Source organism: Mixophyes fleayi, chromosome 11 (genome assembly GCF_038048845.1).
Source record: "Mixophyes fleayi isolate aMixFle1 chromosome 11, aMixFle1.hap1, whole genome shotgun sequence".
In the NCBI taxonomy this organism is placed as follows: Eukaryota; Metazoa; Chordata; class Amphibia; order Anura; family Limnodynastidae; genus Mixophyes; species Mixophyes fleayi.
In genome coordinates, this window is record NC_134412.1 from 80977568 (window position 1) to 81101320 (window position 123753).

Consider the following 123753-nt stretch of genomic DNA (forward strand, 5'->3'; position numbering starts at 1 on the left):
AGTGGTTAGCACTTCTGCCTCACAGCGCTGGGGTCATGAGTTCAATTCCCAACCATGGCCTTATCTGTGTGGAGTTTGTATGTTCTCCCCCCGTGTTTGCGTGGGTTTCCTCTGGGTACTCCGGTTTCCTCCCACACTCCAAAAACATACTAGTAGGTTAATTCGCTGCTATCAAAATTGACCCTAGTCTCTCTGTCTGTCTGTGTGTGTATGTTAGGGAATTTAGACTGTAAGCTCCAATGGGGCAGGGACTGACGTGAATGAGTTCTCTGTACAGTGCTGCGGAATCAGTGGCGCTACATAAATAAATGGTGATGATGATGATACACATTAACCAAGAGATCCACCGGTCAGCAAATGTAGGCACAGATTAATTTTTATGGAGGTATTTTCAACTATCGCCAACTAGGCCTCCATCATCATCATCAACATTTATTTATATAGCGCCAGCAAATCCCGTAGCGCTTTACAATTGGGAACAAACATTAATAAGACAATACTGGGTAATACATACAGACAGAGAGGTAAGAGAACCCTGCTCGCAAGCTTACAATCTATAGGACAATGGGAGTTAGAAACACAAGGGCATGTGCTACATCATATTGCACAATGGACCAGCTAGAATGCAAAGGTAAAAGTAGTGAGTGGGCTGTGTGTGTACCAATGTTGGTCAAGGAGTTGTAGTCTTGCGTTAGCAGTGTAGAGGGTGGTAATAGGGTAATCTAGGGAAATTAAGATGGTGGTTGAAGAATATCATAACCTTGTCTGAAGAGCTGGGGTTTCAGTGAACGCTTGAAGGTTTGAAGACTAGAGGAAAGTCTTACTGTGCGAGGGAGGGAATTCCACAAAGTGGGTGCAGCCCGGAAAAAATCCTGTAACCAAGAGCACTTTGAAGTGCGCTAGATGGACAAGACACTTGCTGGTTGAGAAGACAGTTGCAGAGATACAGACCAGATTATCCAATAGGCGTACTAGGCTACAGCCTAGGGCGGAATGCTTTTTTTTTGGTGGGGGCGGTGCAACAGATTTGGAGACTGAAATTCATTCTAAATTATAAGAGAATAGTTGTTCTTCAAAGTGAAAAGAAAACATGAAAGAAAAATGTATCAAGGTGTTGTACTGCTCTACACTTCTGATTTTAATGGAAATTAAATGATGCACTAAGATTGCCATTTACCACAAACACGATCATAACGTGCTCATACCTACACACATACTAATGTATTCAACATAGACAAAAAGTACGAAAGTGATACAAGGAATAAAACCAGTCCTGTTGTCCCATCACTATCATGATTAACTGTAAACATAAGTGAGGTTCAAGCAACAAGTATTTTAGGAGAAGAATAGAAAAGCTCACATTAATAAAGGGGATGGTCCGACAGTGATAGTAGGCAGGAATTTGAAATTAAGTTTTCATATTTTCCACTATGCGCATTTCCATCCGCAGAAGGTTGTTTCTCAGAATTAAATGCTCTGTGTATCCACACCTTCTGCGGTTAGTAAATGAGCCTTATTGACTAAGAAATATATGTCCTGCTTAGAGTAAGTGTAAACATCATGCACTTTTGGATGGTCAGACAGGGTTAGAAAAATACAACAATTGTCTTACATATTACAGCATTATGATTCTTGCACACAAAACACCATCATCCTAAATTTAATGCATACAATTATATAATTGACAATTGATTGTTTATTTAATAAGGTAAAAAAATTATATGTTATATACAGGTGAAGGAGTCTTTATTGTAACATTTAACTCGCTTGGTTTGCCAAATTAGCACCAAATAGACAGATCATTATTACACTTGTTCCACTGAGGTTAGTGGGGATGATTGTGACATCTTGCGACACAACCAGGGTGTGTGTTTTTCTTTTGTGCTGTGTTTCCTTGGTTAGTCTGTTCTTTATTGTTTGCAGGTATGAGGTTACAGGAGGTTGTCACTGTTGTCAATTAAGAGGTTCATTCTGAGATTAGATGTTCTTCTCAGATAACAACACGCCGGAGGGGAGGAGCCTCCGAGCACAGCACATGATATAAACAGAGGTAAGCAGGGCTTACTTATGCAACATTCATTTATGCAGTAGAACCTCTTGTTTATGATTTCCGGGTACCAGAGACAAATTGCTGGACAGGGTAACATGCAGGAAAAGAAAAATACAAATAAATAACCTTTGAATCATTTATATTCTTATTACAGTTGCGAAGCTATAATCATATTTTTTAAAAAATCACTTGTAACCTTCATTAATCAAAAATATTGGCAAAGCAACTGAGTATTACTAACCTGTCTCTGTGATTTCATTATTATTATTATCTTTGACTTATAAGGCGCCACAAAGGGTCCGCAGCGCCGTACATTACATAAACAGAAAACTAGACCTAGACTAGACTTCAAGCGCCTTGGCGTGGCGGATGGCTTAAACATACATTTGCAAATGTGTGCAACAAAGACTTTTGCATTTTTATCTACAGTAGAAATGGCAGATCTGTTGCTGGCTATAGCAGTGTGCTGGGGGAAAAAATGTTGTCTGTATGTTCCTTGCAGGATAACCCCACCCTTTTTAAAGCACCTGTTATGGCCTATAAATTGATTTGAGCAGCTTCCACTTCTGTAGATGATTTAAATGTTGTCAGCATTGGTTTACTTACATACGGGAGAAGTTACACACAGTTTTAGTGCTAATTGTTTTGGCTAATGTCTTAATGCACCTGTGTTTTATTCCAGACTGTGGTCATCTATCAAACCACATCTCTGAATGTTCCCGATACAACTGCTGCCTCTACTGCTGCACTGTCTTCTGATGGGAGCATAAAGATATAGGGTGATGTGTACCACATTAAAGGGGCAGACAGTGTGAATATCCTACAGACACAACAGGAGAACTGCTCACACTGGATGGGAGAGATGACTATTTTAATAAATATATATATATATATATATATATATATATATATATATATATATATATATATATGTCCTAGAGATTTTGCTTTTCAATTGGTAGAATAATTCATTATTCTAGGCCCCCAATTTAATAATCTAACTTGTCTAATAGGATATAAGATGGAAGGAAAGTAACAAGTTATTGGCCTGATTCATTAAGGAAAGGAAAGTAAAAATAAAGAGTATCTTTGAACTTTGGCAAAACCATGTTGTATTGGAGGGGGAGGTAAATTTAAAATGCGAGGACAGATTTATAATTGGAGAAGGGCATGTCCTAGATCAACATTTAATGTCAGTGTAAAAATAAAGCTACCAAGTGTTTGCATCCTACATGAAAAAACAGCCAGTATTTTTCTTATGTGCAAAGTAATAAACTCATTTGCACCCCGTGCATTGCAACATGGTTTAGCCAAGGTTCAAAGTTACTCATTTTTTTGCTTTACTTTCCTTAATGAATCAGGCCCATTATGTTCATTACATTTGTTGCAATAATGCGTAAGATTTAAGGTCGAGTTATCAAATAGCAAAAGCTTTACCCTAGATATGAATGGTGATCACAAACAAAATGTATTAACACATACTTTGAAAACATTACATCAAGTGATTCAATTTGTTTTATAATTTTAATTACCAACTAAATTCCTTCATAAGTCTTACAATGGTAGGGTGATAAGCAGAAGACATAATATTATAAAGAGTCATAAGAAAATATTTTTAAAACAAAGATTTGTTTTACTATTTATATTTAAACAGAATATTGAAAGGTATACTGTATATGTTTTGGAGGATATACACGGCACAATATTATGGATGCATTAAGAAAACTAATATAATCAATTAACTCCTTAAAGGTAAAGGTAATTTCCCGTTTAACCCAACCAATACAATCTCTTTTCTGTTCTAAATTCACAGGAATAATAATGTGATAATTATATAATAAGCGTTTGGCCGTAGTCAATGTACAGTGAGGGTGTTCCAATCTCAAGCGCACACAGTGGCATGAATCAGGGTCTTAGCCCTGTTTACACTACTCGGAGGTACCATATCACCGTACATTTCCCTCCTGGTCAAATGCAGTATTCTTTCCTGGGACAAGCGTGACTTCTGTCTGCAGTACCGGAGGCTGCCATCTTGGGTGAGACATTTGCTAAACCTACTGAGTCTAAATGCCTGATATCATCCACCAATTGGCTTCCTCTGCAGACTATAAGAGTCTCCTCCTACATTCAGCAAATTGCTAGTGCAACACTTTTCTAGTCTCCACAGTTGCTGTCTGTTTTGCTGCCTGCTGTTTACAGGTCTCAACCCTTCATGTGAATTCAGCTTCATTCCGGTTACTGCTTCTATCCTCCTGCTGTATACAGATCTCCACCATTTATCCTCTGAGGGAAGTAAGCCACATCCTGCACCTGTGTTATGGACTTCTCTGTGTGAGTTCAACGTCATCTTACTGGCTGTTATATGAACTGCAAACCAGTAACCCTTTGTGTGAATTCAGCTTGATTCTGCCTGCTGAATTAAATACTTTATTCCTCATGTGGATTCCCCTTCATTCCAACTGCTTGTGTACAGATTCCAGCTATTATCTTCTGTGTGGTTCCTCCTCCCAGATTCCACTGCACTCCTGCCACAGCTAGTCCCAGGGGTCCCGAGACGGATTCCAGTCCTGATCAATACTGATGACAGTTTTGTATGCATGCTATAACACGTGTTTGCAATCAGGAGGAACCGTAAAATGTATATCATGTTCAGTAGACATTAAGAACATCCTAATAAATGTATTTCATAGGGGAAAAAATATTATATTTTTAACTGTTTTATCCTTGCCCCTCATGACTTTTAATGGATTGACCAGGTGCATTCTCATGAGCATTAATTCAATCCAAATTATATATACTTACACTGTGTGGATGTGGTGGGAATACTTTGAAAATAACCATTAAAACACAAGGAATTGTTTTTATTATGAATGAATTTGGTTTTATTTTGTACAATTTAAGTATAGAGGAAGCACTGTTATGTGTCACACAGGTGTTCTAGAACACAATGGTTTTCCAACCCAAAATCTGTGGTGAGTTAATGGGTGCTGTAATGTGATATTTTATGGCATGGGGAACGCTGACCCCATGTCATATGTCATCTCTTCAGTTGTGACCATAGGACCATTTAAACCCTTCATAAAGCCGCATTGGGTTTGGAATACCAGTGTTCTAAAATGTGACATTACCCTAGCGCACTTGGTTATATTATTACCATTTTGTATTTATATGCACTTTCGTGTTTTATATTTTGCTTATCTGCATAATAAATATGTTGCAATGCAGGAGGCGCAAATCAGTTTATTTCTTTGCACGTAAGGAAAATACTGGCTGTTTTTTCATGTAGCACTGCAAATACTTGATTGATTATTTGTACAATGAAATTAAAAGTTGATCTAGGACATGCTCAACCCCAACTATAAATCTGTCCTCACATTTTAAATTTACCTCCCCCTCCAATGCAACATGGTTTTGCCTTACTTACTTACTTTTGTTTAACCTTCCTTAATGAATCAGGCCCAAAGACTGAACAGTTTTCTTTTAAGCACACTAATGACATGCTAACTGGGCTACTTGGGTAGCCAGGAAGGTCATAAGAAGCGGATCATACATTCTAGGGGTTATTGGGAATCAGCCAAAATTGTGGTTGCTTATGTTCTATGGTGAATATTTTACTACCTAGTTGGCCATGAACACCTTGCTATAGATGGAAGCAGGCGCGGGCTGGGAGAGGGAAGCCCGGGGGTCACACAGGCGGCCGCATCACATGACAGAGGATGCGGCCGCCTGTGCGCTGACACAGCCGCATCTGATGTAACCCCCCCGGCCCGAGTAGCGGTCTGACCGAGCGGCCCGGAGGGGCGTTGCCCCCCTGCCCCCTGGGCCAGCCCGCCTCTGGATGGAAGTATTACTGACTTTTAGGAAACAATACTATTGAAACATAAAGGTAGTTCTGGTATGATCATAGGTCTTTAGCTGCCCTGTACTTTTTCATGCATTCACAGTAATGCTTATACACTGAGGAATTTTGCATACATGTTATCATGATATACAGTTCACTGTACCAGTTATTGTAAGGGCTACATGGATGATTTTAACCTGTGTTCAGTCCCAAGCAATCACCAGTCATATTGGTATGAGATTAGTATATTAATTATACACCATGTGGGCTCCCTATAGGTATGCCTGCACCTATTGCACATGGGCTAGCACAGTGACTTAGTGGTTAGCACATCTACCTCGCAATGCTGGGTTCATGAGTTTGATTCCTAACCATGCACTTATCTGTGTGCAGTTTGCGTGGGTTTCCCCTGGCTGCACCAGTTTCCTCCCACACTCCAAAAACAAGCTATTAGGTAAGGATGTGCACCGGCGACTTTTGGTGTCTCGTGTTTTGTGTTTTGGGTTCGGATTTGTTTCGCAAAACACCTGCCGAAAGGTTTTGGTTCGGATTTAAGGTTTTGGATTCGGATTTTTTTTTTGAAAAAAGCATAAAAAGTTCAAAAATCAAGTTTTTGGGCTTATTTTCACTCCTACGCTATTATTAACCTCAATAACAATCTTATCCACTAATTTACAGTGTATCCTGAACACCTCACAATATTGTTATTAGTCCAAAACGATGCAACGAGGTATCTTTCTGGACTGCGTAGTGGAGTGGTCCCCACAATATAATAAAAAAACCATCAACTGGTCTGAATCGCACCAAAAAATGTACCTGGACTGCGTAGAGGAGTGGTCACCACAATATAATAAGAAAACCATCAACTGGTCTTAATTACACCAAAAATTGTACCTGGACTGCGTAGAGGAGTGGTCACCACAATATAATTTAACAACCCTCAACTGGTCTGAATCGCACCAAAAAATGTACCTGGACTGCGTAGAGGAGTGGTCACCACAATATAATTTAAAAACCATCAACTGGTCTGAATCGCACCAAAAAATGTACCTGGACTGCGTAGAGGAGTGGTCACCACAATATAATTTAAAAACCCTGAACTGGTCTGAATCGCACCAAAAAATGTACCTGGACTGCGTAGAGGAGTGGTCACCACAATATAATAAGAAAACCATCAACTGGTCTGAATCGCACCAAAAAATGTACCTGGACTGCGTAGAGGAGTGGTCACCACAATATAATTTAACAACCCTCAACTGGTCTGAATCGCACCAAAAAATGTACCTGGACTGCGTAGAGGAGTGGTCACCACAATATAATTTAAAAACCCTGAACTGGTCTGAATTCCCAAAAAAAAGTTTCTTGACTGCGTAGTGGGGTGGCCCCGGTACACAATTTTTTACCGGGGCCACAATATAATTAAAAAACCCTCCACGGGTCTGAATTCCACCCAAAAAGTTTATGGACTGCATATAGTAGTGTTCCCCACAACATTATTTAAAAATTTTGCAGCAACAGTCAACGTTGTTTAATATCTGATACACCTCTATCTGGACTGCATAGTGGAGTGGCCCCGGTACTAAATTTGGTACCGGGGCCACAATACCTCCTCCAACTTCCAAGTGTTTATAACATATAAACACTACAGTAATTCTAGCACGTCAATACCTCTTGTTTTAAATAATGACAGGGCATTTTACTTTTGGTTTAATTTTTTGAATTTGTTGACATTTTGTTTTACTTTTTGAACATGGCAAACGAATGTTGAATGGTCACATAATGCCAAAAAAAGAGTTGCAAGATGGAATTGTCCTTGGGTATGTTGTTGTAATAGGACATGCACACTATAACAAACCAATCATTTCAGTGACAGGGCCTACCAAACAACTGTGGCTGAAATGATTGGTTTGTTTGGGCCCCCACACCAAAAAAAACAATTCATCTCTCCCTGTACAAACTAAACAGGCTCTACTGAGGAAAGATGTCGTCCTCATACTCAACCTCTGATTCCTCTCCCCCTACAGTGTGTACTTCCTCCTCCTCACACATTATCAATTCGTCCCCGCTGGACTCCACAACCACAGGTCCCTCTGTACTATCTGGAGGGCAGTGCTGTACTTCATTGAGGAATTGATTATTCATTTTTATAAACATCATGTTTTCAACGTTGTGAGGAAGCAACCTCCTTCGCCACTCACTGACCAGGTTCCCCGCTGCACTAAAAACTCTTTCCGAGTACACACTGGAGGGGGGACAACTCAGGTAAAATAGAGCCAGTTTGTACAGGGGCTTCCAAACTGCCTTTTTTTCCTGCCAGTAACAATATGGAATGTCTGACATGTCTATTGGGATGGTGTCAGCAAAATAATCCTCCACCATTTTTTCAATTGTGACAGCATCCAATGCAGCGACAGTAGACATGTCTGCAATGGTTGTCAGGTCCTTCAGTCCGGACCAGATGTTATCAGCATCCCCGCCAGCGGCTCTTTTAGGAAAACTGAGCTTTTTCCTCGCAGCCATAGATGTGGAAGAAAATGAGGGTGGAGCTGTTGGCATGTCACGGTCCTCTTCAGAGGACAATCTTCTGACCAGCAGGTCTTTGCACCGCTGTAGACTTGTGTCCGCCGGAAACAGAGACACAACATACGCTTTAAACCGAGGATCGAGCACGGTGGCCAGAATGTATTCCTCTGACTTTAAAAGAGTGACCACCCTCGGATCCTGGCAAAGCGTACGAAGGGCTACATCCACAAGAGCTACATGCTTGGTGTAATCGCAATGGTTTACCAGCTCCTCCCTCACTTTCTCCAGCTGCTTCTGCAACAGCCTGATCAGGGGAATAACCTGACTCAAGCTGGCAGTGTCGGAACTGACTTCTCGTGTGGCAAGTTCAAACGGCTGTAGAACCTTGCACAACACGGAAATCAGTCTCCACTGCGTTTGACTCAGGCGCATCCCCACTCCTTTGCCTATGTCGTAGGTGGCTGTGTAGGCCTGAATGGCCTTTTGCTGCTCCTCCATCCTCTGCAGCATATAGAGGGTGGAGTTCCAGCGCGTCACAACCTCTTGTTTGAGGTGATGGCAGGGCAGGTTCATGGTTTTTTGATGTGCCTCTAGTCTGCGGTAGGCACTGGCTGAATGCCGAAAGTGTCCAGCAATTTTGCGCGCCACCGCAAGCATCTCCTGCACACCCCTGTCACTCTTGAGGTAATGCTGCACCACCAAATTAATGGTGTGGGCAAAACATGGGACGTGCTGGAAATTGCCAATATTTAATGCCCGCACAATGTTACTGGCATTGTCTGACACCACAAATCCCCATGAGAGTCTAAGTGGGGTAAGCCACTGGGAGATAATTTCCCTCAGTTTCTCTAATATGTTGTCAGCGTTGTGCCTCTTATTAAAGCCTGTAATACACAATGTTGCCTGCCTTTGCACGAGCAGCCATTTTGTAGATGCTGCTACTGATGCAGCTGTTGCTGTTGCTGCGGAAGGGGATGCATCTACCCAGTGGGCTGTCACAGTCATATAGTCCTTCGTTTGCACAGAACCACTTGTCCACATGTCCGTGGTTAAGTGGACAGTGGGTACAACCGCATTTTTTAGAGCACTGAGGACACTTGATCGTACTTCTCTGTACATTTTTGGTATCGCCTGCCTAGTGAAATGGAATCTCAACGGGATTTGGTACTGGGGACACAATACCTCCATCAACCCTCTAAATTCCACTCCACTGATGGCGGACACCAGGCGCACGTCTAACACCAACATTGCAGTTACAGCCGCAGTTATATGCTTTGCAATAGGGTGACTACTATCGTATTTTGTGGTCATGGCAAATGACTGTTGAACGGTCAATTGTTTTGTGAAAGACTTAGCGGTCTTACGACTTCCCCTCTGGCTGACAGCAGCAGTGGCAGTAGTAGGTGTACCGCTGCAGGATTCCTCGGATGAATCCCGTATTGAAGAGGACTCAATCTGGCTGCTGTCTTGCCCTGCAGGACTGAATCTGATGGATATCGTGGAGGAAGTTGACGAGGAGGGTGTTGCTGGTGTGTATCCAACTGGACCACGAGATTTAGGTGTCCCTGTACCGATGAGGGTCCTAGCCCCAGTTCCTGAACTAACCACTGAACTATGAAGGTTATTCAGGTGACGTATAAGGGAGGATGTCCCTAGGTGGGCAAGATCCTTACCCCTGCTTATTTGAGCTTTACATAAGCTACATATGACCATACATTGGTTGTCCGGATTTGGATAAAAATAACTCCAAACCGAAGAGGTGCATTTTTTGGTCTTCTGACCAGGCATGACGATGGGCTTTTTCATCCCATGGACATCAGCTGTTTCCCCCCCCCCCCCTGGTGCCTCATTTTCAATAACCACATCACCATCCTCATCATCACGTTCCTCCACAGCGCCAGCTACATCATCAATAGCCTCCTCCCAGGCCACCTCTTCCCGTACAGTGATGGGAAGGTCAGGCTTGACAACCACCAACACCCTTGAACTCGCCTTGGGGATTTGTGATAATTTCTCTTTAGAAGGCAGAGTTGTTTGCTGTTTTGTTGCTGACAGCATAACTCTCTTAAATTTTTTGTAGGGGGGGAGGAGGAGGAGGGCTAAGATCCTTGGGTGAAGCTGAACCACTAGTCATGAACACGGGCCAGGGCCTAAGCCGTTCCTTGCCACTCAGTGTCGTAAATGGCATATTGGCAACTTTACGTTTCTCCGCAGATGATTTTAAGTTTCTCTTTTTGCTACTTTTTCTTAACTTGGGCTTTTTGGATTTTACATGCCCGGTACTACGAGATTGGGCATCGGGCTTGGAAGACGACGTTGATGGCATTTCATCGTCTATGTCATGACTAGTGGCAGCAGCTTCAGCATTAGGAGGAAGTGGGTCTTGATCTTTCCCTACTTTATCCTCCAAATTTTTGGTCTCCATTATATGTAACACAAGATACTGCAGAATGTGTGAACTTGGTAATATTGCAGTACCAATGGACTTATACTGCTGGATTGCTTTTGCAAATTTTGTTATAATTACTTCTTTTTTTTATTTATTTTTTTTATTTTTTAAACACTTGGGAATAAAGGGGAAATAACTATGCCCTTAGGAGCACAGAGCACAGGACACAGCACCACTGGACTGAACAGGAGACAGCACAGGACCCAGCAGCACCACTGAACTCAGAAGGACAGAGCACAGGACACAGCACCACTGGCCTGATACTGCAGAACACAGCACAGCACAGCACATAACTAAACAGCACAGCACGAGATGTAGCAGGACAGAGGACCACCTAACACACCCTCCCTCTACCCTGATCAATGCCCGAGTGAAGATGGCGGCGACTAGCATGGAATTTATAGGATCCGAGTATCGCGAGATCCGACAGCGGGATTATGACTCCGAGCCTCGCTTTCAGGTTTTCATTTGGCGCCAATACCCGGATCTGTCTCGGATCCGACTCGGATCGGCAACGTTCGGGTGGGCTCGGATTCACGGAATCCGAGTGCGCTCATCTCTACTATTAGGTTAATTGGCTGCTATCAAAATTGACCCTGGTCATACTCTCTGTGTGTATATTAGGGAATTTAGACTGTAAGCTCCAATGGGGCAGGGACTGATATGAGTTCTCTGTACAGCGCTGCAGAATTAGTAGCACTATATAAATAGCTGATGATGATACCACAGTCACTTCAGTGAGTTAGAGCCCCATACATAGCAGTGTATTACTCTATGAAAAGAGCAAACACCTTAAGTTTTCATACGCAGTTTAATATTACCTATATAGCCATAGCCTAATCTATTGTTTTCAATTTTATTTACAAATTGTAAGGTCAGAAGTTAATACTATAGGTTCTCACTGGGCACCCATGAGTGAAGCACAGCACACTCCTTGGACAGAGCAGGACACAATCCAACCAGCTGCGCTGTGGGCGGTGCCAAGGTTTTCTTTGCATAATCTCCCTGAAGTTAATTTTCAAAAGTGGGCACGTATGGTGTTAACCCCTTCTCATTCTCCCTTTATAAACATACTTCAGATCACTCGCTCACTGCTGTTGTGTTGCGCAGCCATTGTATTGCCAGTCTGCCCATGTGCTTCCATCTATAAAAAAATGACATTTTCTCTTTAAGTGGATTTTTTTCGCTTCTGTGTTAAACTGGCTCCCGGCCCAGTGGAAGTGATGGAACAGCGACTCCTCCCTGTAAGAAACGTCAGAGTATATTCTGTCTTTGTAAACAGCTTGTGATATCCACACAGGGACGGGAAGTTACAGAACAGATATTCAGCAGAATTTCATTACAAAACAAGGTACTATCAGAGTGCATGGAATAATGGTTACTTAGCAACTATATAACTGTGGTATATAAAAAATACTCTTTGTGATAAGTGAAAGGCAGCACAGGAAGTAACTGAGAACTGGTTTAAATAAATATTCCTCATTGAACATCATTCTACCATAAAAGCAATTTATAGATTTTACATTGGAGGTTCATAGTAAAATAGTAGCACACAGACTGTAGAAAAGGTATCTATTGTTAATTTGAATGTTAATTGTTATGTTAACAGACTTTGCTTTAATTTCAGAGTTTGTACAATAATTGTTATTTTTTAATATTAGTTTATTATTGTGTATTGTGTTTAAGTGTATAAATTACTTTTATATACTGTATAGTATATTTGTATAATTGGTGAGTAGTTATGTTCCGTGTTACATTTGATGAATTATTGCATAAACATATCCCTTTTAGAGCTTTTCATCGCCGTCCTCAAGCACTCTTGCCTAGCCAGTCACATTTTGTGGACTTCCTTCTGTACCCGATAACGAAGTTGAGAAAGTCTGTTGTAAAGTAGGAAGATCTCTAAAGTACCCTTAGTATTCCATGTGTCCGTGAACTTTTGCTTTTATTGCATATGGTCTCTTAACCCATCTGTGATTTTCAATATCTTTATAAATGGAAATAATTGAATAATAACAAGCAGGGCCAGATTAATGGCCACATGGTCCTGGGGCTGAGAATTATAAAGTGCCATCCTATTGGAGGTGTGGCCAGTGATGTGTGGGTGTGGCCAGCATGTGTGGGCGTGGCCAGCACCATGGAGGGCATATCTTGCACTTCCCTCCAACCACCAACATCTCCCTCCCATCTTCCCTTATATAAAGAGTGCACCACTAACTGGATCACACAGCATGTATGTAAAGTGAAGAGGGGAAATACGTACCAGCTGTCCTTCATGTAGGGACAAGTTCCTGACTAATCAGGATAGTTCTCTAAAATCAGGACTATCCTGATGGAATTGGGACAGTTGAGAGGTAAAGGTATGTTATTTTATTGACCATTAAAGACAAAAATACAAACAATAGCTGATTATTTTATTTATAAAGTGCTTTAACAGAAACCTTCATGAAAAATGCTAATTTTTAACATTGAACAAAATACAGTGTACTGAAAACTTAAGAGAAATAAATAAAAAAAATAAAACTTGAATATTCATTTGAATATATATATAAATATGTTGTCTATTGTATGTATCTATATTGATCCTAATATATAAACATTCACTGTCCACTTTATTAGGTATAGCTGAACATCTCTAGTTAATGCAAGTATCTAATCAGCCAATCATATGGCAGAAACTCAATAAAAGCATGCAGACATCAGGGGACTGGATAGGCTGGGGGGGGAGGGGGGCATCTACTCCCCCAGGCAACGCCCATAGTGGGCTACCTTGGGCTGGGTCACCTGCATTTTTTTTCCATTAAAAAGTGACCAATACCCTACTGAGACCTGCCTTGCCCCAAAGCTAAAATTTGCCAGCCCTCCCCTGGCAGACATGGTCAAAAATTACAATTGTAGTCCAGAATGTAAATGTGATCTAAGTGACTTTCACTGTGGAATGATTGCTGGTGCCATACGGGTTGTTCAGTACCTTAAAAACTGCTGATCTCTTGTGCTCAAAACCAGCGCGGCCTTGTTAATGAGAGACGTCAAAACAGAATGGTCACCCTGGTTCAAGCTGACAGGGAGGCAACAGTAACTCAATTAACCATGGGTGGTATGCAGAAGAACATCTCAGAATGCACAGCACATCCAATGTTGAAGTGGATGCGCTACAGCAGCAGAAGACCACACAGCACCCTTGTGACCGCCACACAATACAGAGGGCGACCTTGTGACCACCACACAATACAGAGAGCAACCTTGTCACTGTAACAGAATACACAGGGCAGCCATGAGACTTCCATCTAATACAGAGAGCAAAATATGTCTGTGCAGTTAATGTGTGAGAACGAACACACAGCCTCTGTAGACGCAGCCCCCTTCCCACTCAGCAACAGACAACTTCGCGATTGGCTGCCTGTTGCTCTCCAATGACGGGACCACCCACTGGCAACCAGGGAAGCCGCCAGTGGTCCACATCACCAACCCGCACCGCTCATCACCCCGAGCCCCAAATTGAGGGGAGAGAAGCTGTCAGGTCTCGTGCTTATTTAGTCCTTGACTTACCCTGAGGTTGGTTTACAAATTTCGTATGTGCCGACATCCCCACTGGACTCTCTGCAGTGGAACACAGGCTCAGTTAATAAGCTGCTGCATCCTTTTCATCCTTCATCCACATGTTCATGCCTATATAAGCAGCTTCCTGGGAACAACAAATTACTAGTTTATTGAGCTTCTCTCTTAAACCAGCACTCTGTATCCTGTTGTCACTCTGTCTGTTCCTTGGCACGCTCTGCTGATTCCATAGTTGCAGAGTTCAGAACTTACACTGGTATTAATGTAAGTACAAAAACTGTGTGACAGGAGCTTAATGGAATGGGTTTCTATGGCCGAGCAGCTGCATGCAAGCCTCACATCACCAAGACCAATGCCAAGCGTCGGATGGAGTGGTGTAAAGCACACTGACACTGGACTGTGGAGCAGTGGAAACGTGTTCTGTGGAGTGACGAATCACGCTTCCCTATAAGACAGTCAGATGGGCGAGTCTGGATTTGGCAGATGGCGGAAGAACGTTACCTGACTGACTGCATTATGCCAACTGTGAAGTTTGGTGGAGGAGGGATAATGGTATGGGGCTGTTCTTCAGGGTTTGGACTAGGCCCCTTATCTTCAGTGAAGGGCAATCTTAATACCTCAGCAAACAAAGTCATTTTGGACAATGCTATACTTCTATCTTTGTGGCAACAGTTTGCCCCAGTGCACAAAGCAAGGACTACAAAGACATGGTTTGATGAGTTCGGTATGGAAGAACTTGACTGGCCCACACAGAGCCCTGACTTTGACCTCATCGAACACCTTTTGGATGAACTGGAACGGAGATTGGGAGACAGGCCTTCTCGTTCAACATCAGTACCTGACCTCATAAATGCTCTAATGAATGAATGAGTACAAATTCCAACAGAAACACTTAAACATCTTGTGGAAAGCCTTTCAAGAAGAGTGGAAGCTGTTATCACTGCAAAAGGGGGTCCAACTCCATATTAAAGTATATGTATTTGAATACAATGTCATTACAGTCCCTGTTGGTGTAAAGGTCAAACATTGGAATACTTTTGTCCATATAGTGTACCTTTTGCTCTATATATGTATGTACTCCAAAAACATACAAGTGGGTTAATTGGCTGCTGTAAAATTGACCCTACTCTGTCTGTGTATATGTTAGGGAATTTAGACTGTAAACTCCATTGGGGCAGGGACTGATGTGAGTGAGTTCTCTGTACAGCGCTGCGGAATTAGTGGCGCTATATAAATAAAGAAATGATGATGATGATGATGATTGGATTGTCTATTGTTCCTATTAGCCGCAGACACACTTACATTTCTCTTATTCTGTGCAGCACAGACTATCAGATGTGTTTATTTAAAGGAAAAATCTATTTGACTAAATCATACTTGCCGACTTCCTGATGTCAGCATCCGGCAGCTGCCTGGGAGAGGTGGGTGATCCGGTGGTGGGGCTATGTAAATCACGCCATTTTGGCCCCACCCCAGGGATGTAATGACGCAAACACATCATTTTACAGCAAATGCCGCAATTCCCTGATAATCGCGGCATTTTGGATTTAATTCTGCCCACTTTACTCGGAAGTGGGTGATGACATAACCGTAACTCATCAGAGTTATATATATATATATATATATATATATATATATATGAGTATATGTCTTGCAAATATGTCTTTGACCTGCTTCCAGGTCCTCCTTATGATCATATAAGACAGGATCCTTCATGACACATAAATTACCTCATTTTACTTAGATGTTTTACAACTATTTCAGGCCATGCCATTATATACTTAAAATCATTTTTGGCAGTATAGCTTTTGAAATGTTGTCTCATACTGTATCTGAACCCACTCTCCCCAAACCTTCCCCTTCTTCCCTCCTCCAGTTTTAAACAAAAGTACAAACAAAGCAGAAACACTATTTAACTTAGTACTGAAAAAGTTAATGCTGGCTATGATAGAGAGACGTCAGAACACACAGTGCATCGTAGCTTGCTGCGTATGGACCGGTCAGAGTGGCCATGCTGACCATTGTCCATCACTAAAAGTGCCTACAACTGGCACGTGAGCGCCAGAACTCTACCATGGACCAATAGACGCAGGTGGCCTGCTCTGATGCATCATGTTTTCTTTTACATATTGTGGACGGCCGGCTGCGTGCATGTCGTTTACCTATGGAAGAGATGGCACCAGGGTGCACTATGGGAAGAAGGCAAGCTGGCGGAGGCAGTGTGTGATTCTCTTTGCAATCTTCTGCTAGAAAACCTTGGGTCCTGGCATTCATGTGGGTGTTACTTTAACACATACCACCTACCAGAGCCGTAACTAGGCAGGTGCGGGCGGTGCCATCGCCCAGGGCGCAAGCCCAAGGGGGCGCAGCAGCCGCCCGCTACCTGTCTCTGTGCCCTGGCTCAATACTGTACACATCGCCCTACTTGAACTTTCAGCCAGCTTCCCCCACATCGGCATCAGAACCATTGGAACACATATGCGTTCCACTGGCAGGAAGTTCGGCATTTGGAACGCAAACTTGCGTTCCAAATGCCGAACTTCCTGCCCGTGGAACGCATATGCGTTCCAATGGGACATTACCTGATTCAGCGGTCCAGTGGTTCCAATTTGCTGCTGGTGTAACTTCACTGGAGAGGCGCCAGCCGGCTCTGTACTCTCCTGCATGCTCCTTCACTTACAGCTGCTTCTAGAGTGTTGCGCATGCGCACCCCTCCATCCTTATGGATATTGGTGAAAAAGTTTCCAGTCTCCATGTCAGCATGAATAAATCATTCCCGGACATATTATTCAATTGAGGTACTATTTTTTGGACTGTGTTTTTTCATAATTTTTACATCTTTTCAAATGTTATTTTGTATATTTGTCTGCAGACATATATTTTATATATTTTTTTTATCATAGGGTATGTGTTTATTTATATATTATATTGGTATTTAGTCCTTTGTAATATTTTGTTTCATAGCTCTCTCATTCACTCATTAGATATAAATCTGTTAGCCTTATCCCTCTTTACCTAGCATTCTTTCTTTTGAGTGTCGGGGAGTATATTTTGTTATAATTTCTATTCACTTAGAGAGGATTAGGTCTTTCCTCTCAATCTCCCCACAGTTTTGTCAGCCTTCATAGATACATACAGAGAGCGCTGGTATTCTCCATTTTCTTTTATATATAGTATAATAGTCAGAAAGTCATATTATATATATATATATATATATATATATATATATATATATATATATATATATATGAGTGAGAGAGATGGCTATATGTATATAGATATATATATCATGCATTTGCAAAGATGTGTAACAGAATTCTCTCAGTAAAGTGCTAGCCACACCTCCACATTAGGTTAGCCACACCCACTTGTCAAATGTCACTCCCACTTCAATGGGGGGCGCCGGTGCCCTGTCTCGCCCAGGGCACTAAAACGTCTAGTTACGGCACTGCCACCTACCTAAACATTGTTGCAGACCAAGCACACCTCTTCATGGCAACGGTATTCCCTGATAACAATGGCCTCTTTCAGCAGGATAATGCAACCTGCCACACTGCAAAAATTGTTCAGTAATTGTTTGAGGAACATGACAAAGAGTTCAAGGTGTTGAATTTGTCTCTCGTTGTACTGGCTGGTCCCCAGGCGCGGGCTGGGAGATGACAGCCCGGGGTGCGCACAGACGGCCACATCACATGACTCGGGATGCGGCCGCGTCATTTATGACGCTGCCGCATCGCCTGTCATGTGATGCGGCCGCCTGTGCGCTGACGTGGCCGCATCCCATGTCACGAGACGCCGGTGAAAATGTGTATATTGCATCCGGGAGGCGGCCGGCCGGCCGGCCTACCCCCGGCCCTAATAGAGATAAAACTGAGCGGCTCAGGGGGCCGCTGCCCCCAGCCCCCCGGGCCAGCCCGCCTCTGCTGGTCCTGTATAATTGGGGCACCCTTATTCTCCGTATTCAACTCAGTGAGCTGTGCCTGAGGCAGTCATATCTCTGCTGGGGATTGGAGAGCTACTAGCTGAGTATCAGAAAGGAGTAAGATAACTCTGTCCAGGTTTGAATACACAGACAGTAGTAGAGGCTCTGCTTTGATTTTGCAGGTAAACTTCCTGTTAGTATCTTGGATGTTGCACTTGTCTCTGATGACATTAAGAAGTAGGCACATTGATGGCATTGATAAAAAGTCTCTGCACTAACATAACAAACAAACAGGTTTGGTGGGCTAGTAACTTGGTGCTCTACTGACAACAATAGAAGAGTGTTTTGAGGCCAAAGGCAGGTTTAATTTTTAGGCATTTGAATGTTGCACCAGGCTAGTTGATAACATTGAAATATTCAGAAACACTGATGGCAAAAGCTAGCTTATATATTATGCACTTTATTATATAAAATGTTTCTGAATTGTTGTTTCTTCCAGCTGAAGAACTATGTCTGCAGCCGCATCAGATGTAGGAAGTGTTGTGATTATCTCTCAATTGCAGCCACAAAGACATCAATCAACCACATCTGAAGAAGGGCTAACTTCTAATGCTGCAGCCCCCTTGCCCAAACCACTTGTCGCATTCTACCGAGGAGAACCTGAAGCTCTTGGGGTAAGTCGAGTGCAGTAGAATGGCTCATAAAAGTAACAAATGTGTACAGCAGAGATTTAATAAAAATAGGACTGTATGTTACATGATCCTGCTAATCAACCTGCTGGCTGCTGTACTATCTTCAAACAACCAGAAGGGGGGCAGCGTAGAACACTCAGCTGGTGTAGCTGTCCCTCGGGAGACGGAAATTACTGAGACAGTAGACAAGTACGCTGGCTATAAAAAGCGTTTACCTGTTTTGGTATTTTTCACATTTTATTTTTAGATTTTTTTTAGATTTTATACATCATGGCATGAAATGGATTTATTCAGTAAGTATTGTCACTGATCCACTTAAAATCCTTTGTAATGTCAGATAAAATTCAACAACTCGTTGTCTTAATTTATTGCACATTAAAAACAAACAAATATTGGTAACAAGTATTTGCCCCTTTTGTTAAAATACACCCTGGTACAATCAGTAGTCAATCAGCTGTCTTCATTGGTCACATAATTAGTAGCGTGGAGTGTGCCTCTGATTGTTTCAATGGATTCAAAAATAAATGCTCTCCGATTGGCCGCACAGTTGATTAGTGCATTTCCAAACATGAGCTTAATTATGAAAAGCATTGTAAGCAAATCCAAGAGAAGTTCTTTTAATATTCATTGGATCACTGTTATGTCCATAGTAAAGAAATGGAAAATATATTGCATAACTGTCAATATTCCTAGAACAGGTTGTCCTCCAAACTGAGCATCCACGAGAAAGGCACTTTCAAGGTGAGCTACCAAGTGGTCCATCACAATTCTAAAGAGTCTCCACTGTCAGAGAAGGGAGAAACTGTCCATAGAACATCAGTAACCCAGGCACCTGACATATCTGCACTTAATTGAAGGGTGGAAAAACAATTCTTTAGGGAAACTCACAAAATATCACCTACCACGTGGGGGGAGATTCTTATGAAGAAAGATTGATATTTTTGGCCTCAATGCTAGGTGCTATGTGTGAGACAAGCTTAACTCTTTCCATCATACCAATAAGTCTATTCCTAATGTGAAGCAAACTGATAGGAGCTTAATTATTACTATTATTATTGACTTTAATGTATAAGGTGCCACAAAGGGTCCACAGCACAATACACAAGCAAGATTGCAGAGCAGTACATTAAAGCGCATTGTAGATCATTCCAAGACAATACATTATAGAACCTTGCAAAACATAACATAACACAATAAAGCTACGAGTAACTGAGCATCCCAGAAAGATGTAGAAGGCAGACCATTGGAACTCAATGCAACTTGTAGAAACAAGCAGGAGATATGATGGATCAGGGAACAAATCAGCGAAAGATGAGCCTGTGCCCAGGAACATGGGTGCTGCAAACAGGATCAATGCTCCTGATGGAGTTTAGAAAAAGAGCTGTTTGGCTTTGATGAAGTAATGAGGTTTGGGGACACGCTTTTAGCCCTGGAGACTACTAGAAAACCTGATTGAGGGAGAGAATTCCAAAGGTGGGGGAGCAGCACAAGAGAAGTCTTAGTGGAGGGAGTGAGAGATGGTAATCAGAGGGGAGGAAAGGTGGGCACCATTGGCAGAGAGCAGGAGGGAGTGTGGAAGTACAATAGGGGGAGATGTAGGGGGAAAGGATTGAGTGAGGGCTTACAGGTTAGGGTGAGGAGTTTGAACTGAGTTCTGTAGTGGATAGGTATCCAGTGTAGCTGGGTACTGGCAACAAGGATGGACTGGAAAGAGGCATGTAAAAGGAAGGAAGGTTGAAGTAATCGATTCAGGCAATAATAAGAGCGGATTAGAAATTTTGTTGCTTACAGGGTGAGAAACAGTCTGCTCCTGGAGATGTTGTGAAGGTGGAAGCAGCAGGATTGGGAGAGGGAGTAAATGTGGGAATTGAAGAAGAGAAGAGGGAGGAGTCAAGGATGACACACAGGCAATGTACTGGAGGGACGGAGGAGAGAGCAGTGTTATCATTTGATGGTGAGAGAAGGGGAGATGGAGGAACCCTGGAGTTGATGAGTTTAATCTTACACATTTTGAGTTTGAGAAAGCAGTGGGCCATCCAAGAATAGATTACTGTAAGACAATAGGAGATGGAAAAGAGGTCCAAGAGCTTTGACACTGCAAAAAGGATCAGAGCTCCTGATGAAGTTTAGGAGACCAAATAATCAAGGAGATACTGGGCCAGGGAGGAAGTGCATAGATATGCTGAAAGCATTGGTAGTGGATGGAGGAAGACATGAAGAGGGCCCTGCTCATGGAAGCTTGCAATCTAGAAGGTGGCACATACAAAGATGGGTGATGCAGAGGGGTGAGTCAATGTTAAGGGGGGAATTGATGATATAGAAAGAGAGCTGATTTGCTTTGATGAAGAAATTGGATTAAAGGGCATCTTTGCAGCCCTGGAGACTAGTGGAAAGCTTGATTGACAGTGCGCATTCCAAAGGTGGAGAGCAGCACAGAGAAGTCTTGGAAGCGGGGGGGTGAGAGAAGGTAATCAGAGGGGAGGAAAGTCGGATCGAGCAACAACGTGTGTTCCAACAGTGATGTCCTATAAAGAACAACCTAGACACAGCCTCGATAGGGCATAAGAGCAGGACATGAGCTTCTCCAGAAAAATTCAGAGCACAATAGATGGAAGATGTTGGTCCCAGTGGAGAGCTCACCAGAGTAAGTCTGCTCTGTTCAGGAGCCAGAAGTAAAATTAATTTTAGAAAAATGCTTCTCAAAATAGAACTTGTCATAATAGAGGGCACAAAGGAAGGAGCAAGATATAGGCAAATCTTGGGGAAACACCTGCTACAGTCTGTAAGAGATTTAGGACTTGGGGGAAGATTTACGCTCCAGCACAATGGCCCAAACAGTGGCGGATCCAGGGGGGAGCGATCGAGGCGATCGCCCCCGCCCCTAGCAGACACTTGCTGCCGACGGCTGCACAGTATGTGCAGGTCCGTCCAGCCGTGACAGGCAGGGACAGTGTGCTGCCCGGCTGCTCTGACTGTGTTTAAAACACAATCAGAGCAGCCGGGCAGCACACTGTCCCTGCCTTTCACGGCTGGACGGACCTGCACATACTGTGCAGCCGTCGGCAGCCTAAGATGTTAGAAAGGGGGCGGGGCCTAAATCACCCCCCCTTCCCCCCCCCCCTATCTCGCCCCGGGTACAGCATTTTTCTAGATCCGCCCCTGAGCCCAAAGCATGCGTGATATTTCTGTGTTACTTTTAATAAAGCTCATATGACTTCCTGTTACTAACCGGCTTGTTCCACTTCTCCTGGCTTATTGCTGTTTGTTGATTTTACTTAGTCAACAATATCCTACTTATAAAAACAAATACGGTTTTACAAGTAGGACAATGTTTGTCTGTAGTGTCAGTTCTCTTTCATTTATAATATGATTTGATAACTTGACTTTATTTTATTTTACAGGTAACTCAAATCTTTGTTGGAATAACTGTTATTGCATTTGGTTTTGCTTTAACAGCTGCCTGGAGTTTAAATCACTATATCAGGGATTATTTGATCATTACCGGTGTGCTGTTTTGGTCTGGTATAATGGTAAGATAATATATAATTATTCTTATTATGGTTCATGACACATTTTGGTATGTATTGTCTTACATAGGATAATACAATATGGCTGTTGAAATAAACTGAAAACAACGATTTGTTTATTACTAAATAGTCATATTACTAGATAACAATTAGCCATATAGGGAATTTGGTAGTTAATTGCTGATCACCACCAGCAGTCAATGAGATGAGAATTATTCCTGAGTATGCTCACTATCCACAGCAATGGGCATCAAGTTTTTTACCTGTAAGGTGGTGCAATCTGACTTGATGATGTGAATAGGACATACTTGCCAACTTTTCCTTGTTGGCTTCAGGGAGATCCCTGGGCAGGTGGGTGTTCGGGGGGCGGCGCTCGACAAATTGCATTATTTTGGCACCGCCCCTAAACGATTGTCACAATTTTGGCCAATTGCAACATAGGGTGGGGCTAAGATGTTGCAATATTTGTGTCATTAAGCCCCGCTCCCTGCCACTTATCTATTGCAGGGGCGAGAACCGGGAGGATGCCTTGCTCTCCCGGGAGGTCTCCCAGAAATGCAGGAGTATCCCGGACATTCCGGGATAGTAGGCAACTATGCGTTAAAGAAAAGCAGCTAATGAATCTCTTGAGACTGAAGTGTCTTACATTTCTGTCTCCATTACTGAAGTCAGTCCTGTCAGTCTTTGAATAAATCTTGGTCTCCATGAAAATGGACACCTCTATTGGCATCAATACATGGACATAGGACACAATTTCTGAACTGTGTCATTATGCCACAGATGGCGAAGCCAACCACGTCTTGTACTGGCACAGCATCAGGGAGAATGCCAGACTCTTCAGGGGGTCAGGGACATCACCCCTACTTCCGGGAGTCTCCCTGACATTCAGGGAGAGTTGGCAAGTATGGAATAGGAACCAGATTGGAATGTAGGTTTCAAATAAATTTACTGAGGGAATCTGTTGCAAGAATATAATGACAGTGATTAATTCACACAGCATTACCATGCAAAACAAACTTTGGAACGACACGTCCTCTGTTACATTCCCACACAGACCTTTTTAAAAGTCCCTTTACATTTCTGCAGGTCACAAAAAATATCAAATAGAATCTTTTTGAATTCCTGAACTATTTTGTACATGTTAACTCTGTTTTTTTTTAGATTTACCTGCCTGTCTATCATATGCAGCAATTTTCACCACTGGTTTTCAACCAACAGAAACCAATTTTTTTATAACAGCAAAACGCATAAAGGGTGTAAATGGCGCTTATGAATAAAAATAGTTTTTTCCCCACTTCAAATCATAAGTGATAACTCAAGCAGAATTTTTTTTTATTTGTGAACAAGTCAGTAAAAAAAATTCACAAAATTCCAGTGATAAGAAAGTTCTTTGGGATGATGGGATCTTCTCTCTTCTTGTAAGGATATTCTATTCCTCTTTCCCCCAGTAGAACATGTAAAAGATCAAACCTAAACACATACTAGTGTGGACTGTAACTTTAAATGAATTAAAAATACTCCTAAGATGAAAACATCATTATAGATCCCAATTCAATATCATATAGATGTCATTCACATATTGAAAATATAACTCAATATTTATATAAAACAATTGATCTTTATTAGCAGTAATAAAACTGAATAGCATCATACAAAAAACAAAACAAAGATAAGTGTCCGCTGTGTCTGCGAACGCAAAGCCTACGATTTAGGGGAGTGAACTGGGTGGGAAGGGGCATTTTGCCATAGTCAATGTACAGTAGAGGCTTCATAGGCAAACCGAGGGGGGGGGGGGTTCCTAGTGCCTGGAAACTCCCCTCCAAACCTGGGACACTGTATAAGTGAGGTGACTGGACCCTGCCCCCACTTCACACGGCTCTGCTTGAAAAGGGAGAGCTGCGTGCACCTAACAGTAGTCCACGCAGCATTGCCCATGTATATTATGGGGATAGGAAGAGTTGGAGAGCAGCCAAGCACTGTCTAAAATTAAAGCCACACCCCCATGCATGCTGGTCACGCTCCCACGTGTTGTTGAAACCCCCCTCTACAAATCCCGCGTTTGCCCCTGGGCGTGCCAAACTCAAGTGCACGCAGCCACATCTGAATACAGCTTTGAGCATCTCAAAGGCAGTTGTTATTCTGCCGTATCTCTTGCTCCAGCTAAGGGGCTAGTCTAGGTCCTGATAAGTAATGGTGACAGTCTCGTGTGCATGCTCTAACATGTGTTTGCAACTGTAAAAATGTAGTTTATGTTCAGTAGACATTAACAACATTCTAATAAATGTATTTAATGGAAAGAAAGAATATAGAAAAACAACTTTTTTTTTTTAACTGTTTTATCATTAATGCCTTTATTTTATTTTCCTGTATGTTCTTTTGGAAATGTATAATCCACATAGGTATTGTACGTATCCTGCAGAATCTTGTGTAGTAGAGGACTGCAGGCCTACACCTGAATTCAACAGCGCATGTATCTTGAGATCTGAGCCTAGAAGAATCTGGGAGTGCGCACAGCCTAAAAACGTGCATATAATACTGACCGCGGGATGCCTTCAGGACACGTGTCTTGATGAATCGGACCCCTTGCTGCTACCTCTAGTTCATTTTGTGTAGAGCTTTTGAATTTTATCTTAGTGAAGTTCACCCAAAAGTATCTTAGTAAAAATGTTAGTATTACATGAAAGTCTTCAATACAAAAATATTAAGGAATTTACTTTTACAGTGTAAAAGTAGGAACCATAAAAAATAAATGACCATGATCAAAACTTAACTTATACATAACTTCTTCTTTGTGATATCTGCGGTAAAATAAAAAGACAATTTTCTATTTTTATTTTAGTATATTATTTCTGGATCACTTTCAGTAGCTGCTGCAACAAAACCCACATTGGGGAAGGTAAGAACAAACATGATATATCAGCCCCCCTCCTCCTCTTCCACTATCAGCCCCCCTCCTCCTGTTTGTCAGTCTCCCACCTCCACTTTCACTATCAGGTCCTTTCCTCCTCTTTGACTGTCAGTCCCCCTCCTCAACTTTCACTATCAGCCCATTTCCTCCTCTTTCACTATCAGCCCTTTTCCTCCTCTTTCACTCTTAGCCCCCCTCCTCCTCTTTCACTATCAGTCCCCCTCCTCCTCTTTCACTATCAGTCCTCCTCCTCCTATTTCACTGTCAGCCCCCCTCCTCCTCTTTCACTGTCAGTCCCTCTCTTTCACTATCAGCCCCTTTCCTCCTATTCCACCATCAGCCCCTTTCCTCCTCTTTGTCAGTCAGTCCCCCTCCTCCTCTTTCACTCTCAGCCCCCTCCTCCTCTTTCACTGTCAGTCCCCCTCCTCCTCTTTCACTGTCAGTCCCCCTCCTCCTCTTTCACTGTCAGTCCCCCTCCTCCTCTTTCACTCTCAGTTTCCCTCCTCCTCTTTCACTCTCAGTCTCCCTCCTCCTCTTTCACTCTCAGTCTCCCTCCTCCTCTTTCACTCTCAGTCTCCCTCCTCCTCTTTCACTCTGTCTCCCTCCTCCTCTTTCACTCTCAGCCCCACTCCTCCTCTTACACCCTCAGACTCCCTTATTTTTCACTCTCAGCCCTTCTTTTTATACTCTCAGGCTCCTTGTACTTTTATAATCTAAAGATATAAACTTCCACTGATGATACCTAGTAATATATTATGCAATTTGGATCTTAACTTGAGAAACTTCATATTTCAGTCTCCTGGACAAAACCAAGTTACAATGCAAGGGCTGCAAATTAGTATTCTGTTTTGCACAGAAGTTAAATGCTGCCTGTTCACTATCAGCCTCCCTCCTCCTCTTTGACTGTCAGTCCCTCTCTTTCACTATCAGCCCCTTTCCTCCTATTCCACCATCAGCCCCTTTCCTCCTCTTTGTCAGTCAGTCCCCCTCCTCCTCTTTCACTCTCAGCCCCCTCCTCCTCTTTCACTGTCAGTCCCCCTCCTCCTCTTTCACTCTCAGTCTCCCTCCTCCTCTTTCACTCTCAGTCTCCCTCCTCCTCTTTCACTCTCAGTCTCCCTCCTCCTCTTTCACTCTCAGTCTCCCTCCTCCTCTTTCACTCTCAGCCCCACTCCTCCTCTTACACCCTCATCCTCCCTTATTTTTCACTCTCAGCCCTTCTTTTTATACTCTCAGGCTCCTTGTACTTTTATAATCTAAAGATATAAACTTCCACTGATGATACCTAGTAATATATTATGCAATTTGGATCTTAACTTGAGAAACTTCATATTTCAGTCTCCTGGACAAAACCAAGTTACAATGCAAGGGGTGCAAATTAGTATTCTGTTTTGCACATAAGTTAAATGCTGCCTGTTTTTTCATGTAGCACACAAATACTTGATAGCTTATTTGTACACTGAAATTTAAAGTTGGTATTTGTGTGCTACATGAAAAAACAGTCAGTATTTAACTTATGTGCAAAACAGAATACTAATTTGCACCCCTTACATTGTAACATGGTTTTGTCCAGGAGACTGAAATAAGAAGTTTCTCAAGTTAAGATCCTTAATGAATCAGGCCCCTGTAGTAGAATGTTCATTAGTAGCTTCAATGTTCAACAAGATCCCCCTTAGAAGCAGTAATGTCCAGAAAGATGTCCATTCATAACAGCAATGCAAAAGAAGATGCCTATCACTGTCAGTAACGCACAATAAGATAAGCTATAGTAAAGTGATGCTCAGTAAGTGTCCCAGTAGTGGCAGTAATGCACAAAGAGCTGCCCGTCAGTAAAATTAATGTGCAATAACATGCCCATTAGTACCATCTGTGGCCAGGAAGATGCCCATTAGTAGCATTATTGGAAATAAAGATGTCCATCAGTAAAACTAAGGCCCAATTACATACCCATTACCAGCAGTAACCTATAAGTTGTTCTACAAGATGTTCTTTAGTTACCCGTAATCTTTGTAGGCCCAGTATTAGTGACAACAACCAGTAAGAAGCAGCCACAATTATCTCCCACTCTTCTCACCTTCCCCTCCTGCACCACACGCCCACTTACAGCGCTACCCGGGCAGCTCTCACTGTCACATTTGAATTTTTGATTGCAGGTGAGGTCAAGTTTGGTTCTAAACATCATCAGTTCAGTGGCGGCCGGTATTGCAATTCTATTGATTGGAATCTGTTTACCTTCAGACTACACATACGATTATTACCAAATCTCCAATGTGTACTGTGCCTATTATAAACCGAGCGAGGACTGTGAAGGACATTATGATAGAAAGGTATCGTCCATACATTGTTATTTTATAATATAGGAATTTAGATGAATTTAAAGGACCTTCAAAGCTTAAATGTATAATACCTTATGTAAAAGGACTATTTCAATTACAGCTATATATGCAAAGATTATCGTTGCTTGCAAAGATACTTGAGACTTCGGGACGATTTAGCAATGTGGGACAGTCCTTTTTCTCCTTTGCCCTATATATTAAGAAGGATAGAGCTTCTTTTTGATTGAGCCCTAAATATTAAAGGGGTAACCGATGGCGACAACTCCACAGGCATAAAGAATCACTGTCTCTCTAAAGCAGCAACTGTTTATCAAGTATCATACCCCCCTGAATGACATCCATGTGCTTATCATGTGCTGGTTCATACATGAAAAGCACATTAAAATAAAAAAATATTGCGTTCAATGCTATTGTGTACCATTACAAAAACAATATGGGCCTGATTCATTAAGGAAGGTAAGTCAAAAAATGAGTAAGTTTTCTCCTGGATAAACCATGTTACAATACAAGGGGTGCAAATTAGTTTATTATTTTGGACATACTGACTGTTTTTTCATCTAGCACACAAATACTTGATAGCTTTATTTTACCCTGAAATGTAAAGTTGATCTAGGACATGCTCTACCCCAACTATAAATCTCTCCCCACATTTTAAATTTATCTCCCCCCTCAAATGCAACATGGTTTTGTGAAGGTGCAAAGTTACTCATTTTCTTTGCTTTACTTTCCTTAATGAATCAGTTGGGAGAAGTCACCATTCAGATCAGGGAGAAAAGGAGCAGGTGGACCAAGCATCCAGGAGATAGGTGCAAGAAGCTCATTCATGGCTATAGGAATCAGTTGATTTTAGTTATTTTAATCAGTTGCTGTGCAACACAATATTACGTCTAGGGCAGGGTTTCCCAAACCCAGTCCTCTGGGCTCCCCAACAGTGCAGGTTTTCCATATCTCCTTGCTGGAGCACAGGTGTATTCATTACTGACTGACACATTGTAACAGATCCACAGGTGGTCCTAATTATGTCACATGTGATCCGGAAAACCTGCACTGTTGGGGAGCCCTGAGGACTGGGTTTGGGAAACCCTGGTCTAGGGCGTCAATCATCTTGGCAATGCCATTTCTTTCCATTTTCTGTTTTAAATCGATATATATTATTACATTCTAAATAAAAACCAAAGGTTCTATAATATTAACAGATAAAGAATTCTGAAGACCAAATACTTTTGTTAATTTCAGCTCAATAATACGCAGCCTTTTCTAAATATTAATATAAAATAGCGGCTTTACCTGCTCTGTAAACTAGTCAATTGTTAAAGTACTCCTCTATTTGCTGTTTCAGGCTTTCTTTGCGGGTATTGTGACTCTGCTTTTAATACTTAACGTACTGATATTCACCATCAACGTATCCACATCAGTGTTTGCGTGCAGAACCGTGTGTCGATCCTCCTATAGCGACATGGTAAGTTAGTGGTTTTCAAATATACTTAAAGTAACAAATAAGCTAGGTCAGGGTTTCCCAAACCCAGTCCTCAGGGCTCCCTAACAGTGCAGGTTTTCTGGAACACATGTGACATAATTAGGACCACCTGTGGATCTGTTACAATGTATCAGTCAGTAATAAATGCACCTGTGCTCCAGCAAGGAGATATGGAAAACCTGCACTGTTAGGGAGACCTGAGGACTGGGTTTGGAAAACCCTGAGCTAGGTAATACATTATTTATTTATGAAAAAGCAACTACTTGACATCTATTTTAATTAAATATTTCCTACTGAATAGATAGGCTGAATTTTAATGATTATTAGACAAGAGCACTAAATGGCTGATTGCACTGAAATATTTACATGCAGAAGAGAATTGTCCCTAATCAAGACTGTATCCAAAGCTTTATTACAGCCCATAAAACTCAAAAGCATGGCGGGATTGAGAAGGGGCAGGACGCTAATGAAAACATGCGCCAATACGTTCTTCACTTCAGTCTAACTTTATACTAATTGTTCGGGTATCAACTGAGCATAAAAGGAACACATACAATATATACGTTCAGGTAACTGTCACATGGATAAAGATGTAATTAGTCCATTGCAGTTTTGTGAAATATATTTGTAATTGAAAAGATCTTGTTATCCAGGTATGACTTTATCGATGAAGGACAGCTGGGAAGAGGCTCAGAAATAAGTAGATTACTTCTGAGTTATTACTATGAGGCCCAGTCAAGATCAGAACATCTTTTTGTAATCATCTCCTGCATGTCCAGTTGTCCCTAGTTTCTAAGTGGACAGGTAGAGAAAATACTTTATCCAATGAAATCATCTGAATGGCCACAACGGCATGGAGTATCTCAGGAGATGACTGTGCTGATCTTGTAGGAGGCAGGGACTTGTCCTCTCATGCGATCACGTGGATGTTATGGTTTAATGACATGATGTGAGGCGGGGAATAGAGGAAAGCAGGAAGCCACAGACTGAGAGTTAGAAAATGAAAGGAGCGGGGTCTTCCAACAGCACATGGTAATGATTTCAGATACCCGTCAAGCTGATGCAGAAAGGTTGTGGTGTGAAATGTACCTCTATATGAAACAAAGTTCTTACATTCACATTTTATTAATCTGAGTTTTTAAAAGAGGCATCTGGTAGTGGAGGATATTCATGTTGTATACACACGTTTACAGCTAATTGTTAAGGCTAATACTTTAACAATGCACCTGTGTTTCATTCCAGTCTCTGGTCATCTATCAAACCACATCTGTTCCCGATACAACTGCTGCCTCTACTGCTGCACTGTCTTCTAAAGGGGACATAAAGATATAGGAGTGATGTATCGCACATTAAAGGGGCAGACAGTGTGATTGTGATACAGACACAACAGGAGAACTCCTCAAACTGGATGGGAGAGATCACTATTTTTTTTATCAGATATCCTTGAGGATTCACTGTTCATTTCATAGCCAAAGTAAAGCCACAGAAAAACAACATAACCGTAAAAACACTAGGAACTATTTTTTATTTTGTATTATTTATAAAGTATAGAGGAAGCACTGTTAGGTGGCACACAGGTATTATAGAACACAGAGGTTTTCCAACCCAAAAACTCTGGTGCTCTGAGGGGAGTAACCAGTGATATTGTATGGAATGGGAAATGCTGATTCTTTCTCATGTATCAGTCTTTCACTATAGGAGCATTTAAACCTGATGCTCTTCAGGGGCCTCTAGCGTTCAAAAGGGCCACACATTACCCTTAGTCTCAGAAATAAGTTAAAACAATACGTTTAATCAAAGAAAGAGACACTGATCTGTAATAACATATCAGCTAGAAATGTTCACTGACCCCCATGTTTTGGTTTTGGTTTTGGATCTGAATTAGCTTCATGTTTTGGTTTTGGTTTTGGCAAAATCGCCCTTGCGTGTTTTGGTTTTGGTTTTGGTTTGGTTTGGTTTTGTAGTCAGATCTAAGGTTTGAAATCCATTTGCAGCCAGTGAATCAGTATATAGTGTTCAAGCTAAAGTAAAAAGGAAATTTGGAATAAAATTGTCTTGGAAAATCGATGGTACTTGGTCCCGACCAGATTACAAAAAATCTTTCCGGACTCATCTAGCTCATGTTGGAGAGGTTGTTCGTCGGAAGGGTCCTTCCTCCATATTTGGTGGCAATGCCCCAAGTTTGTCCCATTCTGGTTGGAACTACGGAACTTTGCGTCTCAGATTCTACAGATTGACATCCCAATTTCTCCCAGGTTTTTCCTTCTCCCACTTGGGATTCCATCCGCAACTAAACATCAAGCAAAAATGTTCCGCCACATAGTTTCTGCAGCACTGTGTCAAATTGCCACTAATTGGAAACAACCCTCCGCGCCTACTATGCAGACAATTATTAATAGAGTTTGGCACTCATACAAAATGGAGTTTATGACATGCATACTGCGCAATACCTCTAAATCATTCAACAAAGTCTGGGAGCCGTGGATGTCATTTTTTCAAATCCAAATTCCTTTTGCTCTATAACTCCTCTAAAACATTCCACTTGATATCCCCCCTCAACCTGCTACCATCCCCCGCCCCCCCCTGCCCCCCCCCCCACTTCTCTTCTACCTCTTGCTTTGCTTTCTTTTTCTTTTCTTCTTTTGGCGGCCTGCCACACCGCCTCCTAATCTATCTTGCCCACTTTTCTCTGACTATCCTCTCTTTTCTGTCTCTTCTTTCTTCTATTCTTATAGTTAAAACTTGGTCAATATCAAAACTCTTTTTATTATGATATAAAATGATTGTATTAGTCCCTGAACATGCATAACCTGATTGTAACAGATTTTGTCTTGGATTGATGCTCATTATTGACCTTCTCAAAAATAAAACTTTAAAAAAAAAAAAAAAAAATTGTCTTGGAAAATATTATTTTTCAACAACAAACTGTAAAAGAACATAAAAATAAATGTACATTATAAATTGAATTGTACAACCTTAAAACATCTTATTTTTCAAGTGATTTCATCCATTAGAACCAGTGATAAGATATTAGTGAATTGAATCTTAGGGTCTGATTATCCAATAGGCTGACTAGGCTGCAGTTTTGGGTGCAAGATTTTTTGAGGTGCAAAATTGTGACAATAAGAGGCATAAACTGAAATTAATTTCAAAATATAAGAAAATAGTTGTTATCCAAAGTAAGTATACGAGTGAGTAATTTATTGAAGAAGACTCCAAAACTTGACATATTTTGCAGCCAGTCTATGGTGGTGGTGATGGTGTGGGAAGGGGGGGGTGGAGGAAGCTGATTTTTAAATTAAGGGTGAGTTAGTATTCGCCAACTAAGTTAGCCTGGTGTGGAAGGCGAGAGGACTATGAACGTATTATTCTAAGGTGCTCAGAAACCTTAATCAGGCCCTGGTGAATCAATTAGCTAAAAATTAAATATTGTCTCAATATCATAAATCCTTCCTTTAACAGAATTGTAGGAGATTTATGCTTCTATAGAAATGAAGATCAATATATTGTATTCTATACAGTATTATTTTGTGATTATTTACCCACCATTTACCATTCTCATTATGTATTTAATAGAAGTTGGCACATTGATTTATTAAAAAAATCACCTCAGAAATCCTCTAATTCCCTATACTAGTCCTAATAGTAAATGTATCAAGCTGCGAGATTCCCGTCAGGTTTAAAAGTGGAGATGTTGCCCATAGCAACCAATCAGATTCTAGTTATCATTTATTTAGTACATTCTACAAAATGAAACTTAGAATCTGATTGGTTGCTATAGGCAACATCTCCACTTTTCAAACCTGCTGGAAACTAGCAGCTTGATACATTTACCCCCTAGAGGCTTCTGGAAATACTATATTTATTAATACCTCTTCGGTTGTTGACAACTATTTGATTTCATTATCCTGTCCCATCCTTTCATTATCACAATTATCAGTATAATTTCATTATCATCATCATGATCATGATCATCATCATCATCTATGTCACTATTGTCATAAATAGTAACATCAAAAATATGACCGCAAGTATAAATTCTACAAAAAAAGGCTTTGATAGAACTTAGAGGAGAAACCACATTTTAAATCTCTTACTTCCAAAACAACAGTAAGATCAATTAAACATAATCATTCAAAATAATAATTTCTGCTGTCTTATAGAGGAAAAGAGCATTATTATTAATAAAAAAAAAAGCATATGAAAGGAGCCTGCCAAGGTCTGTTTCAATCATTTTTGTGTAAGATCAGACTAGTTTCTTTTCAAACTCACTTGATACAGGCTAGCTGGATTCTCCAGGTTAGAAGACTAAAAAGTAACTTTAGTAAGTGCATTATTTCTACCAGAAGGGAATTGTAAAAGATAACAGCAATAATACCAAATCAAATATGGTTATCAAATGTGACATTTTGTGGGAAATTACCTTTTAAGAATTGTTTATTTCACAGAAAAAAAATAAACGTTAGTTGCAAAAACAGAAAAACTGATTGGCAGGCTAAATAATTAATATGTGGTCATACCTTTATTGATTTAGTGATTTTGGGGTGCATAATATATGTTTAGTTTTAAAAAATTAATTGTCTGATGGAGTCTACTCATCTAACCTATAAATCAGATATTTCCTTATGACAAAAGATTTTTGGTTATATTCAGTTTCTATGATTAACAATAACTGTCTCACTCATTCAAAACTCAACTCTCTATAGAGTTGCCAATAATCGGTACATTATTTTCCCCATAGCAATTTTTACTTCTTTATTTCTTAAACTGTAAATGAAAGGATTTAACAGTGGAGCAATAATTGTATACATTACGGAGACTAATTTGTCCTCATCCTTTCCGTAACTTGATCTGGGCCTCAAATACATAAAAATAACAGAACCATAAAATATTGTAACCACTATTAAGTGAGAGGTACAGGTTGAGAAAGCTTTCTTCCTTCCGGATGTAGAGTGGATGTTTAGGATCGTTGTTATGATCTTAACGTAAGAGATTACCGTTAATATCAGTGACGCAACAGTCATTCCACCGCCAAAGATGAACACAATGAGCTCGTTGATCCAAGTGTCTTTACACGCCAGCTTCAGCAAGACAGGCACATCGCAAAAAAAGCTATTAATTCTGTGAGAGCCACAGAAAGGCACTGTGAACGTAAATGACGTGTGTATTAAAGCATTCGCTGCACTGATGATCCATGAGCCAGCTATGAGCTGAAGACAGGCTATTTTGTTCATAATAACGGTGTATAGCAATGGATGGCATATGGCACTGTAACGATCATAGGCCATGGCTGCCAAGATATAGAACTCTGTGCCGGCCAACAGTAAGACACAGTACAACTGGGCCGCACAGCCATAGAATGATATCGTTGTGTGTTCAGACAGGAAGTTTGAGAGAAGTTTAGGAGCAGTAGTTGAAATGTAAAAGATTTCCAGAATGGAGAAATTGGTAAGGAAAAAATACATAGGGTTTTGAAGATTTGGGCTGAAGTTATAGGCAAGAATTATGGACATATTTCCACCTATGGTAATTATATACATGACGAAAAATACAATAAAAAGAAAAAGTTTGAGTTTGGGGTTCTCGGAAAGTCCAACCAATGTAAAGTCTGTGATTAGTGTCTGGTTTTCATTGCTCATTTTGTCTCTTAGTCCTGTTGAGAAAGAAATAGATGTTATACTGGGCAAACATATAAGACAGATTAGGTCAGGTCTGTTGTAGAACGTCAATCTAGTTTAGGGCAGTATTGGCTAACCTGTGACACTCCAGGTGTTGTAAAACTACAAGCCCCAGCATACCCTTCCAGCAATAAGCTGCTATATATTGGCAAAGCATGCTGGGATTTGTAGTTTCACAAACACCTGGAGTGTCATAGGCTAACCAACACTGGTTTAGGGGTTAAGATTCATCAAGAAATACCAATTGTATTTCTTGGTCTTTGATAACAGAAAAACAACGAATAAATAATTTAAATATGTGTTAAATGTACTGAGATAATATTGTATACATATTTGAGCATGAGTATATGGATATAAATTTGTATTTTAACAGATTCTGTACAGGGGTAGAATAACTAGCTGTAATAATATGAAAACCTTGGGAAATTAATTATTATAGAACATTTGAAGATAAGCACATTGTTTAGATTTTCTGTTGACAAAGAAACATTTTGGTAAGCATATTATTCACATCTACTTATGTGATTTCTTCTTAAAACCCCCTGTTGTGAGGTGAGTGTAGGGGTACCAAGGTTAGGTTGTTGGAAAGAGAAAGACCCACAAGTAAGGTGGCTATAATGAAGGGTGCGAAACTCCCTGATTGCCAGAGCCAATGTAAGATACAGTATTAGTAAACTCAGGGTAAAGACCCAATTAGCAGGCCCATACACCCCTTTGCAAAACACAAAGGTAACTTGCAATTGTATCACAAAATGTTTTGTGAGGGTTTAGTAGATTTTTAGAAGTTGGCGAGGTAAGGTAAGATCTCTGATAGGCCTTGGAATAGTTCTACACCTTGTATAAGATTTATAGTAAAGAGTTAGGTTGGATTAAAGGTTGTGTTAATATTAGGCTTAGGGTTGAAGCTTGTAATTTAAGACCTAAATATATTAGATTATTGGAAGAATTAGAATTAGGATTATAACATTGAGGATGAAGTTAGTATTCGTTTTTTTATATATGACCCAGGAGAACAAAGATTAATTTAGTAAATAAGTCACCTGGAATACTAGATGCCATTGACTGAAACAAGGCGATGGAGGGATTTAGAATTCCTAAAATATCAGTGGACTGTAATATTAAATGCTGTTAGGCATATCTCTATCCATTACTAATATGTCTGTTGGTACATACCAAGTCATGACGAGCCAAGAACAAATTATTACTTTATACAATTATTATAATTATCCTGTTGCTACCAGTCTACATGTCCTGTCCAAGATATCCTGGAAAGGGGAAGGAACAATTTGCAGTTGATCCGAGTGGTTTAGTGGGATGACTTGAATTATAAACAAAAAATATATAAATCATATGTCAAAAAAATAAAAAAAAAATTACAAAATGTTAATAACTGTCAAAATTACTCAGAATAAATGGACTTTCCTAATGATAATAATGTATTTCTTTAGTGAAATCAGTAAGTGCTGTGGGTTGAAAAATAATAAATAAAATACACTTTATAAACAAAATGTTATATTTGGAGTCAAAATGATAAAATATATTAATGCAGACTGTAAGCTCTTTAGACAGATACCTGGTGTATAATCTCAGCACTTGCAGTATCCAACATTCAACACGAACTCATTGCATTGAAAAGGTTGATGATTGTTCACTGTTAAGTGCTCTGTAAACTGGTGGTGATATGTTAACTACAAATACAAATATAGATTGCACGTTGAAGAAAATAACTTACAGTGTGTTCCGAGAGATCAGTTGAAAAACAGCAGGTTACAGGAAAGCGTTTAATTTATTTTTTGTAATTTTCTTTAATCTTATCCTGAGCACTAACATTAACATACCAACTATACAAATAAAAAATGGGATTTTGAAAAAGGAAATACTATCACAATAGACATAAACTTGCCGTGCATACACTGGGAATATATAAATATAATGGAACGTACCATGTACGGAGTTAGCACATTTTACTGACACTACATTACTCTTTTTATACTATTTATGTTTAAATCCTCACTGGGCTTAATTCCCAAAAGTGTTGTGTTTTCTTAACAATAAATAAGCGTTGAATGCAATTATACATCAAATAGTTCTGTGCATTTCTTTTATTTCCCCTAAGGGAAAAGAACGCTTACACATAAGGGGAATTCTAAGTCTCCGTAATAGGACAATGTGTGTTGCATTTGTAGTATAGTCTCAGGAAAATAATGTACATGGATTTGTACAATAATGTGCATGTCTTGTCATTGGAAATGTTGATACTTTATTTTATACCGACAGAGGAAAGTACTTCCTTTGTTGAATCCTGTGAATTATTTACCATAGACCACTTTTTCGTTTAAAAAAATTGCTCAAATTTAACTTACTGCTTAAACTGCCAATTCAGTAAGGTTTCACTTTGACGCTTTTACCATGCTTCCTTTTGTTCCATCGCACAGATTTACACAGAAGGGCTTGTTGTACTAACATGATCATCATCCTCATCATCACCATTTATTTATATAGCGCCATTGATTCCGCAGCGCAGTACAGAGAACTCATTTACATCAGTCCCTGCCCCATTGGAGCTTACAGTCTAAATTCTTTAACACACACACAGAGAGAGAGAGAAAGAGAGACAGACTGGGGTCAATTTTGATAGCAGTCAATTAACCTACCAGTATGTTTTTGGAGTGTGGGAGGAAACCGGAGCACCCGGAGGAAACCCACACAAACACGGGGAGAACATACAAACTCCACACAGATAAGGCCATTGTCAGGAATTGATCTCATGACCCCAACACTTTGAGGCAGAAGTGCTAACCACTGAGCCACCGTGCTGCCCCATGATACAGAAATAATCTTCTCAAAACCGATGGTATTCACATGAGCCTGTCATAAAATAAAATTAAAATTAGGGATTTAATACTTAACGTGGGAATAATAGTTATTATTGGAGTCAAGGGGTAAATGTATCAATAGGTGGTTATTTAAAACAACCAATTCTCAGCGGTTGGTCATCCTTATTTTAAAACGGCAATTTTATTAAAGGCAAAGCCCATTGTCACTAAAGTGTCTTGTCCCTTCCAAGACTGGATTTAAACTTTGTGAAGGAACATTTTGTCTTCTTATGGATCAACCAAGGAACCTAAATGCTCAATCTTTTTTGAGCATATTCCATATATTCATCATCTTAACAGACATAGGGGTAAATTTACTAAAGATCGCCACAAATTTCCGGCAGTTTACTGCTCCAAACCACTGCATTTACTGTAGAGTGGTCTAACACTGGAATATTAAACCACAGGTGATGTGTGGCCATTTCAAAACTCCTAAACTGCAGGCGGTTTTCTTAAAACCTCTAGCACTGTAGATAAATCTACCAGAAAAACCAACAGATAAAAGGAAGGGTTTTTTTTAGACCTGCTTATGATTGGCTAAATAGCTCAAACATGCTGTTGAGCTATCAAGCCAGCCAGAATATAAGAGGAGGCACCATTGACTTATGAATTATGGGGGCAATCATGCTTTACTGCTTACAGGGATAAAACTAATGTTTAATTAACTTATGGGGGCACTTTTTATTTTTAATGGGGCAATAATAGTTAATTGTTAATGGGGGCAACAATTATTTATGACAGGCCATGGCCACAGAGCTTATTTAACTCCCAGTGGGGTCCATAATTGGTGGCAGTAACATAGCAAGTGAGCAAGGCATTGCTAAGAACAAGAAGAGTTTATTAGCAATGCATAACTGGTGCTGGCAATGGGTTTTGTATGGAGATGGATAAGATTTGGGAGAGGTCTTGGTTCATGTATAGATGTATTTTTGAAGAGTGCCTGGCATGTCATGGTTAAGTGAGAATCAGGTAGAGGGTTGAATCTAGAATATATCAATTGTTGGAACGATTGTGGTGGTTACACTACGTTTTGGTATGAGCATTATAAGTAGGAGTAATAATGAGAAAAAATAATACAACAGCTGGTTTGCTTACCAGACCAGGGGGTAAATGTATGAAGCTGAGAGTTTTCCTGTGGGTTTGAAAAGTGGAGATGTTGCCTATAGCAACCAATCAGATTCTAGCTATCATTTTGTAGAATATACTAAATAAATGATAACTAGAATCTGATTGGATTTTCAAACCCGCCGGAAAACTCTCAGCTTGATACATTTACCCCCAGGAGTGTGTGATTTTACGGACTCATCTACTCCTTGCTAGCTGTAAGGAAAGCCCTGCTTATACTAATGCAGTCATTGTTGGGCCATTTAGCAATTGCAGGTAAAATTATGGCCATGGAGCGAGTCTTTGCATCATCGTAGCAATAAGCAAGAAAACTAGGCCTCACCATTTAGCAAGACATACAAAAGAAGGACATAAGGACCATATTTCCTGGATGAATACAACGGTTATACAATGTTGAGTAAGGAACAATATGACATTTTGAGCTACAGTAATTTACAGATGTAGCAGGCCGCGAGGGATTTGGACTATATTATGTGGGAAAATGCTGTGTGGAGCAGTGGCCAATAAAATGAGCAGACTTGGACACACAAGGTCTAACAAGGCGCTGCTACATCTCATCCAGTGGAGAATGTGGCGATGAGCTATGGAATTGGGAAGTGTTATTCAGATCTGATAACGAAACAGTGGTGGAGGTTTAAAGTCACTCAGATAGATTACATCCAGTGGTGGCATTATTATGGCCATTAGTGTTTAGATGTTTGAAACAGATCATTTGGTTGAGAGCCAAGAACATTCCATGACTTAATAATGAAATAACAGATACTTTATCCAGGTTTCACATATTGGCCCAACAGGCACATGTGATGACTACCATCCTCTAGAAGTTAGGGACTACAGGAAGGTGGAGCTATTCCTGTCCTCTATAGCACAAAATACTTGGACCACCTATTGCAGACACCGGGACATTTGGGTTGGTGTCTCACAGGCAAAGAGGCTATTGTCCCCGTGTCACAGACCTATCAAAATGGACACTGAACTCCATTTTGTTGTTTTTGTACTTTTGTCTGTGCATTGTAAAATGTTCATAAAACCAAGACAGAGCTGAAACAGCTCCACAAATTTTGCTAGGTGTTATCTCAGATGCTTACTGCACATGTGCAGAGAATGTATCTTTCTTCTCAGTTTTATACCAATAGGAAGTCTGAAATCACGTTCATAACCTTAAATGTAAGTGATTTCCGGGACCCTTTGTTTTCTGGCTATAAAAGCTGGTTTACAACTCTAGACCTTTTACCTGCTTAATTGATGATGAAATATCGAGGGAATAGCCCACACATGTCCATGAAATAGGTTTTGAGTCGATTGTCCCATTATTTTTGGTCCCTTAAAAAGTGGGAGGCACAAATAGAAACCATTGTACTTCCTACAACGGTCACCTGATTTAAATGTAAATACCCTCAAATTAAATCTGAAAGTCTGCAGTTAAAGCACATCTTGTTAGTTTCATTTCAAACCCATTGTGGTGATGTATAGAGACCAAAATATGAGAATTGTGTCGATGTCCCAATATTTATGGACTTGACTGTATGTACTCCCCATGTGTGCATGGGTTTTCTCCAGGTCGTCCGGTTTCCTCCCACACTCCAATGCATACTGATATGTTAATTGGCTTCTAAGTAAATTAACCCTAGTGTGTAAGTGTACAAAAAATAGATTGTAAGCTGGGGCAGGGACTGATTAAGTATTCTCTGTAAAGAGCTTCATAATATGTAGATGCTATTATAGATAACATATTGGTCCAGCTACATTGCAATGGAAAAACGGGTTTAGTGGTGCTATATGAATGACAAAGAGAACAGTAAAGAGATGTAACATCCAAGAGTCTATCCCCATGGTTGAGTGAGTGCATCCCATCTCCCTACATATCATTGTCTAACTTTAAAATCCTCCATTCATCTCTTGTAAATAACAGTTTACACTTCTGCTGTAACTGTTCTTCCAGAGTTTATGGATTAAAGAGACTTTGTGTGAACTACACTTTTTAAGTAGAGTTGAGACCATTAACATAAAATGTGACAACAAAGGTGCTATTGATTTGTCAGCAAGTACCAAGTATTATGGCAGGTCTAAGAATATTGCCATTAGACATCATTTAATTCAAGAACTTGTTGAAAAGAATGTAAGCTACATTTCAAGTGAGCAGAATGCAGCTGATTTGCCTGCTAAAGGACTTAAATCACAAGTGTTGATTGCATTTCAAATAAAGTGTGGTTTGGAATGTAATGAATATTGATGTTTTTGCTGACATTAATTGTTGTATTAACCCCATGTTTGGGTTAAAGGAGAACCACCATTGACAATGTTAATACATGTGTGATTGTAACCAGAGACATCTCTAGTCAAGGGGGAAGGGTGTTTGGAGTGAGCGGTACTATCTGCCTCCAGTCTCTGGATGCCTGAAATGCAGCTCCACCTGGCTCCCTCTGTTTGTGTTTGTCCCTCTGTTTGCGCATGCACAGAGGCTTCTCGTCTGTGTGCTGGGTATAGGTAACGATACTGCACGGATGTGTAGCATATGTCCCTGTGGCAAATGCCTTCTTTCTACAAGATTACTTACAATATATATCTCTGTATCCTGTATAAAATAAAATCAACATTCTGGTTAAGATGACAGCATGTGGACTAACCTCCTTACTCACATCTGCTGACACAAGCGTTTTCTTTTACAAGCAAGTATCTGTCCATAAGAACAACCTCTGATGCCTGCCAACAACTAGCTTCACCTTCTGCAGCCTGCCACTGCCCTTCTTATTTCATGTGTGTTTTCTCTCTTTATTTCCCGGCTTCACTCTCAACATCCAGCTGCTAAACTCCCGCTCTCTCTCCAACCCCTACTCTTTCACTTGGTACTTCTGCTTTCCACAAACTCTCTCACCTCTTCACTCCTGCCCCTGTATCTTCACTGCTCTCTTGCAACTAATTCGCCCTCCCACACTATGTTTCCATTGCTTTCGTATTTACTGTTCTTAACACTACTATTAATTAACTGCATTGCCTTTGAAATTGTCCTGCTCTACCATAACATTGCTGTGCCAAAATATTGCCTTGTTGTTGTTGCACCACTTTGATTACATTGCCACATCATACCTCCCTTGCTACCATCTGGGCTTCTACACTACCTAGGCCCAGGCACCATCTAGGCCCCTGCAGCGTCTAGGCCCCTCCAGCATCCTGGACATTGCAAAAATTGGCCACTGCATCATCTGGACCCTCCAGGACTCTACCACTTAGGCCCCTGCACCATTATGGCCTCAGTATCTTGTAGACCTCTGCCCCATAGTGAACCCCACTATGCCTATTGTTCCTATTTTCCCCTATTGTCTCTAACCTATGTCTTGTGTCTCCCTCTCAATCCTCCTTTCTCTCCCTGTTTTGTCTTATTCTGAATTGTTTTTGCATGCCATGCAATTTGTTCTGTTAATTGCATTCATGCATTTATTATTCTGCTTAACTGTACCAATTGTTATTATATGTAAGTACTAATGTAATTTTGTAATCTCCTATGTACAGCACTGCGGAAGCCTTGTGGCCTTATCTGTTCCCATTGTTCTTATCAGTAGGTACTTATGCAATCTTGTAATTTAGTTGCATGTTGTAACCCCCTATGTACGACGCTGTAGGAGCCTTGTGGCACCTTATAAATAAAAGATAACAATAATAACAATAATAATAATAATTTAAAATATATTGTTTTTCTATTATAAAGTTCAACACAGATGTGTCACAAAACTTAATTTAAATACACAAGATAAAAAAGGGTGAGAATTACAGGCATTAGGTGTAACAAATACAGTCCTGTCCCTAGAAGAGAGGATAGAGACAAATGGGGTGTTTAATTTTATTTCATTAAAATAAACGGCAAATAGCATTTAAGCATAATAAAAAATTTAAATTCACTGAAGCAGAGGTAACATTTAATGACATTGATTTTTGTGTTAATTTTTTCAATATTTGAATCCAGATTTTCATGTGAATTATGATCATTACTAGTAGGTTGATAGTTTTTTGTGTTTATTAAAAATATAAATTTCGATTCATGTAAAAACTAGTACTGTAGTATTTAGTACTTTTGAGTGGTCATTTTAGCATAAACTATCTTCCTGATGGCGATCTTTATATCACTGTTCCTGAGGGTGTATATAAAAGGGTTTAACAAAGGTGCAATAACTGTGTACATGATAGCAACCAATCTGTCTTGGTCCATATAATTTGATTTGGGTTTTAAGTATATAAAAATGCCTGAACCATAGAATATGGCTACCACAATGAAATGAGACACGCAGGTTGAAAACGCTTTCTTCTGTCCAGAGTTGGAATGGATTTTTAACATAGTTGAAATTATATTTGCATACGTGATCATGGTTAATACAAATGAGCCCATAGTAACAAAGCCACCAATAACAAAAGTGGCAAGTTCATTGATCCAGGTGTCTGTATATGCCAAATTAAGTAAGGGAGGGATATCGCAAAAGAAATAATTGACTGTGGTAGAACCACAGAAAGGTAAAGTGAATGTAAGGGCAGTGTGTATAAAAGAGTTTACTATGCCAATAAACCAGGACCCAACGATATAGTTTGTGCAAGATACTTTATTCATAATAACTGTATATAGAAGTGGGTGACATATAGCGTTATAACGATCATAAGCCATAGCCGTCAAAATATAGCACTCTGCACTGCCCAGTAACAAAAGGAAATACAATTGGAAGACACAACCATAGAAAGAGATAGTTTTGTGCTCTGAAAGAAAGTTTGACAGCATGTTGGGTACGGTGGTTGAAATGTAACACATATCTAAAAAGGAAAAGTTGGCAAGGAAGAAGTACATAGGAGTCTGAAGATTTGAACTGCATCTATAGACAAAAATTATAGAAATGTTTCCCATTAGGGTAATAACATAAATACAGAAGAACATCACAAAAAGTAAAACTTGAAAGTTGGGAATGTCAGAAAGACCTACCAGAGTAAATGCTGTAGGTACGGAGCAGTTTTTCCAGTTAATTAAAGCCATCTTTTCTGATGTTAACATATTCAGCTGTGACTATAACGCAATGCAACTTTAGAAGATTTCAATAGGCCATAACTAGGTATAATATCTTACAGATTAGAGTTGTGTAAAATTTTAATTCGAATTTCAGATGAATATTGGTGGTTCACATTACTGGAACAATGTTGCTGTGCAAAATGCATCGGTATTCATGATATAAGATGTGAAATAACACCATTAGATAAGCTCAGTTTCAACGGGTTCATACAGAATACCGATTCACGTCATAATTACCTTAAATAAAATAAAGAATGCGGTAAAGTAATTTGAATCCTGATGAGTTTGTTCATCTTTAGCCTCTTTGTCCTTGATGTGAAAAATGTATCTTTATGCTTAGTGCAAGACTTTTTCAGTCATTTGTTGCCTTTGTAATTCACTATATTAGGAAGAGTTTTCTTAACTTCTAAATCTTTCTCCATTGGCTTGCGAAGCTAATTACTTTTATTTGTCTTTAAATGAACTCTAACCCTTTTTCGACCCAGAAAGAACTGAAAATATGGTGAGGCAAAGACATAGCAGACACAACCCCCTGAGTTTGCTCATGTCCCCCACAAATATGATTAAATCCTTCTTTAGGTCATTTTTTCTAATTAAATTCCTTACCTGGATGCTACGTATTTTTAGATAAACTGTACCAGATATTGTACCTAATGGCTGCTATATTTATAGAGTTTAATGAGTGTCCATTTCCAACATTATATGAAGTGTAGACAAACCACAGTCACTTCATTACCCCGGTGTGCCTTTATTTTAAATCCATAGCAGGTATTGAGAACAATATAAGATATTCAGTGGAGATAATATACTATAAAATTTTTCCAGTTTAATTTATTACAAAATCTTAACAAAGATGTGTCAATATTAATTCATAGATACAAGATAAAAAAGGTTGGCAACCATGAGTATAAGGTGTTACAAGCCTTGTAACTTAAAAAAATAAGACAATTGATAAATACACTGTAATAGACAGTCTTAAAAAGCAGAGCATTCATATAGGGTATTTAATATTTCAGGGCTGTGTCGGGAAGGGAGGGGGTCATTTGGAGTGCAGCACATTCAGGAGGTGCCGGGTTTTGAGGCATCATGGTATGCATGCCAGGGTTCCCAAATTTTGTGAAAGGAGAACACCTTATTTTTCTAGAGGCTGGTGATAAATTCCATTCTGCATACGAACCATTCCGAGCTCCGAGCTATTTAAAATTTTGCAGCACAGGCAATGTGTAATGCAGGGGTTGGGAGTGCATAAAAGCAAATTGGTGAGTGTCAGCCCAGTAAAATCTGCAATAAGTGTCAGAATGTTGGTCCGAAGGAAGCTATGACCGGGCAGGATCACCAGATGTGTTTGAAGTCTCCCCACTGGCTACATTCTCTCCAACACATATCAGAAGTGTTTGGGAAGATTGTGTGTAAGTGAGCAGGGACCAGGTACCACCTGGTAAGGAATTTATAGGGTATTTAATTTAACATAAAACGTGCATTTCAAAAATAGGACTGTGATACCAACCTGATGATTATAACAATCCAGAATACACTGCATGCATAGATGTCTGTTCCTTTAAAATGTTTTCTAGATTGCCTTCATATAATATTTTATCCTCCCCAAACAATTGATTATATTATTTTAATTGGTTTGCTGAATGACTATACACTAGGGTTTAATTATGTACACATAGATTTGCAATAATAATTACTAGAGTTTATGGAGGGGGTTACAGAATAAAATCACCTAATTATTTCATACTCTTTGTATCTGGACCTTGAAATGAATATAAACTGTATTTTCCAACAGTATTATAACACAGGGGTGCACAAGAAGGGGTTGTGGTCACACCAGATGGGGAATGTAGTTTATTAAGCTTATAGTAACTTGCAAAGATATTTGAGACTTGCTTGGGCTGATTTATTACTGTTTGAAAGTCCTTGATTTTGCATTGCCCTATACATTACGGTGGATAGGACTTCTTGTAGCTTTGCCTTATACATTAACTGATGGCAGGTGGCAATACCTCCTCAGGAGTTTATTATTAACGCCTAACAGGGCCCTCTGAAGAACATCTTGGGCCCCCGGGCACAGCAGTGCACCGGGGCCCCTATATAAACAAAAAAAAAATGATTATATATATATATATATATATATATATATATATGGGCCCTGCAGCCCAGGGGGGCCCGTCGGAGGCAGCAAAAAAAAAAAACCTGAAAAAAAAGAAGAAAATACTTACCTTGCAGTCAGCTGGCGATCCGGCTCCCTCCATGGTCTCCTCCTCCGTCGCGCTCTGCAATGGATGTCGGGCAGGCGTGATGACGTCACGCCCGACATGCACTGCAAGCGCGACGGAGGAGGAGACCATAGAGGGAGCCGGATCGCCAGCTGACTGCAAGGTAAGTATTTTCTTCTTTTTTTTCAGGGTTTTTTTTTTTTTTTTTTGCTGCCTCCGACGGGCCTCCCTGGGCTGCAGGGCCCCCGGGCACCTGCCCATTGGGCCCAATGGGAAAGACGGCCCTGACGTGTAACACATCCAAAATCAGCTATTAACATTGCCTGTTAATTGTTATTTTTATTATATTATTTGTATTTGCATTATTTATTTTAAGTTTATTTGTAGGTAGTTTTATTTACCTTTGTTTGTAATTAACTTGCTGCATATCTTATGTGACATCCTCCTATGCAGTGGGCATCACATACTTTTATAGTTACCTAAAGTGTCTGCTGGTATTTTAGTGAGTTTCAAGGTGTATTAACTCACTACCTAACATAAACATATTGAGCTTCTCATCCTCTTATAAACCCAGTGGGAAGGCATGTGTTACAACATACGGTGAGGTACCATACCCTAATTATAAATATTTATATTGTATGCAGTACTTTATCTCTGACCAATCATTTACAGTTTTCTCTTTTTAGGGGACTTTCCTTCCCAACTTAGTGGTATATTTGCAAAACTGGGGGTTTGAAAAAGTGGAGATGTTGCCTATAGCAACCAATGAGATTCTAGCTGTCATTTTGTAGAATGTACTAAATAAATGATAACTAGAATCTGATTGGCTGCTATAGGCAACATCTTCACTTTTTCAAACCCGCAGTTTAGTAAATATACACCTTAATCTTTATACTGAATAGCTCCATCTAGCGGTCTCAAAATATCTAATAGCTTTAAACATTCAAAATGGAGTGACTTTGGCATACAGCTACTGAGCGTTTTTTCTAACATATAGATGTGAGCATTGCTTTAATGGCATACAAAATAATTTATAATGTGTGTTTGTTCAGTTCCTTGTCATTTGTGACATTTTTATAACTTTAGTTATTTATTTTGCTCCAAAACAAAGTTTTAAAATACAATTTTGTTAAGGACTCAAAATTTGTATTTTCCGCACAAATCATTAGAAACTATTTTGCCAGCTCTAAACCTCACAGTTGTGCAGTGGAAAACCCTTTGGTTTTTCACCAGTGAAACTAGATAGTCCAGCCAGAGCCCTTTTTTTTGTATTTGTAGATGTTTTTACATTGTGCAAAGGGTGCTTAGAAAATGTGCTCTGAAGTACTACTGGAAAGTGTAGAATGTGTCCCTTTAAACGTGTAGTAGTAGCCTCCTTCAGCCAAAAGCTGGCGCAAAAATCAAATAAAATGTGAAATTGTGGAAATGACTATTTTGCCACCAGTTAGGAGAACAGTGCATATTAAATATGTGCTCACTATCTATTTATACCATTCCTCCACAGACTTAATTAACCACGCTTTTCACACTTTTCCTCATAAGCCATACCTACTTCTGTCCTTTCACCAAATTAAATGCTTACAACCCTTACAGAGTTCCCTGTATTACAGATGCTTTGTTAAGGTGGAATAAAATCCACAGTCACAATACAGAGATATACAACCATCATACACAATGGTTTCCTTTCTCATATCACAATGCTGCTCCCATAATTTTGCAATCCTTGTAGATCATCTATAATCACATACATTGATCCTCATTGTCTAATATCAAATCATATATCTATAATAGTCTCCAATATATCCTCAAATATATTAGTCTCAAATACTTCCCCATATACACCATGGTCTCCGATTTATATCCATGTACACCACTGTCTCCAATCTATCTTCATCTATATCACAGTCTCCAATATATTGTCATACATAACGCTATATAATACACTATTCTCCATATGATAGCCCACTGTCCTCCATGTTATAATGCTGTAGCCTCAGTATTAACCATTTACTGTTTCACTAATCACACTGTAGCCTCAGTCCCATGTCCCAAATTACATAACCCCATTCTCCATTGCCCCATATCACAATATCGTACCGTATTGTCAGTTCACATGCACAGCCACCATATAACCGAAAAGCTAATTGAATATGCCCCAAAGAATTGTGAATTGTGAAGACCAAATACTGTTGATAATTCCACCTTATCTTTAGAGTTCTAACAGGACAGTGAGATGGTGCCAATATTTTTCGCCAAGAGCACATTAGACATTAAATTATGTATAACCATTACATGTATATGAGGATTAATAAGCGGCTCAGTAATATACATCCTTGTCCATATTAAACGTCTGAATTGTCTACAGTACTCCTCTCTTTGCTGTTTCAGGTTTTTATAATAGGTATTACGTCATTGCTTTTAATACTTACAATAGTGATGTTCACCATCAACATATCCACGTCAGTGTTTGCTTGCAAAGCTTCTTGCCGCTCATCTTATAAAGAAATTGTAAGTTAGCAACCTTAAAATACGCTTTACGTAACAAATAAGCTAGATGGAAAATGATTCATTTATGAAAATGGCAACTGCTTGACACCTATTTTAATTAAATGTTCGATGAAGAACGGAACACTAAGCCAAGCAATATGAAACGAAGGGCCTCATTTGCGTCTCTGTTTCCTAGTGAATAGATAGGTTGCATACTCATGATTATTACGGGCACAGAATGAGTTACCCCACTGTGCATAGGTGACAAATACACTTTAAGAATCTTCATTCTTCAACATCGATAGCTACAGGAGACATATTTATATGCAGAGGAGAATTGTCCCGAGCCCAAACTGTAGCCATAGCTGTATAACAGTCCATATAACTCAAAAGTATGGCGGGAATGAGGGACCCAAAAGAAAACGTGCACTGATAAGTAGGGATGAGCGCGCTCGGATTTCTGAAATCCGAGCCCACCCGAACGTTGCGGATCCGAGTCGGATCCGAGACAGATCCGGGTATTGGCGCCAAATTCAAAAGTGAAACTGAGGCTCTGACTCATAATCCCGTTGTCGGATCTCGCGATACTCGGATCCTATAAATTCCCCGCTAGTCGCCGCCATCTTCACTCGGGCATTGATCAGGGTAGAGGGAGGGTGTGTTAGGTGGTCCTCTGTGCTGTTTAGTTCTGTGCTGTTTAGTTCTGTGCTGTTTAGTGCTGTGCTGTTTAGTGCTGTGCTGTGCTGTGCTGTGCTGTGTTCTGCAGTATCAGTCCAGTGGTGCTGTGTGCTGTGCTCTGTCCTTCTGAGGTCAGTGGTGCTGCTGGGTCCTGTGCTGTGTCCTGTTCAGTCCAGTGGTGCTGTGTCCTGTGCTCTGTGCTTCTAAGGGCATAGTTATTTCCCCAATATTCCCCTGTGTTTAAAAAAATAAAAAAAAGTTTTTTTTATAAAATACCAAAAACTACTTTAATATTTTTTAATTACCACAAAATTTTCACAACCAATCCTGCAGTATAAGCCCATTGGTACTGCAATATTACCAAGTTCACACATTCAGCAGTAAAAGTCCAGTGGTACTGCAATATTACAAAGTTTACACATTCTGCAGTATCAGTCCAGTGGTGCTGTGTCCTGTGCTCTGTCCTGCTGAGTTCCGTAGTGCTGCTGGGTCCTGTGCCGTGTCCTGTTCAGTCCAGTGGTGCTGTGTCCTGTGCTCTGTGCTTCTAAGGGCATAGTTATTTCCCCATTATTCCCAAGTTTGTAAAAAATAAAAAAAAAGTAAAAAAAAATAAAAAAATTAAAAAAAAAAAAAAATATATAATAATTATAACCAAATTTGCAAAACCAATCCAGCATTATAAGTCCATTGGTACTGCAATATTACCAAGTTCACACATTCAGCAGTAAAAGTCCAGTGGTACTGCAATATTACAAAGTTTACACATTCTGCAGTATCAGTCCAGTGGTGCTGTGTCCTGTGCTCTGTCCTGCTGAGTTCCGTAGTGCTGCTGGGTCCTGTGCCGTGTCCTGTTCAGTCCAGTGGTGCTGTGTCCTGTGCTCTGTGCTTCTAAGGGCATAGTTATTTCCCCATTATTCCCAAGTTTGTAAAAAATAAAAAAAAAGTAAAAAAAAATAAAAAATTAAAAAAAAAAAAAATATATATAATAATTATAACCAAATTTGCAAAACCAATCCAGCATTATAAGTCCATTGGTACTGCAATATTACCAAGTTCACACATTCAGCAGTAAAAGTCCAGTGGTACTGCAATATTACAAAGTTTACACATTCTGCAGTATCAGTCCAGTGGTGCTGTGTCCTGTGCTCTGTCCTGCTGAGTTCCGTAGTGCTGCTGGGTCCTGTGCCGTGTCCTGTTCAGTCCAGTGGTGCTGTGTCCTGTGCTCTGTGCTTCTAAGGGCATAGTTATTTCCCCATTATTCCCAAGTTTGTAAAAAATAAAAAAAAAGTAAAAAAAAATAAAAAATTTAAAAAAAAAAAATATATATAATAATTATAACCAAATTTGCAAAACCAATCCAGCATTATAAGTCCATTGGTACTGCAATATTACCAAGTTCACACATTCTGCAGTATCTTGTGCTACATATAATGGAGACCAAAAATTTGGAGGATAAAGTAGGGAAAGATCAAGACCCACTTCCTCCTAATGCTGAAGCTGCTGCCACTAGTCATGACATAGACGATGAAATGCCATCAACGTCGTCTTCCAAGCCCGATGCCCAATCTCGTAGTACCGGGCATGTAAAATCCAAAAAGCCCAAGTTAAGAAAAAGTAGCAAAAAGAGAAACTTAAAATCATCTGAGGAGAAACGTAAAGTTGCCAATATGCCATTTACGACACGGAGTGGCAAGGAACGGCTTAGGCCCTGGCCCGTGTTCATGACTAGTGGTTCAGCTTCACCCACGGATCTTAGCCCTCCTCCTCCTCCCCCCCCCTACAAAAAATTGAAGAGAGTTATGCTGTCAGCAACAAAACAGCAAACAACTCTGCCTTCTAAAGAGAAATTATCACAAATCCCCAAGGCGAGTCCAAGCGTGTTGGTGGTTGTCAAGCCTGACCTTCCCATCACTGTACGGGAAGAGGTGGCTCGGGAGGAGGCTATTGATGATGTAGCTGGCGCTGTGGAGGAACTTGATGATGAGGATGGTGATGTGGTTATTGTAAATGAGGCACCAGGGGGGGAAACAGCTGATGTCCATGGGATGAAAAAGCCCATCGTCATGCCTGGTCAGAAGACCAAAAAATGCACCTCTTCGGTCTGGAGTTATTTTTATCCAAATCCAGACAACCAATGTATGGCAATATGTAGCTTATGTAAAGCTCAAATAAGCAGGGGTAAGGATCTTGCCCACCTAGGAACATCCTCCCTTATACGTCACCTGAATAACCTTCATAGTTCAGTGGTTAGTTCAGGAACTGGGGCTAGGACCCTCATCGGTACAGGGACACCTAAATCCCGTGGTCCAGTTGGATACACACCAGCAACACCCTCCTCGTCAACTTCCTCCACAATCTCCATCAGATTCAGTCCTGCAGCCCAAGTCACCAGCCAGACTGAGTCCTCCTCAATACGGGATTCATCCGAGGAATCCTGCAGCGGTACGCCTACTACTGCCACTGCTGCTGTTGCTGCTGTTAGTCGGTCATCTTCCCAGAGGGGAAGTCGTAAGACCGCTAAGTCTTTCACCAAACAATTGACCGTCCAACAGTCGTTTGCCATGACCACCAAATACGATAGTAGTCACCCTATTGCAAAGCGTATAACTGCGGCTGTAACTGCAATGTTGGTGTTAGACGTGCGCCCGGTGTCCGCCATCAGTGGAGTGGGATTTAGAGGGTTGATGGAGGTATTGTGTCCCCGGTACCAAATCCCCTCGAGATTCCACTTCACTAGGCAGGCGATACCAAAAATGTACAGAGAAGTACGATCAAGTGTCCTCAGTGCTCTTAAAAATGCGGTTGTACCCACTGTCCACTTAACCACGGACATGTGGACAAGTGGTTCTGGGCAAACGAAGGACTATATGACTGTGACAGCCCACTGGGTAGATGCATCCCCTTCCGCAGCAACAGCAACAGCTGCATCAGTAGCAGCATCTACAAAATGGCTGCTCATGCAAAGGCAGGCAACATTGTGCATTACAGGCTTTAATAAGAGGCACAACGCTGCCAACATATTAGAGAAAATGAGGGAAATTATCTCCCAGTGGCTTACCCCACTTAGACTCTCATGGGGATTTGTGGTGTCAGACAATGCCAGTAACATTGTGCGGGCATTAAATATGGGCAATTTCCAGCACGTCCCATGTTTTGCCCACACCATTAATTTGGTGGTGCAGCATTACCTCAAGAGTGACAGGGGTGTGCAGGAGATGCTTGCGGTGGCCCGCAAAATTGCTGGACACTTTCGGCATTCAGCCAGTGCCTACCGCAGACTAGAGGCACATCAGAAAAGCTTGAACCTGCCCTGCCATCACCTCAAACAAGAGGTTGTGACGCGCTGGAACTCCACCCTCTATATGCTGCAGAGGATGGAGGAGCAGCAAAAGGCCATTCAGGCCTACACAGCCACCTACGACATAGGCAAAGGAGTGGGGATGCGCCTGAGTCAAGCGCAGTGGAGACTGATTTCCGTGTTGTGCAAGGTTCTGCAGCCATTTGAACTTGCCACACGAGAAGTCAGTTCCGACACTGCCAGCTTGAGTCAGGTCATTCCCCTGATCAGGCTGTTGCAGAAGCAGCTGGAGAAAGTGAGGGAGGAGCTGGTAAGCCATTGCGATTACAGCAAGCATGTAGCTCTTGTGGATGTAGCCCTTCGTACGCTTTGCCAGGATCCGAGGGTGGTCACTCTTTTAAAGTCAGAGGAATACATTCTGGCCACCGTGCTCGATCCTCGGTTTAAAGCGTATGTTGTGTCTCTGTTTCCGGCGGACACAAATCTACAGCGGTGCAAAGACCTGCTGGTCAGGAGATTGTCCTCTGAAGAGGACCGTGACATGCCAACAGCTCCACCCTCATTTTCTTCCACATCTATGGCTGCGAGGAAAAAGCTCAGTTTTCCCAAAAGAGGCACTGGCGGGGATGCTGATAACATCTGGTCCGGACTGAAGGACCTGCCAACCATTGCAGACATGTCTACTCTCGCTGCATTGGATGCTGTCACAATAGAAAAAATTGTGGATGATTACTTTGCTGACACCATCCAAGTAGACATGTCAGACAGTCCATATTGTTACTGGCAGGAAAAAAAGGCAGTTTGGAAGCCCCTGTACAAACTGGCTCTATTTTACCTGAGTTGTCCCCCCTCCAGTGTGTACTCGGAAAGAGTTTTTAGTGCAGCGGGGAACCTGGTCAGTGAGCGGCGAAGGAGGTTGCTTCCTCACAACGTTGAAAAAATGATGTTTATAAAAATGAATAATCAATTCCTCAATGAAGTACAGCACTGCCCTCCAGATACTACAGAGGGACCTGTGGTTGTGGAGTCCAGCGGGGACGAATTGATAATGTGTGATGAGGAGGAAGTAGACACTGTAGGGGGAGAGGAATCAGAGGTTGAGGATGAGGACGACATCTTGCCTCAGTAGAGCCTGTTTAGTCTGTACAGGGAGAGATGAATAGCTTTTTTGGTGTGGGGGCCCAAACAAACCAATCATTTCAGTCAAAGTTGTTTGGTAGGCCCTGTCGCTGAAATGATTGGTTTGTTAAAGTGTGCATGTCCTATTTCAACAGCAGACCTCTCAACTGCAGCTCATCCCTCCTCTGCGGGGATAATGTCTCCTGTGCTCTGACACGTCACTCTGTGTACTCTCAGCCTCAGGATCTGACACTACAGCTACCATGCCTCTTGTAGCAGCCCTCACTCCAGGGCCTCTTCCATGTGCAGTGTCCCCCTCTCTCTTGGGTTCACTATAGTGGCATGGAGTTCTCCCCCTCATCCAGGGCACACATTCCTTGCCCTGGCTCAGTCACCACGCTCAGACTTCCAGGCAATGCTGGGGGAGCCTGGGAGCTTCCACCCCAGGTCCCCAGCTACAACTCTCCTCTCCTGTGTCTTCTCTCTCTTTCTGACACTTGAAAGATCGTGCCTTTAAATGAAAAAGTCAGTCTTGATTGCACGACTATGTGCAAGTGCAACAGGGACATTTTTTTGGGTTTACAAAGTCAAACAGTAACACTACGACCCTGTCTGTCTGGGGTCTGTCAATGACGAATTGTCTGGAGCATGTTTTGAGGAGGTATTGTGGCCCCGGTATCAAATTGGGTACCGGGGCCACCCCACTATGCAGTCCAGATACTTGTTTGGTGGAATTCCGACACGTGGAGGGTTTTTTAATTATATTGTGGCCTCGGTACCAAATTGTGTACCGGGGCCACCACACTACGCAGTCAAGATACTTGTTTGGTGGAATTCAGACCAGTTGAGGGTTTTATTATTATATTGTGTGGACCACTCTATCTATACCACACTACAACTCTATACCACTCTATTTCCTACTTTAATTCTATTTAATTCTATTTCCTACTTTAATTCTATTACTAATTAATTAACATAAAGAGGAACCAAAAAAACCAATTTTACCAAAAGTATAATATGACTTAGACTTACAAACACTACACTTGAAAGATCGTGCCTTTAAATGAAAAAGTAAGTCTTCATTGCACGACTATGTGCAACAGGGACAGTTTTTTTCTTTACAAAGTCAACTAATAACACTTGGACCCTGTCTGTCTTTAACATACTTAATGGGATCTCAATGACGAATTGTCTGTAGCATGTTTGGAGGAGGTATTGTGGCCCCGGTATCAAGTTGGGTACCGGGGCCACCCCACTACGCAGTCCAGATACTTGTTTGGTGGAATTCTGACACGTGGAGGGTGTATTTATTTTATTGTGGCCCCGGTATCAAGTTGGGTACCGGGGCCACCCCACTACGCAGTCCAGATACTTGTTTGGTGGAATTCTGACACGTGGAGGGTGTATTTATTTTATTGTGGCCCCGGTATCAAGTTGGGTACCGGGGCCACCCCACTACGCAGTCCAGATACTTGTTTGGTGGAATTCTGACACGTGGAGGGTGTATTTATTTTATTGTGGCCCCGGTATCAAGTTGGGTACCGGGGCCACCCCACTACGCAGTCCAGATACTTGTTTGGTGGAATTCTGACACGTGGAGGGTGTATTTATTTTATTGTGGCCCCGGTATCAAGTTGGGTACCGGGGCCACCCCACTACGCAGTCCAGATACTTGTTTGGTGGAATTCTGACACGTGGAGGGTGTATTTATTTTATTGTGGCCCCGGTATCAAGTTGGGTACCGGGGCCACCCCACTACGCAGTCCAGATACTTGTTTGGTGGAATTCTGACACGTGGAGGGTGTATTTATTTTATTGTGGCCCCGGTATCAAGTTGGGTACCGGGGCCACCCCACTACGCAGTCCAGATACTTGTTTGGTGGAATTCTGACACGTGGAGGGTGTATTTATTTTATTGTGGCCCCGGTACCAAATTGTGTACCGGGGCCACCACACTACGCAGTCAAGATAGATAGATGCGTATCATAGATAAAGTACATTCAGTGGTGTGGGGCAAATTGAAAAATATTCAAAATGCACTGACATTATCAAAAACAAGAGGTTGTCACATGCTAAAACTCCAACATGTATATGATGGAGAGGATGGAGGAGCAGCCGTATGTGTAGTGTAATGCAGACCTGTTGAAGGTTTTTTATATATTTTATTGTGGTGCCCAGTGCCCACTCCTCTACGCAGTCCAGGTACATTTATTGGTGCGAATCAAACAAGTTGATGGTTTTCTTATTATATATATTGTGGTGACCCACTCCTCTACGCAGTCCAGGTACATTTATTGGTGCGAATCAAACAAGTTGATGGTTTTCTTATTATATATATTGTGGTGACCCACTCCTCTACGCAGTCCAGGTACATTTATTGGTGCGATTCATAAAAGTTCAGGGTTTTTAAGATATTGTGGTGACCCACTCCTCTACGCAGTCCAGGTACATTTATTGGTGCGAATCAAACCAGTTGATGGTTTTCTTATTATATATATTGTGGTGACCCACTCCTCTACGCAGTCCAGGTACATTTATTGGTGCGATTCATAAAAGTTCAGGGTTTTTAATATATTGTGGTGACCCACTCCTCTACGCAGTCCAGGTACATTTATTGGTGCGAATCAAACAAGTTGATGGTTTTCTTATTATATATATTGTGGTGACCCACTCCTCTACGCAGTCCAGGTACATTTATTGGTGCGATTCATAAAAGTTCAGGGTTTTTAAGATATTGTGGTGACCCACTCCTCTACGCAGTCCAGGTACATTTATTGGTGCGAATCAAACAAGTTGATGGTTTTCTTATTATATATATTGTGGTGACCCACTCTTCTACGCAGTCCAGGTACATTTATTGGTGCGATTCATAAAAGTTCAGGGTTTTTAATATATTGTGGTGACCCACTCCTCTACGCAGTCCAGGTACATTTATTGGTGCGAATCAAACCAGTTGATGGTTTTCTTATTATATATATTGTGGTGACCCACTCCTCTACGCAGTCCAGGTACATTTATTGGTGCGATTCATAAAAGTTCAGGGTTTTTAATATATTGTGGTGACCCACTCCTCTACGCAGTCCAGGTACAATTATTGGTGCGAATCATAAAAGTTCAGGGTTTTTAATATATATTGTGGTGACCCACTCCTCTACGCAGTCCAGAAAGATACCTTGTTGCAACGTTTTGGACTAATAACTATATTGTGAGGTGTTCAGAATACACTGTAAATTAGTGGAAATGCTTGTTATTGAATGTTATTGAGGTTAATAATAGCCTAGGAGTGAAAATAAGCCCAAAAACTTGATTTTTAAACTTTTTATGTTTTTTTCAAAAAAAATCCGAATCCAATACCTTAAATCCGAACCGAGACCTTTCGTCAAGTGTTTTGCGAGACAAATCCGAACCTCAAAAATAACGAAAATCCGGATCCAAAACACAAAACACGAGACCTCAAAAGTCGCCGGTGCACATCCCTACTGATAAGTTCTTCACCTCAGTCTAACTTCATACTGATTGTCTTGGCATCAACTGAGGATAACGGGAACGCATACAGTATATACATGCTGGTAACACTTAGATTGCTAAAGATGTAATTAGTCCATTGTGCTGAAAACAATTTGCGCTTGAAAAGATCTTGGTGTACAGGTGTGACTTTAAAGATGATGGACAACTGGCGAGCGGCTCAGAAATAGGTAGACCACTCCACAGTTTTGATATGAGGCCCAGTCAAGATCAGAACAGCTTTTAATCTAGTGTATGCCCAGTTGTCTCATAGTTTTTGAAGTGGGCGGGGGGAGAACAAACTTTATCCAATCAAATTATCTGAATGTCCACAACGCACAGAGTATCTCAGGAGATGATGGTGCTGATCTTGTAGGAGGCAAGACTTATGTCTTCAAGTAGATGTTATGGATCTTGATGTTGGACAGAACGGTGGCTTAGTGGTTAGCACTGCTTTCTCACAGCACTGGGGTCATGAGTTCAATTCCCAACCATGGCCTTATGTGTGTGCAGTTTGTATGTTCTCCCTGTGTTTGCGTGGGTTTTCTCCAGGTACTCCGGTTTCACCTAACACTCCAAAAACATAGTAGTGGTTTAATTGGCTGCTAACATATTGACCTTAGTCTGTGTGTTAAGGAATTTAGGCTTCAATGAGGCAGGGGCTAATGTGAATGACAAAATATTCTCTGTACAATGCTGTGGAATTGATGGCGCTATATAAATAAATGAGGATGGAGGAAAGCAGGAAGCCACAGACTAAAGTGAAAGGAGCAGGGTACTAGGAAAGGAACTGGGTTTTTGAGAGGATGAGGATGATTTAAATGTTGTCAGCATTAGTTTACTTACATCCGGGAGAAGTTACACCCAGTATTAGGGCTAATTGTTTTGGCTAATGTCTTAATGCAACTGTGTTTTATTCCAGACTGTGGTCATCTATCAAACCACGTCTCTGAATGTTCCCGATACAACTGCTGCCTCTACTGCTGCACTGTCTTCTGATGGGGACATAAAGATATAGGAGTGATGTGAACCACATTAAAGGGGCAGACAGTGTGATTGTGATACAGACACAACAGGAGAACTACTCAAACTGGATGGGAGAGATCACTATTTTAATTATATATATATATATATATATATATATATATCCTAGTGAATTCCCTTTTCAATTGGTAGAATAATTCATTAATCTAGGCTCCCAAGTTCATGATCTAACTTGCCTAATAGGATACAAGATGGAAGAAAAGTAACAAGTTATTGGGCCTGATTCATTAAGGAAAGGAAAGGCAAAAAAGGAGTAACTTTGAACCTTGGCAAAACCATGTTGTATTGAAGGGGGAGGTAAATTTAAAATGCGAGGACAGATTTGTAATTACGGTAGGGTATGTCCTAGATCAACTTTTAATGTCAGTGTAAAAGTAAAGCTATCTGTCATGGGACTAGGAGTTCTGCCCAGGATTCACCAATTGATAATGCTTACCAGAGGGTCGGGGTTTACACAGCGGACCTCTGGGCAGTAGGGTGAATAGTAGGAACGTATATAACAGCAGATGGAGAGAGAATGCCAATGGAATAGATGAGAGTCAGTGACTTGCAGCTATACTGCAAGACCTCTATCTCCCCTGTCCCCCAACTTCGCTGCCTTGGTGTCATCCTCGACTCCTCTCTCTCCTTTGGCCCCCACATCCTCTCTCTTGCTAAATCCTGCCGCTTCCAGCTGCGCAACATTGCTCGCATCCGGCCCTTCCTCTCCCATGATGCCACCAAATGCCTTATCCACTCTCTGATCATCTCCCGCCTGGACTACTACAACCTCCTCCTCACTGGCCTCCCCCACTCTCATCTCGATCCCCTTCGATCCGTCCTTAACGCTGCAGCTAGGCTTATTTTCCTCTCTCGCCGCTCCTCTTTTGTCTCCCCCCTCTACCTAGCCCTTCACTGGCTCCCATTCCCCTTCAGAATCCTCTTTAAGCTCCTCACACTCACCTACAAGGCCCTCGCCAACTCCACTGTGCCCTACATCTCCACCCTCCTCTCTATTCATGCTCCATCCCGCCCTCTCCGTTCTGCCTCTGACCGTCGCCTCTCTTCCCCCCTTATAACCTCCTCCCACGCGCGTATCCAAGACTTCGCCCGCGCTGCCCCCCTCCACTGGAACAAGCTCCCTCCCTCCATCAGAACTTCCCCTAATCTGTCCAGCTTCAAACGGGCCCTAAAAACCCACCTTTTTCTTAAAGCCTTTCTGTCTCCCACTTAACTTCCTACCTTATCTTCTGCCTCTGTCCCCCTACTCTCCCTCTCTTCCCTGCGTCTCTCTGTCTGTCCACCCCTCCCCTTAGATTGTACACTCCTCTGAGCAGGGCCATCTCTCCTCCTGTTTCCACCACTTCTAACTCTGCTCTCCAGCTACTTAGCCCTCCTCCTCAAAGGTCCTCCACCCCACGTCCACTTTCGCTCCCTCCTCCCCCCTGGGGGTCTCCCTGTCTTCCGCCCCCCCCTTCTTGGGCCCCGTCGTTTTCGGATCCTCCCTCCCCCTTCCCCGCCCACTCTAGCTGTGCATTGAGCGTACTGAGTTGCTGTGTTTACTGTACTGTGCTGTCTCCCATTGTATTGTGATTTTGTTTGTCTCTGTACGGCGCTGCGGATGCCTTGTAGCGCCTTATAAATAAATATTAATAATAATATTAATAATACTGGTAGGAGAGTCAGCGACTTGCAGCTGTACTGGTAGGAGAGTAGAGTGGACGTGAACAGGTGAAGGAAGGTAACGGGAGAGTCAGTGGTCTGCGGATAGCAAGTTGTACCACTGCTGTGATGAGAAGACTTGTCCAGGTGCAGGTAGGTAACGGGAGAGTCAGTGGTCTGCGTATAGCAAGTTGTACCACTGCTGTGAAGGGAAAACTTGTCCAGGTGCAGGTAGGTAGCGGGAGAGTCAGTGGTCTGCGTATAGCAAGTTGGTACCACTGCTGTGATGAGAAGACTTGTCCAGGTGCAGGTAGGTAGCGGGAGAGTCAGTGGTCTGCGTATAGCAAGTTGTACCACTGCTGTGATGAGGTGAGGACTTGTCCAGGTGCGGATAAGTGGAGGAGTGATAAGAGTCAATAACTATATAAATACAATTGGAGAGCCGAGGAGCTAGTCCCAAACAGATATGCAGCGTTACAGCTAATAGTTTATAGCGGGTATGGATACCGCTGCTGAGTAGAGAGGCTTGTCCAAAGCGCATATGCAGGATAACAACTGATAGTCAATAACAAGTATGCATATCGCTGCTGAGTAGAGAAGCTTGTTCAAACAGATATGCAGCGTAACGGCTAATAGTCTATAGCGGGTATGGATACCGCTGCTGAGTAGAGAAGCTTGTCCAAAGCGGATATGCAGGATAACAGCTGATAGTCAATAACAAGTATGCATACCGCTGCTGAGTAGAGAAGCTTGTCCAACGAGGATATGCAGGCACAGCAGGAGAGCTGAGAGCAGGGCCTGATCAACCACTAGGCTGACCAGGCTGCAGCCTGGGGCGCTGGGTCCCGGGGGGCGCTGCCCTGTGGGTATTTTTTTTTTTTTAGAAACAAATATAAGATAAGCGCTCATCAAAAAAATGCAGCTCCTATAAAAATAGCAGTATATATATATAGTGGAAGGGCGCAATGAAACAAATGGAAAACAGACAGTACAACGATGAATGTTTAAAACTCTTTTGGAGACAGTGTAAAATTATATTCAGATCGGCGTCACAGATGGAAATACAAAAAACTGATTCTTACCCTAGAAATCCCTATTCATAGCGGCAATCCTCAGATGATGAAAGTAGATATCGTACAAATACACGATATAGATAATAAGTCCGCTGTAGCAAAAGTCTCCGGACTCGTGCAGCCGCGTCTGAAACGCGGAAGTGACAGATTGACCCGCACAGGTACGGTGGCGGTAAAGGTTCAAAAGTGTAAAAGTGTAGAGTTGTAATCCAACGCGTTTCATCCGAATAGGACTTTCTCAAGGATGTATTAGAAGGGAATTAGAGGGCTTTTATAGGTCTTGCCTCTTCCTGATTTGATAAGTACTTTAATAATGAAAAATAAGTGCAAATAAGTAAAAATAAAGATAAAAATGTAAATGAAAATATATATGAATGAAAATAAAAATAAAAATAAAAATAAAAATAAAAATACAAATAAAAATAAAAATAAAATAAAAATAAAAATAAAAATAAAAATAGAAATAATAATAAAAATAAAAATAAAAATAAAAATAAATATAAAAATAAAAATAAATATAAAAATAAAAATAAAAAATAATAATAAAAATACCAATAATAAAATTAAAAATAAAAATAATACTAATAGCACAAATAATAAGAATAAAAATAAAAATAAAAATAAAAATAAAAATAAAAATGAAAATGAAGCATCAGAACAGATATTGGCTATATAAAAACTATATAGTTAAAAATGAGCCTAAATCAAAATCACTATTGAGGCCATATGGCATGAGAGTTCTCATCATATAGATCCATTTTATTTCCAAACGTGAGATGTTTTCGAGATAGTTGCCACCTCTCCAAAATTTATTGACATGTTGTATTCCCAAAAATTTAAGTAATTTCGGATTACATTTGGAATTGTTGATAAAATGATTGGAGACACTGTGGGTTTTGAGTCCTTTTTTAATATTGTAAAAATGTTCAGCTATTCTTGTTTTGAGGTTGCGTTTTGTTCTACCAACATATTGGAGGCCACAAGTGCACTCCAACATGTAAATGACTCCTTCCGTGTGACAGCTGATGGCTTGTTTGATGCAGAATACTTTTCCATTGGATGTAGATTTAAAATGAGTAATAGCTTGAGTCTGAGTTACATTGCAATCCTTGCATGTATATTGCTTGATTTTGTTGGAGAGAGAGGAATAAAACTTTTAGTTAGTATTTGTCGTAAATTTTTGGCTCTTTTGTATATAAATCTGGGATTACCAGGTAGAAAACTAATGGCTTCCTGGTCCAGTTTCAAAATATGCCAGTGTTTACGGATAATGTTTTCAATTTCTCTAGAATTACTACTAAATTGGGTAACGAAAGAAATCTCTGGAGCAATGGTTTTCTCTTTGTTCTTCTTATCTTCAAGCATGGTGACTCTTTCTATGCCTTTCACTTTTTCCAAAGCTGAGTCAACTAAATTCTCATTATATCTCCTTTCTATGAACTTCAATCTCAACATATCACTTTGTGTTTCATAGATATCCTGGTTGGTACAATTCCTTTTTAATCTCCTGAATTGACCTGATGGTATATTTCGTATCCAGCTTCTATGGTGATTACTTGAGGCTAGGAGATAGTTGTTAGTATCAATATCCTTTGTATAGGTTTTTGTTTTAATAGAGTGGTCTTCAATGTATATAGTTAGGTCTAAAAAAAAATTTTTTTTTTTATTTATTTATTTTTTTTCTTCATTCATTTTTTTTTGGGGGGTGGGGGAGGGGGGGTCGCCACGGGGGGGTGGAGGGCTCGACAATCAAAAGCAATGGTGGTCAGTGGTTAGCAACACACAGCTAATCGCCAGGCTGCCTGTTGCTGTGCAGCAGACAGGAAGCAGGACGTCTTCACTTCCTATCTGCTGATCTGAGGAGAGGAGCGACGCTGGCACAACTACAGGTAAGTGAAGGGGGGAACTGCCCTGCATATCTATAGGGAGGGGGGGGAACTGCCCTGCATATCTATAGGGAGGGGGGGGAACTGCCCTGCATATCTATAGGGAGGGGGGAACTGCCCTGCATATCTATAGGGAGGGGGGGAACTGCCCTGCATATCTATAGGGAGGGGGGGGGAACTGCCCTGCATATCTATAGGGAGGGGGGGAACTGCCCTGCATATCTATAGGGAGGGGGGGAACTGCCCTGCATATCTATAGGGAGGGGGGGAACTGCCCTGCATATCTATAGGGAGGGGGGGGGAACTGCCCTGCATATCTATAGGAAGGGGGGGGGAACTGCCCTGCATATCTATAGGGAGGGGTGGGGAACTGCCCTGCATATCAATAGGGAGGGGGGGAACTGCCCTGCATATCTATAGGGAGGGGGGGGACTGCCCTGCATATCTATAGGGAGGGGGGAACTGCCCTGCATATCTATAGGGAGGGGGGGGGAACTGCCCTGCATATCTATAGGGAGGGGGGGGAACTGCCCTGCATATCTATAGGGAGGGGGGGGAACTGCCCTGCATATCTATAGGGAGGGGGGGAACTGCCCTGCATATCTATAGGGAGGGGGGGAACTGCCCTGCATATCTATAAGGAGGGGGGGAACTGCCCTGCATATCTATAGGGAGGGGGGAACTGCCCTGCATATCTATAGGGAGGGGGGAACTGCCCTGCATATCTATAAGGAGGGGGGAACTGCCCTGCATATGTATAGGGAGGGGGAGAATTGCCCTGCATATCTATAGGGAGGGGTAACTGCCCTGCATATCTATAGGAAGGGGGGGGGGGACTACCCTGCATATCTATAGGGAGGGGGGGAACTACCCTGCATATCTATAGGGAGGGGGGGAACTACACTGCATATCTATAGAGGGGGGGGAACTGCCCTGCATATCTATAGGGAGGGGGGGGAACTGCCATGCATATCTATAGGGAGGGGGGGAACTGCCCTGCATATCTATAAGGAGGGGGGGAACTGCCCTGCATATCTATAGGGAGGGGGGAACTGCCCTGCATATCTATAGGGAGGGGGGAACTGCCCTGCATATCTATAAGGAGGGGGGAACTGCCCTGCATATCTATAGGGAGGGGGAGAATTGCCCTGCATATCTATAGGGAGGGGTAACTGCCCTGCATATCTATAGGAAGGGGGGGACGACTACCCTGCATATCTATAGGGAGGGGGGGAACTACCCTGCATATCTATAGGGAGGGGGGGAACTACACTGCATATCTATAGAGAGGGGGGGGGGAACTACCCTGCATATCTATAGGGAGGGGGGGGGACTACCCTGCATATCTATAGGGAGGGAGAGGGGGGACTGTCATGCATATGTATAGGGAGGGAGAGGGGAACTGTCATACAAATCTATAGGGTGGGAGGGGGGGGGCTGCCATGAAAATCTATAGGGAGGGAGAGAGGTTGATATGTATGAAGGAGGGCAGAGGAGGGGGGCTGATATATGTGACTGGGGGAGTTTTGATGTGACGGGGGGGGATAGCTAGCTAGCAGAGTGGAGGTAAGGAAAATAGCTGCAAGGGGGATGGATGCAGGGTGGGAGGTAAAGAAAATGGCTGCAGCAGGGGTTAAGGAAAATGGCTGTGGGGGGGGGTTGTGGTTAAGGAAAATGGCTGCAGGGTGTATTTAAAAAATACAGCAGCTTTGGGGGGCAGAATCTCATGATTGTGTGGTGGTCACATGGGTGGTCTCAGCAATCACTAGAATACTAAATATTAGTGAGATGGGGCTGGTAGAGGTTTGTATTTGATTGACAACAAATATTCAGATATTGCTTATATATGCCTGTCCAATGGGGTACTTTTAGCTGGCCATAATGGAGTGTTTTGTTTTAACTAAAGGGCCTAATCATTCAGGGTTTGCATTATAATACATTTTTGCATTTTCAAAACAGGACGCCAACTTTCCAGAAGTCAGCGAGAGGATAACAAAGTTGCAAGAGAGAAGAGCAAGAACAGGTAAGAGACAATGGCACAATCTGTCTAAATTTGAATGCTGGAGAATACACCTGAACATTCATATTCAGGAGTGTTCCTATACACCTATATATTCGGAGGAGGGGGGGGGGCTGCGGCCGTATTAGCCTAGGGCAGCCAGAACCCTTAATCAGGCCCTGGCTTAGAGACTGTAGTGGGTATGGGAACCGCAGGTGAGCAGAGCAGGTAAACCAGCAGACAGCTGAAGACACGAGCAGGACACAGGAGTCAGTAGCGGATATGGGACCCGCCGATGAGCAGAGCAGGTAATCCAGCAGGAAACTGAAGATACGAGCAGGACACAGGAGACACCTTCAGAGACTCACAGGGAATGAGACTCACAGGGAATGAGACTCACAGGGAATGAGACTCAAGATCAGGCAACGATGCAATGGCCACAGGTGCCTTAAATAGGGAGAGGTGACTGATCCACCAATTAGGTTAAAAGCAAGGTCATAAGAGTTCATGGATGCTGCGCATGCGCAGTCCATCAAGATGGCGGATGGCCGCGGCTCAGGACAGGTGCCGGCAGGAAGGATAGAGAACCACGCACCAGCGCAGAGGCACTCACGGTCCGGTGAGTGACAGTATCAAGTGTTTACATCCTACATGAAATAACAGCCAGTATTTTTCTTTTGTGCAAAATAATAAACTCATTTGCACCCCTTGCATTGCAACATGTTTTTGCCACGGTTCAAAGTTACTCATTTTTTTGCTTTACTTTCCTTAGTGAATCAGGTCCATTATGTTCATTTGTTGCAATAATGTGTAAGATTAAAGGTCGCGTTATCATAGGGCAAAAGCTTTACCCTAGATATGAATGGTGATCACAAACAAAATGTATTAACACATACTTTGAAAACATTACATCAAGTGATTCAATTTGTTTTATCATTTTAATTACCAACTAAATTCCTTCATAAGTCTTACAATGATAGGGTGATAAGCAGAAGACATAATATAATAAAGAGTCATACAAAAATGTTTAGTAAAACAAAGATTTGTTTTACTATCTATATTTAAACAGAATATTGAAAGGTATACTGTATATGTTTTGGAGGATATACACGGCACAGTATTATGGATGCATTAAGAAAACTAATATAATCAATTAACTCCTTAAAGGTAAAGGTAATTTCCCGTTTAACCCAACCAATACAATCTCTTTTCTGTTCTAAATTCACAGGAATAATGATGTGATAATTATATAATAAGCGTTTGGCCGTAGGCAATGTACAGTGAGGGTGTTCCAATCTCAAGAGCACACAGTGGCATGAATCAGGGTCTTAGCCCTGTTTACACTACTCGGAGGTACCATATCACCGTACATTTCCCTCCAGGTCAAATGCAGCATTCTATCCTGGGACAAGCGTGACTTCTGTCTGCAGTACTGGAGGCTGCCATCTTGGGTGAGACATTTGCTAAATATCCTGCTGAGTCTAAACACATGATATCATCCACCAATTGGCTTCCTCTGCAGACTATTAAAGTCTCCTCCTACATTCAGCAAATTGCCAGTGCAACACTTTCCTAGTCTCCAAGGTTGCTGGCTGCTGTCTGCTGTATACAGATCTCAACCGTTCATGTGAATTCAGCTTCATCCCGGTAACTGCTTCTATCCTCCTGCTGTATACAGATCTCCACCATTTATCCTCTGAGGGAATTCAGCCACATCCTGCACCTGTGTTATGGACTTCTCTGTGTGAGTTCAACGTCATCTTACTGGCTGTTATATGAACTGCAAACCAGTAACCCTTTGTGTGACTTCAGCTGCTTCATCTAGTTACTGTCATATAAACTGCAAACCATTAACCCTTGTGTGAATTCAGCTTGATTCTGCCTGCTGAAATAAATACTTTATTCCTCGTGTGGATTCACCTTCATTCAAACTGCTTGTGTACAGATTCCAGCTATTATCTTTTGTGTGGTCCCTCCTCCCAGATTCCACTACACTCCTGCCACAGCTAGTCCCAGGGGTCCAGAGACGGATTCCAGTCCTGATCAATACTGATGACAGTCTTGTATATATGCTATAACATGTGTTTGCAATCAGGTGCAACCGTAAAATGTATATCATGTTCAGTAGACATTAAGAACATCCTAATAAATGTATTTCATAGGGGAAAAAATATTGTTGTTTTTTTTACTGTTTTATCCTTGCCCCTCATGACTTTTAATGGATTGACTAGGTGCATTCTCATGAGCATTAATTCAATCCAAATTATATATACTTACACTGTGTGGATGTGGTGGGAATACTTTGAAAATAACCATTGAAACATGAGGAATTGTTTTTATTATGAATTAATTTGTTTTTATTTTGTACAACTTAAGTATAGAGGAAGCACTGTTCTGTGTCACACAGGTGTTGTAGAACACGATGGTTTTCCAACCCAAAATCTGTGGTGAGTTAATGGGTGCTGTAATGTGATATTTTATGGCATGGGGAATGCTGATCCCATCTCATATGTCATCTCCAACTGTGACCATAGGACAGTGGTTCCCAAACTTTTGCAGTTCGCGGCACCCTTAGTCTCCAAATTTTTTCAAGGCACCCCTCCAAAATAATTATTGAGCAGTCCTGTTTTAGAAGTAGTTGGGTCAAAAAATTGTAATAAGTATTTAGGTCAGGACAGAAATACTTATTTAGTTGTATGCAAAAATGCCCCCTCTGCATCCAGACACACTGCCCCCTCTGCATCCAGATACACTGCCCCCTCTGCCCTCTCACACGCTGTGTCCCCCTCCACTGCCCTCTCACACGCTGTGTCCCCCTCCACTGCCCTCTCACACGCTGTGTCCCCCTCCACTGCCCTCTCACACGCTGTGTCCCCCTCCACTGCCCTCTCACACGCTGTGTCCCCCTCCACTGCCCTCTCACACGCTGTGTCCCCCTCCTCTGCTCTCTGTCCCCCTTCTCTGCCCCGCTGTCCCCATCCTCTGCTCTCTGTCCCCCTCCTCTGCTCTCTGTCCCCCTTCTCTGCCCCGCTGTCCCCCTCCTCTGCTCTCTGTCCCCCTCCTCTGCTCTCTGTCCCCCTCCTCTGTCCCGCTGTCACCATCCTCTGCTCTCCTCCTCTGTCCCGCTGTCACCATCCTCTGCTCTCCTCCTCTGTCCCGCTGTCCCCCTCCTCTGTCCCCCTCCTCTGTCCCCCTCCTCTGTCCCCCTCCTCTGTCCCCCTCCTCTGTCCCGCTGTCACCATCCTCTCCTCTCCTCCTCTGTCCTGCTGTCACCATCCTCTCCTCTCCTCCTCTGTCCTGCTGTCACCATCCTCTCCTCTCCTCCTCTGCCACCATCCTCTGTCACCAACCTCTGTCCCGCTATTACCATCCTCTGCTCTCCTCCTCTGTCCCGCTGTCGCCATCCTCTGCTCTCCTCCTCTGTCCCGCCTTCGCCATCCTCTGTCCCCCTCTCACCATCCTCTGTGCCCCTCCTCTGTCCCGCTGTCACCATCCTCTGTCCCTCTGTCACCATCCTCTGTCCCCCTCCTCTGCCACGATCCCTCTCACTCTGCCCCGCGCAAGGCGCCAGCCATAAAAAAAAAAACACAGAAACTTACCAATCCGTCGGGCGCCGGGACCCAGCAGCCTCCTCTCTCCTGCAACTTGTTACTGACATCGATATTCAGTGACAGCTGTGGGAGAGAGGAGGCTGCTGGGTCCCGGCGCCCGACGGATTGGTAAGTTTCTGTGTTTTTTTGTTTTTTTTTTTTATGTCTGGCCCGCGGCACCCCAGTGACAGCTCCGCGGCACCCCTGGGAGCCGCGGCGCACAGTTTGGGAACCGCCGCCATAGGACCATTTAAACCCTTCAGAAAGCCGCATTGGGTTTGGAATACCAGTGTTCTAAAATGTGACATTACCCTAGCGCACTTGGTTATATTATTACTATTTTGTATATATATGCACTTTCGTGTTTTATATTTTACTTATCTGCATAATAAATTTGTTGCAATGCAGGAGGTGCAAATTAGTTTATTATTTTGCACGTAAGGAAAATACTGGCTGTTTTTTCATGTAGCACACAAATACTTGCTAGCTTATTTGTACACTGAAATTTAAAGTTGATCTAGGACATGCCCTGCCCCAAATATAAATCTGCTATCACATTTTAAATCTACCTCCCCCTCCAATGCAACATGGTTTTGCCTTACTTACTTACTTTTGTTTAACTTTCCTTAATGAATCAGGCCCAAAGACCGAACAGTTTTCTTTTAGGCCCACTAATGACATGTTAACTGGGTTACTTGGGTAGCCAGGAAGGTCATAAGAAGCGGATTTTACATTCTAGGGGTTATTGGGAATCACCCAAATTGTGGTTGCTTATGTTCTATGGTGAATATTTTACTACCTAGTGTGCTATGAACACCTTGCTCTTGAAGGAAGTATTACTGACTTTTAGGAAACAATCCTATTGAAACATAAAGGTAGTTCAGGTATGATCATAGGTCTTTAGCTGCCCTGTACTTTTTCATGCGCTCACAGTAATGCTTATACACTGAGGAATCTTGCATAGATCAGGCCTGTCCAACCTGTGGCCCTCCAGGTGTTGTGAAACTACAAGCCCCAGCATGCTTTGCTGGTAGACAACCAGCTGATAGCTGGAAGGGCATGCTGGGACTTGTAGTTTCACAACACCTGGAGGGCCACAGGTTGGACAGGCCTGGATAGATGTTATCATGATATACAGCTCACTGTACCAGTTATTGTAAGGGCTACATGGATGACCTTAACCTGTGTTCAGTCCCAAGCGATCACTGGCCATATAGGTATGGGATTAGTATATTAATTATGCACTATGTGGGTTCCCTATAGGCATACCTGCACATGAGGTAGCACAGTGGCTTAGTGGTTAGCACATCTACCTTGAATTGCTGGGTTCACGAGTTTGATTCCTGACAATGCCCTTATCTGTGTATAGTTTGCGTGGGTTTCCCCTGGGTGCACCGGTTTCCTCCCACCCTCCAAAAATATACTAGTAGGTTAATTGGCTGCTATCACAATTGACCCGTGTGTGTGTGTGTGTTAGGGAATTTAGACTGTAAGCACCAATGGGGCAGGGACTGATGTGAGTTCTCTGTACAGCGCTGCAGAATTAGTAGCACTATATAAATAGCTGATGATGATACCACAGTCACTTCAGTGAGTTAGAGCCCCATACATAGCAGTGTATTACTCTATGAAAAGAGCAAGCACCTTAAGTTTTCATACGCAGTTTAATATTACCTATGTAGCCATAGCCTAATCTATTGTTTTCAATTTTATTTACAAATTGTAAGGTCAGAAGTTAATACTATAGGTTCACACTGGGCACCCATGAGTGAAGCATAGCACACTCCTTGGACAGAGCAGGACACAATCCAACCAGCGGCGCTGTGGGCGGTGCCAAGGTTTTCTTTGCATAATCTCCCTGAAGTTAATTTTCAAAAGTGGGCACGTATGGTGTTAACCCCTTCTCATTCTCCCTTTATAAACATACTTCAGATCACTCGCTCACTGCTGTTGTGTTGCGCAGCCATTGTATTGCCAGTCTGCCCATGTGCTTCCATCTATAAAAAAATGACATTTTCTCTTTAAGTGGATTTTTTTCGCTTCTGTGTTAAACTGGCTCCCGGCCCAGTGGAAGTGATGGAACAGCGACTCCTCCCTGTAAGAAACGTCAGAGTATATTCTGTCTTTGTAAACAGCTTGTGATTTCCACTCAGGGACGGGAAGTTACAGAACAGATATTCAGCAGAATTTCATTACAAAACAAGGTACTATCAGAGTGCATGGAACAATGGTTACTTAGCAACTATATAACTGTGGTATATAAAAAATACTCTTTGTGATAAGTGAAAGGCAGCACAGGAAGTAACTGAGAACTGGTTTAAATAAATATTCCTCATTGAACATCATTCTACCATAAAAGCAATTTATATATGTTACATTGGAGGTTCATAGTAAAATAGTAGCACACAGACTGTAGAAAAGGTATCTATTGTTAATTTGAATGTTAATTGTTATGTTAACAGACTTTCCTTTAATTTCAGAGTTTGTACAATAATTGTTATTTTTTAATATTAGTTTATTATTGTGTATTGTGTTTAAGTGTATAAATTACTTTTATATACTGTATAGTATATTTGTATAATTGGTGAGTAGTTATGTTCCGTGTTACATTTGATGAATTATTGCATAAACATATCCCTTTTAGAGCTTTTCATTGCCGTCCTCAAAGCACTCTTGCCTAGCCAGTCACATTTTGTGGACTTCCTTCTGTACCCGATAACGAAGTTGAGAAAGTCTGTTGTAAAGTAGGAAGATCTCTAAAGTACCCTTAGTATTCCATGTGTCCGTGAACTTTTGCTTTTATTGCATATGGTCTCTTAACCCATCTGTGATTTTCAATATCTTTATAAATGGAAATAATTGAATAATAACAAGCAGGGCCAGATTAATGGCCACATGGTCCTGGGGCTGAGAATTATAAAGTGCCATCCTATTGGAGGTGTGGCCAGTGATGTGTGGGCGTGGCCAGCACCATGGAGGGCATATCTTGCACTTCCCTCCAACCACCAACATCTCCCTCCCATCTTCCCTTATATAAAGAGTGCACCACTAACTGGATCACACAGCATGTATGTAAAGTGAAGAGGGGAAATACGTCCCAGCTGTCCTTCATGTAGGGACAAGTTCCTGACTAATCAGGATAGTTCTCTAAAATCAGGACTATCCTGATGGAATTGGGACAGTTGGGAGGTAAAGGTATGTTATTTTATTGACCATTAAAGACAAAAATACAAACAATGGTTGATTATTTTATTTATACAGTGCTTTAACAGAAACCTTCATGAAAAATGCTAATTTTTAACATTGAACAAAATACAGGGTACTGAAAACTTAAGAGAAATAAATAAAAAAATAAAACTTGAATATTCATTTGAATATATATATAAATATGTTGTCTATTGTATGTATCTATATTGATCCTAATATATAAACATTCACTGTCCACTTTATTAGGTATACCTGAACACCTGCTAGTTAATGCAAATATCTAATCAGCCAATCATGTGGCAGAAACTCAATGCATAAAAGCATGCAGACATCAGGGGCTGGGGGGCATCTGCTCCCCCGGGCAACGCCCATAGTGGGCTGCCTTCGGCTGGGTCACCTGCATTTTTTTTCCATTAAAAGGTGACTAATAGGCTACTGAGACCTGCCGTGCCCCCAAGCTAAAATTTGCCAGCCCTCCCCTGGCAGACATGGTCAAAAATTACAATTGTAGTCCAGAATGTAAATGTGATCTAAGTGACTTTTACTGTGGAATGATTGTTGGTGCCATATGGGTTGTTCAGTACCTCAGAAACTGCTGATCTCTTGTGCTCAAAACCAGTGCCGCTTTGTTAATGAGAGACAAATGGCCAGCATAGTTCAAGCTGACAGGGAGGCGACAGTAACTCAATTAACCATGGGTGGTATGCTGAAGAACATCTCTGAATGCACAGCACATCCAATGTTGAAGTGGATGCGCTACAGCAGCAGAAGACCAAACAGCACTCTTGTGACCGCCACACAATACAGAGCACCCTTGTGACCACCACACAATACAGAGGGCGACCTTGTGACCACCACACAATACAGAGAGCAACATTGTCACTGTAACAAAATACAGAGGGCAGCCATGAGACTTCCACCTAATACAGAGAAAAAAATATGTCTGTGCAGTTAATGTGTGAGAACGAACACACAGCCTCTGTCGACGCAGCCCCCTTCCCACTCAGCAACAGACAACTTCACGATTGGTTGCCTGTTGCTCTCCAATGACGGGACCACCCACTGGCAACCAGGGAAGCCACCAGTGGTCCACATCACCAACCCGCACCGCTCATCACCCCGAGCCCCAAATTAAGAGGAGAGAAGCTGTCAAGTCTCGTGCTTATTCAGTCCTTGACTTACCCTGAGGTTGGTTTACAAGTTTCGTATGTGCCGACATCCCCACTGGACTCTCTGCAGTGGAACACAGGCTCAGTTAATAAGCTGCTCCATCGTTTTCATCCTTCATCCACATGTTCATGCCTTTAAAAGCAGCTTCCTGGGAACAACACACTAGTAGTTTATTGAGCTTCTCTCCTTAAACCAGCACTCTGTATCCTGTTGTCACTCTGTCTGTTCCTTGGCTCGCACGCTCTGCTGATTCCATAGTTGCAGAGTTCAGAACTTACACTGGCATTAATGTAAGTACAAAAACTGTGACGGGAGCTTAATGGAATGGGTTTCCATGGCCGAGCAGCTGCATGCAAGCCTCACATCACCAAGACCAATGCCAAGCGCTGGATGGAGTGGTGTAAAGCACACTGACACTGGACTGTGGAGCAGTGGAAACGTGTTCTGTGGAGTGACGCATCACGCTTCCCTATAAGACAGTCAGATGGGCGAGTCTGGATTTGGCGTATGGCGGAAGAACGTTACCTGACTGACTGCATTATGCCAACTGTGAAGTTTGGTGGAGGAGGGATAATGATATGGGGCTGTTTTTCAGGGTTTGGACTAGGCCCCTTATCTCCAGTGAAGGGCAATCTTAATACCTCAGCAAACAAAGTCATTTTGGACAGTGCTATACTTCTATCTTTGTGGCAACAGTTTGGGGAAGGCCCTTTTCTATTCCAACATGAATGTGCCCCAGTGCACAAAGCAAGGACTACAAAGACATGGTTTGATGAGTTCGGTGTGGAAGAACTTGATTGGCCCGCACAGAGCCCTGACTTTGACCTCATCGAACACCTTTGGGATGAACTGGAACGGAGATTGGGAGACAGGCCTTCTCGTCCAACATCAGTGCCTGACCTCATAAATGCTCTACTGAATGAATGGGCACAAATTCCAACACAAACACTCCAACATCTTGTGGAAAGCCTTTCAAGAAGAGTGGAAGCTGTTATCGCTGTAAAAGAGGGCCAGTTCCATATTAAAGTATATGTATTTGAATACAATGTCATTACAGTCCCTGTTGGTGTAAAGGTCAAACATTCAAATACTTTTGTCCATATAGTGTACCTTGTGCTCTATATATGTATGTACTCCAAAAACATACAAGTACGTTAATTGGCTGCTGTCAAATTGACCCTACTCTAGGTGGCGCTATATAAATAAAGAAATGATGATGATGATTATTGGATTGTCTATTCTTCCTATTAGCAGCCGACACACTTACATTTCTCTTATTCTGTGCAGCACAGACTTTCAGATGTGTTTATTTAAAAGAAAAATCTATTTGACTAAATCATGCTTGCCGACTTCCTGAAGTCAGCATCCGGGAGCTGCCTGGGGGAGGTGGGTGTTCCGGTGGTGGGGCTATGAAAATCACGCCATTTTGGCCCCACCCCAGCGATGCAATGTCGCAAATGCGTCATTGTACTGCGGGGGGCAGGGCCAAATGCCGCAATTCCCTGAGAATCGCGGCATTTTGGATTTTATTCTTTCCACTTCACTAGGAAGTGGGTGATGACATAACCGTAACTCATCAGAGTTATTTATATATGAGTATATGTCTTGGAAATATGTCTTTGACCTGCTTCCGGGTCCTCCTTATGATCATATAAGACAGGATCCTTCATGACACATAACCTCATTTTACTTAGATGTTCTACAACTATTTCAGGCCATGCCATTATATACTTAAAATCATTTTTGTCAGAATAGCTTTTGAAATGTTGTCTCATACTGTATCTGAACCCACTCTCCCCAAACCTTCCCCTTCTTCCATCCTCCAGTTTTAAACAAAAATACAAACAAAGCAGAAACACTATTTAACTTAGTACTGAAAAAGTTAATGCTGGCTATGATACAAAGGCGTCAGAACACACAGAGCATTGCAGCTTGCTGAGTATGGACTGGTCTGAGTGCCCATGCTGACTATTGTCCATCACTAAAAGTGCCTAAAACTAGCACGTGAGCGCCAGAGCTCTACCATGGAGCAATAGAAGCAGGTGACCTGCTTTGATGAATCATGTTTTCTTTTACATAATGTGGATGACCGGCTGCGTGCAGGTCGTTTACCTATGGAAGAGATGGCACCAGGGTACACTATGGGAAGAAGGCAAGCTGGCGGAGGCAGTGTGGGATTCTCTTTGCAATCTTCTGCTCGAAAACCTTGGTTACTGGCATTCATGTGGGTATTACTTTAACACATACCACCTACCTAAACATTGTTGCAGACCAAGCACACCTCTTCATGGCAACGGTATTCCCTGATAACAATGGCCTCTTTCAGAAGGATAATACACCCTGCCACACTGCAAAAATTGTTCAGTAATTGCTTAAGGAACATGACAAAGAGTTCAAGGTGTTGAATTTCTCTATCGTTGTACCAGCTGGTCCCGTATAATTGGGGCACCGCTGTTCTCCATCTTCAACTCAGTGAACTGTGCCTGAGACAGCCATACCTCTGCTGGGGATTGGAGAGCTACTAGCTGAGTAGCAGAAAGGAGTAAGATAACTCTGTCCAGGTTTGAATACACAGTCAGTAGTAGAGGCTCTGCTTTGATTTTGCAGGTAAACATCCTTTTAGTATCTTGGGTGTTGCACTGGTCTCTGATGACATTGAGAAGCTAGGCACATTGATGGCATTGATTAAAGTCTCTGCACTAACATAGCAAACAAACAGGGTTGGTGGGCTAGTAACCTGGTGCTCTACTGACAACAATAGAAGAATGTTGTGAGGCCAAAGGCAGGTTTAATTTTTAGGCATTTGAATGTTGCACCAGGCTAGTTGATAACATTGAGAAAAATATTCAGAAACACTGATGGCAAAAGTTAGCTTAGTTGTCTAGTAGCCCAGTACTCACCTGGCTTTGATGGTGGAGCTTGTTACTTGAATCCTTAGTTGTGTTCTCTCTTACTAGCATAAATGTTGCACCAAGCTGGTGTGTGACATTGAGAAAAGTACATGAGCTGGCCCAGCAAGCCACCGCCAGTGATCTTAGAATACCAGGTTTGAATCTGCAAACAGGTATCATTTTAGTATTTAGGATATTGCACATGCTTGGTGACATTTAGAAAAGTCTTAACTCCTAAAGATACTGTGTTTGGTCACTGGACTAGTACCCATGTGTTCTACTAGCAGAGATGTTGAAGTCCTGGTTTATGTTTCCCCCAGACAGCATTCTGTTATAACCTTGGGTGTTGCTCCAGGCTGGTTGATGCCATTGAGCATAATGCCCTCTCATACATAGCAAACAAGCTGGCTCTGTAGACTTGTGTCTGGTTTCTATGTCCACAGCTAATGGTGAAGACTCTGGTTTGAGCCCCAAGACAGACTTCTTTTATCTAACTTGCTTGATGCACCAAGATGAATTATGACACTGAGGCAAACCACTTATATAAGCTTAGGTTGGCTCAGAGGACTAGTAGGCTGGTTTTCTGCTTGTAGAGATAATTGAGGTCTTAGTTCAAATCCACAAACAGCTGTAGCTTTTGTACCTTGGATTTTACACCTGGCTTGTTGAAGACATTGAGAAAAGTCTCCCCACTTTCTTATGCCATGTATTTGCTCAGATCACTAGTAACCAGGTACTTTCTTGTTATTAGATGCTTGAGATCCTGGTTCAAATCCTCTTTGCATATTGATTGGTGCACCTGGCTGGTTCATGGCTTTGAGAAGAGTTGTCCTACTTACCTGAAGGATGCTCTGTCTTTATTAACATTGAGGGCATAAGTAACTGTGCAAGCAGTAAAGTACTCACAGCAGAGTTCCTTCAATACAGTGAGGAGAGTAGTCTAGTGGCAAGTTAATAATGTAAGAAAAAAAAAAAGTTCTCTTTTCATACGTTGCCTGATGAACCAGAATGAATTACATGACATGACAATGAGAAAACTCTACTTACTTAAGCTTAGGTTGGCTCAGAGGACTAGTAGCCTGGCTCTCTGCTTGCAGAAATAATTGAGTTCTTAGTTAAAATCCCCAGACAGCTATATCTTTTGTACCTTCAATTTTACAACTGGTTTGTTAAAGACATTGAGAAAAAAAAAAAAAAAAAAATCTCCTCAATTGTTTAGACCATATGTTGGCTCAGATGACTAGTAGCCTAGTGCATTTTGGTCATTAGAAGGCTGAGGTCCTGGTTCAAATCCTGCTTTGTACATTGATTGGTACATCTGCCTGGGTCATGACATTAAAAAGAGCCTTCCTACATATATATGAAGGGTGGTCTGTCTTTCACGTTGAGGGCATAAGTAAGTGTACTTAACTGACAGCAGAGTTCTAATTCAATGTTGAGAAGAGTAAAGTAGCAAGTTAAGAATGTAAAAGAAAAAAAAAGTTAGTATTTTTAGAGTTTGGCTGTTGTACCACAACAGCCAAGTTTATTAAACAATGCTAGACAATCAAATTAACACATCATTACTTTCAGAAGGGAACCCAACAATCAGCCCAATGAGCAGGATGACAAGGGGAAAGACAGTCAAGCCTGTGCCAGGGATTTGAACTGGGAACTTCAAAATACACAGTCAGCAATCTGGCTATTAGTCAACTGAGCCAACCAAGCCAGTACATGTTGTAAGCAGCAGTTAGACTTTATCAATGTCATCATGGGGCCTGGAGCAAAATCAAAGGAGATATAAATGTTACCTGGTTTGGGATTCAAACAAGGGAACCTATATAAATCATAATCTGATCACCTATCTACTGCACTACCAAGCTACAACAGTTGTGGGTGATATGGAGAGACTTTGGAATTCATAGCAGTGAAACCAGACAGGGGATTCAAACCAGAGACTCCTCAGCATTCTATATAAAGAACCAGGCAACTAGCCTGCTGAGCCATTTCTTCCTTTAAGCAATTTTAAAAAGATTTCTGGGACTTGCACTTCAGAAACATGGCCCATTCCTGACACAAAGTGATTGAAGACAGTGAGAAAAGTCACCACTATTCATAAAGGAAGAAATGGCTCAGCAGGCTAGTTGCCTGGTTATTTATATGGGGTGCTGAAGAGTCTCTGGTTTGAATCCCCTATCTGGTTTCATTTTAGTAAATCAAATTGCAGCAGTATGATTGAAGACATTGAGAAAAGTGTAATTAGCTCAGTTGACTACTAGTGAGGTGCCCGTGGACAGTCATAGTAGAGGCCCTGCTTTGAATTCCAAGTGGCTTCCTCATTAGTACATTTCATATTGCAACAATCTTGATGAACTCAATGAGAAGTCTCTCCATATTGCTAACACATGTTGTGGCTTGGTGGTGCAGTAGATAGGGGACCTCTTTATGGTTTATATAGATTCCCTGGTTTGAATCCCCAACCAGGTAACATTTAAAGATCTTTTGATTTTGCCCCAGGCCCCTTGATGGTATTGATAAAAGTCTCACTGCTGCTTATATCATGTACTGGCTCAATTGGCTAGTGGTAAGGTTACTGACTATGATGCAGGAGGTCCTGGTTTGAATCCCCAGACAGGTGTGATGGTCTTTACTAAGTCATTAGCCTGGTCTGGGGCTGGTTATTGGGTTTTCTCCTGGTGATGATATGGTAACTTGTTTGTATAGAATTCTTTAATATACTAGGCTGTTGTATCTAAAAGTACAACAGCCACTTTATGAAAAGAGAAATTATTTTTTTAGACAGTTGTCCCCCAACGGGACTGCTGTCTTGTCCCCCCACGGGACTACTGTCTTGTCCCCCCACGGGACTACTGTCTTGTCCCCCCACGGGACTACTGTCTTGTCCCCCCACGGGACTGCTGTCTTGTCCCCCCACGGGACTACTGTCTTGTCCCCCCACGGGACTACTGTCTTGTCCCCCCACGGGACTACTGTCTTGTCCCCCCACGGGACTACTGTCTTGTCCCCCCACGGGACTACTGTCTTGTCCCCCCACGGGACTACTGTCTTGTCTCTGTGTTGAGAGGAGCTCTGCTGTGTGTACTTTGCTGCTTGCACAGTGGCTTTTGCCTTCAATGTGAATAAAGATGGAGCATCCTTTGGGATGGCTTCTTGTGGGGTTGTGGGCCAGCTGGGTGCATGGGCTGGTGTGCTGGGGGGATTTGAGCCAGGATCTCAGCAATCCTGATGACAGGAGAGCACCTTGTGCACCAGTCATCTGAGCCAACAAAGGGCTTACGCAAGAGGGGAGATTTTTCACAATATCTTCAACAAACCAGGTGTAAAATCCAACATATAAAAGCTACAGCTGTTTGAGGAGTTGAACTAAGACCTAGATCACCCTTACAAGCAGAGAACCAGGCTACTAGTCCTCGGAGCCAGCTTAAGCTTACATAAGTGGCTTAGCTCAGTGTCATAATTCATCCTGGTGCATCAGGCAAAGTAGTTAAAAAGAAGCCTGTCTCAGGATTCAAACCAGAGCCTCTACTATTAGCTGTGAATAGAGAACCTGGACACAAGTCTACAGAGCCAGCTTGTTTGCTAAGTATGAGAGTAGCTTATGCTCAATGTTATCAACCAGCCTGGTTCAACATTCAAAATCCCTAAAAATTAAACCTGCCTTAGGACTCAAACCAGGAACCCTCCCATTGCTATCAGTAGCACACTAAGCTACTAGTCCACCAAAGCTGCTGTTTGTTATGTTAGTGCAGAGACGTTTCTCAATGCCATCAATGTACCTAGCTTCTCAAAGTCATCAGAGACTAGTGTAACATCCAAGATACTAAAATAACGTTTACCTCCAAAATCAAACCAGAGCCTCTACTACTGTCTGTGTATTCAAACCTGGACAGAGTTATCTTACTCCTTTCTGCTACTCAGCTAGTAGCTCTCTAATCCCCAGCAGATATATGGCTGCCTCAGGCATAGTTCACTGAGTTGAATATGGAGAACAAGGGTGTCCCAATTATACGGGACCAGCCGGTACAACGAGAGACACATTCAACACCTTGAACTCTTTGTCATGTTCCTCAAACAATTAATGAACAATTTTTGCAGTGTAGTAGGGCACATTATCCTGGTGAAAGAGGCCACTGCCATCAGGGAATACCGTTGCCATGAAGGGGTGTACTTGGTCTGCAACAATGTTTAGGTAGGTGGTACATGTCAAAGTAACATCAACATGAATGTCATGACCTAAGGTTTCCCAGCAGAACATTACCCAGAGCCTCACACTGCCTACAACGGCTTGCCTTCTTCCCATAGTGCATCCTGGTGCCATCTGTTCTATAGGTAAACAACGTACAAACACCAGGCCGTCCACATGATGTCAAGGAAAACGTGATTCATCAGAGCAGGTACAACAGCCAAACTCTAAAAATACTAACTTTTTTTTTTTCTTTCACATTCTTAACTTGCTACTTTTCTCTTCTCAACATTGATTGGAACACTGCTGTCAGTTGAGCACTTTACTGCTTGCGCACTTACTTATGCCCTCAATGTTAATAAAGACAGACCATCCTTCAAGTAAGTAGGAACATTCTTCTCAACATCATGAACCAGTCAGGTGCACCAACCAATGCACAAAGGGGGATTTGAACAAGGATCTCAGCCATCTAAAGACAGAAGAGTACCTGGCTACTAGTCAACTGAGCCAACATATGGTGTAAGTAGTGCTCGAGACGTTTCTCAATGTCTTCAACAAGCCAGGTGTAAAATCCAAGTACAAAAAGCCACAGCTGTTTGTGGATTTGAACTAAGACCTAAATCAGCTCAACAAGCAGAGAACTAGGCTATTAGTCCTCTGAGCCAACAAACAGTGTAAGCAACTGGGTGGAGACTTTTCTCAATGTCTTCAACAAGTGAGGTGTAAATCCAAGGTACAAAAGCTACAGCTGTTTGTGGATTTGAACTAAGACCTCAATCATCTCTACAAGCAGAGAACCAGGATACTAGTCCACTGAGCCAGCTTAAGTTGATGTAAGTAATTTACCTCAGTGTCATAATTCATCCTGGTGCATCAGGCAAAGTAGTTAAAATAAGTCTGACCTGGGGTTCAAACTAGAGCCTCCACCATTAGCTGCAAACAGAGAATCTGGACATAAGTGTACAGAGCCACCACGCTTGCTAAGGATGTAGAGAGATTATGCCCAATGTCATCAACCAGCCTGGCGCAACATCCAAGGTACTAATATAATGCTGTCTGGGGGGAACATAACCAGGACATCAACATCTCTGCCAGTAGAGCACGTGTTTACTAATCCAGTGAACCAGCACAGTATCTTTAGGAGGTAAGACTTTTCTAAATGTCACCAAGCATGGGCAATATCCTAAGTACTAAAATGATACCTGTCTGCAGATTCAAACCTGGAATTCTACCATCACTGGTGGTGGCTTATTGGACCAACTCATGTACTTTTCTCAATGTCACAAACCAGCCTGGTGCAAGTATTAGCAGCAGAGACACTTATATTTCTCTTATTCTGTGCAACACAGACAGAGAGAAGAGTAGTCTAATGGCAAGTGAACAATGTAAGGAAAAAAAAAAAAGTTCTCTTTTCATAAAGTGGCTGTTGTACTTTTATATACAACAGCCAAGTATATTAAAAAATTCTAGACAAACAAGTTACCATATCATCACCAGAAGAGAACCCAATAACCAGCCCAGAGCAGGCTAAACACCATCAAGCCTGTCTGGGTATTCAAACCAAGACCTCCAGGATCATAGTCAGTAACCTTGCTACTAGCCAACTGAGCCAGTACATGATGTTAGCAGCATTGAGACTTTTATCAATACCATCAAGGGGTCTGGGGCAAAATCAAAAGAGCTTTAAATGTTACCTACTTGGGTATTCAAACTAGGAGATCCATACAAACTGTAAACAGATCTCCTATCTACTGGGCCACCAAGCTAGAACATTTGTTGAAGATATGGAGAGACTTTTGTCATGGACTTTATCAAGCCTGTTGCACCATGAAATGTGCTAATGAGGAAGCCACTTGGAATTCAAAGCAGGGTCCATGGGCACCTCACTACTAGTCAACTAAGCTAACTTACACTTTTTTCAATGTCTTCAGTCAGCTTACTGCAACATTCAGTTTACTAAAAAGGAAACCAGACAAGGGACTCAAACTAGAACCTCCTCTATCGTGCAAATAAAGATCATGGCAATTAGCCTGCTGAGCCATTTCTTTTTTTCAGCAAGGGGTTGGGCCTATATTTTCACTGTTTTCAATCAGTAACTTTGTATCAGATATTGGCCATGTTTCTGAACTGCAAGTCCCAACAAATTCAATAAACCTGTGTTTGACCATCAGTGGAGAGAGTCCATCCACAACTGGAGTCCTCTATTTCTCTGACTGCAAAAGCCTTTGGTACCTGATTATTTTATATTTCTAAATATAGGTACCTTTAGAGCTCCTTTAGAGCTCTGAAACAATGGTGTCGAATCATTCTGCTCTGTGGTAGGGTTTGTACATGTCAAGGCCTATAGGGAGGGGAAGGTGACAAGTGATATGTGGAGTGATGGATGATGATGATGATTTTGGTGTGGCTCACGCTCACCTCTCCAACAGACAAATCACAGCTGGGGGCAGTTTGTGGTAGTGGTTAAAAAGAGACCTTTGGGGCCATCTCACACTTGGGGCAGTTAGTGAGAGAGACAATTATTTAAGTTAGGTACAATGAAGTTATAACTAAGTTAGATACAAACCTAAAAATACCTAACTGTGTGATGAATTTCAAATATTACTCCATAAGATAGATACAAATTTGCGTAAAATCGTTCTGCGCATGCCCAGGAACAAACTATGCTCCAGAGAATGCAGTAACATCCCATTCATCTTCAAGCGAAAAGGACCCTACTACAGGCTACAATTTGAGGTGCGGTTCGGGAGGGAAATTGGCGTATGCATGTAGTCAATATAGAGTAAGGGCGTGCCCAGTTTGAGTGCACGCAGTAGCATCCGATTCAAGCTTTGCGTGTCTCAAAAGTAGGTGTTTTTCTGTCATATCACTTGCACCAGTGACAGGTCAGGTGTAAGTGTCGAGTGATAGTGATGACAGCTGTGGATGCATGCTACAACATGTGTTTGCTATCAGGTGCATCTCTAAAAATGCATTTTATGTACACATTAGACATTAATAACATCCTAATAAATGTATTTTATGGAGAGATACATTTTTCTAATTTTTATGTTTTCTCATTAATAACTATAACAGGTGACATTAATTGAGGGTTTTTTTCTGTGCTTGCTTGACTTTATATTCCACATATGCATTGGACGTATCCTGCAGTGTATCGTCTGTTAGAGCAGAGTGACCTACCGAGCCAAGAGGGAATATGCAAAGGAATTCAGCTAAAATAAGAAGATAGCTTCAACTGTTCTCTCCTGGCAAAAAGCAAATGCATATACTGGTGTTCTGTCCTGGCGTAAAGCCGGAGGAGATACTGGCCTATCTGCCATCTTGCGATGGGTCTGGCTCGGCATACCTTGCAAAATGCATCTTTTGTTTACGCAATTTACAAACACAATTCTTGGGCGCACACCATAAACAAATATGATGTGCGTGCAATAACTGAATATAATGTATCTGTAGCTCTTCCTGGGTATGTTAATCTGTTTCTAGAGTGTGGAATTACTCCACATTCACATGGGAAAGAATGTAGCAACATCCAGGCTGCAGCGGTGGTATTTGCATTGATTGCTAGTAAACATTAGTTTCATGTTTCTGGAAATAATTGCCCAATAGCCCTAATATCTGCTGTGTTCGAGTAACAGAGACAGGCAGATATTTTTTGACCTTAAACAGGTTACATTGTCTCAGGGTGTCCTAGATACAACTAACTAGATTGTAAGATCAGTTGGGTGGGAAGAGTGTGCTGTTCAGCGTAATATTGTATTTGCTACATAAACGATAGTAAATTAAATAGATATTATGCACTTTATTATATAAAATGTTTCTGAATTGTTGTTTCTTCCAGCTGAAGAACCATGTCTGCAGCCGCATCAGATGTAGGAAGCGTTGTGATTATCTCTCAGTTGCAGCCACAAAGACATCGATCAACAACATCTGAAGAAGGGCTAACTTCTAATGCTGCAGCCCCTTTGCCCAAACCACTTGTCGCATTTTACCAAGGAGAACCTGAAGCTCTTGGGGTAAGTCGAGTGCAGTAGAATGGCTCATAAAAGTAACAAATGTATGTTACATGATCCTGCTAATCAGTCGGCTGGTTGCTTTGTTATCTTCAAACAACCAGAGGGGGGCAGCGTAGAACAGTCAGCTGGTGTAGCTGTCCCTCGGGGGACGGCAGTTACTCAGACAGTAGACAAGTGCGTTGGCTATAAACAGCGTATACCCATTTTGTCATGTTTCACATTTTATTTTTATATTTTGTTATATTTTATACATCATGGCATGAAATGGATTTATTCACTAAGTATTGTCACTGATCCTCTCAAAATCCTTTGTAATGTCAAATAAAAAAACAACACCTCGTTGTCTTAATTTATTGCACATTAAAAATAGACAAATATTGGTAACAAGTATTTGCCCCTTTTGTTAAGATACACCCTGGTACAATCACAGGGCCTGATCAACCACTAGGCTGACCAGGCTGCAGCCTGGGGCACTGGGTCCCGAGGGGCGCGGCGCTGCGGGTATTTTGGAAAATATATTGCATTACTGTCAATATTCCTAGAACAGGTTGTCCTCCAAACTGAGTATCCACGAGAAAGGCACTTTCAAGTTGAGCTACCAAGTGGTCCATCACAATTCTAAAAGAGTTACAGTCTCCACTGTCAGAGAAGGTAGAAACTGTCCATAGAACATCAGTAACCCAGGCACCTGACATATCTGCACTTAATTGAGTGGTGGAAAAACAATTGTTTCTGGAAACTCACAAAATATCACCTACCACATGGAGGGAGATTCTATGGTCTTATGAAGAAAGATTAATATTTTTGGCCTCAATGTTAGGTGCTATGTGTGAGACAAGCCTAACTCTTTCCACCATGCCAATAAGTCTATTCCTAATGTGAAGCATGCCCTTTAGGAGCATAATTATTATTATTATTATTGACTTTAATGTAGAAGGTGCCACAAAGGGTCCACAGCACAATACACAAGGAAGATTGCAGAGCAATACATTATATAAAGCGCATTGTAGATCATTCCAAGACAATACATTATAGAACCTTGCAAAACATAACATTACACAATAAAGCTACAAGTAACCGAGCAACCCAAAAAGAAGTGGAAGGCAGACCATCGAAACTCAATGCAACTTGTAGAAACAAGCAGGAGATATGACGGAACAGGGAGCAAATCAGCGGAAGATGAGCCTGTGCCCAGGAACATGGGTGCTGCAAACAGGATCAATGCTCCTGATACAGTTTAGAAAAAGAGCTGTTTGGCTTTGATGAAGGAATAAGATTTGGGTACACGCTTTTACCCCTGGAAAGCTTGATTGAGGGAGGGAATTCCAAAGGTGGGGGAGCAGCACAAGAGATGGTGGATGGAGTGGGGAAGAAAGACGGCCATCGTTGGCAAAGTGCAGAGAGCAGGAGGGAGTGCGGAGGTACAAAAGGGGGAGATGTAGGGGGTAGAGGATTGAGTGCGCGTGAGGAGTTTGATCTGAGTTCTGTAGTGGATAGGTATCCAGTGTAGCTGGGTACTGGCAATGAGGATAGAATGGGGGCAGGCATGTAAGAGGAAGGCAGGTTGAGGTAAACGATTCAGGCAATAATGAGAGAGTGGATGAGAGTTTTTGTTGCTTACAGGGTGAGAAACAGCCTGATCCTGGAGATGTTGTGAAGGTGGAAGCAGCAGGATTGGGAGAGGGTCTAAATGTGGGAATTGAAGAAGAGGAGAGGGAGGAGCCATGGATTGTACACAGGCACTGTACTGAAGGGACAGAGGAGAGAACAGTGTTATCAGTTGATGGTGAGAGAAGGGGAGGTGGAGGAACCCTGAGTTGATGAGTTTAATCTTACACATCCAAGAATAGATTTCAGTTAGACAACAGGAGATGGAAAAGAGGTCCCAGGTGCATTGACGCTGCAAAAAGGATCAGAGCTCCTGATGGAGTTTAGGAGACCAAATAATCAAGGAGATACGGGGATAGGGAGGAAGTGCATAGATATATTGAAAACATTGGTAGTAGATGGAGGAAGACATGAAGAGGGTACTGCTCATGGAAGCTTGCAATCTAGAAGGGGAGATATACAAAGAAGGGTGATGCAGAGGGGTGAGTCATGTTAAGGGGGGATTAATTATTTAGAAAGAGAGTTGATTGGCTTTGATGAAAAAAAATAGATTAAAGAGCACCATTGCAGCCTTGGAGACAAGTGAAAATTTTGATTGACATAGGGCGTTCCAAAGGTGGAGAGCAGCACAGAGAAGTATTAGAAGCGGGGGTGAGAGAAGGTAATCAGAGGGGAGGAAAGGTGGATCGAGCAACAACGTTTGTTCCACCAGTGATGTCCAATAAAGAACAATCTAGGCACAGCCTCGATAGGGCATACGAGCTGGACCTGAGCTTCTCCAGAAGAATTCAGAGCACAATAGATGAAAGATGTTGGTCCCAGTGGAGAGCTCACCACCATAAGTCTGCTCTGTTCAGAAGCCAAAAGTAAAATTAATTTTAGGAAAAGGCTTCTCAAAATAGAACTTGTCAAAATAGAGGGCACAAAGGAAGGAGCAAGATATAGACAAATCTTGGGGAAACACCTGCTATAATCTGTAAGAGATTTAGGACTTTTACATTCCAGCAGCACAATGGCCCAAAGCATGCGTGATATTTCTGTGTTACTTTTAATAAAGCTCATATGACTTCCTGTTACTAACCGGGCTTGTTCCTCTTCTCCCGGCTTATTGCTTTTTGTTGCTTTTACTTAGTCAACAATAGCCTACTTATAAAAACAAATACGGTTTTACAAGTAGGACAATGTTTGGCTGCAGTGTCAGTTCTCTTTCATTTATAATATGATTTGATAACTTGACTTTATTTTATTTTACAGGTAACTCAAATCTTTGTTGGAATAACTGTTATTGCATTTGGCTTTGCTTTAACAGCTACCTGGAGTTTCAATTACTATATCAGGGATTTTATGATCGCTACCGGTGTGCTGTTTTGGTCTGGTATAATGGTAAGATAATATATAATTATTCTTATTATGGTTCATGACACATTTTGGTATGTATTGTCTTACATAGGATAATACAATATGGCTGTTGAAATAAACTGAAAACAACGATTTGTTTATTACTAAATAGTCATATTACTAGATAACAATTAGCCATATAGGGAATTTGGACGTTAATTGCTGATCACCACCAGCAGTCAATGAGATGAGAATTATTCCTGAGTATGCTCACTATCCACAGCAATGGGCATCAAGAGTTTACCTGTAAGGTGGTGCAATCTGGCTTGATGATGTGAATAGGACATACTTGCCATCTTTTCCTCATTGGCTTCAGGGAGATCCCGGAGAAGGTGGGCGTGCGGGGGGGTGTCAACAAATCGCATCATTTTGGCACCGCCCCCTAAACGATTGTCACAATTTTGGCCAATTAGAACATAGGGCGGGGCTAAGATGTTGCAATATTTGTGTCATTAAGCCCCGCTCCCTGCCACTTATCTATTGCGGGGGCGAGAACTGGGAGGTTGTCCTGCTCTCCCAGAAATGCAGCAATCTCCCGGACATGCCGAGAGAGTAGGCAACTATGCATTAAAGAAAAGCAGCTAATAAATCTGTAGAGACTGAAGTGTCTTTTACTTTTCTGTCTCTATTACTGAAGTCATGTTGTCCTGTCAGTCTTTGATTAAATCTTGGTCTCCATTAAAATGGCCAGCACGATAGGCATCAATACATGGACATAGGACACAATTTCTGAACTGTGTCATCATGCCACAGATGGCGAAGCCAACCACGTCTTGTACTGGCTCAGCATCAGGGAGAATGCCAGACTCTTCAGGGAGTGAGGGAGATCACCCCTATTTCAGGGGATCTCCCTGACATTCAGGGAGAGTTGGCAAGTATGGAATAGGGACCAGATTGGAATATAGGTTTCAAATAACTTTACTGAGGGTATCTGTTGCGGGAATATAATGACAGTGATTAATTCACACAGCATTACCATGCAAAACAAACTTTGGAACAACACATCCTCTGTTACAGTCTCACATAGACCTTTCTAAATGTCCCTTTACATTTCTGCAGGTCACAAAACACAAAAAGGGTGTAAATGGCGATTATTAATAAAAAATAGTTTTTTTCAACTTCAAATCACAAGTGATAATGGAATCAGAATTTTTTTTTATTTTTGAACAAGTCAGTTACAAAATTCACAAAGTTCCAGTAATAGGAAAGTTCTTTGGGATGATGGAATCTTCTCTCTTGTTGTAAGGATATTCTATTCCTCTTTCCCCCAGTAGAACATGTAAAAGAGCAAACATAACCACATACTATTGTGGACTGTATCTTTAAATGAATTAAAAATACTCTAAAGATGAAAACATCATTATAGATCCCAATTCAATATCATATAGATGTCATTCACATATTGAAAATAGAACTCAATATTTATATAAAACAATTGATCTTTATTAGCAGCAATAAAACTGGATAGCACCATACAAAAAAACAAAACAGAGACAAGTGTCCGCTATGTTTTTGAATGCAAAGCCAACGATTTAGGGGAGTGAACTGGGCGGGAATGGGCATCTTGCCATAGTCAATGTACAGTAGGCGCGTGCCAAACTCAAGTGCACGCAGCCACGTCTGAATACAACTTTGAGCATCTCAAAGGCAGTTGTTTCTCTGCCGTATCTCTTGCTCCAGCTAAGGGGCTAGTCTAGCAGGGGCAAACGCAGGATTTGTAGAGGGGGGTTTCCACACCACGCCACCAGTGGGCGTTACCAACATGCATGGGGGCGTGGCTATAATATTAGACAGTGCTTGGCTGCTCTCCAACTCTTCCTATCCCCATAATATACATGAGCAATGCTGCATTCACTACTGTTAGGTACACGCAGCTCTCCCTGTTCAAGCAGAGCAGTGTGAAGCGGGGGCAGGGTCCAGCCACCTCAATTATACAGTGCTCCGGGCTTGGAGGGGGTTTTTTCAGACACTAGGAAACCCCCCTCAGTTTGCCTATGTCTAGGTCCTGATCAGTAGTGGTGACAGTCTCGTATGCATGCTCTAACATGTATACTGAAATAAAAAATAGTACATACACTTGCGCTTCCTTTTTTGACTATAAGGAAATCAAGTGGTAGATACCTTATTCATAGAGGGATTCTTTCTGTATAACTCTTGATCACATCATCATGTAGAATGCGTGTATACATAAAAAAGACACAAACAAAAGAAAAACATAACGTAATACGTATGCACAAAAACACAAAGTCCACCATCACTATATAGTGTGGAATGGTCCTTAATGAATGATGTTAAGACAGCCAATTCCAGCTATACACCCGTGATTCTTCACTCTCTCTACCCCTTTGGGTATATGCTTACATATAGAAACTCCAACACCCGCTTATCAGGATAAATCCCGTTCTCCCTTCTCCTTCCGAGACAGCAAGGTTTCCCTCCAAACTCCAACACGAAGTATATTTGTAAAGAGCAGCAACAAAGACCAATCTCGTGCATTAACTCAATACATATGATTTAATAACAATAAAAACAAAATATAAAAATGTAAAAACATATGAATATGCTTCAAAGAATGAATGACATATGTGCCCTGTACCGAATGTTCATGTATGAAACGCCTGTAGAGGATCACAGTATAGGTAGATGGTAATGCTGCAGCTCAGATCCACATCAGGTTAAAGTATACTCCTGGGGGTAAATGTATCATAGTTTCCCTTTACAAGGCAGCGCCGCTTTAAATTTTAGCTGTCATCTCGCCGATCTCGCGCGGGATGCAAAAACCGGACTATGATCCATTTACCCCCAGGTCATTGGTTTCCCGGGAAATAACCAACGCGTTTCAACCCTATGGTACCTGGGTCTTTGTCAAGGCATAAACATGTACACAAATGTCCCGAATTAAATAGTCCTTCTGGTGCGGAGAATCCACCAAAGTCCACACCGCCCATGTTAGAGCATATTAACATATGCTCTAACATGTGTTTGCAATCACGAGTGACTATAAAAATTTATTTTATGTTCAGTAGACATTAACAACATTCTAATAAATGTATTTCATGGGAAAAAATAAATAAAAATACAACAACTTTTTTTTAACTGTTTTATCATTAATGCCTTTATTTTATTTTCCTGTATGTTCTTTGGGAAATGTATAATCCACATAGGTATTGTACGTATCCTGCAGCATCTTGTGTAGTAGAGGACTGCAGGCCTACACCTGAATTCAACAGCGCACGTATCTTGAGATCTGAGCCTAGAAGAATCTGGGAGTGCGCACAGCCTAAGAACGTGCATATAATACTGACCGCGGGATGCCTTCAGGACACGTGTCTTGATGAATCGGACCCCTTGCTGCTACCTCCAGTTCATTTTGTGTGGAGCTTTTGAATTTTATCTTAGTGAAGTTCACCCAAAAGTATCTAAGTAAAAATGTTAGTATTATATGAAAGTCTTCAATACAAAAATATTAAGGAATTTACTTTTACAGTGTAAAAGTAGGAAGCATAAACAATAAATGACCATGATCAAAACCCATAACTTCTTCTTTGTGATATCTGCGGTAAAATAAAAAGACATTTTTCTATTTTTTATTTTAGTATATTATTTCTGGATCACTTTCAGTAGCTGCTGCAACAAAACCCACTTTGGGGAAGGTAAGAACAAATATGAAATATCAGCACCCCTCCTCCTCTTCCACTATCAGCCCCTTTCCTCCACTTTGACTGTCAGTCCCCTCCTCCACTTTGACTGTCAGCCCTCCCTCCTCCTCTTATACTATCAGCCCTCTCCTCCTCTTCCACTCTCAGCCCCCCTCCTTCACTTTCACTATCAGCCCCCCTCCTCCTCTTATACTATCAGCCCCTTTCCTCCTCTTTGACTGTTAGTCCTCCTACCTCACTCTCAGCCCAATCCTCCACTTTACTACCAGCCCCCCTCCTCCTCTTCCACGATTAGCCCCTTTCCTCCTCTTCCACTATCAGCCCCTTTCCTCCTCTTCCACTATCAGCCCCCCTCCTCCTCTTTGTCAGTCTCCCTCCTCCTCTTCCACTCTCAGCCCCCCTCCTTCACTTTCACTATCAGCCCCCCTGCTCCTCTTATACTATCTGCCCCTTTCCTCCTCTTTGACTGTTAGTCCTCCTCCTTCACTCTCAGCCCAATCCTCCACTTTACTACCAGCCCCCCTCCTCCTCTTCCACGATTAGCCCCTTTCCTCCTCTTCCACTATCAGCCCCTTTCCTCCTCTTCCACTATCAGCCCCCCTCCTCCTCTTTGTCAGTCTCCCTCCTCCTCTTCCACTCTCAGCCCCCCTCCTTCACTTTCACTATCAGCCCCCCTGCTCCTCTTATACTATCTGCCCCTTTCCTCCTCTTTGACTGTTAGTCCTCCTCCTTCACTCTCAGCCCACTCCTCCACTTTACTAGCAGCCCCCCTCCTCCTCTTCCACGATCAGCCCCTTTCCTCCTCTTCCACTATCAGCCCCTTTCCTCCTCTTCCACTATCAGCCCCCCTCCTCCTCTTTGTCAAACCCCTCCTCCTCTTCCACTCTCAGCCCCCTCCTCCTCTTCCACTATCAGCCCCCCTCCTTCACTTTCACTATCAGCCCCTCCTCCTCCTCTTATACTATCAGCCCCCCTCCTCCTCTTCTACTATCAGCCCCTTTCCTCCTCTTCCACTCTCAGCCCCCCTCCTTCACTTTCACTATCAGCCCCCCTCCTCCTCTTATACTATCAGCCCTTTTCCTCCTCTTTGACTATTAGTCCTCCTCCTTCACTATCAGCCCACTCCTCCACTTTACTACCAGCCCACCTCCTCCCCTTCCACGATCAGCCCCCTCCTCCTCTTTGTCAGTCTCCCTCCTCCTCTTCCACTTTCAGCCCCCCTCCTCCTCTTCTACTATCAGCCCATTTCCTCCACTTTGACTGTCAGTCCCCTCCTCCTCTTTCACTATCAGCCCCCCTCCTCTTTCACACTCATCCTCCCTCCTCCTCTTCCACTACCAGCCCATTTCCTCCTCTTTCACTCTCAGCCCCTTTCCTCCTCTTTCACACTCATCCTCCCTCCTCCTCTTTCACTCTCCGTCCTTATACTACTTCTTCACTCTCAATACCTCCTCCTAATTTTTCTCTCTCAATCACCCTTCCTCCTCCTTCACTATCAGCCCCCCTCCTCTTTCACACTCATCCTCCCTCCTCCTCTTACACTCTCAGCCTCCCTTATTTTTCACTCTCAGTCCTTCTTTTTATACTCTCAGGCTCCTTGTACTTTTATAATCTAAAGATATAAACTTCTACTGATGATACCTAGTAATATATTATGCAATTTGTAATGCCCACCCAGCGAGATCTAATGTGTCAATAGCCCAGAAATATCTAAAATGTCAGACATAATGTCTATTAATATCTAATATACCAGTTACAATAGCCCATATTATAATGTTAGCGGCAATGCCCAGGTCAGATCTGCCAGTATAGTGCACATGATAATTCCCTGTAATGCCCAGTGGTTGATGACCAGTTGTAGAATGTTCATTAGTAGCAACAATGTCCAACAAGATCCCCCTTAGAAGCAGTAATGTCCAGAAAGATGTCCATTCATAGCAGCAATGCACAAGAAGATGTCTATGAGTGGCAGTAATGCACAAAAAGCTGCTCGTTAGTTAAATTAATGTGCAATAACATGGCCATTAGTACCATCAGTGGCCAGGAAGATGCCCATTAGTAGCATTATTGGAAATGAAGATGTCCAGCAATAAAACTAAGGCCCAATTACATACCCATTACTAGCAGTAACCTATAATTTGTTCTATAAGATGTTCCTTAGTTGCCCGTAATCTTTGTAGGCCCAGTATTAGTGACAACGACCAGTAAGAAACAGCCACAATTATCTCCCACTCTTCTCACCTTCCCCTCCTGGACCACACGCCCACTTACAGCGCTACCCGGGCAGCTCTCACTGTCATGTTCAAATTTTTGATTGCAGGTGAGGTCAAGTTTGGTTCTAAACATAATCAGTTCAGTGGCGGCCGGCCTGGCAATTATAATGATTGGAATCTGTTTACCGTCAAACTACACGTACTACTATAACCAACTCTCCAATGTGTACTGTGCCTATTATAACCCAAGCGAGGACTGTGAAGGACATTATGATAGAAAGGTAACTATCGTCCATGCATTGTTATTTTATAATATAGGAATTTATATGAATTCAAAGGACCTTCAAAGCTTAAATGTATATTACCTTATGTAAAAGGACTATTGCAATGACAGCTATATATGCAAAGCTTATCGTAGCATGCAAGATATTTGAGACTTTGTCATATATTAAGGAGGATAGAGCTTTATTTTGGTTGAGCCCTAAATATTAAAGGGGTAACCGATGGCGACAACTCCACAGACATTAAGAATCACCTTCTCTCTAAAGCAACAACTGCTTATCAGGTATCATACCAAGGTGATACCTGATCTGGTAACTCCATCTCAGTGCGACAAGAACAGAATGAGACTATTGATAAATGTAATCACTAATTAAATAAAAAAAAAAATCAGCACCTGTCCATGAAAAATTAATAGAGATTTTTGGGGGTAAACTGCAGATAGAATATAGATTGTATACAACATTGTGATTAAGGTCATTTTAAAAATACCCCTCTGAATGACATCCATGTGCTTATCATGTGCTGGTTCATACATGAAAAGCACATTAAAATAATAAAATATTGCGTTCAATGCTATTGTGTACCATTACAAAAATAATATGGGCCTGATTCATTAAGGAAAGTAAGGCAAAAAACTGGATAACCCATGTTACAATACAAGGGGTGCAAATTAGTTTAGTATTTTGCACATAAAGAAAATACTGACTGTTTTTTCATCTAGCACACAAATACTTAATAGCATTATTTTACCCTGAAATGTAAAGTTGATCTAGGACATGCTCTACCCCAATTATAAATCTCTCCCCACAATTTTAAATTTACCTCCCCCTACAAGGCAACATGGTTTTGCCAAGGGGCAAAGTTACTCATTTTGTTTGCTTTACTTTCCTTAATGAATCAGTTGGGAGAAGTCACCATTCAGATCAGGGAGAAAAGGAGCAGGTGGACCAAGCATCCAGGAGATAGGTGCAGGAAGCTCATTCATGCCTATAGGAATTAGTAGTTATTTTAATCAAAGGCTGTGCAACACAATATTAAGTCTAGGGTGTCAATCATCTTGGCAATGCCATTTCTTTCCATTTTCTGTTTTAAATCGATATATATTATTACATTATAAATAAAAACCAAAGGTTCTATAATATTAACAGATAAAGAATTCTGAAGACCAAATACGTTTGTTAATTTCAGCTCAATAATACGCAGCCTTTTCTACATATTAATATAAAATAGCGGCTTTAATTGCTCTTTAAACTAGTGAATTGTTTATAATACTCCTCTTTTTGCTGTTTCAGGCTTTCTTAGCGGGTATTGTGACTCTGCTTTTTATACTTAACGTACTGATATTCACCGTCAACATATCCACGTCAGTGTTTGCGTGCAGAACCGTGTGTCGATCCTCCTATAGCGACATGGTAAGTTAGTGGTTTTCAAATATACTTAAAGTAACAAGTAAGCTAGGTAATACATTATTTATTTCTGAAAAAGCAACTACTTGATACCTATTTGAATTAAATATTTCCTACTGAATAGAATAGGCTGCATTATTAGACAAGAGCATTAAATGGCTGATTGCACTGAAATATTTACATGCAGAAGAGAATTGTCCCTAGTCAAGACTGTATCCAAAGCTTTATTACAGCCCATAAAACTCAAAAGGATGGCATGATTGAGAAGGGGCAGGACACTAATGAAAACATGTGCCAATACGTGCTTCACTTCAGTCGAACTTTATACTAATTGTTCGGATATCAACTAAGGATAAAAGGAACACATACAATATATAAGTTCAGGTAACTGTCACATGGATAAAGATGCAATTAGTCCATTGCAGTCTTGTGAAATATATTTGTAATTGAAAAGATCTTGTTGTCCAGGTATGACTTTATCGATGAAGGACAGCTGGGAGGAGGCTCAGAAATAAGTAGACTACTTCCGAGTTATTACTATGAGGCCTAGTCAAGATCAGAACAGCTTTTTGTAATCATCTCCTACATGTCCAATTGTGGCTAGTTTCTAAGTGGACAGCGAGAGAAAATACTTTATCCAATGAAATCATCTGAATGCCCACAACGGCATAGAGTATCTCAGGAGATGACTGTGCGGATCTTGTAGGAGGCAGAAACTCATGTGGATGTTATGGTTTAATGACATGATGCGAGTCGGGGAATGGAGGAAAGCAGGAAGCCACAGACTGAGAGTTAGAAATTGAAAGGAGCAGGGTCTCCCAACAGCACAGAGTAATGATTTCAGATACCCGTCAAGCTGATGCAGAAAGGTTGTGGTGTGAAATGTATTTCTATATGAAACAAAGTTCTTACATTCACATTTTATTAATATGAGTTTTTAAGAGGGCATCTGGTAGTGGAGTATTATAATGTTGTATACACACGGTTACAGCTAATTGTTCAGGCTAATACTTTAACAATGCACCTGTGTTTCATTCCAGTCTCTGGTCATCTATCAAACCACATCTGTTCCCGATACAACTGCTGCCTTTACTGCTGCACTGTCTTCTGATGGGGACAAAAAGATATAGGAGTGATGTGTAGCACATTAAAGGGGCAGACAGTGTGATTGTGATATAGACACAACAGGAGAACTCCTCAAACTGGATGGAAGAGATCACTATTTTAATCAGATATCCTTGAGGATTCACTGTTCATTTCATAGCCAAAGTATAGCCATAAAAAACAACATAACCTTAAAAACACTATGAACTATTTTTATTTTGTATTATTTATAAAGTACTAGAGGAAGCACTGTTAAGTGGCACACAGGCATTATAGAACACAGAGGTTATCCAACCCAAAAACTCTGGTGCTCTGAGGGGAGTAACCAGTGATATTGTATGGAGTGGGGAATGCTGATCATTTCTCGTGTAGCAGTCTTTCACTATAGGAGCATTTAAACCATACTTGGCAACTCTCCCTGAATGTCAGGGAGACTCCCTGAAATAGGGGTGATCTCCCTCACTCCCTGAAGAGTCTGGCATTCTCCCTGATGCTGAGCCAGTACAAGACGTGGTTGGCTTCGCTATCTGTGGCATGATGACACTGTTCAGAAATTGTGTCCTATGTCCATGTATTGATGCCTATGGAGGTGGCCATTTTAATGGAGAACGAGATTTAATCAAAGACTGACAGGTAAGTCAACATGACTTCAGTAGTGGAGACAGAAATGTAAAAGACACTTCAGTCTCTAGAGATTCATTAGTTGCTTTTCTTTAACGCATAGTTGCCTACTCTCCTGGAATGACCGGGAGTCTTCCGCATTTCTGGGAGACCTCCCAGGCTCCCGGAAGAGCAGGGCAACAATAGATAAGTGGCCGGGGGTGGGGCTTAATGATGCAACTATAACATCATCTTAGCCTTATCCTCCTGTAATTGGCCAAAATTGTGACAATCGTTTAGGGGAAGGGGGCCAAAGTGATTTGATTTATCAAGCCCCGTCACCACACTCCCACCTCCCCCGGGATTTCCCTGAAGCCAACGAGGAAAAGTTGGCAAGTATGATTTAAACCTGATGCTCTTCAGGGGCCTCTAGCATTCAAAAGGGCCACACATTACCCTTAATCTCAGAAATAAGATAAAACAATACATTTAATCAAAGAAAGGGACACTGATCTCTAATAACATATCAGCAGGCATTGTATACAACTGTCACAAACTATAACAAACTAATCTGATAATAATCAGGAAGGAGCTGGGGGCCACAGGGGCTGACCCGAGAAGGCTAGGGCTGTTATTTGTCCATCACTGAATTAAAACATTCATAAAGCTGCACTGGTTTTGGAAAAACACAGTGTTCTAAAATGTTTATGTGACATTACCGTAGCACATTGTGTTTCCTTTTTTATGTGTATTTATATGTGCTTTCATGTTTTATATTTTGCTTAGCTGCATAATAAATATATATTTTTCCCATGAGTGCAGTGTCTCATTACTCAGCTTTCCCTTCTTATTAAAAAAAATAAAATTGCTGGGCTTGATTTGTGAAAAGGCGACACAGGCACAGACCCAGGGTGATAGAGATGAAAGGGCGGCGATCTGATCGTTGCTTTAACAACTCACCACATAAAACATGACTTTTAGAATATGCTTCATTTTTCACATGCAGATGAGACAAGGTTCAGATTGGAGCCACGGAGCTCTGCAGCTTTGTGAGTGAGGCACGAGGAGGGCAGCTACAGTGACCTAAGAAGGCAAAAAACAGGTAAACATTTGTGGTACAGCAGCTAGAAAAAAATCAAACACTTTTTAAATCAAAACTAGAATCTTGCTCTACAAATGGAGGAGAGGAGAACAGTGTATTGTTCTACACTCTATTTACTTTGGGAAACCTACATGCATGAAGCATGTAGGTTTCCCAAAGTAATCTAAACATGGGCTCTGGGATGGGCAAAATCTCCTTTTTATAGTGTAATATTGTTATTTCTTCCTCTAAGTCAGACCTGGGCAAACTTCGGCCCACGGGCCACATACGACCCGCCAGCCTTCCGAATCCGGCCCGCCGGGTCTGCCCAGGAGATTTAATTAATTTTGCTGCCAGCCACAGGTTCTGGAAGGGATACGGAGCTGGTCGGCGATGCGCGTCCCTTCCAGAGCATCAGATCATGCCGGGGCCGGATACAGCGTAATCCCCTGCGCTGCTGCGTAGGGAGGAAGTGCGCACTGTCCATACACCTCTCCCGCCGCATTCACAGCAGCGCCGCGGAGGAGACCACAGAAGAGTATGGAAGAAGACAGTAAAAAGGTAAGTATTACCGTTACAGACAACATCATGCCGGGTGCAGCAGGGCTGAGGGGCAGCACGGCATGATGCGGATCACCACAGGACAGCGGGCATCATGCCGCGCTGCCCCTCAGCCCTGCTGTGCCCGGCATGATGTTGATTAAAGATGGACAGATGGACGGATAGAGCTCTGGTATAGTGGGGTAATATCTAGGTGGGGGTTCCAGTCACTGTGTTTATTGATGGTGGTACTGTGGGTCACTGTTTTTATTGATATTGGTACTGTGGGTCACTGTTTTTATTGATGGCTGTGCTGTGGGTCACTGTTTTTATTGATGGAGGTACTCATCCATGTTAGAAGCACTGCATGCTGAGTTTTCATTGCGATTTCAAGACTTCAAAAGACTTGAGAGTGAAATGGACATGGTTTCTTCTCCCTTCAGCTGCAATGTGGATAATGCACCCAGTGATGTTCAGATGGAACTCATTGACTTGCAGTCTGACACACTTCTGGCAGCGCACTTTAGGTCTGTCCCATTGCTTGAGTTTTACTCATCACTCAAAGAGGAGAACTTTCCACACATGAGGAGACATGCTCTGAAAATTCTAGTCCTCTTTGGATCTACCTACATATGTGAACAGACATTCTCAGTGATGAAGTTCAACAAATCCAGACACAGATCCTGTATCACTGATGACCACCTCTCAGTTGTCCTTCGCATAGCCACCTCAGATATTCCGCCAGATTTCAGTGCACTTGTTCAAGCCCAAGACAGACTAGATTTCTCCCACTGAACAGGTAAATGATTCTTATATATAATTTGCTGCATTTTATGATGGGCCCTTTATAATGGCCTTTTATAAATTTGGTTCGGCCCTCGAACACAGATCTGATTTTCCATGTGGCCCCCGAAAGAAATTAATTGCCCACCCCTGCTCTAAGTGGTTCCTTCACACACAGATACTATCTTGAAATTCTATATCTGCAACCATAGTGTTATAGAAGTACCATATCCCAAATATGACAGCCTAAAGTAGCTTTTTTTTCAGTAGTAATATATGTTTTAAGCAAGCATTATCTAGTCCTTGTTCTTGGCAATCCACCTATAGATTATTATTTTCTTTTCAGCACCTCTCTGTACAGCAAACAATAATGGCTGCCACAGGGTCTCAGCTCTCAGAATGCCAAGTGATGACAGAGGGGGGGGGGGGGAGAAGGAGTGGGAGAATGTCACAGGCTTACAACTCTCAGCATGTCATGTAATAGCAATAAACAGAGCTCAAAGAGTTGTGTCAAAGCCTCTCTGCTCACTACATTAAGTGCCATGTGACTGTTGTTGCCATGGTGCTCATATAACACTGGAATATAGGAAGAATTATAAATCATTAACAGCAGTCTGAAGAAACATACCAAGGAAAAGGTTTGTTACCAAGCTGCTTCTTATAGCCTGCCACGGGATTGTTGCATTACGCTTACTTTCACATAACTTGCCACTCCTTATTTACTGAGAAGTAAACAGTTATAATTTGCAGAGCAGTAATTGCACAATATATTTATTCACCCATGGCAAACAACTGCATGAACTGCAAGCTTCCTGTTTTGCAATAACATTATATGGTGGATTGCCTCCAATGTTATGCCCCGATTGATGATCACTATCTCTCTGTTACTTTTCCATGACTGTATCTTTGCATGTTCCCCAAATTAATTCTTAAAGACTGAGTAATACTCAGTTTGTGGTACTCTGTACACAACTTATTGCTTAATGGTGCTGACACTGCTTTTAATTATGATTCTCACTCTTGTCTAGGCATAAAATAATGTTTTTGTTGGATGAAAGTCAAATTGAACTTTATTTCCAATTTTGGAACAAATGGCACTTTATACCACACCCATTCCTATGCTTCCAACTCCGACGTTTCTAATAAGGATTCATAGGGAGAACTTATGTGTCCTATAGTCCGTGTATAGTAATCCTCTGATGAAACTAGCATGGAGCACCAGAGTAACTATGGACTATACTAATCAATTGAATTTTTCTACTTTTGGACTTTGATCTTTAAACACCAACTATAAACATCTCTTGTATTCACTTTACTAGATGCCGGTTGGGAGCGGTATTTAGCCTGGAAAGGAGTGCGTTTTCTTCAACTCGTCATCTCTGGAGTTGATGTAGCTGTTTTACGAAAGGTGGAAAAGATTCATGATGTTTGAATCACATGCACACGGACAAGTGAATCATAACAGTATAGAAGGCAAAGATTATACATTGTACATAAGTTTTATAGGCAATAATCTTGGTACCCTTCGCAGAGGAGTGTTTCTGCTTTACATTTGCATTGATTGGATAAATACTAATTGCATATATCTCCACCCAAAAAATGCACCTGTCTAACCCGAAACATAGTCAGTAGAGGCCCTAACTGCTGATAAATGGAGACAATACTTCTCTTTTCAGTGTTTCTAGCTAAAACACTGCTCAGAACATTTTGTATAAGCACATTCCTAAAAGAAAGACGTGCATCTTGCATAAACATATTCAAATTGTAAAGAAAAACATTGTTATAATAAGACAGTACTATGCATATCATTGCTCCTAGACTCCATTTGTATTCAGATTGTCATTAAACTTTCACGATCCACCCTCTGAGATATCCGATATCACTCAAGCGGCCTGCCCAATTATGTCCCCTCTCCCAAACTTCTCATAAAGTGAAAAGCTATTGAAACCTAGTCTCTCCTACCTGGATTATCACCTTTTTCCTTCCTTGCTTGCACAAGGCACTAAAAGGAATATGAAGACCTAACAGTCACATAAATGATTAATAGGACCACAAGACCCATTACTATTATATTATTATACTATCGGGTATATTACAGTATATGTAATACTGTAATATACCTGACAGTATACTGACCTATACTTGAACAAACTGACCACTGGAACTGTTCATGCTTGCTTTCGCAAGCTGTCTTTCTTTTCTGCAACGTAGATGAGTCTATTGAATGATGTCATATTATTATTTCAGGGATAACCGGGCTGGGAAGCAAGTCACATTAGACCCAGTCTATAACCATGAGTAATTCCGTTTCCACACACAATATTCAGCCCTTGGGACATCACAATAGAGGTCCCATATCTGATCGTATGACCTGCGCTGCTTTGTACAATTTAAAATAATTCATTATGTAGGCGGCGTTACACTTGTATTCTGGATAAGCCATAATCATAGGCAAACAGAGGGGGGGGGGGGTTCCTAGTGCCTGGAAACCACCCTCCAAGCCTGGGGCACTGTATAATTGAGCTGGCTGGACCCTGCCCCCGCTTCACGCGGCTCTGGAAAAGAGAGATCTGCGTGCACCTAACAGTAGTGCACGCAATAAAAAAAAAGTAGGCAGGTACGGGCTGTAACCATCTCCTTGAATCACACAGTGGAAACCCCAGACCATCCAGAAAAGCACTACCAAAAAAAAAAAAAAAGAAGAGCCAATTTGCTCTAATACATTTTTAGCCAGGAGCTCATGAAGCTGTGGTAAATCATTACACAATGAGCAAGACAAACATACAGCAAGAAGTCTTTGGCCATATAATAACATCTACATAAGCGCTAAATGATCCAGCTATGTTTAATCAAGTTACACCCTAAAGCTAGGTACACACTACACGGTTTTCGTCCAATAATCGGCTCAATCAGCCGACATACGACCGCTCGTTCAAAAGTTGGGTCAGTGTGTGCAGTGACACGATGGTCGAAAGTCTGCCCAAATGGACGATTGTCGCCTCATTTGGTTGGTCGTACCGTTTAATATTTTCGTTCCAATCTCGTTTCCGCTGTGCAGTGTGTATAAACTTCCGACCGATCCACAACGGTGAGTACAAAATTACAGTCATTGCTCATGACAACAAAGCTATAAAAAGTCACTAACGGGACGTCCGCTCTTCCCTTTATCGACCTAAACAAGGCTAGTGTGTATGCAGTCCATGGACCGAGCGATCGGACCATCGATCGCATGTAAAATCGATCGGCATAAAAAGTTGGTGGAAAATTCCGTAGTGTGTACCTAGCTTCAGTCTTTGCAGCCACGCTGGTTTTAACTAATTAAATAGATGTAACGTACTTGAATATGCATAAAATAGTCATAAATCCTACAGCAATTGCACTGAAATGGTCCAGTCAATGGGGAACATAGCACATGAAAAAATAATCAGGTTCTGTCATTTTTGTGCTCCAGTTTAGAAAATGAGAGCAATTGTGTGATTGGTTGTTTCAGAGTGCAGCGCTTTTTATTTTCCTGAGAACCAGTTAGCGTTAACCCCTTCTCATTCTCCCTTTATAAACATACTAATGTTCATAATACATGTGCTGTGGGCAGCACAGTGGCCTAGTGGTTAGCACATCTGCCTCACAGCACTGGGGTCACAAGTTCAATTCCCAACCATGGCCTTATCTGTGTGGAGTTTGCGTGGGTTTCCTCTGGGTGCTCCAGTTTCCTCCCACACTCCAAAAACATACTGGTAGGTTAATTGGCTGCTATCAAAAAAATTTACCCTAGTCTCTCACTGTCTCCCTCCCTCTCTGTCTGTGTGTGTCTATATTAGGGAATTTAGACTGTAAGCTCCAATGGGGCAGGGACTGATGTGAATGAGTTCTCTGTACAGCGCTGCGGAATTAGTGGCACTATATAAATAAATGATGATGATACTAATTGCTGTTGTGTTGCACAGCCATTGTATTGCAAGTCTGCCCATGTGCTTTCCATCTATAAAAAAAATGACATTTTCTCTTTAAGTGGAATTTCCTCTTCTGTGTTAGACTGGCTCCCGGCCCAGTGGAAGTGATGGAACAGGGACTCCTCCCTGTAAGAAACGTCAGAGTATATTCTGTCTTTGTAAACAGCTTGTGATTTCCACTCAGGGACGGGAAGTTAGAGAACAGTTATTCTGCAGACTTTCATTACAAAACAAAGGTATTATTTATCAGAGTGCAAGAATGAATGGCCACTTGGCAACTATATAACTGTGGAATATAAACAAATACTCTTTGTGATAAGTGAAAGGCAGCACAGGAAGTAACTGAGAACTGGTTTAGGTAAATATTCCTCATTGAACATCGTTCTACCATAAAAGCAGTTTTATAGTAAAATAGTAGCACACAGTCTTTTGAAACAATATCAATTGTTAACTTGAATGTTAATTGTAAAGTGAACAAAATTGCTTTGCTTTCATTTCAGAGGTTAGTTTGTGCGATAATTCTTATTTATTAAATATTAGTTAGTTCATACTTTGATGTACTCTGTAGTATATTTGTATAATTGGTGAGTAGTTATGTTACGTGTTACATTTGATGAATTATTGGATACACCCCTTACAGAGGTTTTCATCTCCCTCCTTAAGCACTCTTGCCTAGTGTTGAAATGTAATAATTGGATGAAGGTATAATCAATCATTTCTGTACACTACAGTCGGTTGTGATGCGATTAACACGCAGCCTAACCATTATCGTTGCAACATTTAAATAAGTTTAAATGTATTTCTATCATTTTATATCAAATATATTGTGGTGAGAAAGTTAATTATTGTTTCAAACATATTAATTTGGTCTCATTTTGTTCACATCCACATGGGAACGTGTCCGATATTATTTAACGCTAATGCTATAGCGAATATCAATTTCCATACACAAAATAGCAAGTCCAGAGAGGTCATAAAGGAACTGGTTTATACAGGTTTAGAGGTGGGAGCCTGAGGAAGGACACCTGGCTACCGCAAGGAATAATGAACAGAGAAATCAACCAATGGAGCGTCGAGTTCTTAGGATGTCATGACCCAACGACCTATGAATGTAGACCTTAATACTGTAACTGTGTATCTTTGTGATGTCACTGCTTTTTATAACTGTACAGTGTATAAATTGTTCACCTCTGGCTTTGGAAACCAGAGTGTTCTGATAGAAGCTTGATGTTGGTGCCAACCGCGCAGGCATATATATGTGATACTTTGCCCTATAATCTATTTCGCGGAGAAAAAACCTTTGTGCTTTGAAACCACAGTGATCGCATCTGAGAATGTTTATTTTATACGATATTACGGACATAAAACTAGCAGTCACATTTTGTGGACTTCCCTCTGTACCCGAGAACCAAGTTGAGAAAGTCTGTTGTAGATTATAAAAATGTCTAAAGTACCCTTAGTCAGGGCCGTAACTAGGGCTGTGCGACAGGGGCGACCGCCCAGGGCGCAACGCTGAAGGGGGGCGCAATTTTGGAATATTTTAGGTTAATTTGGTTAAAATTGAGGGCTATGGGGGCGGCATTTGTGTTTCTCGCCCAGGGCGCTAGAATTCTAAGTTACAGCTCTGCCCTTAGTATCCATATGTCCGTGGCCTTTTGTTTTTATAGTATGTGGAACTCGTAACTCATCTGCGAGTGACTAAACCAGAAGGAATATACATAGCAATTAAACTAAAATAAGAAGTTGGCTGCTACTGTAAAGCTGCCGTATATGCCATCTTGCGATCGGTCTGACTCAGCATACCTTGCAAAATGCATCCTTTATTTACGCAATTTACGTTTATGTTTTAGGAGTATATTGTATACAACTCTACATAACCCCCCAATGTTTTACTACCCCTCAATATTTCAAATGGCCAAAAAAAGATATACCCACTGGTATGTTATTCTAAATTTTGCAGCCAATGAAATGATTTTCGGAGCCCCTAGGGGAGTTTATGTATAGAAATCTAGACGTCGGACGCAACAAGCAAACACTTAGAAGGCTTGGCGATTTGGGTGTGAAAGAAAGACTATGGGGTATATTTACTAAACTGCGGGTTTGAAAAAGTGGAGATGTTTCCTATAGCAACCAATCAGATTCTAGCTGTCGTTTTGTAGAGTGCACTAAATAAATGACAGCTAGAATCTGATTGGTCGCTATAGGCAACATCTCCACTTTTTCAAACCGGTAGTTTAGTAAATCTAGCCCTAAGTGTCAGCTTAAACAGAGAACTTTGTGCACAGTATAGCTCTATAGGGATACGCTTATCTGCCATGTTATGGCGCCTCCTGTAGGTGAGACCCTAGCCAGTGTAACAAGTGTACTCAGGATCTCACAGTTAAATCCTTCCGGAGTCTGCATTTTGCAAAGCATGCAGCACCTGTGAGGGGAGGGTTCTAACGCCCAAAAAAAACAAATTAGAAGTCTATGAAATTCAAGTGCGCCCCTTAAAGCAGGGGCCTTTAAGACTAATATAGCAGACAGATCTGCGGCACTAGCGAATGGAACCAAACAAATATAATGATGCTGTGTCCATCCTCCAGGACACCCTTTCTCAACAGGTATTATCCATTTACGGTTTACAAATGCATTTAGATGATGTTGAAAACTGGGAAACATATTTTCAGGGACCTTGTATTTTGTAGAATGCACTAAATAAATGACAGCTAGAATCTGATTGGTTGCTATAGGCATCATCTCCACTCTTTCAAACACGCAGTTTAGTAAATCTAGCCCCATAACTTTCAAAACAAAGAGAGTAATGAATTATATATTTAGTTGTGGCCAAATTCCAATAAAAAACATAATACACATACATTTGAAATACTTGTGTTTGCAAATTGCTTCATGTTTCTAGGAACACAAACAGAACATTTATACTATTGCATAACAGGAAATTACATGTCCATTATCTCAGAATGAGCAGCTGTGTGATTTCTTATGGTTTAGAAGTTGTGGCTCCGATTGTAACTTAATGTTAATGTTCAGATTCAAATATTTATTTTCCTCCATCCTGATCAGGTACAGCAGAGATGGGCAACCTCAAATACTTCAGGGGTCTAATGTGTGTTCCGTCCCCCCCCTGCAACCTTCAAAAGGGCCACACATTACCCTTCATTTAATATAATTAAGAAGCCCCAAAATGGCTCGGCACACCCATCACACATTCTAAACTGCACCAGTTAAAGATTGACGGTTGAACACTTGTCTTTACAAACACAATTCTTGGGTGCACACCCTAAACAAATATGATGTGCATGCATTATATGAATGTAATATACGTGTAGCTTTTCCTGGGTATGTTAATCTGTTTCTACAGTGGGAAAGAATGTAGCAACGTTCAGGCTGCAGCGGTGGTATTTGCATTGATTGCTAGTAAACATTTATTTCACGTTTCTGGAAATATTTGCCCAATAGCACTTATATCTGCTCTATCCGAGTAACAGAGACAGGCAGATATTTCTTGACCTTAAACAAGTTACATTGTCCTCCTGTGTCCTACATAAAACAAACTAGGACGTTTAGGTTGAAAAAGTGTGCAGTGTAAAGTTGTATTTGCAACATAAACAATAAGTAAATTAAATAGATATTATATACTTTATTATATAAAATGTTTCTGAATTGTTGTTTCTTCCAGCTGGAGAACCATGTCTGCAGCCGCACCAGAGGCAGGAAGCGTTGTGATTATCTCTCAATTGCAGCCACAAAGACATCAAGCAACAGGACCTGAAGAAGGGCTAACTTCTAATGCTGCAGCCCCCTTGCCCAAACCACTTGTCACATTTTACCGTGGAGAACCTGAAGCTCTTGGGGTAAGTCGAGTGCAGTAGAATGGCTCATAAAAGTAACAAATGTGTACAGCAGAGATTTAATAAAAATAGGACTGTATGTTACATGATCCTGCTAATCAAGCGGCTGCCTGCTGTGCTATCTTCAAACAACCAGAGGGAGGCAGCGTAGAACACGCTGGTGTAGCTGTCCCTCGGGGGATGGCATTTACTGAGACAGTAGACAAAGCATTTACCCATTTTGGCAATTTTCATATTTTATTTTCTTGCATCATGGGATCAAATGGATTTATTCATTAAGTATTGCCACTGATCAACACAAAATCCTTTGCAATGTCAAATAAAAAAACATCAACTCGTTGTCTTAAGTTATTACACATAAAAACCAGACAAAAATTGGTACCTGACCTTTTTTTGTTAAGATACACCTATATAAACTCTGGTACAATCAGTAGTCAATCAGCTGTCTTCACTGGTCACATAATTAATAGAGTGGAGATTGCCTCTGATTGTTTCAATTGATTCAAAAATAAATTGTCACAGTTGACTAGTGCATTACCAAACATGAGCTTAATTATGAAAATCATTCAAAAAAGATGCAAAAGAAGTTCATTTGATATTCACTGAATCACTGAAATGGGAAAAAAATATGGAACAACTGTCAGTTTTCCTAGAACAGGATGTCCTTCAAAACTGAGCATCCATACGGGAAAGGAACTTGCAAGGTGAACTACCAAGTGGTCCATCCCAATTCTGAAAGAGATACAGGGGTATATTTACTAGAGCCGCTGGTTCCCTTTGGGAGTTCCATAGGCGGGGGAGCAGCACAAGAGAAGTCTTGGAGGCGGTGGTGAGAGAAGATAATCAGAGGGGAGGAAAGACAGATCGAGCAACAACGTGTGTTCCACCAGTGATGGCCAATAAAGATCAAACTAGGTAGAGCCTCGATAGGGCATAAGAGCAGGACCTGAGCTACTCCAGAAGAATTTCATAGTACAATAGATGGAAGATGTTGGCCCCAGTGGAGATCTCACCACAGTAAGTCTGTTCTGCTCAGGAGCCACAAGTAGACTTAATTTTAGGTCAATGCACAAAATAGAAGTTGTCAAAATAGAGGGCACAAAGAAAGGAGCAAGATATAGACAAATTTTAGAGGAACACCTGCTACAGCCTGTAAGAGACTTATGGGATTAGTGGTTAGCACTTCTGCCTCACAGCACTGGGGTCATGAGTTCTCCTGTTTTTTTTGCTGATTTTACGTATCCTACTGATCAATCAAACATGGATTAAACCGTAGGATATAATGTTTGTCTGTAGTGTCAGTTGTTCTCTTACACTTCTAATATGATGGGATAACTTGACTTTATTTTATTTTACAGGTAACTCAAATCTTTGTTGGAATAATTATTTTTACACTTGGCTTGGCTGTATCAATAAACAGAGCTTACAGTGTTCATATGATAGATTTTATGATCAGTACCGGTGTGCTGTTTTGGTCTAGTATAATGGTAAGATAATATATAATTATTCTTATTATGGTACATGACACATTTTGGTATGTACTGTCTTAGACAGGACAGTGCAATAAGGCTGTTGAAAGCAACTATTTGTTTATTCCTAAATAGTCATATTACTAGTTAACAATTAGCCACATAGGGAATGGGGTAGTTTATTGCTGATCACCACCAGCAGTCTATGAGATAAGAATTATTCCTGAGTATGCTCACTATCCAGAACAATGGGCCTCAAGCTTTTACCTGTAAGGTGGTGCAACCTGACTTGACGATGTGAATAGGAACCAGATTGGAATGCTGCGGGAATATAATGATAGTAACTAAGTCACATGACATTGCCACGCAAAACAATCTCTGGAACGGCACTTCCTCTGTTACAGTCCCACACAGTCCTTTTTAAAAGTCTCTTTACATTTCTGCAGGTCACAAAAAATATATAATAGAATCTTTTTTTGAATTCCTCAACTATTTTGCACATGCTGCCAATCAATCCCCCCCAAAAATAGCGGAACAAACGCCTTTAAACCAGAGTTTTGCAATGCAGTAGACTAAGGTGATACATACAACTTGCAGTCTAAAGCACTCCATAGTAAATATGAAGCCTTCGTGGACTGACACAAAGCACAGAAAAGTTGGTAGCCTCTTTACAATCTTTGTTTTAACATTCCTCTACTGGAGAAGAATTCTTCATATCCCGAAATACCATAGTGGATATCTGCAACTGGCCTGATAGTGCAGTACGTGGGCTATCACACCAATTGCAGATCGAGATGATTGGTATCTCACATGGCGGCAAATGTGGTCACAAGGTGAACCTCGTTGACCTTTGTGTGCAGACATCTTCCCAAGGAGCCAAATGCAAGATATTATCCAGATTGGGCACTCGTGTAAGTGTCCAAATTGGTCTGTCATGTGTGGCCAGTTTAGATACCTTTGGGCCTGATTCAATAGTGATCTTATCTTGTGCAAAAGTTAAGATGCTTATTTTAAGAAGAAACGGGGAGATAAGAGTGAAGTTAAGATGGATTTTCATTTTAACTTAAGAAATTCTTCACTTACGCAGTGGATTTTGCTTCATATCTCCCTTTTCTGAGCATGCACAGAGTGGATTTTCTTAAGATAAGCAAAAAACGGCAGATAAGATCACTAATGAATCAGGCCCCTTATCTGGTACCTTTAGTTCATTTTGTGTGGGGCTCACTAAGATAAGATTAGTTCCCATTGTCGTTAATGGACATAAACAACAGCACTGCCTGTTTGAATAAGCAAGGAGTAGTAGGAGAGAGTATTATGATGGTGGACTGTTGGAGCTTTTGAATATTATCTTAGTGAAGTTCACCCAAAACTATCTTAGTAACAATTTTAGTATTGCATGAAAATATTCAATACAAAAAATATTATGGGATTTACTTTTACAGTGTAACTAATAATAGAAACCATAAAAATACAATGACCATGATTAAAACCATATATATAACATCTTTGTGATATATGCGGTAAAATAAAACAAAAACATTTCTTCCATTTTTCTTTTAGTATATTATTTCTGGGTCACTTTCAGTTGCTGCTTCAGTAAAACCAACACTGGGAAAGGTAAGAAAAAACATGAAATATGAATGATCGCATCCTCCGCAATAACTCTTAGCCCCCCTCCTCTTTGACTCTCCACCCCCTACTCCTCTTTCTCTCTCAGCCCCCCTCCTCCTCCTCTTGTATTCTCAGTTCCCCACCCTCGCTTTCTCTCTGTCCCCTTCCTCCTTTTTCAATCTTAGCGTACCTCCTCCTTTTTCATTTATTGCCCCCCTCCTCCTGTGCATACCTCCATCTTCTTTTGCTCTCAGACCCCCTTCCTTCTCTTTTACTCTTCTTCCTCTTCCGACCTCAGTCCCTCTTCCACTCCTCTTTAATTCTAAGCACCCCTCCCTTCTCTTTCACTTTCAGTGCCCCTTCCATCTCTTTCACTCTTTCACTCCAAGAGCAACTTCTCCCAACCATCCAAGAACAATTTGGTGACAAACAATGCCTTTTCCAGCATGATGGAGCACCTTGACATAAGGCAAAAGTGATAACTTAATGGCTCAGGGATCAAAACATCGAAATTTTGGGTCCATGTCCAGGAAACTCCCCAGACGTTAATCCCATTGAGAACTTGAGGTCAATCCTCAAGAGGCGGGTGGACAAACAAAAACCCACAAATTCTGACAAATTCCAAGCATTGTTTAGGCAAGAATGGGCGGCCATCCGTCAGTATGTGGGCCAGAAGTTGATTGACAGCATGCCAGGGCGACTTGCAGAGGTCTTCAAAAAAGAAGGGTCAACACTGCAAATATTGACTCTTTGCATAAACTTAATGTAGTTGTCAATAAGAGCCTTTGACACTTATGAAATGCTTGTAATTTTACTTCAGTATACCATAGCAACATCTGACAAAAAGGTCTAAAAACACTGAAGCAGCAAACTTTGTGAAGGCCAATACTTGTCATTCTCAAAACTTTTGGCTATGACTGTACAGTCTCTAATGTATTTATATCCTTCTGGAGAAATGGCCTCCAGAACTGAACACAGTATTCTAGATGAGGCCGTACCAATGACCTAATCAGTAGCATCATTACTTCTTTCTTTCTGCTACTGGTTCCTCTCCAGATACAACCAAGCATCTGGTTCTCTATCTCAGTTTCTCAGTTACCCATCACAATGGACCACACACCCACTTACATCGCTGCCCCGGCACCTCTCACTGTCACATTTAAATTTTTCATTACAGGTGAGGTCAAGTTTGGTTTTAAACATCATCAGTTCAGTGGTGGCCGGTATGGCAATTATATTAATTGGAATCTGTTTACCTTCAAGCTATTACTTCTACTATACTGTGTACTGTGCGTACTATAAACCGAGCGAGGACTGTGAAGGGTATTTTGATAAACAGGTAAATATTGTTTATGCATTGTTATTTTATAATATAGGAATTTTATATGAAATCAAAGCTAAAATGTTTAATACCTTATGTAAAAGAACTATATAACATTTACAGCTATAAATATACAAAGTTTAATGTAGCTTGCAAAGATATTTGAGGACTTTGGGACGATGTAGCAATGTGTGAAATCCCTTTTTTCCACTTTAAAAAAAATGGGGGTAAACTGCAGATATAATATGAATTGTACACAACATTGTGATAAGGATCATTTTAAAAAAAATACACCCCCTCCCGAGTGATTTCCAGGTGCTTATCATGTGCATGAAAAGCACATTAAAATTTTTAAAAATAGTGCTTTCAATGTTGTTCTGTGCCATTACATCCTGGAATTTTAAATATATATTGAAGAATTTGGAATACAGTGAAGCGTATTTGTGAGGTGCATAACAGCTGCAAAAGCTACCCCTTTCATTGAACAGGATATGTCCTAAAAGCTTGGTTTAAATTAATGACGAGAGTTAGGGGACATCAGGTGGTAAATGTATCAATCTGCGCATTCTGCAATCTGTATATTCGTAGACTTCGCAGGGCAGATTTATAAAGGCAATGTCTTTACAGGCAAAACTTGCAAATTTATTAAAAGCAACATGTAAAAATAGAAAATGTATATAATAAAAATAAAAACAAAGATGGTCCAATCTAAAAAGATTATTTCATAAAAGCAAGATATAGCAATTCAATAATGTTCCACTCAAAACAACAAAATTACTGCATAAAGGGCTGCTTTAAAAAAAAGAACACCTTTCGTACAGCCAAACATGGAGGAGATTCAACCAAGTGTAAGAAAACTGGGTCTTCGTCGAAGGTCATGGGTCTTCCAGCAGGACAATGATATTAAACACACTTCAATAAGCACCCAGGGATGGACTGTTGTGTAAAGTGGTCATCAATTAGTCCACGTTTAGATTATTATTATGTTTACAATTGGGAATAAACACAGTAATAAAACAAGGCTGGGTATTAACAGAGGGACAAAGAGATAGGGGGGGGCCTGCTCGCAAGCATTTACAATTGGTCAAATTCTACATCCTGTTTATTGTTCCAACCTGATTACAAGGTTAAAAAGTGCTTAGTGCGGCTATATGATCTGGTCACACAGCATGGTTGGTCAGGGATTCAGAGGGTAGTTTGAGCATAAAAACAGAACACTTGTAAGTTATGTGTGACCTGTGTAGAGGGGTGGCAATCAAGTAGAATAGCATGGGGAGGTGAAGAAAGTATTTGAGGAACTTGGTAAGCTTGTCTGAAGAGTTGGGGTTTCAGAGAATGCTTGATGGTTTGGAGGCTAGAGGAAAGCCTTTTATAGTGAGGGAGGGCATTCCACAAAGTGGACGTTGCCTAAAATAAGTCCCGCAACCGGGAATGGGAGCAGATAATGTTATAGTTGCCTAGTCTCCCGAAATGTCCGGGACACTCCTGAATTTCTGGGAGTCCTCCCGGTCGAGCAGAGCAACCTCCTGGTTCCTGGCCCGTACGAATAGTTGGCTGGTAGGAGCGGGGCTTAGTGACACGGTGCATGCGTCATCACGGCCCCGGCCCCCACTATAATAGGCCAAACTGACTGTGACATATTAGGGAGCGGGGCCAAGTGACATGTTTCCGCTTGGCCATGCCCCCCCAAAAAAATTGCCAGCGAGATCTCCCCTACTGGAAGGGAGATCTAAAAAGTTGGCATGTATGGGTAATATGGGTGGATGATAGATGCAGATCTTGAGTGAGTCATCTAGTGTTAGAATGAAAGAAGAATCACTCAGGTGACCGGAGTTGAGATTCTTCTTTCTTTACGACATACCGCATGGATTGCATGGAGGAGTGGGGCAGGTGCTAACACAGGATATCTAGAGGAGGGATGGTATTACTGTGTATTTGAAGTGATTGGAAAATGTTATATAGAGCGGCTTTGCACTGGCAAAATGGATGGCAGACGGGCCTGCTCCCTCTGTCCTTGCAACTTTCACTACCTGCTGCTGTTTGCATCATAAGCTCAGTTGCTGCTTATTAGGAGCCTGGAATGTTGGGACCCCGTTTGGAAAAAAGGAATAGGTACATGAAATATAGAAAGTCTAGCAATGAGTGAACTCTCTAGGCCTCCTTCCCCCTAAACCAGTCATGACGTTAAATCAGTAGCCCAAACATTTAATAATTAGGCCTCTTTCCATGTGACCACCTCCAACATTAAATTAATAGCTTTCACAGTCAATAAATAAACCTATTTCCTACCAATCTGCCCTGACATTAAAATGAAACTCAATGGGCCATTCCAACCATGTGGTCTTCTACTCTTGGGGATGGAGATCTAGAGAACAAACTTTTTTCATAAAGTTCTCAGGCATATAAATGTTGTACTTGGTGCACAAGACATGACCAAGGTTCTGTAATATAAACAGATAAAGAATTGTGAAGACCAAATACTTTTGTTAATTTCAGCTCAGTAATACGCAGCCTTTTCTATATATTAGCGTAAAATAGCGGCTGTAATTGCTCTTTAAACTTGTGAATTGTTTATAGTACTCATGTTTTGCTGTTTCAGGTTTTCTTAATGGGTGTTGCGACTCTGCTATTTTTACTGAGCGTACTGATATTTACCATCAACATATCCACGTCAGTGTTTGCGTGCAGAACCGTGTGCCGATCCTCTTATAGCGAAATGGTAAGCTGGTGGTTTTCAAATATATTTAAAGTAGCAAACAAGCTAGGTAATATATGATTAATTTATGAAAATGCAACTACTTGATGTCGATTTTAATTAAATATTGGATGTAGGTCCCAACACCAAACTGCCTCATTTATATCAATTTCCTACTGAATAGATAGGCTGTATTGTCATGATTATTAGACAATAGTACAAAATGGCTGACTCCACTGACATAGTTACATGCAGAGGAGAATTGTCCCTAGTCAAGACTAACAGCCCATATAATTCAAAAGCATGTCGGGATTGAGAAGGGGCAGGACCCGAATGAAAACACGCACCAGTAAATACTTCACCTCAATCTAACGTTATACTGATTGTTTGGGACATCAACTGAGGATAGAATACAATATATAAATTCAGATAACTGTCACATGGGTAAAGATGTAATTAATACATTGAAGTCTTGTAAAAAATATTTGCAATTCATCATCATCATCATCATTTATTTATATAGCGCCACTTATTCCGCAGCGCTGTATAGAGAACTCATTCACATCAGTCCCTGCCCCATTGGAGCTTACAGCCTAAATTCTCTAACAACACACAGACAGACAGACTAGGGTCAAATTTGATAGCAGCCAATTAACATACCAGTATGTTTTTGGAGTGTGGGAGGAAACCGGAGCACCCGGAGGAAACCCACGCAAACACGGGGAGAGCAAACTCCACACAGATAAGGCCATGGTTAGATCTTTGTGTATAGGTATCACCTTATCGATGAAGGACAGCTGGCAAGTGGATCAGAAATAGCTAGACAACTTCTGAGTTTTTACTATGAGTCCCAGTCAAGAACCTTTTTGTTATCACCTCCTGCATGTCCAGTTGTCCCTAGTTTCTAAGTAGACAGGGAGAGAAAATACTTTATCCAATGAAATCATCTGAATGCCCACAACGGCATGGAGTATCTCAGGAGACGACTGTGCTGATCTTGTAGGAGGCAGAGACTTGCCCTCTCATGCGATCATGTGGATGTTATGGTTTAATGACATGATGTGGGGCGGGGAATGAAGGAAAGAAGGAAGCCACAGACAGAGTTAGAATGTGCAAGGAGCAGGGTCTCCCAACAGCACAGAGTAATGATTTCAGACTCACGTCAAGCTGATGCAGAAAGGCTCTGGTTCTTACATTCACATTTTATTAATCTGACATCTTAAGAGGGAATCTGGTAGTGGAGGATTTTAATGTTGTGAGCATCATTTTACTTATACACAGGAGTAGTTATACACAAGTTTACAGCTAATTGTTTTGGCTAATACTTTAACAATGCACCTGTGTTTTTTTCCAGTCTGTGGTCATCTATCAAACCACGTCTTTGAATGTTCCCGATACAACTGCTGCACTGTCTTCTGATGGGAACATAAAGATATAGGAGTGATGTATCGCACATTAAAGGGGCAGACAGTGTGATTGTGATACAGACACAACAAGAGAACTCCTCAAACTGGATGGGAGAGATCACTATGTTAATCATATGTATCCTAGAGAATTTGGCTAATCTAGGCCTCCAATTTAACGATCTAACTTGTCTAATAAGATATATGGAGCGGATTTAGCATAGGGCAAAAAGCTTTCCTCTATATATGAAGAGAGTTACAACTGGTGATAACATCACTAACAACGTTATTAATACATATGAAATAATTGTACTTTATGCAATACATTTTGTTTAACTATTTTAACTACCAACTTGTTTTCTTATTAATATCAACAATGATAGGGTAAATAAATACGAATAGTGCTAGAAGATCAAATAAAAACATAATTTTTTTTAGTAAAACAAAGACTAGTTTTACTATTTTACATTTAAATAGAATTTTTAAAAGATATGTACGTTTTGGAGGTTATACACGACACAATATCATGATATAAGATAATATAATTATCCCCAGAAACCACACAGAAGAATCTATTGGACCAAACTTTAATAATGTGATTTAGATAGTAAGCACTGCCTAATTACTTGTGTTATAATAAACCAGCCTTGGCTAACCGGTGGCACTCCAGGTGTTTGTGAAACTACAAGTCCCAGCATTCCCTTCCAGCAATAAGCTGCTAAGCATGCTGGGGATTGTAGTTTCACAACACCTGGGGGTAAATGTATGAAGCTCCGGGTTCTTCAACTCCCGCGAGTTTGCCGTCTTCAGCGCTTAAAGGGGAGTTTCCCTTTACAATGCAGCGCCGCTTTAAATTTAAGCGCTGAAGACGCCGAACTCGCGGGTGTTGAAGAACCCGGAGCTTCATACATTTACCCCCTGGAGTGTCACAGGTTAGCCAACACTGTAATAAACCAATGCATTAACTTTGCCTTCCTTCATGCTTAAGAGAGAGGCATTAAAATACTGAACGGTGCTAGGCTCCATTCCACAGCCACCAAACATCCTTAAGGCTGCGCTAATTTTCTTAATATTTTAAGTAAGTTTTTTTAAGGGTTGGAACCCCTGGTGTAACATTTTAAGAGAACCTATTCCATCAGATGAAATACATTTATTTTTATTTTCTTTAATAGAGCAATTGAAACTTGTGACAATACATTTCACCCGAAGTCTACTCAGAAAGCTGCCATTTTGATGATCATGTGATGTGATTGATGTCATAACTATTTCCCTGCATGTTTTTCAGTCAGAAAAATATGTCTTTTAGAAGTTGTCACAACCTCCTAATGAATTGACAGCCTTTTATTCTCATGAGTATTAAGACAAGCCATACAAGCATAGCCATAAAATAACCAACAAGTCCGACAATAAAGTAGGGAGGAGCCTGGGGCCACAGGGGCGGACTCGTGTTGTAGTTGCCCATCGCTGATTTAAACCCTTCATAAAGCTGCACTGGGTTTGAAAAAACAGTTTTCTCAAATGTTTATGTGATATTACCCTAGCACCTTGGGTGCATTTTTGCTGTTTTGTTATATCCACTTTCATTTTTTATATTTTTCTTATCTTCATAATAAATATATATTTTTTTCCCCATGAGTGCAGTGTCTCATTTCTCATCTTTCCCTTCTTATAAAGATACTTGCTGGCCTGGATTTGTGAAAAGACGACATAGGCACAGACCCAGGGTGGCAGAATTGTAAAGACTGCGGTCTGATCTGTGCTTTATCCTCTTATCAAACAAACGTGACTTTTAGAATGTTTTATGTTTCATATGCAGATTATACAAGGTTCAGGTTGGCGCCACGGAGCTCTGCAGACTTGTGGGGTGAGGCAAGGGGAGGGCAGCGACAGTGAGCTAAGAAAGCAAGAAAGGTAAAATAAAAATAGTAGAACTACAGCTAGAAAAAAGCACTTTATTAATAAAAATTTGAATCTTGCGCTACAAATGGAGGAGGGAAGAAAAGTGGATGGTGCAATAGTTATACTGGGAATCCTACACCCCTGAATGGGTTTTCTTCTTTAGAGTGTAATATTTCTATTTCTTCCTCAAAGTGATTCCATCACACACAGATAACATCTTGAAACTGTTTACATTCAACCATAGTGCTGTAGAAGTACCAAATCCCAAAGAGGACATTCTACAGCAGTGATGGGCACCCCGATATACTTCAAGGGCCACATATGTGGCCCTCCAACCTCGCACTATTACTACAAACTGTCTTTTCAAGCAGGAGAATTTTGATCAGGAGTCTTGGGGCAAAAGCAAAGCACTGCGCATGCACACAACTTTTATCCATATTTAGTGTTGCATATAACCTGCATTAGCCGGAGAGGTGGATCATGGGCTGAGTTAAACAGACCCTGAAATACATTAATTATCAGACATAAATTTTGCATCTTCATAAACCAGGTACAAGTTTTTAGACCCATCTATACGCTAGAGATAAGGTTGCAGATATATTAAGATACATCTTTGTTTATACTCAAACAAAACAAATGTAGGTGAGCGATTTACGTTCAATTCTCATTCAGACTCGATATCCAAACATGGCTCTGTAATCCGCAGATTCTCAACGCTTTGAGTAATTTTTTTAAATTGGCACTTTTATTACAGACAAAGCAAATTACTTCAAAGCACCAGGAATCAGCGGTTCTGTAGTAAATATATCCCTATGACTCCTCCCTGTAAGTGTCGTCAATGCATTTTTCTTTCTCTGTACACAGCCACTAACAGACAGTGAACAACCTGACACAGAAAATCTAAGTGTTATGATTCCTAGCGAATTCAGGAAGCGGCAACAGAAGTATAGAAACCAAGTATCGTTATTTAGGCAAAATATGCGAACAAGGATTCAGTTCGTGGAATATGCAGATTTCAGGTAACAGAATAAAGAGGTATACTCCAATACACAAATATCAACAGGTGTGATGTATGGCATGAATATTCCACAGAAGCAACAGGTTCCAAGCAATGACAAATACAGTTTAAGTGCAGGAACAAGTATATTGAATATGAACAGGTGTGATGTATGGCAGGGATAGTCCACAGAAGCAACAGGTTCCAAGCAATGACAAATACAGTTTAAATCAGGCAGTTTTAAACTTTATCAGGCAGTTTAGGCAGAGGGTCACAACAGGAGATCAGACAGCAGCAAAGCAAAACTGGAACAGGGATAAACAAGAGACAAGCAGCAGCCAGGTATAAATGATGAACTGCACAGAGCACAGATTGAGGTAGGTATGAGGAGCTGTGAGACAGGTGCAATTCTAAACAGGTATGGAGATTAACTCCTACAGACATGGTATAAAGTTCAGGGGCAGAACAGCAGCACCTCTGGTGAATTTGAGGTACTGCTGCCACATACAAAGTATAGGCAGTTTCATAACAGTAATAGAGTAATCTGTTTGCTCTAGAAAACCCAGAAGGAATCACAATACCAGCTACCAGTCATATCATCTTTACTGAATTTATTTACAATGAGTTTTTTGCATCTCATAATCTCCACTTTAATCATTATTCCATTATAAAGTCTGGTAAATAAATAAAAGTATTACAATTTGTAGAATAATAAGTATTTTTGTGCTGTTTGTCAATCCTTAAAACTAGGGATACTTTTAGGATAAACATTTTCTAAAGGACAATTCTTTAAACACCTAGACAGTACCACAGGCTTCCTTATTCCAGCCATAATACTCACCCACCCTTCTCATCCTGTCACACAGCAATGTTGAGGGTTAGAGGATCGTTTGAGTATAAAAAGAGAACACACGTAAGTTTTGTGTAAACTGTATAGAGTGGTGGTAATCGTGTAGAATGTCATGGGGAGGATAAGAGGGTGTTTGAGGAATTTGATAAGCTTACGTGAAGAGTTGGGTTTTCAGGGAACGCTTGAAGGTTTGGAGGCTAAAGAAAGTCTTGTAGTGCAATTGAGGGCATTCCACAGAGAGGGTCCAGAATAAAAAACATCTTGTAAACAGGAATGGGAGCAGGTGATGAGTGTGGATGAGAGTCAAACATTGTGTGCAGAATGGAGGGATCAAGATGGGAAATATTTTGAGACATGAAGAAACGTGCAGTTTTCTTAATGGCCTTGTGTGTTAGTAGAAGTAATTTATATTTAGCTTGGTAAAAAACAAGCAACAAATATAGGTGCAGACAGGTAATAAGGCAGGGCACACTGCTAGATGACATCTGTCGAATGGGGGCATTGCGGAGAAGAGCGGAGGCGACATCGAAGGACGTTTGCAAGGAAAATCAGTCTAGGATTTAGATAGAAATTGGATGTGGGGAACAAAGCATAGTCCTGAGTGAATATAATATCTAGGCAGCGAGCATTGGGGTCAAATTTATTGTTGTCTTGTTAACAGAAAGAGAGATGTCAGGCAGGTAACGTCCGCTGGCTGTTGGGAATATTATTAGCTCTGTTTTTTTGAAATATTGAGTATAATGTGGCGAGAGGACATCCAAGATAAAATAACAGAAAGACATTCAGTAATGCGGGCCAACACAGATGGGGAGATTTGGAAAGGATAGTAAAATTTGGATATCGTACAAAGGAGATTATTAGTTTTCCAAGAGAATTAGTACAGAGCAGAGGACGTCAGAATGAGCCTTGTGATACTCCAACTGATTAAGGAAGCGGACAGGGGGTGGATCCAGAGAAACAAATAAAAAAAAAAAAAAAGAGGTGATAAGTAGTATGAGAGCCAGGACAGAACAATCTCCTAAAGACCTAGGGATTGTAGGGTTTGTATGGGAAGGCAGTGTCAGAGAGATCCAGAAGAATTAGAAGTGAGTAATGGCCTTTAGATTTCACAGTGATCAAATAATTGGCCGCATTAGTCAGTGCGGTATCTGTGGAGTGTTAAATCACATAGAAAACTTGTGGAGAGATCTGAAAACAGAAGCTGGGATATCATCACCATTTATTTATATCATCACCATTTATTTATATAGCGCCACTGATTCCGCAGCGCAGTACAGAGAACTCACTCACATCAGTCCCTGCCCCATTGGAGCTTACAATCTAAATTCCCTAGCACACACAGAGACAGACAGAGAGAGAGAGAGAGAGAGAGAGAGAGAGAGAGAGAGAGAGAGAGAGACTAGGGTCAATTTTAATAGCAGTCAATTTTACTGGCACCTTCTAAACTGGGAGACCAGTTTACACAAGAAGAGTTGGCCAAACTGCTAGTAATGGGGTGCAGGAAACTCATCCATGGCTATAGGAATCATTTGACTTGCAGTTATTTTGACCAAGGGCTGTGCTATCAAACATTAAGTCTAGGGTGTCAATGCCATTTTTTTTTCCATTGTCTGACTTAAATGGATATCCATAAGTAAATTATGAATAAAAAACAAAGGTACTGTAAAATTAACAGATGAAGAATTGTGAAGACTAAATACTGTTAAGTGCAACTTATGAATACCTAGAATCAACTCCAGGGGCTAGATTTACTAAGCTGCGGGTTTGAAAAAGTGGGGATGTTGCCTATAGCAACCAATCAGATTCTAGCTTTCATTTATTTAGTACCTTTTACAAAATGATAGCTAGAATCTGATTGGTTGCTATAGGCAACATCCCCACTTTTTCAAACCCGCAGCTTAGTAAATCTAGCCCCAGACCTTTTACCTGCTTAATTGATGATGAAATAATGAGGGAGTAGCCCACACATGTCCAGGAAATAGCTTTCGATTGTCCCATTACTTTGGTCCCTTAAAATGTGGGAGGCACACATAGAAACCGTTGTAATTCCTACACCGTTCACCTGATTTGGATGTAAATTCCCTCAAATTAAAGCTGAAAGTCTGCAGTTAAAGCACATCTTGGTAGTTTCATTTCAAATCCATTGTGGTTGTGTATAGAGCCCAAAATATGAGAATTGTGTCGATGTCCCAATATTTATGGACCTGACTGTATTTGCACAAGTTTTCCAGTCAGAAAAATATGACTTTCAGAAGTTGTTGCAATCTTACTGCTCATCCCTCCTAATGAATTGACCAGCTTTTTCATTATTATTAATTCAGCCCAAAATATAGCTGTGTAGAGGTGGGGGGTACACTTTAAAAATTAATCATTAAATAATTAGGACAGTTTTCTATTTTGTGTCACGTTAAAGCAAACCACCAGAATGCACATAATCCTGTTTTAACGCATTTATTTTTAAATTATAGAGGAAGCACTGTTAACCATTCTGATCCAAACAAAACTGTGGCGCTCTGAGGGGATTATTATTATTACTATTATGTTGATATGTGATATTATATAGAAGGGGGAATATTGATCCCCTCTCAGACAGCAGCTCTTCAGCATTGAAAACACTGCACGATAATGTCCATTTAAACCCTTCAGAGAGCGGAATTGGGTTTGAAAATCCAGTGTGTTCTAAAACGAGCATGTGACTTTACCCTAGCGCACTTGGAGTATTATTGCTGGCTTGTATTGATATGCACTTTCAGGTTTTATATTTTGCAATATATATATATATATATATATATATATATATATATATATATATATATATATATATATATATATATATATATATATATTCCCATGAGTGCAGTAGGTCATTTATTAGCTTTCCCTTCGTATAAAGAAACTTTTGTGAAAACACGACATTCAATTACTGGCAGAAAAAATAATAATTCATATGCAGATGAGAAATGGTTCAAGTTGGAGCCACGGAACTCTGTAGCTTTGTGGGCAAGGTAAGGGGGGAGGGCAGCTACAGTGGCCTACAAAGACAAAAAGGTAAAACTTTGTGGAACTATATCTAGATTAAAAACAACTTTTTAAATCAAAATGAAATCTTTCTCACAAAACGGAGGTGAGAAACAACGTGGATTGTGTTACACTTTATTTACCTTTTGAAAGTACATGCATGTACACTTATATTTAATTGTACTAATGAGAATTACAGCAAAAGAATACTTATTTTTACTCCTTGGACTGGTTACATTTGAGAGGAACATTTTTTATGAAAGCAAAAGGCAAACAATAAAACATTGACAGTTTTCAATGATCCAAAATATAGACAGTAGAAAAACATAGCACCCGATTCATTATAGAAGGTAAGTAAACACAGTTTGTGTGTTTGTTTGTTTTTTTAAATTGACGGAAAACGGCTCTATTCAATAATCGATCTCAAGAAACGTTTCTAGCAGAATGTGGGTGTAAGTACCTTGTGCCTATACAGAACTTGCCGTAAGCAGACAGACAACACACTGCAGGATATGCACGCGGTATATGTATTTATAAAGTCCTAGAAGAATGCACAGAAAAAAAGATTAAATTATTAAATACATTAATGTCTGTTAATATAATCATTCATGAAAATTATTTTTTTTTCCATGAAATACATTTATTAGGATGTTATTAATGTCGACTGTATATAAAATGCATTTTTCCAGTTGCAAACACACGTTCTGGCATGCATAGAAGACCGTCCTCACTATCAGTTGGCACCTACGCCTGCCCTGTAGCTGGTACAAGTGATACGGCTAAAAATCACGTACCTGAGAGATGCCGGAGCTTAGATTGGATGGATGTGTGCACGCTCAGCCTTTACACGCCCTTACTGTACATTGACTATGTGCATACGCCCCCCTATAGCCTGACTCTGTTGCTCCTCAGACCTCATAACTGGTTCTGGTGCCCCTCTCAGGTCTCACGCCTAGTATTGGTGCCCCTGGCCTGTCTGGTACCTCCCCTCATCACAGGGCTCTAGCTCCTCTTCGGTGCATCTACTTTTCTTCTAGCAGGGTCTTCCCTAGCCCTTATAAGGGCACCCTCCCACTGCAGGATTCTTCTCTCCGGCAGGTGCCTCCTCCAGCTTCTTCAGCATCTACAGTCAGGGGTGCACCTAGCCCTTACAAGGGCTCCCTGCTGCCGCAAGCTTCTTTCCAGCGCCTCCTGGGCAGGACCGCTCCTAGCACTGACAAGGGCTCACTGCCATCGTGGTCTTCGTCTTTTCTTGATCCGACGGTGTCACTCTGGGTCTGACGCTCCGGACGTCCTTCATCTTCAGCCGACGAACTGCAAAATGGCGCCGGGTGCAGCAGCTTAAATAGCCGTCATCACGCCAATGTCACTACGCGGTGACAAAAATCCAAATGGCAGGATTAGCTCACATTTCCGGCCGCTGATTTGTGAACAGTGGGAAGTTAGCCCTGATTGGCTCACTTGCCAACGGTCACCGGCATTGAGACCTGAAATGAAAGAAAATTAAAGCCTACCGCCGCTCGATACCAGGACCGGTGAGTCTTTCTTGTTCTTTCCATCTTCCTGTCTTCACCCTCTTCACGGGCTCCTCGGCCAGGTGCTCTCTCACATCCTCATAAACCAGGTACAAGTTTTGGAGTTGATTATGATGATAATCACGTCTTCTCTCCGGACACACCTATATACTAGATTTGTGGCTGCACATGCATTCAACTCAAAATACACATGGAAACATCAGTGTCCAGGCACTGCTGTGCTCATACGCAAATTGGACACCTATGTTCAATTCTAAACCAGGTCCAATATCATCATCACCATATATTTATATAGCGCCACTGATTCCGCAGCGCTGTACAGAGAACTCATTCATATCAGTCCCTGCCTCATTGGAGCTTACAGTCTAAATTCCCTAATATACACACACACAGACAGAGAAAGAGACAGACTAGGGTCAATTTTGATAGCAGCTAACTAACTACTAGCATGTTTTTGGAGTGTGGGAGGAAA

The 123753-nt window shown here is 41.3% G+C and overlaps 5 protein-coding genes across 11 annotated transcripts; 3 read left to right on the plus strand and 2 right to left on the minus strand.

Moving 5' to 3' along the window:
• Nucleotides 1-4200: 4200 nt before the first annotated feature.
• Nucleotides 4201-97094, plus strand: LOC142106897 (membrane-spanning 4-domains subfamily A member 4A-like). 3 transcript variants are annotated; one of them, XM_075189949.1, is made up of 7 exons: nt 4201-4381; nt 83834-84008; nt 86871-86999; nt 90611-90667; nt 92994-93167; nt 94461-94580; nt 95615-97094. In XM_075189949.1, the coding sequence occupies exons 2-7, from the start codon at nt 83844-83846 to the stop codon at nt 95702-95704; spliced, it is 735 nt and encodes a 244-aa protein (XP_075046050.1). In that variant the 5' UTR covers nt 4201-4381; nt 83834-83843; the 3' UTR covers nt 95705-97094. The 3 variants fall into 3 exon arrangements, with proteins under 3 accessions (XP_075046050.1, XP_075046049.1, XP_075046048.1); XM_075189948.1 differs by lacking the exon at nt 4201-4381 and adding an exon at nt 66480-66698; XM_075189947.1 differs by lacking the exon at nt 4201-4381 and adding an exon at nt 70616-70748.
• Nucleotides 12011-58431, plus strand: LOC142106896 (membrane-spanning 4-domains subfamily A member 4A-like). 3 transcript variants are annotated; one of them, XR_012679808.1, is made up of 8 exons: nt 12012-12214; nt 18843-19017; nt 22437-22565; nt 25402-25458; nt 27621-27794; nt 29143-29262; nt 29688-29849; nt 30523-32154. XR_012679808.1 is itself a non-coding variant. In XM_075189945.1 (7 exons), exons 2-7 carry the CDS (start codon nt 18853-18855, stop codon nt 58327-58329), a joined length of 741 nt encoding a protein of 246 aa, XP_075046046.1. In that variant the 5' UTR covers nt 12011-12214; nt 18843-18852; the 3' UTR covers nt 58330-58431. The 3 variants fall into 3 exon arrangements, 2 of the variants coding, with proteins under 2 accessions (XP_075046046.1, XP_075046047.1); XM_075189945.1 differs by lacking the exons at nt 29688-29849; nt 30523-32154 and adding an exon at nt 58234-58431 and having other exon boundaries at nt 12011-12214; XM_075189946.1 differs by lacking the exon at nt 29688-29849 and having other exon boundaries at nt 12018-12214.
• On the minus strand, nt 33908-66954 carry LOC142106894 (olfactory receptor 5I1-like). Its single transcript, XM_075189943.1, has 2 exons — nt 66498-66954; nt 33908-34933 (listed from the first exon to the last, which is right to left on the minus strand). Exon 2 carries the CDS (start codon nt 34917-34919, stop codon nt 33981-33983), a length of 939 nt encoding a protein of 312 aa, XP_075046044.1. The 5' UTR covers nt 34920-34933; nt 66498-66954; the 3' UTR covers nt 33908-33980.
• On the minus strand, nt 43020-43970 carry LOC142107420 (olfactory receptor 5AR1-like). The gene has a single exon (XM_075190852.1). It carries the CDS (start codon nt 43968-43970, stop codon nt 43020-43022), a length of 951 nt encoding a protein of 316 aa, XP_075046953.1.
• A 5655-nt stretch (nt 97095-102749) lies between the features above and the next one.
• On the plus strand, nt 102750-116617 carry LOC142106899 (membrane-spanning 4-domains subfamily A member 4A-like). 3 transcript variants are annotated; one of them, XM_075189952.1, is made up of 7 exons: nt 102750-102868; nt 106312-106486; nt 107842-107970; nt 109513-109569; nt 110741-110902; nt 113484-113603; nt 114934-116617. In XM_075189952.1, exons 2-7 carry the CDS (start codon nt 106322-106324, stop codon nt 115015-115017), a joined length of 717 nt encoding a protein of 238 aa, XP_075046053.1. In that variant the 5' UTR covers nt 102750-102868; nt 106312-106321; the 3' UTR covers nt 115018-116617. The 3 variants fall into 3 exon arrangements, with proteins under 3 accessions (XP_075046053.1, XP_075046055.1, XP_075046054.1); XM_075189953.1 differs by lacking the exon at nt 102750-102868 and adding an exon at nt 102875-102990; XM_075189954.1 differs by lacking the exon at nt 107842-107970.
• The last annotated feature ends 7136 nt before the right edge of the window (nt 116618-123753 follow it).

What these genes read in the sequence shown, in the direction of transcription:
- LOC142106899 (XM_075189952.1), top strand. Translation starts at nt 106,322, where the DNA reads ATGTCTGCAGCCGCACCAGAGGCAGGAAGCGTTGTGATTATCTCTCAA. An exon ending in TAAAACCAACACTGGGAAAG is followed by an intron (nt 109,570 to 110,740) that starts GTAAGAAAAAAC and finishes TTTTCATTACAG; the next exon opens with GTGAGGTCAAGTTTGGTTTT. An exon ending in GATCCTCTTATAGCGAAATG is followed by an intron (nt 113,604 to 114,933) that starts GTAAGCTGGTGG and finishes GTTTTTTTCCAG; the next exon opens with TCTGTGGTCATCTATCAAAC.
- LOC142106896 (XM_075189945.1), top strand. Translation starts at nt 18,853, where the DNA reads ATGTCTGCAGCCGCATCAGATGTAGGAAGTGTTGTGATTATCTCTCAA. An exon ending in CAAAACCCACATTGGGGAAG is followed by an intron (nt 25,459 to 27,620) that starts GTAAGAACAAAC and finishes TTTTGATTGCAG; the next exon opens with GTGAGGTCAAGTTTGGTTCT. An exon ending in AAGGACATTATGATAGAAAG is followed by an intron (nt 27,795 to 29,142) that starts GTATCGTCCATA and finishes TTGCTGTTTCAG; the next exon opens with GCTTTCTTTGCGGGTATTGT.
- LOC142107420 (XM_075190852.1), bottom strand. Translation starts at nt 43,970, where the DNA reads ATGGCTTTAATTAACTGGAAAAACTGCTCCGTACCTACAGCATTTACT.
- LOC142106897 (XM_075189949.1), top strand. Translation starts at nt 83,844, where the DNA reads ATGTCTGCAGCCGCATCAGATGTAGGAAGCGTTGTGATTATCTCTCAG. An exon ending in CAAAACCCACTTTGGGGAAG is followed by an intron (nt 90,668 to 92,993) that starts GTAAGAACAAAT and finishes TTTTGATTGCAG; the next exon opens with GTGAGGTCAAGTTTGGTTCT. An exon ending in AAGGACATTATGATAGAAAG is followed by an intron (nt 93,168 to 94,460) that starts GTAACTATCGTC and finishes TTGCTGTTTCAG; the next exon opens with GCTTTCTTAGCGGGTATTGT.
- LOC142106894 (XM_075189943.1), bottom strand. Translation starts at nt 34,919, where the DNA reads ATGAGCAATGAAAACCAGACACTAATCACAGACTTTACATTGGTTGGA.